General features: G+C 42.2%; 2 protein-coding genes, 1 long non-coding RNA gene and 1 pseudogene across 8 annotated transcripts in view; 2 read left to right on the forward strand and 2 right to left on the reverse strand.

The window, feature by feature from the left end:
- Positions 1-25,970: 25,970 nt before the first annotated feature.
- LOC117073562 (septin-14-like) lies at positions 25,971-62,000 on the reverse strand. Of its 6 annotated transcripts, none has more exons than XR_004433274.1 (5): positions 61,579-62,000; positions 60,372-60,487; positions 37,899-37,987; positions 36,316-36,368; positions 25,971-26,833 (listed from the first exon to the last, which is right to left on the reverse strand). XR_004433274.1 is itself a non-coding variant. In XM_033194609.1 (4 exons), the coding sequence occupies exons 2-4, from the start codon at positions 37,924-37,926 to the stop codon at positions 26,672-26,674; spliced, it is 243 nt and encodes an 80-aa protein (XP_033050500.1). In that variant the 5' UTR covers positions 37,927-37,987; positions 61,669-61,995; the 3' UTR covers positions 25,971-26,671. The 6 variants fall into 6 exon arrangements, 4 of the variants coding, with proteins under 4 accessions (XP_033050500.1, XP_033050497.1, XP_033050499.1 ...); XR_004433275.1 differs by having other exon boundaries at positions 60,372-60,492; XM_033194609.1 differs by lacking the exon at positions 60,372-60,487 and having other exon boundaries at positions 61,669-61,995.
- An 82-nt stretch (positions 62,001-62,082) lies between these two features.
- On the forward strand, positions 62,083-67,773 carry LOC117073565. Its single transcript, XR_004433278.1, has 3 exons — positions 62,083-62,421; positions 66,368-66,478; positions 67,478-67,773. It is a non-coding gene; the product is annotated as an uncharacterized LOC117073565 (long non-coding RNA).
- Positions 67,774-77,695: 9,922 nt separating this feature from the next.
- LOC117072259 lies at positions 77,696-78,428 on the reverse strand (annotated as a pseudogene).
- A 51,930-nt stretch (positions 78,429-130,358) lies between these two features.
- Positions 130,359-144,179, forward strand: part of LOC117073560 (putative zinc finger protein 735) — a 21,915-nt gene continuing 8,094 nt past the window's right edge. Inside the window, exons 1-3 of the mRNA XM_033194603.1 lie at positions 130,359-130,397; positions 135,020-135,146; positions 135,695-135,790. Coding sequence (XP_033050494.1) covers positions 130,359-130,397; positions 135,020-135,146; positions 135,695-135,790 — 262 coding nt within the window. The remainder of the gene's footprint in view (positions 130,398-135,019; positions 135,147-135,694; positions 135,791-144,179) is intronic.

A 144,179-nucleotide genomic window follows, 5' to 3' on the forward strand; every position in this document is an offset into this window, starting at 1 on the left:
CACTGCAAACTCCGCCTCCCGGGTTCACGCCATTCTCCTGCCTCAGCCTCCTGAGTAGCTGGGACTACAGGCGCCCGCCACCTCCTCCGACTAGTTTTTTGTATTTTTTAGTAGAGACGGGGTTTCACTGTGTTAGCCAGGATGGTTTCAATCTCCTGACCTCGTGATCCGCCCGTCTCGGCCTCCCAAAGTGCTGGGATTACAGGCTTCAGCCACCGCGCCCGGCCGTTTTTTCTTGTCTGTTGTACTTTTGGCACCTAGCAAACTGTCTGGCACTTTCTAGAAACCAAGTAAAATACTTGGTGAGTGACTGATTAATCCTCTAAACAGCCTTCTGACAAACATACTGTTTTACAGATCAGGCAACAGGCTCGGCCAGGTCAGGTCACTTACACAAGACCCCCAGCTACTGCCACGGGTGACCTGGCATCCAGCTGGGCCCAGGCACAAGCCTGACTCTAATGTTCTCTCCACTCCACTCCCCTAGCCCTGTCCCATTCCATTTAAATGAATATGTCCAGCCTGGGCAACATAGAGAGACCTTGTCTCTACAATAAAATTTTTTTAATTAGCCAGGCATGGTGGTGTGCACCTGTAATCCTAGTTACTTGGGAGGGTGAGGCAAGACAACTGCTTGAACTTAGGTAGTGGAGGTTGCAGTGAGCCAAGATTGCGGCACTATATTCCAGCTTGGAGGACAGAGGGAGACTCAAAAAAATTTAAAATTAAAAGAATGCTGCTGTCAGACCAATCTTGTGTTTAACAGTTGTTGTAAGTTACTCATTCACTCCAAAACCTTTAATTTCCAAAACACCTCTTTTTCAAAGAGTGGATTTTATTTTCAAACCTGGGAAAAGAGGTGTTCAAGGTGGGAAGGAGATGGAAGCAGGAGGATGGCTTTAGATCAGGAGTTCAAGACGAGCCTGGTCAATATAGCAAGATCTTGTCTCTAGAAAATTTTTTTTTTTTACAAGGATGAGTTTGCGTCCTTTGTAGGGACATGGATGCAGCTGGAAACCATCATTCTTAGCAAACTATCACAAGAAGAGAAAACCAAACACCGCATGTTCTCACTCATAGGTGGGAACTGAACAATGAGATCACTTGGACTCGGGAAGGGGAACATCACACACTGGGGCCTATCATGGGGAGGGGGGAGGAGGGAGGGATTGCATTGGGGAGTTATACATGATATAAACGTCATGCACATGTACCCTAGAACTTAAAGTATAATAAAAAAAAAAAAAAAAAAAAAAAATTTTTTTTTTACTTAGCTGGAAGTGGTGGTGCATGCCTGTGGTCCCAGATTCTCTCACATTAATCAATTTACTGTGAAATTTATCATGTGACCTCTATTTTCAGTGGGTTCTTATTTAAAATAAAATATTTTATATCTTTAATTCTTTATGCACAAAATGATAGAAAAGAAAATGGAAACTGAATTTCTAGGTTTCTGGTGCTATTGACACAATACTATACTCGGTATCTAAGGAGCATAGTTTTTAAAAAATTGGAAAGAAAAAATTGATGTGAATATAATTAGTTTTCAAAGAAATTTCACTTCCACTGTGACTCTCATCTAGAGCTGTAATAACTGAATTGAAATACAAAGATAGAAAAACTGCTGAAAGATCAAGAGCTTATATATAGAATTTTAAATTTATTTATAATCAACTTTAGATGTTTAAGTAATCATTGAGCACATACTATTATAACACCAGTATGTTAAGACGTAATCTGAAGATTTAACAAAGGAAAACAGAATTTTTTATATTTTTAAATAACAATGACTTTCTCTAGTGATATCTGGGAAGCTCGAATACTAATTCCATTTTCCCTAAGTACACGGGAATTATGATGTTTCTATTATTAGCAGCAGCCTTCCTAAACTCTTAAACTTCATTACTATTATAGATCAGGGTATCCTTCTTTTATTTGGCTTATGGCCTATTCATTCTTTCCATTTAACCTAATGAATCAGAAAACAGTTTTCAGTAGAGTATTTAGGGAAGAGCTGGCAGGTACCAAAACCGCTTTGAGTATGAAAAACAGGCACCGTCTTATCTCCTGGTGGGAGTAGAAAGGTGTGTGACTTTTCTGGAAAGTCACTGAGGATTGATAACATCATCCATTTTGTTTGACCCAGGAATGTCAACACCGTACTGGAAATTCATGCTTACTAAATGTGTCAGTGTTCATTTCAGATATTTTTGTGACCTGAGAAAAATGGAAACAAGCTAAATGCCCATCAAGAGTACAAAGAAAGTGATGGCTTAGCTTTATTATTATGCAACTATTTAGGCTATAGCCAATATAAGTATTTAACAGCATAAATAGGTGTTCAAGTGATAAATAATGATACTTGGTATATAGATTATGATAACTTTTTTCTAGTTTGTAGCTTTTTTCTAGGTAGTAAAGAAAAATACAACAAGATTTAAATGGTAAATGTCTTCAGGTTGGGATTATATTCTTTTATCATTATATGTATACATTATCCTTTATATTTACATGTTTCCTGAATCTTTACTTTTAAAAATCAATATGTTGATTTATTTCAGAAAGCCGTTTGAGGCTTAAGAATGGAATCTTCAACATAATTGTGATATTTAACTTCATAAATGACATAGACATCACTAAACATACTATGATGATTTCTTCATGGTTAAAGGAAAATCAGAAAATTTTCCACAAAATTGTTTTGTAAATAATATTTTAGCTTTTACAAAATGTTATTTTAAAGATCTATTGATTAATTGTCACTGCTTTGGTGGATATAAGTTACATCTTTCTAAATTGTGGATGGTTTTTGAAGAATGAATTCAGAATTTTCTTGGTATTCTTTATTTTGTCCAGGAAGATATGCTTAAATTTGTTAGTTTATTTCAGTTCAGTTTTTCCCTTTTACTAATTCTGAATATGAACAATTTTATACTAACCTGTTTAATGAAAAAAGTTCAGGGGATGAGTTTAAAATATTTGAAAACAACTGTCCTTTTGTGCATGCTGAGAAATTTACTGTATGCCTGTTGAATTTTTATAATATTGTTTAATTCAAATATCACCTCCTTTAAGAGGTTTTCTCTGATATTTTCAACTGGGCATGATCACTTTCTCTCTTTTTCAAAAATGACAACTTTAATTTGTATTTATTGCAGCATTTTCCATGGTTTATCTTATAGTACTTACTTGAGGAATAGCTCTAGACTTCAGCAGATGATAACTTTTAGTGTATGATCCATTCTTTCTTAGTAATTTTTGCCTCTTTCATCCTTTCCTGGGTTTTTGAATATTGTATATATTAATATTGTCTGTCTGTTGGCAGACTCTCGTGAATTAGTATTAGTCCATTTTCATGCTGCTAATAAAGATACACCTGATACTGGGTAATTTATAAAAGAAAGAAGTTAATGGATGCACAGTTCCACATGAACAGGGAGGCCTCACCATCATGACGGAAGGCTAATGAGAAGCAAAGGCACATCTTACATGGCAGCAGGCAAGATGCCCAAGTTAATTCCACATTTTTGGGTGTCTTTATAGCAGCGTCCCACTCCCAGTACCAATTTACTGTATTAGTCCATTCTCTAATGAAGACACATCTGACACTGGAATTGATAAAGGAAAGAGGTTTAATGGATTCGCAGTTCCACATGGCTGGGAAGGCCTCACAATCATGGCAGAAGGCAAAGAAAGAGCAAAGGCACGTCTTATATGGCAGCAGGCAAGAGGGCATGTGCAGAGGAACTTCCCTTTAGAAAACCATCAGATCTCATGAGACTTATTCACTCTCATAAGAACAGCATGTGATTAAAAAAACCCACTCCCATGATTCAATCACCTCCCACTGGGTCCCTCCCACAATACATAAGGATTATTATAAATCAAGGTGAGATTTGGGTGGGGACACAGGGACAAGCTGTATCACCTGGGTGTTTTTTGTTATTTCTGTTGTTTTTCATTTTTCATTCAATATAAGTGTCTTAGTGACTTTTAGATGGAAATTCAAGACCACTAAACCTGCAGAATGGCAAAGTTTACTGGCTGGTGATTTTGTCCGCTCCAAAAAATATTTTATCTAAAGCACATTTTGAGTTGCCTTTAATTTGTAACAAATGTATCATATATGGATCCAAAGGTAAAAATCTCTCTCAAATACAAATTAAAAGGCTTTATTTATTCTGATCACATTCTTTGTAATTTTACAGAGTATTTATCACCTCAGTCTGATATTTCCAGGATGAAAACCCTTAATCTTTTAAATTAGTTATCATATGACAGATACTTGAGCTTTTTATTCTTCTGAAATACAGCTACACTATCATATCTTTCCTAAGTTTTCAGGACCAAAAACATACCCGTTCTCTAGGTTTGAATGAAACATAAATAACTAGATTTATTTCTGATTTACTTTTATCCTATATGTTTAGAAGCCAAGAGAACTGTTAGCCTTTTGAGGTAGAGCAATTCATTAAAATGTGGCCTTAATTTTACCTAAGTAAAATTAAAAATACAGTTTCTTAATCATACTAGCCAGATTTCAAGGGTTCAAAAGTCACATGTGGTCATTGACTAACTTTTTGGATAGTGTAGATATGGAATGTTTCCACCTTCACAGAAAATTCTTTGGAACAACAGCAACAGTAGTTTACAGTTTATCTTTTATTTTACAGCAGCTTTCATAGACACTTTAGATGAGCTCCATCCAGACTTCTAAATTAAAAACAAAGAGACACTTTGCACTGAAAAATTCATTTTCCCTTGTCATTTGTTTTATAGTTGTAACATTTTTTTGACTGTTATAAACCATTTTTTGTGTAAAAATGTAGGTATTTTTTCCAATGCCTGACAGCTCTCTAATTTTTCTTTTTATCACTGGTTTTCAGTAATTTTATTATGATGTGTCTGGTGTGGTTTTATACATATTTATTCTGCTTGAGGTTCATTGACATTCTTGGATCTGTGGGATTATCATTTTTATCAAATTTGGAATATTTTGGCCATTAATTTTCTTGAATATTTTTCTACTAGCCCCTCTGGGACTCCAGATTTATGTGTTTAACAGCTTGACAGAGTTAAATATTAACTCACTGAGGCTCTGTATATTTTCTCGATGTTATCTCTATACTACATTTTACATATTCTCTATTTCTGCAACTTCAAATTCACAAATTTGTTATTCTGCAGTTTCATCACCATTCAGTGAGTTTTTAAAAAGTTTTAATATATTATAGTTTTTATCTTTAAAAGTTCCATTTTTTAATATCTTTAATGTCTCTTCTGGTCATAGGTTATATTTTTATTCTTAAGATCTGTAGGAGTTTTTGATTGGATGGTGAAAATAGAGTATTTTATGTGATTGAATGTCTTGAGTTCTACTTTTTCTTTTTTTGAGATGGAGCCTCACTTTGTCACTAGAGGGCAGTGAGGTGCCTTCTGCTCACTGCAACCTCTGATTCCCAACTTCAAGTGATTCTCCTGTCTCAGCCTTCCAAGTAGCTGGGATTACAGGTGTGTGCCACCACGCCTGGCTAATTTTTTTGTATTTCTAGTAGAGACAGGGTTCATCATGTTGGCCAGGCTGGTCTCAAACTCCTGACCTCAAGCCATCTACCCACTTCAGCCTCCCAAAGTGCAGGGATTACGGGCATGAACTACCACACCTGGCCCAATTATTGTTTTTAAAGAAGTGTTATACTTTTCTTTGATAGATATTTGGGTTGTTTCTGCTTTAGTTTGATCATCTTAAGCCTTGTTTTCAGCTTTTGCTAGGGTGGTCACAGAATACCTTTACCTGTTGGAATCTTTAATCCCCATTACTAAGGCCCACCCTTCTGATGCCTAAATTTAATTCTCCAGGTAGTCAATTTGGCCTCTCCACTGCTGCTGGTAGGAACGTGAATGATTCTTGGCCTTTTGCGGTTCTTGGAATCATTCAGTTCACAAGTTTGCAATTAACTTCTTGCCCAGCCTCATGAAACTGTACCCTTTGCATACATGACTTAGAAATCAGCATAGGTTCAAAGGACTTTAAAGCAGATTTCTAGAGTTCTTTTTCTGCATAGCTCTTTTGTCTCAAGAAACCTGTCACACAAATTCCAACTGCCGCAGATGCTCTGAACTGTGATCTGTATCTCCTCAACTCAGTAGGGTAACTTTCTCAGTTTGTGATATCCTCCCTACCCCACGGACACTGCTCTAGACCTGAAATATGTTTTCCAGGCAGAAAGCTTGGCTCTCCTATGTTTTACTTGTTTGTCTCTTCTTTCTCAGATGTAATGGCTCTGTACTGCCTGTATTTAATGTCTGAAAAACAGTTGCTTCATCTATGTTTCCCTGGTTTTCTATTTCTTTGAACCAGGTGGGTTAATTTAGTCACTGTTACTCCATCATGGCTGAAAGTGGAAATCTTTCTTCAACTGATTTAAAAGTTTCTGTAATAGAAAAGATATTAAACTATGAATTGAGGCCTAACTTTTAGAGAATGTTGAAATGCCAGAATGCAATACTATAACAAAACTTATAAACCTGGATAGACTCATTTAAAATGATAAACACTTATATACTCTTATAAACACTGATAGAAACTAGCAAGTCAGTGGTTGTGAAAAAAATTAGATATATAGATATGTATAGATTTTAAGATAGGTAAGAGTTATTAATTAGAATTACACAGTTGTAAGTTTGGAGGTACAGGTATGAGTGTCATCCACACAGAATAAAAGAACAGAGCAGAGTCCAAGATAGCATGTTCACATTCACAGTGAGCATTCAGAGTACAGCTGTACCTTCAAATTAAATTTGACCAAGGGTTACTATCAATGGCAGACGACCAGGCTCTGTAAACCACAGGTCTGATCTAATCTAGAAATTCTTGTGTTTGCATTTTAACCAATGTATATCTGTCCAGGAAATAAAACGTCAACCATAAGAATTGTTTACTCTTGAAAATAACTCTATGGTGTTTCTAAAAGTATGTGTCACATGAGAGCACAAACAAAATACTATGCTTTCTATGGATTGTATTACTGATGTTGACCTGGAATGGTAAGAAAGGAAACTGACTATAGATTACCTACCTTGATTTTTCTTGTTTCAATTAATTCTCAGATCATTTGTCTTGAGATATGCAATAGCTCAAATGGCAAGATTAAAAAATATATATATCAACTTTTCTTTCTTCAATCCTACTTTGAATAATTCATAAAGGAACCACTTAAATTTAGCTAATCTGAATCAATACAAGGCAGTATTATGATCTTTCTTTCTAATGATATTTTACTCTTAATTTTTATGTAAATAACTGAATGTTTTGTTTGTGAAACTGATCTTTATTATAAGGAGATATGTATAATGTTGGCTGTCTAATATGAAGTAAAGCTTTAAAAATCCCAGATGTAACATTGAACAACTTAATTTGAAACACTGAATGTTACTTGATTACTCTTGATTTCAGGAGTACTTGGTTAAATGCATAGTAAGTACATTTCAAGCATATCCAATTACATGCCTTAAAGACTTCCACCACCTTAATGCTTAATGCTTAATCTAGAAATGTCACTTTAAATGATTCTTAAAAATCAGATGCACTTATTTTTATAGCTGTAATATTTCAAGAGAGCCTTCATATAAAAATATAGTTGTCACTGACTAACTATTAGCTAATGTTCAACAATGATCATCAATGTCAGAGACTGTAACCTTGTTGAAATTGCAGTTTAGCCATAATGGTGTCGATAAATTAATAGGTACTATAGATGATGCTTGACCAAAAATAGGTTGTTATTAATGTTGTGGAAGGAAGGAAGGAGTTTTCAAGGCCTTAAAAATAAATCTGTACGTGCTAGAATATTAGAAATAAAAGTTTTGTTGAGTTTAATTAAACACAAGTATTCTACCAAGCTCACAAAATGATTTTGAAAAATGCAATCGTCAGGCAACATAGCAGCCTTTAGCTAAGTGAATTAGAAAGTGAGGTTAAGAATAACATTTCAACAGTTACCTAATCTCCTAATTTGCTGATCATTGATAAACACTGGCTCATATGTTTTGTTTTGTTTTGTGTTTTTATGAAACTGACATGTGCTATTGGTTCAAATAAATAGCATATATACTATTCTGGCTAAGTCACTTATTTTTAAAATTGTGGTTTTCTTATGTTAAATTTTCAAATTGAATTTCTAATACCATTTTTTCTCTTCCACAGCCTTTAATGGAACAAATTGTTAGTTTCTGACAGAAGGGTTCTGATATTGAAATAGACAATGTGTCTACCTATTATAAAAATATAGAAATAAAAATGCATGTACTTAAACAGGAAATGGAGGTTACATTTCTATATTCCATCTATTATCAGACCTTAGCCATGTTGGATTTTTGGTTGCTATTGATAGAATAAGTCAGATTTTCCTCAAACTTTCTTTTGCAAAATAGATAGACTTTAATATAAAAACAACTACAAAATGTTCAGTCATTATTCAGAGCTGAATATTGAATAAACAAATCAAGAAGTTACAAAGAAGCTTTGTAACTGTATGTTAAATGATTGTAAGTTTTTTCTATTGCATTTAGCAATGCAATGCTTACCTTTTATATTACTAAATATATTCATTTTCTTCTCAAGAAAATCATTAATACTTAGGGATTAGAGGTTTCCTGAGTGTGATATTGAAAAACTGTTAAAAAGCCAGTGATACCCATTCAATCTAATTATTTACCTTTTGATTATTTGTTTTGTTTGTTTGTTTGTTTAAGGATTAAAGCACGGAGAGCCAAACATGACTGACAAAACACAGACCGGCAATGTCACCATTAAGAATGACCCCAAGTCCATCAATTCCTGTGTTTTCACTGGCAATCTAAATATGGCAATTGTCAAGAAAATTGATGAAGCCATTTTTCCAAAGTATGGAAAAATAGTTGGATGCTCTGTTCACAAAGGTTATGCATTTGTATAGTACATGAGTGAGCAACATGCAAGCGCTGCAGTGGCTGGAGAAAATGCCAGAGTCATTGCCGACCAACCACTTGGTAAGTCATGCTCAGACATGGATCTCGTGTTATTGTTCATATATCGGAAATTGTTTTATTTCTCAAAACCCAACACCACTGTTGTTTCTACCTCTTCTTTAACCAATTAGAGTGATTGTATATTTATAATTTATATTTTTTTCATCCTCATATTGTTTTATATATAGGTATCTTATTTTCTCTACAAATTTATAAATTTGAGATCAAGGCTACTTTGCAATACTTATTACCTCCACCAATCCTAACACAGCCAGGCAAATAATAAATATTCATCAGATTTGTCTTTATTTGACTGAGATAGCATATATCTTCCAGGAAACACTATCCTATGCAAAAAACAACTTCGCTTGTTATAGCACTTGATCTGAGAGCCTAATGCATTTTCCTCATTTCCTGTGGAGGAAAAGGGGTAGAAAATAGCAAAAGAAAGTAAATTTTTAGAACTGGGAAAGGAATATAATTCACATTTTAAAAAAACTAGTTAAGGATTTTGTATATTATGCCTATATAATCATGCATAATAATCAGATTACTGTCTAATGTTCAAGAAATAATATAGAATTTTTTCAAAGAAAGGAAAACAATGCAGTCTGAAATAAAATTCAAAGACTTGGAAAAATATTTTATAATTAATGTGTAGATAATAATAAAAATTAGATAATTATTTAGATGTTTTTCTACCTTAGGAAAAAAATACAATCAATATATTAATGATTCCTCAATTTGTGTTTCTTGTTCTGTCTAGATTCATATATCAAACTCATTGTACAGCATCTTCTCCTGGATACTCAAAAGGCATTTCAGCCTCATATGCCCAGAACAATACCCATGATTTTCCACACCCTCAACCTTCTCCACTCCCAAGGTTCCTCATCACAATAAAGGGAACCTCCATTTTATCCAGTTTTTCAAAACAAAAAACAAAAAACAAAAAAACAACAACTTTGATTCTTAACTTCCTCAATCATCAAGTTCACATGTCAGTATATCTCAAATATATTCCAAACCCAATCTCCTTTTAAATGTGTGCTGAAGGCCATCTCATACAGCCCATGACTGTATTGCAGGGACACTGAAATAACTCTGTAGTTAGTCTACTTCTTTTTACTCTTGCCAGAGTGTTTTTTAAAAACATAGATCAGATTACATTCTTAACCTGCTTTTAAACCTCTAATGCCTTTCTCATACAGAATAAGATTCACATTCTATACCACACCTACAATGTCCTACACTTTCACATCTTCAATTCTGTCTCCTTATTCTGTCTCCCTTCTTGAATCACTCTAGTAATGCTGGCTGCCTTGCTAATGCCTCAAACATTCCAAGATTGTTCCTACTTCAGAGGCTTTGTATTTGCTATTCCCTCTGCTCAGATGACAGATCTTTGCTAATTATTTGCTCCCTGCTTTATTGAGTGTGCTGTGCTCAAAATTTACCTCTAATGAGAGGCTTTTACTGACCAGCCTATCTAAAATAGAATAATCATCTTCCTCCATCTTTCACTATCTATTCCATTACTCTGTGATAATTTTTTTTCATAGCACCTATCAGCATCTGGATTACATACTTTAATTTATAATCTTACCTGTTTCATGACCACAAAGATAAAGCTGAAGAAGCACACAAAATAAGCAAGTTAAAAGTATAGAGAAATCAAGCTAGAAGAGTGTTAAGCATATTGTGAATATTATCAAGTGATACAACACATTAAAACTATTTGGGAAGGTATGGAATTCATTAAAATGTAGAAGTCAGAGGTAATAGTCTTGAGGGAAAAAAGCAAAAGATGTTTTGCGTAAGTGCCTGCTATTTAACTACAAAAAATAACTATCAGATAGGAATATAATTTTTATTTACATTGGTCCCATCCAACTTTCTATATTTTAAAGAAAAGAAGTGCTTTCCAACAGACATTAGTATATTTTCCACTTGTCTTTTTGTTTTCCTTAATGCCTCCATTCTGCTTGCCGACTTTGATATGGGAATTTTCTGACATTTTTGTTTTCCTTTTTAAGTTGAAAATCTTAATTCAGGGCCATATCCCAGCACATTTCAGGGGAAGCTCTGTTTACTGTCTGTATCCTGATTGTTAGGAAACTAACAAATACTTGAGGAAATGCATTTAATTATTTTTGTTGTTTGAAAAGATTAATTATCAGTTTAAGATCAATTAAAAGCCTGATTCACTTTTTAATGAGCTGTTTGAAAAGATTAATTATCAGTTTAAGATCAATTAAAAGCCTGATTCACTTTTTAATGAGCTACAGCTAATTTTCTGGAGTTCTGTTTCCAATCACTACTCAATTGATGGCTGTCTTTTTGAGAAGAATGCAATGAACAAAGATAAATATCCACACTAATAATGTAGTGCCTTACCTGCACAAACCCAAGGAAGAAAATGACACCAAATTGCTTTGCTTTGAGAGGCACAACATTAAATTGTGCCTCTTCTAAGATACCATTTCTCATTCTCAGTCATTCCTCTTAGATCCTCTCTTAGTTTTGTCCTCAGGTAAATCTTTAGAGCATATGTCCTAATCATCTATAATCACACTTTGTGACCGAAACCAAGTCTTAGACTTTACCTCTTTAGTTCAAATCTTGTCTTTCACTACTTCTGTCCAAGCTGAATGACTTCATACAAAGCAAGTACGTTACAATTTATCTAACAACTTTGCTTTTTAGGTCAAGGGCTTGAATAGATCCACCTTTTTTTTTTAACCTATGTTGCTAGAAACTCAGGCAAAGGCATGTCTTCCAATTGTTCCCCAAAGAAGTTAGTTCCTCCATCATGTCCTGAAGAAGACCCTTAGTTTCTAGGATGTATACACATTTCTATATTCTAATTGGGCTTGCTTTAAATTTATAAATAAACATGGAGGACTGACAACTTTGTGATATTGGAACTCTGTAACTAAGTACATAATATGTATTTCTGTTTGTCCAGATCTACTTTTGTGTCTTTTGGAAGTATTTTATGGTTTACTTCATGTATGACCCTCATGTATATTTATTATGTTTCTGTTTTAATACATTCTTTTAAATTTGTTAGTGTAAATGGAGTCTTTTCTCACATTATATAATTTTTCTTTATATAACTGATTTTTTCATATATGAATGCTACTGAGCTTTTGAGGAGTAATGTTATAATGATGTACTTTACGTATTATCTCTTTATTAAGTGGTCCTGTTGACATTTTCTGCTTGTCAAACTGTATAGTCATATCTGCAAATAAAGATATCTTACATTTTATTATCAAGTTATTACATTTTTCCTTCTCCAACTGTATTAACTCACAGCTCCAAAGGAACTTTGGTATTAGTAACAATGGCAAACATTCTTGTGTTGCTCCTGATTTTGCAGTAAATTTTCTAACATTTCCACATTAAGATTCTGACTTGGGAACTGAGTTTATGTGTGTGTGCTGTGTGTGAGAAGGAGGAAGTGGCAGGGTGGGATGAGACAGTGGAGACAGAGAGAAAGAGAGAAGAAAAAAAGAATTTTTTTTTTTTTAACAAGGTCTCACTCTGTTGCCCATGCTGGAGTGCAGTGACACAATCTCCACTCACTGCAGCCTCAACCTCCCAGGCTCAAGTGATCCTCCTACCTCAACCTCTGGAGTAGCTGTGACTACAGGCACATGCCACCACGCCCAGCTAATTTTGTACTTTTAATAGAGATAGGGTTTTGCTATGTTGTCCATGCTGGTCTCAAACTCCTGGGCTCAACTGATCTGCCTAACTTCAGCCTCCCAAGATGTTGGGATTACAGACGTGAGCAACCACGCTCAGCCAAGAAAGAAGTCTTAATGTAAATATGTACTTAGGTACTGAATTTTGTCAAACATCTTTTTAGCATCATGGAGATGACCACCTGACTTTTCTCCACAACTCTACCAATTTGATAGATAACTGTGAATTAATTAATTATTATTATTATTTTTTGAGACGGAGTCTCGCTCTGTCGCCCGGGCTGGAGTGCAGTGGCCAGATCTCAGCTCACTGCAAGCTCTGCCTCCCGGGTTTACGCCATTCTCCTGCCTCAGCCTCCCAAGTAGCTGGGACTACAGGTGCCCGCCACCTCACCCGGCTAGTTTTTTTTGTATTTTTTAGTAGAGACAGGGTTTCACCATGTTAGCCAGGATGGTCTCGATCTCCTGACCTCGTGATCCGCCCGTCTCGGCCTCCCAAAGTGCTGGGATTACAGGCTTCAGCCACCGCGCCCGGCCCAAATTAATGAATTTCTTAATAATAAATGCCACTTAGCTGTGATGTATTTGTTATCATGTCGCTGATTCTGTCAGATAAATTTTAGAATTTAGAATTTGTGTTTATAAGTGAGTTGATTAGTTGTTTACTTTTTTGGAGAAATCTTATACTCTGGCACACTATGAATTCTGAACATTTCTTCTTTTACTGTGTTTGGGTTATCTGATCTTTAAAGATTTGATAGGATTCCCCTGGATAACCAAGTGTATCTAGGCATTTTAGCGGTGGGTAGGGCTCTTGAATAACTTTATTTCTTCAATAATAATTGTGCTTTCTTACTCTCCTCTCCCCCTTATTATTTTGGTTAGGATAGACAGTGCTTTGTCTATTTTGTTGGAGTTTTCAAATAATAAGCTATTAGATTTATTTCCTAGTTCTAGTTTTATTTTAAATATATTTTTTTATTTTGCTTTAACTTCTGGGATACATGTGCAGAATGCATAGGTTTGTTCCAAAGGTATACCTGTGCCATGGTGGTTGCTGCACCCATTAACCTGTCATCTAGGTTTTAAGCCCTATATGCATTACGTATTTGTTCTAATGCTCTCCCTCCTTTTGCCCCCGCAACAAGCCCCAACGTGTGATATTCCCCCCACCCCGTATTCTCATTGTTCAACTCCCACTTATCCCACTTATTTTTAATCACTTTTTCCATCTTTTAAAGTGGGTGTTACTTTCTATTCTTAATTTGTATTTTCAAATTAACATAGGCATTTAGCATTATTTCTGGCATTTGATATATTATGCTATATTTTTTCTAAAATTCTGTAGTTTTATTTTTAGTTATTCTTTGAACCAAGAACTGTTTGTTTTTTCTTTTTCTTTTTTTTTTTTTTGAGACAGTCTCGCTCTGTTGCCAGGCTGGAGTACAGTGACATGATCTTGGCTCACTGCAACCTCCACCTCCTGGGTTCAAGTGATTCTCCTGCCTCAGCCTCCCAAGTAGCTGGGACTACAGGCACATGCCACCACTCCCAGCTAATTTTTTATATTTTTAGTAGAGACGGGGCTTCATCATGTTGGTCAGGATGGTCTTGATCTCCTGACCTCATGATCCGCCCACCTTGGCCTCCCAAAGTGCTGGGATTACAGGTGTGAGCCACCGTGCCCGGCCAAGTTTTTTCTTTTCATCTCTAGGAATATCTTTTTATTGTCATTAATTTATTGTATTATTGAAGTTTTCTTTGTGGGATAATATGCTACAATTTGATGAATACTCATGTGAATGATATGGTACGTATCTAAAAGTTGGTATCATTTTTGAGAGTTGAGTTCTCTAGTAAATGTTTATCATGGTTCCTTACCCAGGTTTCCAGTGGTTTTCATTGTCTGAAGCTTGGCTTTTAGTATATTCCCCAGAAAGGTTAATGGGAATAATATTCCCTGAGTTACTGCTTTTATCCTCAAAGCTGTAGTCTTTATCCTTGAAGGTCACTTTCACTTGTTAGCTGTTCGGGGTCAATTTACTCAGGTTAAAAATGTGTTCCTCCAAGTTGGAAAACACTCTTCAGGATATCATCCAGGAGAACTTCCCCAACCTAGTAGGGGAGGCCAACATTCAAATTCAGGAAATACAGAGAACGCCACAAAGATACTCCTCCAGAAGAGCAACTCCAAGACACATAATTGCCAGATTCACCAAAGTTGAAATGAAGGAAAAAATCTTAAGGGCAGCCAGAGAGAAAGGTCGGGTTACCCACAAAGGGAAGCCCATCAGACTAACAGCAGATATCTCGCCAGAAACTCTACAAGCCAGAAGAGAGTGGGGGCCAATATTCAACATTCTTAAAGAAAAGAATTTTAAACCCAGAATTTCATATCCAGCCAAACTAAGTTTCATAAGTGAAGGAGAAATAAAATCCTTTACAGATAAGCAAATGCTTAGAGATTTTGTCACCACCAGGCCTGCCTTACAAGAGACCCTGAAGGAAGCACTAAACATGGAAAGGAACAACCGGTACCAGCCATTGCAAAAACATGCCAAAATGTAAAGACCATCGAGGCTAGGAAGAAACTGCATCAACTAAAAAGCAAAATAACCAGTTAATATCATAATGGCAAGATCAAGTTCACACATAACAATATGAACCTTAAATGTAAATGGACTAAATGCTCCAATTAAAAGACACAGACTGGCAAACTGGATAAAGAGTCAAGACCCATCAGTCTGCTGTATTCAGGAGACCCATCTCACATGCAGAGACATACATAGGCTCAAAATAAAGGGATGGAGGAAGATCTACCAAGCAAATGGAGAATAAAAAAAAGCAGGGGTTGCAATCCTAGTCTCTGATAAAACAAACTTTAAACCATCAAAGATCAAAAGAGACAAAGAAGGCCATTACATAATGGTAAAGGGATCAATTCAACAGGAAGAGCTAACTATCCTAAATATATATGCACCCAATACAGGAGCACCCAGATTCATAAAGCAAGTCCTTAAAGACTTACAAAGAGACTTAGACTCCCATACAATAATCATGGGAGACTTCAACACTCCACTGTCAACATTAGACAGATCAACGAGACAGAAAGTTAACAAGGATATCCAGGAATTGAACTCATCTCTGCACCAAGCGGACCTAATAGACATCTATAGAACTCTCCACCCCAATCAACAGAATATACATTCTTCTCAGCACCACATCGCACTTATTCCAAAATTGACCACATAATTGGAAGTAAAGCACTCCTCAGCAAATGTCAAAGAACAGAAATTATAACAAACTGTCTCTCAGACCACAGTGCAATCAAACTAGAACTCAGGACTAAGAAACTCAATCCAAACCGCTCAACTACATGGAAACTGAACAACCTGCTCCTGAATGACTACTGGGTACATAACGAAATGAAAGCAGAAATAAAGATGTTCTTTGAAACCAATGAGAACAAAGATACAACATACCAGAATCTCTGGGACACATTTAAAGCAGTGTGTAGAGGGAAATTTATAGCACTAAAGGCCCACAAGAGAAAGCAGGAAAGATCTAAAATTGACACTCTAACATCACAATTAAAAGAACTAGAGAGGCAAGAGCAAACACATTCAAAAGCTAGCAGAAGGCAAGAAATAACTAAGATCAGAGCAGAACTGAAGGAGATAGAGACACAAAAAACCCTCCAAAAAATCAATGAATCCAGGAGTTGGTTTTTTGAAAAGATCAACGAAATTGACAGACCACTAGCAAGACTAATAAAGAAGAAAAGAGAGAGGAATCAAATAGACGCAATAAAAAACGATAAAGGGGATATCACCACCGACCCCACAGAAATACAAACTACCATCAGAGAATACTATAAACACCTCTAAGCAAATAAACTAGAAAATCTAGAAGAAATGGATAATTTCCTGGGCACTTACACTCTCCCAAGACTAAACCAGGAAGAAGTTGAATCCCTGAATAGACCAATAGCAGGCTCTGAAATTGAGGCAATAATTAATAGCCTACCAACCAAAAAAAAGTCCAGGACCAGATGGATTCACAGCTGAATTCTACCAGATGTACAAGGAGGAGCTGGTACCATTCCTTCTGAAACTATTCCAATCAATAGAAAAAGAGGGAATCCTCCCAAACTCATTTTATGAGGCCAACATCATCCTGATACCAAAGCCTGGCAGAGACACAACAAAAAAAGAGAATTTTAGACCAATATCCCTGATGAACATCGATGCAAAAATCCTCATTAAAATACTGGCAAACCGGATTCAGCAGCACATCCAAAAGCTTATCCACCATGATCAAGTGGGCTTCATCCCTGGGATGCAAGGCTGGTTCAACATTCACAAATCAATAAACGTAATCCAGCATATAAACAGAACCAAAGACAAGAACCACATGATTATCTCAATAGATGCAGAAAAGGCTTTTGACAAAATTCAACAGCCCTTCATGCTAAAAACGCTCAATAAATTCAGTATTGATGGAACGTACCTCAAAATAATAAGAGCTATTTATGACAAACCCACAGCTAATATCATACTGAATGGGCAAAAACTGGGAAAAACTCCCTTTGAAAACTGGCACAAGACAGGGATGCCCTCTCTCACCACTCCTATTCAACATAGTGTTGGAAGTTCTGGCTAGGGCAATCAGGCAAGAGAAAGAAATCAAGGGTATCCAGTTAGGAAAAGAAGAAGTCAAATTGTCCCTGTTTGCAGATGACATGGTTGTATATTTAGAAAACCCCGTTGTCTCAGCCCAAAATCTCCTTAAGCTGATAAGCAACTTCAGCAAAGTCTCAGCATACAAAATTAATGTGCAAAAATCACAAGCATTCTTAGACACCAGTAACAGACAAACAGAGAGCCAAATCATGAATGAACTTCCATTCACAACTGCTTCAAAGAGAATAAAATACCTAGGAATCCAACTTACAAGGGATGTCAAGGACCTCTTCAAGGAGAACTACAAACCACTGCTCAGTGAAATAAAAGAGGACACTAACAAATGGAAGAACATACCATGCTCATGGATAGGAAGAATCAATATCGTGAAAACGGCCATACTGCCCAAGGTTATTTATAGATTCAATGCCATCCCCATCAAGCTACCAATGAGTTTCTTCACAGAATTGGAAAAAACGGCTTTAAAGTTCATATGGAACCAAAAAAGAGCCCGCATTGCCAAGACAATCCTAAGTCAAAAGGACAAAGCTGGAGAGGCGTCACGCTACCTGACTTCAAACTATACTACAAGGCTACAGTAACCAAAACAGCATGGTACTGGTACCAAAACAGAGATACAGACCAATGGAACAGAACAGAGTCCTCAGAAATAATACTACACATCTACAGCCATCTGATCTTTGACAAACCTGAGAGAAACAAGAAATGGGGAAAGGATTCCCTATTTAATAAATGGTGCTGGGAAAATTGGCTAGCCATAAGTAGAAAGCTGAAACTGGATCCTTTTCTTACTCCTTATACGAAGATTAATTCAAGGTGGATTAGAGACTTAAATGTTAGACCTAATACCATAAAAACCCTAGAAGAAAACCTAGGTAATACCATTCAGGACATAGGCATGGGCAAGGACTTCATGTCTAAAACACCAAAAGCAACGGCAGCAAAAGCAAAAATTGACAAATGGGATCTAATTAAACTAAAGAGCTTCTGCACAGCAAAAGAAACTACCATCAGAGTGAACAGGCAACCTACAGAATGGGAGAAAATTTTTGCAATCTACTCATCTGACAAAGGGCTAATATCCAGAATCTACAAAGAACTCAAACAAATATACAAGAAAAAACAAACAACCCCATCAACAAGTGGGCAAGGATATGAACAGACATTTCTCAAAAGAAGACATTCATACAGCCAACAGACACATGAAAAAATGCTTATCATCACTGGCCATCAGAGAAATGCAAATCAAAACCACAATGAGATACCATCTCACACCAGTTAGAACGGTAATCATTAAAAAGTCAGGAAACAACAGATGTTGGAGAGGATGTGGAGAAATAGGAACACTTTTACACTGTTGGTGGGATTGTAAACTAGTTCAACCATTATGGAAAACAGTATGGCAATTCCTCAAGGATCTAGAACTAGATGTACCATATGACCCAGCCATCCCACTACTGGGTATATACCCAAAGGATTATAAATATTCTACTACAAAGACACATGCACACGTATGTTTATTGCGGCACTATTCACAATAGCAAAGACTTGGAATCAACCCCAATGTCCATCTGTGACAGACTGGATTAAGAAAATGTGGCACATATGCACCATGGAATACTATGCAGCCATAAAAAAGGATGAGTTTGCATCCTTTGTAGGGACATGGATGCAGCTGGAAACCATCATTCTTAGCAAACTATCACAAGAACAGAAAACCAAACACCGCATGTTCTCACTCATAGGTGGGAACTGAACAATGAGATCACTTGGACTCGGGAAGGGGAACATCACACACTGGGGCATATCATGGGGAGGGGGGAGGGGGGAGGGATTGTATTGGGAGTTATACATGATATAAATGATGAATTGATGGGTGCTGACTAGTTGATGGGTGCAGCACACCAACATGGCACAAGTATACATACGTAACAAACCTGCACGTTATGCACATGTACCCTAGAACTTAAAGTACAATTAAAAAAAAAAAAATGTGTTCCTTTAGTATGTATTTTCAAATTAGATTTTTTTTTTTCAGGAAAGTGTTCTCAACTTATAATTTATAGTAGTTAATTTATATCATTTAACGTTTCTTTGCTAACTTCTATGTTTATCACTTTTTCTCAAATCCTTTTTATCTTTTTTAAAGTTTATTTTTGATCTTTAAAATTTACCTCCTTTCCATCTCATATTTCTCTTAAGCATGATTTTCTGTTTATTTTTTCACATGTCTCTTTAGCATAGGCTTTTCTTTATGAAATTATTTTCTGTCATTTTCAAGTATTTCTTGAGTTCTATCACAAGTTTACAGATACCCTTTTCTCTACTCATGCCATTATAGGGATTTTCTTATTCTAATTGCTATACTTATTTAATAGTTACTACCATTTCCTTAAAAGTTTTAGCACATGTTGAAATTATGTTACAATTTTGTTGTTTTGTGGACATGTATTTCCAGTGTTCTTTTGTCATCTGTATGGATGTATTTCTAGTTCTTATTTACTTTCATTTTCTCTTAAAACCTATAGATCACTTGAATGTGATCTATTCCTGTTGCACATCTTAAAAGGAAATTCACTTTTCAATGTTTTCAGAAGGGATAAAGTAAGGCAGAATAGGTTTTCTAGCTTACATCATTAGAATTCTCACTTTTGTTGTTTTCTAAAGTGATTTTAAAACATGTCCTTTTATAACTTGAGTTCTCTTTATTGCTCTTTCTTCCTCAATTTTATTTGAGCTATTTCTTTTTTTCTTTTTCTTTTTGGACCTAATTTGCTTTCTGTTCAACTTGGAATTTATTCTATGCAGTTTCTTTTCACTGCGATGTTTGGCTTTGCTTGGAAGGAAATTACTGGTTGTTAATTGAGAGTTTAAAAGTGAAAACCTCTCTAGCATGAAGAACCTTCCTCAAAATACAGACTCTTTTTATGTACTCACAAACTGGATCATGAGAGCCCTCTGCTAGTTTTGGATGCTGTTTCTGTATGCATCTACTACATCCAAAGGGAGTAGCTGCTTGAACTGTCCTGTTCTCAGAGAGGCTCAGTTATTTTTATTCCTCTTTCTCCCACACAGATAACAGCTATGCTATGTAGATCTTGCAGAAGGTAATAATTTCTCTCCATGTACTTACTCATCTTTGAGGGTTCATGGCATATTTTTCTCAGGATCTCAGCTAAGCTGGAGAAAGTAGCCAAGTAAAATAAGCCAAAATGAAGATAAGAGTCAACCCTTTAATCACTTACTGTGATAGTGTGAGCTAGAAACGAAATGGAGGAAAACAATGCCACCCTCTTCCAATCCATTTTCCCCATGGATTAGTGTGATGGTTGAGGTTAAGGTGGATCAAAACAGACTTGAGGGTCATCTTACTGCCGACAGAACTCTGAACAAAATGAGTTTGCCGTTTTATGGACCCAGAAGCTGGGAGAAGACAAGGGGCTAGGGCTAGAAGTGGAAAAATGCTGAGTACTGAGTCTGAACGGAGAAAACTGCCTTCAAAATGTCTTGCCTCTCCCCTGATAAGGAGGTCTTTGCAGAAGCTCTGAGGAAGACCTCTGGGAAACAGCTCAAATAAATAAACTACTGAATGGAAATACTTGGTCTAGAAATGCAGATATGCATAAGAGTATGACAGCCCGGGGAGCCTGTCTTTAACACTGCAACTCCCTTCAGAGACTGCAGTGCCCTGGCTGTGTATCCAGTCTAGGGTAGGGAGGGCAGCTTTCCCCCATGAGGCCTGTCTGTAAAGCCTTTGTAATTGCCCATGTTTGAGCCTAAAAAATTCACACATAGATTTTTTTTCATCAGGAGTTAAACTCCTCAATCTTGTCACCAATATTTGTTGTATATATTGGGTTTGGATTTTTTTGATTTCACCATTGTAAGTGTGGTATCTGTTTTTATGGGGAACATGTGTGGAGTACTGCCACCACAACCTATCCAGAACACTCTCTACATACACTTTAGCAACATGAGACCATATTGTCATTGTTTGGTGGGGCCAATACTCATGAACATTTCTCCAGATAGCTACCCTTTCTGCTACTCATTGTTCTTTCCTTCAGTTCCATGTTTCTTCCCAAAGAACTTTTTAGTATTTCTTTAATATTAATTGAGAGCAAACATTTCTCTCAATTTTGTGTTAATCTGGGTCTCTCTCTCTTTCTCCTTCTGTCTCCCCTGCTTTCTCCTTTTCCTTTAGCTTCACTTTCAACATTATCTTCACAAGTTATAAAAACTAGATTGGCAGTTATTTTCTTTCAGAATTTTAAAGATATCAAATAAGTTGCTACAATTAATAATAAAGATATTTTCTAAGCATTGAACAGCCTTGCTAACATAGTAGTTGAAATTTAATCAACACATGTGAGCAAACGTATTTTATGTCCCTCTCATATTGAAAATATTTGTAAGTTCTAGACTTCAAATAGTACATTTTTTTAACTACTACTAATTAAAAGTGAAGCTGAAAAATTACCCACAGACTTAGCTAAAATGTTTAATAAAATATTATATATTTGATTTATTATACACCTTTTAATCTTATTTTATAAAAGCAAAAGTAGGCTTATAACAGAAATATGTTTGTCCTTCACAAACTTATGACAGTCTCTTTATTTCAGAAATTATGAACATGGTTTCTATAAATACTATTATTCTGACAGTTTTCTCCAATGTTGAAAGTAAATTAAGGCTCATTATAAAAAATAAAGGTTTTCCAAGTTTCTTTGTGAATTTTTACTTTTGATCACTATCTATAAAATAATCATAAAATCACCATGGAAACAGAAACTGTTGTTTCAATATTAAGAAAACAACTATTTCATTGCAACAAAATTCAGGTCTATGTCCATTACCCAAGGCATAAATATAAACTTATATTAAATAGAGAAATGAAGAACATGAAGCACAAAAAAGATTTATTTATTTATTTAGAGACAGAGTCTTCCTCTGTTGCCCAGGCTGGAGTATGGTGGCGCAATCTTGGATCACTGCAAGCTTCGCCTCCCGGGTTCAAGCCATTCTCCTGCCTCAGCCTCTTGAGTAGCTGGGACTACAGGCGCCCATCACCATGCCCAGCTAATTTTTTGTATTTTTAGTAGAGACAGGGTTTCACTGTGTTAGCCAGGATGGTCTCGATCTCCTGACCTCGTGATCCACCCGCCTTGGCCTCCCAAAGTGCTAGGATTATAGGCATGAGCCACTGCGACCAGTCACAAACAAGTTTTTTTTTTAAGGGTAATCACATTTACACACAAACTAAGGAGGCACCAGAAAAGAATATTGCAGGTTTTTTTCTATTTTTCCACTAAATAACTCTAGTTTTTAAAAATAGAATTTTTAGTGGTATTACATTTATTACATTGTAATTTTCTGTTTTATGTTGAAATTTAAATTTCTACCAGATAAAGGCTAGAGAAGAATATAAATGGTACCTGAAATCAGTCTTTTAAAGTAATTATAATGATTATGTCAAGTTTTTTTAACAACATAACTTTTCACTGTTTCCATTAACATGCATTTATTTTAAAATGATTTATTGACCAACATAATTGTTTCTGGTTTGAAGATGAGAATTGTATGACATAATTTCTAACTCAGAATCATTTAAATTCAAATCTGGCTACAGTCCTGTAAAGTATACAAATTATTCCATATATATGTGCTAGATGAAGACGGTATAAATAAGAGAGGAAGTTTAAATGGAGTTAATTAGGTCAGGCTTTTCCTCTCTAAAAGATGACTTTTGAGTTGAAATATTAAGTAATTAGAGACTTGATAGAGTTGATAGGTAAGCACATTCTAGTTAAGAAGAATAGCTTGATTTAAAAAAAAACTGAGGAAAGAAAGTCAGAAGTGGATAATAATATAAAGAGGTATTTAATGGCAGTGAGGGATTATATTGGAGAGCAACAAAAGATAATTCTAGAAAGACAGTGGGAGTACATTGGGGGCAGAGAGTCACATATAATTTATTCTTTGCTGTATTTGTATCTCCTAGGCTGGTGCATGGTGCTTAATAAATATTCATTGAAATAAAGCTATGCCGTTTTTACCCTGGTTTGGATGAAGTGAGTAACTGTACAAATGAAAAGGAATCATTTAATCATTCATTTATCCTAGACTGTGCTCTGAATGCCTATTGCAAAGGGAATAAAACATTGCCCCGGTATACAAATCCTTCCATTTTTCCAAAGGCTATAGAATAACATGAAGAAGAAATACACATACATGTGCACATATACACACACACGGCGAGAGAGAGAGAGAGTTCAGCACATTTTGATAAGTTCAAAAGTAGAGTGATGAATAAAGTGGATGGAGTAACTCTGTCAGAAACTTTTAGGAGAGAAAGTTTTATTTTTTTGACTATCAGATTCCGAAAATGAAAAAGGAAACAGTGACAGGAAAGTTTTAAAATCTCCCCAAAGTTGTGCAGAACTGGGAGAAATATGGTTTCAGAAAAGTGTTGAGAAAATACAAATAAGATGATTATATTTCCAACTTTTCCAATTAAATTTAAAGCATTTTCTGTTTTACCTATGTGCAAACTACAGTAGGATTTTTTTTTTTTTTTTTTTTTTTGAGAAAGCAGAGACAGCAAAGGTAGCTAGCTATGTCAAACTGCTGTCATTGTTGGTGATTAACTGGATGACTCTGTCTCCAAGATGAACTCACCTATATACACACTTTTTGCTTACAAGATAAGGCAAGCAAACCTGCCCAATTTTACAGAGGAGGACAGTTTCACTTATAAACTAAAGTTAACTGTCCTTATTCTCTTGGTCTGTGGTGATCCGGTATTTGTCCCACCCTTCATGATTTGACCCCACTTGGTCTTAGACTCTTTGCTATTGATCTAACCTGGTACTCTGATTTTGGCTCTTTGTTTTGACTTAGGTTTTCTAATTAGACCCCCTTTGTTCTTCACATCCCAAAGGTTGATTTCTTGTTGCAACTTCATCTAATGTATGTTTATGTAAATTAAATTCACCAGTCTCATGTTTAAAATATTTCCATCAAATTTTTATAATAAGTAACATTCAAAGTGAGCAAATTATTATATTTAAAGAGTCCTCAACATAAGACAACATGATAAACAAAGAAGCGATTAGTCAATAATATGATTAAAGATCCTGGGGTAGGGGCTGAATGGGTACAAGGAAGGAAAACTTCACTCACATACATACATAAATGAACTAGATGAGGGATAAAAGGAAATCTTATGTAATTATTTGGAAAAATATTTAAATATTGTAAGTATACAAATTTTAAACTACTTTGAATTTACATAAAATAAAAACAATCAAATCTTTATCTTAAACAATTCGCTTAGGAAAGACTCCACTTCTTTTTCTTTTTCTTTCCTTTTTTTTTTTTTAATAGAGACAGCATCTTGCTCTGTTGCCCAGGGGCCGGAGCAAAGTGGCATGATCATAGCTCACTGTAACCTCTAATTCCTAGGCTCAAAAGATCTTCCTGCTCCAACCTCCCAAGTAGCTTGGACTACAGGCACACATTGCCAGGCCCAGCTAATTTTTAAATTCTTGGTAGGGATTGGGGTCTCATGATGTTGCCCAGGCAGGTCTCTTGGCCTTAGGTGATCCTCCCATCTCAGCCTCCCAAAGTGCAGGGATTACAGGTGTGAGCCACTGAGCCTGGCCAAGACGCCTCTTCTTATTGACAAGAGTGGAGGAAAGGTCAATGGCATGTACTGGTGCCGAGGAAATTGTTTCTTGCAGATTCCATCTGCCAGGCTCACAACACCCCTCAAATGAGACATGTGTTGGGGACTGAGATTTGTACCTCAAATTGTTTGTTTCGAGGTAAAAACAGCACAATTAAGAATTGGAAGGCCGGGTGCGGTGGCTCATGCCTGTAATCCCAGCATTTTGGGAGGCCGAGGCGGGCAGATCACAAGGTCAGGAGATCGAGACCATCCTGTCTAACATAGTGAAACCCTGTCTCTACTAAAAACACAAAAAAATTAGCCGGGTGTGGTGGCACACCCCTGTAGTCCCAGCTACTCGGGAGGCTGAGGGAGGAGAATCAGTTGAATCTGGGAGGCAGAGGTTGCAGTGAGCCAAGATTGCACCACTGCACTCCAACCTGGGTGACAGAGGGAGACTTTGTCTCAAAAAAAAAAAAAAATCTCAAACAACCTAACTTTACTGCTCAAAAACAAACAAAAAAAAACCAAAAAAACAAAAATTAGCAGAAGGAAAGAAATAACAAAGATTGGAGCATAAGTAAATGAAATAGAGAATAAAATTTTTTTTAATCAGCTGGGCACAGTGGCTCACACCTGTAATCCCAGCGGTTCTCTTGAGGTCAAGAGTTTGAGACCAGCCTGGCCCACATGGTGAAACACTGTCTCTACTAAAAATACAAAAATTAGCTAGGCATGGTGGCATGCTCCTGTAATCCCAGCTACTCAGGAGGCTGAAGCAGGAGAATCGCTTGAACCTGGGAGATGGAGATTGCAGTAAGCCGAGATCATGCCACTACACTCCAGTCTGGGCAACAGAGTGAGACTCTGTCTCAAAAAAAAAAAAAAAAAAAAAATAATCCATGAAGCTAAGAGTTGATATGGAAAAAAAAAAAATCAAAATCAAAGCCATTACCTAGACTAAGAACAAAAAGAGAATATGTTAATAGAGTAAGAAATTAAAGAGAAGACATTACAACTTATTACAGAAGTTTATTTCTTACAGAAATAAACAGAATTATAAGGAACTATTATGAACAATTATACACTAACCAATTTGACAGCTTAGAAGAAATGGTGAAATTACTAGAAATATGTAACCTACCAACACTGAATGGAGAATAAATAGAGAGCTTAAAGAAACCGATAACAAATAGAGAAACTAAAGCAGCAATTTTTCAGAACTCCAAAATATAGCCTAGGACCAGATTACTTCATGGGTAAATTCTACCAAACTTTAAAAGGAAATTTAATATAAAACATCCTCAAATTCTTTGAAAAAATAGCAAAAGGAGGTAACTCCTTTAGAGTCATTTTATGAGGCAAGCATCCCAATATCAAAGCTAGAAAATATACTTCCGAGAAGAAAATTATAACCCAATATCCTTGAAGAACATGGTGTATGAATTAAATCTAAATAAATCTGTTTACAAAGAATCAATTCTCAGAAGTTTTCAAAATAAACAAAAAAAATTCACACTGGATTCAGATAAAAACTCATTTATAGCCTCTTTGTCAGATATTGTTACTGAAACTTACATTAATTGAGGAGTTTGCATGAGCAGTAGTTTCTTCATCTGTTGGGAACTGATATATCTGGATGCCACTGTTAATTCACACATTTTCTTACTCTTAAACGTCTGTAAATCATTTTTAGAAATTGTGTCTGCTTTGGCAATCAGCAGTATAATGTTCACCTATTAAGAAAAAGACAAAATCTCAGTATCAAGGATTCATTGTTCATCCTATAGTTTTTATAGTAAAGCCTTTGCAATCTCTGACAACAAATTGTGTAACTAGATAATCACTGTCATGCCTTTCTTAAAAATTAATTTCCAAAATTATCAATACTTTTGAAGATTCATCTTTTATCCAAATTCAGGTTTAGAAGTCTCAACCTTGTTTCTCTTTTAAAAATCCCTTACACTTCTACACATATGAAGTCAGTAAAATGTAAATAGTAGGACAATGTAAATTATTTATTTTCAATTTTATTTCATATTAAGCTGAGTGATAAAAGACAAATTGAATGACCTTTCATCAAAATTGTGGAAGAGATTTTGTCTTTCTACTTTTTACATCACTTTTTCCATCAATCAATCTTAATTAATGTCCCATTTTCATACACTCTTGCCCCACCTAGATGTGTTTGCAGATAGACTTGATTTTGTTTTCCGAAGACCACCTAAAAAGAATTTTTTATTTTTTTTGAGACGGTGTCTCACTCTGTCACCCAGGCTGGAGTGTAAAGGCGAAATCTAGCCTCACTGCAACATCCACCTCCCAGGTTCAAGCGAGTCTCTGCCTCAGCCTCCCAAGTAGCTGGGATTACAGGGGCATACCACCACACCCGGTTGATTTTTGTATTTTTGGTAGAGACAGGGTTTCTCCATGTTGGCCAGGCTGGTCTCGAACTCCTGACCTCAGATGATCCGCCCACCTCAGCCTCCCAAAGTGCTGGGATTACGGCGTGAGCCACCGCACCCAGCATTGTTACCATAGTCTAATGGTCGTGTGTGTGTGTAAGAGCACCTTGCAAACAAATATGTTCATTATTCTTTTGTAAAAAGACACTATTTCCACATTGAAAGTTGAACAGTTGCATATTTGAGGTTGAATTTTTACCCACAATGTTTTTTCCGAGTGCTTCAATATGATCACTCCTGTGTTTTACATTTGTACTTAAACTTTTTAGAAAATAACAATATACAAAATTATAAAATGTTTTATTGCTGTTAAAATATCTTATTAAATTATAGCTCCACAAAATCAATATCTGTAATACAGTTGAAATACATAATATAAATTTTAGGCAGACTGCTTTTTAGATTGCTCAAAGCACATTTTTCAAAAATTCCATGGACAGGCCAGGCGCAGTGGCTCACGCCTGTACTCCCAGCACTTTGGCAGCCCAAGGCAGGTGGATCCCCTGAGGTCAGGAGTTTGAGACCAGCTTTGCCAACATGGTGAAGTCCTGTCTCTACTAAAAATGCAAAATTAGCTGGGCATGGTAGTGGGCACCTGTAGTCCCAGCTACTCAGGACATTGAGGCAGGAGAATGCTTAAACACGGGAGGTGGAGGTTGCAGTGAGCCAAGATCATGCCATTGCACTCCAGCCTGGGCAACAAGAGCAAAACTCCATCTATAAAAAAGAAAAAATTAGCCAGGTGTAGTGGCAGCACCTGTAGCCCCAGGTGGCTAAGGTGGGAGGATCACTTGAACCCAGGAAGTCGAGGCTGCAGTGAGCCATGATCTGATAAAAAACAAAAACAAACAAAAACCAAACAACAACAAAAACTCCATAACCTGACCTCCTTGCTATGAATAAAGCTAGACAGGACACCTCTTTTCTCCCACTGTGCATCACCAGGACTGCCACAGCACTCTGTAAGCTCCCTCATAAATGCTTTGGACTGATCACCCTGGCATTTTAGTACTTCATCCTGTGGAATTCAAACCAGCCCCATCTCAGGACCATTTGTGGCACTCCTTTGTGGGAATTCCCCTGCAGCACTTTTGGGGCAGCTTCAGCCAGTCTTGAATTTGACATGACATAACATAGTGATGATAAATCATTAACATAAAGAAATGGAAACTTTCAGCTGGCCGAGGTGGCTCAGGCCTGTAATCCCGACACTTTGGGAGGCTGAGGTGGGCGGATCACCTGAGGTCATGAGTTTGAGACCAGCTTGGCCAACATGGTGAAACCCCATCTCTACTAAAAATTCAAAAATTAGCCAGGCATGGTGGTGGGTGCCTGTAATCCTAGTTACTCGGGAGACTGAGGGAGGAGAATCGCTTGAACCAAGAGGTGGAGGTGGCAGTGAGCCAAGATCGTGCCACTGCTCTCCAGCCTAGGCCACAGAGTAAGACTCCGTCTTGGAAAAAAAAAAAAAAAGAGAGAGAGAGAGAGAGAAAGAAACAGAAACTTTCTATGTAAATAATTCCTCAGGTGTTCAGATTGAAGGGGAAAGACATTCAATGCAAGGAGAACTGACCATCTTGAAAAAGAAGGCAAGCAGGGCATGGTGGCTCACGCCTGTAATCCCAGCACTTTGGGAGGCTGAGACCAGCAGATTGCTTGAGCCCAGGAGTTCCAGACCCATCTGGACAATATGGCAAGACCCCCGTCTCTACAAAAAATTAAAAATTAGCCAGGCATGTGGGCACACACCTGTGGTCCCAGATACTTGAGGCTGAGGTGGGAGAATCCCTTGAGCCTGGAAGCTTGGGGCTGCGGTGAACCTGGTTCATGTCACTGCACTCCTGCCTGAGCAACGGAGTGAGATCTTGTCTCAAAGAAAGAGAAAAGAAAAAGACAGCAGGCAAATACTCTTGCCTATCCCTTTATTTAATGGTTTTGTGAAAATTAGAGATTTTATATTCTGGAAAAATGGCTTGATGATAACAGGTGAACATGAAATTAAAAGTGTGTAGCCAGCTGGGTGTGGTGGCTCACGCCTGTAATCCCAGCACTTTGGGAGGCTGAGGTGGGCAGGTCACCTGAGTTCAGGCGCTTAAGATCAGCATGACCAACATGGAGAAACCCCATCTCTACTAAAAATAAAAAATTAGCCGGGTGTGGTGGTACATGCCTGTGTCCCAGCTTCTTGGGAGGCTGAGGCAGGCCAGGCGTGGTGGCACATACCTGTAATTCCAGCTACTTGGGAGGCTGAGGCAGGAGAATCGCTTGAACCTGTGAGGTGGAGGTTGCAGTGAGCCAAGATTGTGCCATTACCCTCCAGCCTGGGCAACAAGAGCAAAATTCCATCTCAAAAAAAGAAAAAAAAAAAAAGAGTGTGTATTCCTGGCTATTGAATGTATTACTAATTAAAAACTTGAAGTAGCTCTTAATTTAACTAGAAATCTAATTTATTTCAACTACTTAATGACATCTGAGATTAAGTACAAGTCTCTTCTCAGTTTGAACAATACATAGTAAAAGTGGAGACTCCTTGAATAAAGGGAACCCAACTTAGAACTTTTGCTCTCTTCAACTAAATAAAGTTGAAGACTAAAGTTTTCTTCAACTAAGTAAAGTTGAAGACAGCATGTTTTTTAGGGCTGAGTGCAGAAAAGACTCTCATAATATGACAATTTCCCTTATATGTATATTGGCCTTCTGTTTTGGAAAAAGAAGATATACTTTTAACCTTTTTTTTCTTTTATTTGAGAGAGGGTCTTGCTCTGTGGCCCTGTCTGCAGTGTGGTGGCATGATAATGGCTCACTGCAGCCTCAGCCTCCTGGGTTGAAGCGATCCTCCCACCTCAGCCTCCTGAGCAGCTAGAACTACAGGCACATGCTGCCATGCCTGGCTATTTTTTTTTTTTTTTTTTTTTTTAGAGAAAGGGTCTCACTATATTGTTCAAGCTGGTCTCAAACTCCCAGGCTCAGGTTATCCTTCCTCCTCAGCCTCCCAAAGTGCTGGGATGTGAGCCAGTATGTCTGGCCCCTCTAAATTTTTTTATGAAAAATAACTTTAGACTTATGGAAGAGTTGCATGAATATTACAGAGAAAGAAATTGAGGCATCATAATTTTCCCAAAGCTGCACAGCAACAAGTAATAGGGTTAGGTTTGTGAAAGCAGGTAGCTTGAACTCACTGCCCATGCTTTTTTTTTTTTTTTTTGAAATGGAGTTTCACTCTTGTTGCCCAGGCTGGGGTGCAATGGCACGATCTCGACTCACTGCAACCTCTACCTCCCAGGTTCAACCAATTCTTTGCCTCAGCCTCCTGAGTAGCTGGGATTATAGGCATGTGCCACCATGCCCGGCTAATTTTGTATTTTTAAGTAAAGATGGGGTTTCACCCTGATGGCCAGGCTGTTCTCGAACTCCTGACCTCAAGTGATCAACCCACTTCGGCCTTCCTATGTGCTGTGATTTCAGGCGTGAGCCATGGCTCCTGGCCCTTCCCATGCCTTTAATCACAGAAAGCACTAGACATTTTTCCCAAAGTCACAGAGACCTAGCAAGTGATAAAGCAAATATTCAAAAGCTGCTTCCGTTGACAAGTCCTGTGACCTTTATATATTCAAAAATTAAAATTCCTTCTGTATGGATAAAATTCCTTCTGTATGGATATTGCATGTTTGGGGTTTCATAAACATTCAACAGACTGATTTTCTGTACAATAAAACTGAACTACAAAAAACTGCTGAATAATTAGAAAAATTAATCAAATGAACAGAATCTCATATCAATTTTGAGCCATGGGGCTTAAGCAGCCTATTGAAAGGAAGTCCTCATGTGTTCCAGGATTTTGCTGGGAAGAATTATGCTTTTCTTAGCTGTTTCTATATAAAAAGCAGTAGCTGCCTGCAAGCTCTTGTATTCTGAATCCTCTCTGATAGGATCTGTATCCAGGATCACAAAAGCTTTCTGTTTCACACCATCGGTGGTACTAGTCAAACATCAGTGGGATTATTTTATAGTATTATATAGTAAACTTTATTTTAAAAATATGGGCATCCCCCATTATCCAGTTTCTCGTTTTCTTTCCTTCTTTTTTCCTTGCTTCATTCTTTCCTTCCTTCCTCCCTCTCTTTTCCTTTCTTTCTTTTCTTTCTTTCTTTTTTTTTTTTTTTTTGAGATAAAGTTTTGCTCTTGTTGTCCAGGTTGAAGCGCAATGGCATGATCTTGGCTCACGGCAAACTCTGCCTCCCAGATTCAAGCAATTCTCCTGCCTCAGCTTCCAGAGTAGCTAGGATTACAAGCATACACCACCACGTCCGGCTAATTTTGTATTTTATGTAGAGATGTGGTCTTTCTTTTCTTTTGATAGGGACTTGCTCTATTTCCCAGGCTGGAATTGCAGTGACATGATCTTGGCTCACAGCAGCCACGAACTACTGGGCTCCAGCGATTCTCCCATCTCAGCCTTCCAAATAGCTGGGACTACAGGTGCACACCATCATGTCTGGCTAATTTTTGTATTTTTTTTTGTAGACATGGGGTCTCACTATGTTGCCCAGGCTGGTCTTGAACTCCTGAGCTCAAGCGATCCTACTGCCTCAGCCTCCCAAAGTACTGAGATTACAGGCATTAGCCACAGAGCCCAGCCCAGTTTCACTTTCCACAATTTCCCATAATTGACAGCAGTCCAAAAATATTAAATGACAACTTCTAGAAATACAGAATGTACAAGTTTTAAATCGCATGCTATTCTAAATACTGTCATTAAATGTCATGTTGACCCACTCCATCTCACCCTGGAAATGAATTATCTCACTGTTCACCTCATTTTATCTTAACATGTAGGCATTGTATTATCTCACATTATTATACGAAGGGTGAGTACAGTACAATAAAATATTTTGAGGCAGTACTTATGATAAAGTTTTATTGATAAATGAGATGTAGTTCTCTTGTATTATAAGTTACTATTGTTAGTTTCTTAGATACAGACTGAAGCTAACAATAGTAGCTAATAAAATAGAACAATTATAACAACAGACTGTACTAAAAGTTATGTGAATGTTGTCTGTCTCTCAAAATATATATATAGTATATCTATATATGTATATATACATATATATTTTTTGTATATCTATATATGTATATTATATATTTTGTATATATATACATATATAGATATACAAAATATATATATATATCTTTTGAGGGCATGGTGGCTCACACCTGTAATCCCAGTACTTTGGGAGGCCGAGGCAGGTGGATCACCTGAGGTTAGGAGTTTGAGACCAGGCTGGCCAACATTGCGAAACCCCGTCTCTACTAAAAATATAAAAAAGCCAAGCGTGGTAGCGGGTGCCTGTAATCCCAGATACTCGGGAGGCTGAGGCAGGAGAATCGCTTGAACCCGGGAGACAGAGGCTGCAATGAGCCAAGATCGCACCACTGCACTCCATCTCAGAAAAAAAAAAAAAAAAAATATATATATATATATATATAAATTTTTTTTGAGACACAGACAACATTCACATAACTTTTAGTACAGTCTATGGTTATAATTGTTCTATTTTATTATTAGCTACTATTGTTAGCTTCAGTCTGTAAGAAACAATAGTAACTAATAATAAAAGAGAACATCTCATTTATAAATAAAACTTTGTAAGTACGTATGCATAGAAAAAACATAGTATATATAGGGCTCTGTACTATGCATACTTTCAGGCATCCACTGGGGGATCTTGGAACTTACCCCCAAGGGTGCTACTCTGTAGGCAAATGGCCATGATCTGGAAGGTAAATCAAGATTGAAATCTATCAAATGTGAATTGTCTTCCCCAGCAACCAAAAAAATTGTATGTTGAAGCCCTAACCCCCAGTACATCAGAATGTGATTTTAACAGAGATATAGCCTTCAAAGAGGTGATTAAAGAGTGAGACTGGGCCGGGCGCGGTGGCTCAAGCCTGTAATCCCAGCACTTTGGGAGGCCGAGACGGGCGGATCACGAGGTCAGGGGATCGAGACCATCCTGGCTAACATGGTGAAACCCTGTCTCTACTAAAAAAAAATACAAAAAACTAGCCGGGCGACGTGGCAGGTGCCTGTAGTCCCAGCTACTCGGGAGGCTGAGGCAGGAGAATGGCGTAAACCGGGAGGCGGAGCTTACAGTGAGCTGAGACCCGGCCACTGCACTCCAGCCTGGGCGGCAGAGCGAGACTCCGTCTCAAAAAAAAAAAAAAAAAAAAAAGAGTGAGACTGAGCTGGACACAGTGGCTCATGCCTGTAATCCCAACACTTTGGGAGGCCGAGGTCAATGGATCACCTGAGGTTAAGAGTTTGAGACCAGCCTGGCCAACATGGTGGAATCTCGTCTCTACTAAAACTACAAAAATTAGCCAGATGTAGTGGTACATGCCTGTAATCCCAGCTACTCAGGAGGCTGAGGCAGGAAAATCACTTGAACCTGAGAGGCAGAGGTGGCAGTGAGCCAAGATCATGCCACGAACTCCAGCCTCCACATTAAAAAAAAAAAAAAAAAAAAAAATTGAGACAGTTATAGCGGGGCCCAATCCAAACTGACTGGCACCCTTATAAGAAGATAAAGTGTGGGGCTCGGTGCAGTGGCTCATGCCTATAATCCCAGCACTTTGGAAGGCCGAGGCGGGCGGATCACCTGAGGTCAGGAGTTTGAGACCAGCCTGGCCAACATGGTGAAATCCCATCTCTACTAAAACTACAAAAAATTATCCAGGCGTAGTGGCACATGCCTGTAATCCCAGCTATTCAGGAGGCTGAGATAGGAGAACTGCTTGAACCCAGGAGGCAGAGGTTGCAGTGAGCTGAGATTTCAGCACTGCACTCCAGCCTGGGCAAGAAAAGCAAAACTCCTTCTTAAAAAAAAAAAAAAAAAAAAAAGATAAAATGTGGACACCCAGGAGACACCAGGGAAAATACCATGTGAGAAAACAGAGATAAGTTGGTCATTCTCCAGGCAAGGACAGAGACTTCCCAAGAAAGCGCATCTTTCTCAAGAAAGTACAAGTGATACCTTGATCTTGGACTTCTAGCCTCCAAGACTGTAGGAAAATAGATTTTCATTGTTTAAACCACTCAGTCTATGGCATTTTGCTTTCCCAGCCCTAACACGCTAATGCAAACGCCTTAACAATTAACAGAAAAAAAAAATTAGGATATATACATATAATACAAAATAACAGGTACAGTCATGCACTGCATAATGGCATTTCAATAAATGATTGGCCACATATATGACGGTGGTCCCATAATATAATACTGTACCTTTGCTTTTCGTTGTTATCATTTATTTATTTATACATGTATTTATTTATTTAGAGACTGAGTCTTTCTCTGTCACCCAGGCTGGAGTACAGTGGCACGATCTCGGCTCACTGCAACCTCCGCCTCCCAGGTTCAAGCAATTCTCCTGCATCAGCCTCCTGAGTACCTGGGATTACAGGCCCCGCTAATTTTTATATTTTCAGTAGAGACGGAATTTCCTCATGTTGGCCAGGGTGGTCTCAAACTCCTGATCTCAGGTGATCTGCCCGCCTCGGCCTCCCAAAGTGCCGGGATTACAGGTGTGAGCCTCTGCGCCCAGCTATTTATACATCTATCTATGTAATTTCTGGATTCAGGGGATATATGTGCAGGTTTTTTACTTAGATATATTGCATACTAGCGAGGGTTTGGCTTCTAGTGTGCCCATCACTCAAAGAGTAAGAATTGTACCCAATAGGTAATTTTTCAAATCTCAACCTCCTCCCACCCTTCCCTTCAAAGGGCCTAATGTCTATTATTTCTGTCTAATACTGTACCTTTTTTTATGTTTAGATTCACAGATACGGCCAGGCACAGTGGTTCATGTTTTGGGAGGTCGAGGCGGGCAGACCACTTGAGGTCAGGAGTTTGAGACCAGCCAGGCCATGTGGCAAAACTCCATCTCCATTAAACATACAAAAATTAGCTGGGCCTGGTGGCACAGGCCTGTAGTCCCAGCTACTCGGGAGACTGAGGCAGGAGAATCACTTGAACCCGGGAGGCGGAGGTGGCAGTGAGCCGAGATCACGCCACTGCACTCCAGCCTGGGAGATAGTAAGACTCTGTCTCAAAATAAAATAAAATAAAATTAGATACACAGATACTTGCCGTTGTGTTATAATTCTACAGTATTCCATGCTGTCCAGGTTTGTAGCCTAGGAGCAATAAGCCATACCATCAAAGACTATCGTCTAGGTATGTAGTAGGCTAGATCATGTAAGTATGTGTAGGTATACTCTATGATGTTTGCATCATGATGAAATCACCTAAAGATAGGTAACTACACTTGCATGCATGTGCCTTCAAGATGTGTTATTATCTCAAAATTAATATTACATCATGAAAGGTTGGGACCAGGAACAATGGCTCACGCTTATAATCCCAACACTCTGGGAGGGCAAGGTGGGTGGATCACTTGAGCCCAGAAGTTTGAGTTCATCCTTGGCAACATAGTGAAACCCTGTTTCTACAAAAAATACAAAAATTAGCCGAGCTTGGTAGCAAGCTCCTGTAATCCCAGTTACTCAGATGGCTGAGGTGGGAAGATTGCTTGAGCCCAGGAGATTGAGGATGCAGTGAGCTATGATGGTGCCAATGCACTCCAGCCTGGGTGACAGAGCAAGACCCTGTCTCAAATACAAAAAAAAAAAAGAAAGAAAAAGAAAAAGAAAAAGAAAAGAAAGCTTGGTGGATTTACCAAACATACCTTACTGTCAAGGTTCTTCATTGTTAATAGATCAAGAGACTTCAGGGAATGTCCTGTAGGTGAAATGAAGAAAGAACACATGTGGATATGAGAATCATGGTACTCAAACAAGGAACATTTAATCTTCAATTATTCTTGAAGATAGGCCTTAAATTGGGCATCTATGTAGTCAACTATTGGTTGGTAGCTAAAAAAAATTTATACATTTAGCACAGCAGTTTAATAAAATCTAAAGCCTGCCTTTTTTGACCACTTAACAGTTAACATGTATGCTAAGCAGTTTTCTATAGTGATATAGAAAAGGTTCATAACATGTCCATACAAAGATATTAATCCCAAACCAATAATAAGGCTCATGCTTTACTCTATGGTAATGTAAAATGTAAACATAGAGGAAAGCTGGGTGCATCCGACAGAGGACTAGTATCCAGAATATACAAAGAACGCAAGCAACTAAACAGCAGTAACAAGAAGAACAAATAATCCCATTAAAAAAGTGGGAAAAGGACATGAATAGACATTTTTCAGAACACCAAAATACAAAGTAAAACCACAATGAGATATCATCTTACCTCAGTCAGAAAGGCTATTGTTAAAAAGATAAAAAATGGCTGGGCACGGTGGCCCACGCCTATAATCCCAGCACTTTGGGAGGCCAAGGCAGGTGGATCATGAGGTTAGGAGTTCAAGACCATCCTGGCTAACATGGTGAAACCTCGTCTCTGCTAAAAATACAAAAATTATCCAGGCCTGGTGGTGGGCGCCTGTAGTCCCAGGTACTTGGGAAGCTGAGGCAGGAGAATGGTGAGGACCCAGGAGACTGAGCTTGCAGTGAGCTGAGATTGTGTTACTGCACTCTAGCCTGGGCGACAGAGCAAGACTCTGTCTCAAAAAAAAAAAGATAAAAAATAACAGGCCAAGTAGAATGGCTCATGTCTGTAATCCCAGCACTTTGGAAGGCCAAGGTAGGAGGATCACTTGAGGCCAGGAGTTTGACACCAGCCTGGGCAACATAGCAAGACCCCATCTATACAAACAATTTTTGAAATTAACCAGGCATGGTGGCATGTGCCTGTAGTCCCAGTTACTCAAGAGGCTGAGGTGGAAGGACCACTTGAGCCTGGGAGGTCGAAGCTGCAGTGAGCTGAGCTTGTGCCACTGCACTCCAGCCTAGGTGATGGAATGAAAAACTGTCTCAAAAAATAATAATAATAATTAATAAATAATATAATTTGGCAAGGATACAGAGAAATGGGAACCCTTAGACACTGTTGGTGGGAATATAAATTAGTACAACCTCTACGGAAAATTTGTACAAATAAAGTTAAATAAAGAAATAAGGAAATAAGCTAAAACTAATAGAAGCTGTATTTAAAATTTTTTGCTATAACTGGTTAAATAAAAATCTTGTAAGAAAATCAATTACATACAAAAATATTAATCTTGTAAGAAAAGAACAGTACTTAGGAAAACAATAAAATCTGGACGAAAGGGTATTACTTACACAAATTAGTCTATGGCAAAGGAAGGCAAATTCCTTGAAATAAGAAAATCTTTTTTAATTTAAATAAGAAAACACTAACCTGGCTTCTGTGTCTGTTTGATCACCATATCCCACTGTCTCCACAACAGTCAACTTCAACTGAACATTGCTTTCCTGAAGTTCGTATGTCTGTATTTGAAGCCCAACATTTGAGTAAAAATGTGAGGATTTGTCATCTTTCAAGTTAGTATTAAACAATGTGTCAATCAGTGCTGATTTTCCAATTCTAGTTTCCCCGTAATAGGCATAGATTCATTGTCATAGGGGTATAAAGGGGCTGAGAAGAAGCAACACTTTGAATTCCTACAGTGGTTTTTAAAATCTTAGAAAGTTGAACTCATAGAAGTAGACAGTAGAATACTGGCTACCAGAGGCTATGGGAGCAGGGAGAAAGGAAAGGTGGAGTTGTTGGTCAAAGGGTACAAAGTTTCTTTTTTCACTTTTATTTTAGGTTCAGGGGTACACGTGCAGGTTTGTTACATAAACTCAGGTCATGAGGGTTTGTTGTACAGATTATTTCATCACCCAGGTACTAAGCATGGTACCCAATAGTTATTTTATCTGATCCTCTCCCTCCTCCAAACCTCCACCCTCAAGCAGACACCAGAGTCTGTTATTCCCCTTCTTGTGCCCAAGTGTTAGCATCATTTAGCTCCCATTTGTAAGTGAGAACATGGCACATGTTCTCAGCCATAAAAAAGGAAGACATCATGTCCTTCGCAGGAACATGGATGGAGCTGGAGGCCATCATCCTTAGCATACCAACAGAGCTCACTGCAGCACTATTAACAATAACAAAGACATGGAATCAACCTAAATGCTCATCAATGATAGACTGGATAAATAAAATGTGGTATGCTACTACACAACCATGAAAAAGAATGAGATCATGTCCTTTGCGGGAACATGGATGGAGGTAGAGGCCATCATTCTTAGCAAATTAACAGTTTCAAACAGAGAGGAGAAAGAAGTTTTGAGATCTACTGCACAGCAGAGTGACTATAGTCAGTGTATTCTATATTTCAAAATAAATCAAGAGAGTTAATTTCAAATGTCTCATCATAAAAAAAGATTGGCAAGCCAGGTAACAGATATGTTAATTCACTTGATTGAATCATTCCACATTGTAAACATTTATCAAAACCTCACATTGTATCCATACATGTAAATAACTATGATTTTTCAATTAAGAATAATATTAATTTAAAATAAATAATGGGTCTCAAATACTTCAAAGACTGGGATGGCCTTGAAAGTATACATGCTAGCCCTGATTCTCTCAGTCATTAACATAATACAGAAAGAAAGTATACACTAAGCTACATCCGACTTTTAAGAAGACAGGAACATTTCAATTGTTAACAATCATTACAGGTCGAGTGTGGTGTCTCATGCCTGTAATCCCAGCACTTTGGGAAGCTGAGGTGGGTGGATTGCTTGAGCCCAGGCAGCTGAGGCTACAGTGAGACAATCACACCACTGCACTTCAGCCTGGGCAACAGAGTGAGAATCTATCTCAAAAAATAAAAGGATTACATAATATGGCTGAGAATCATTGCAAACATGAAGATATATTTGAATTAATAGCATCAATGTTACACTGCTTAAGTTGAAATGAACACTGGGAAAAATGAAGGAATAATTCAAATGAGGTGTTTGACACTTACCCACACAGAGGATATTAAAAATGAATCCTTGTTGGATAGATCTGTTCACCAACTGATTGGGCAAACATTCAAAACCAAAATGACCAATCATATTTAAACAACAAATATTATTTTCTTTTTGCTTAAATAAAATACAAATTTAGAGTTTTGTGTTAGAATAGAAAATGAAGTTATTTGAAAGGAAAATGATTATAGTACATCAAAGAAATTAGAATTGATTATCATTTGATTATCATACCTCAGATGAGATGCAAATATATTAAGTACATTTGTGAAAATAAAAGTCTATGTTCAAACACATAGATTTGTCTCTTATATTTATAAATAAAGTGAATCTATCTCTCAGCACACTCAAAAAGAGTCTCTGTTGCTAAATTTTAAAAGAAATAGGTGACAAACACAGTGGCTCACACCTGTAATCCCAGCACTTTGGGAGGCTGAAGCAGGCAGATCATGAGGTCAGGAGTTCAAGACCAGCCTGGCCAACATTGTGAAACCCCATCTCCACTAAAAATACAAAATTAGCTGGGTGTGGTGGTGCACACTTGTCATTCCAGCTACTCAGAAGGCTGAGGCAGGAGAATCACTTGAACCTGGGAGGCGGAGGTTGCAGCGAGGCAAGATCGCACCACTGTACTCCAGCCTGGGCGAAAGACCGAAAATCCATCTCAATAAATAAATACATAAATAAAGGAATTAAGGAAATACTATAAGAAATTCTAATGTATTACTGAAACATAACAAATTATTTCTTCCACAAGAAAAAAGAAAAACATTTTAACATCCTTTCATTCTGCTGCAGCGTGTAAATATATTGAGAAAATCCCACACATGTTAATCCAGATGCTTCTCAACTTATGAGGCTATGTCCCAAGAAACCCCAGATGCTTCTCAACTTATGAGGCTATGTCCCAAGAAACCCATCATAAATTGAATATATTGTAAGTCAAAAATTCCTTTAATACACCTAACAAAACTGAACATTATAGCTCAGCCTTGCCTGCCTTAAACATGCTCAGAACACTTACATTAGCCTACATTTAGGCAAAATCAACTAACACAAAGCTCATGTTATAATAAATTATTGAATATCTCATGTAATTTGTTGAATAAAGTGAAAAACGGCACTATCATAGAGTCAACAATTTTAGTTCAATGATTGTTGATCCTCTACATATGTGAGAAACCAAAATCAATTTGAAATTTTAAAAAAATCAAATGATTTTAACTTCAAATTTGTTATATATCCTCTGAGGACTTGTGTTATATCAAAGAAATCTACTACTAATAACACCATTCTAGAAAATTAGAAATCCATCAATATTATTATTATTTTTTTTTTTTTGAGGCGGAGTCTTGCTCTGTCGCCCAGGCTGGAGTGCAGTGGCCGGATCTCAGCTCACTGCAAGCTCTGCCTCCCGGGTTTACGCCATTCTCCTGCCTCAGCCTCCCGAGTAGCTGGGACTACAGGCGCCCGCCACCTCGCCCGGCTAGTTTTTGTATTTTTAGTAGAGACGGGGTTTCACTGTATTAGCCAGGAGGGTCTCGATCTCCTGACCTCATGATCCGCCCGTCTCGGCCTCCCAAAGTGCTGGGATTACAGGCTTGAGCCACCGCGCCCGGCCGAAATCCATCAATATTATACACAAAGTTACCAACTGATCATTTTTAAAAGGTTAAAAGGTAATTCATTGTTTAATTTCTAAGCACTTTTATTTTAAAAATGAGACTTATATAACCCCCTCCACACCTATAAACACATTAAATACCACTTTGCAATGACAGCTCAGCATTGCAAACTGCTTGAGCTGCTTGAGCCCAAAGCTCAGCATACTTGAGCCCAAAAGTTTGAGGCCGCAGTGAGCTATGATCGTGCCAAGGCAGGTGGATTACCTGAGGTCAGGAGTTCGAGACCAGCCTGGCCAACATGGTGAAACCATGTCTCTATCGAAAATACAAAAATTAGCTGGGCATGGTGGCACATGACTGTAATACCAGCTACTTGGGAGGCTGAGGCAGGAGAATCACTTGAACCCAGGATATGGAGGTTGCAGTGAGCTGAGACTGTGTCACTGCATTCCAGCCTGGATGACAGAGCAGGACTCTGTGTCAATAAATAGATAAATAAAATATTTAAATTATGTTCTTAGCTGGGCATGGTGGTGTGCACCTGTGGTTCTGGCTACTTGGGGGCCTGAGGCAGGAGGATGGTTTGAGCCTGGGAGATAGAGGCTGCAGTGAGCTATGATCATACCACTACACTTCTGCCTGGGTGACAGAGCAAGACCTTGTCTCAAAAAAAAATAAAAAATTATTTTCCTTTCAGTCCCAGGTATTCTAACAAGCCTTGATGGCCCCCATTTTGAGATTATAGCCTGTGGCAAGGGCCTGGCAAACAGGTTCTCTGTGCAGAATTGAGGTCGTTGTGGAGTAACATTTTCTTGGGCTGCATCAGCCTGTGGGTGAAAGTAAAGTTGGGTGCGGTGGCTCTCCCCTGGATTCCTTGATGCTTTTAATATCCTGAGTCCTCTACCCCACTCTGCACGAGCCACAGTGACACTCGTGCACCAAGGTACGTGGTGTGGCCCCAGTGCCCACAGGATCGCTTGTGAGAACTGCTCCTTCAGCCCCACCTGTGGCCTCTCCTCCCGGGTGAAGTCTGGTTCCTGATGTTCATGCCACGCTCCTTCTCACCAGGGTGCACAGGCATCACTGCCTCCAAAACACCTGATTGAAACCTGTTCCTGGTGGGGCCACCTCACCTCTCCAGGATGGCTTTCTCTGAAGCCAGTTCTTCCATCACAGTGGAAGTAAAGAAAATTATGAAAACTAGCAGGGAACAGTGGTTCACACCTGCAATCCCAGCACTTTGGGAGGCTGAGGAGGGCAGATCACTCAAGGTCAGGAGTTCGAGACCAGCCTGGCCAACATGGCAAAACCTGATCTCTACTGAAAATACAAAATATTAGCTGGGCATAGTGGTGTGCACCTGTAATCCTAGTTACTCAGGAGGCTGAGGCATAAGAATTGCTTGAACCCAGAGGTGGAGGTTGCAGTGAGCCAAGATCATGTCACTGCACTCCAGCCTGGGCGACAGAGCAAGACTCTTTCTCAAAACGAATAAATAAAATTATGAAAACTCTCTTGAATATATGGGCACCTCCTGAACAGGAGGTGGTTGAGGGGAGGTCCTGGCAGGTGGGACAGGGTATCCTGGCAGGCAGGAACTGGGACTTCAGTGTATTGTGTTTGGACCTCAACGGTGCCCTTTGTCACAAGTATCCATCTGCATCCACTGACTTACATGGGGGAACCTGGGGAAAAACCAATGATATGGTTTGATTGTTTCCCAACCAAATCTCGTCTTGAATTTTAGCTCCCATAATCCCCACATGTTGTGGGAGGGACCCAGTAGGAGGTAACTGAATCGTGGGAGTGGGTTTTTCCACTGCTTTTCTCTTGGTAGTGAATTAGTGAATAAGTGTCATGAGATCTGATGGTTTTATATAAGGGCAGTTCCCCTGCACACGCTTTCTTGCATGCTGCCATGTAGGATGTGCCTTTGGTCTTCTTTTGTCTTCCATCACGATTGTGAAGCCTCCCCAGTCATGCTGAACAGAGTCCATTAAACCTCTTTCCTTTATAAATTACCTAGTCTCAGGGATGTCTTTATTAGCAGCATGAAAATGGATGAATACAACCAACCTCAATAGCTTAAGTGGGTCCAGCCATCACTCCAGAAGATACAGGATCATAAACCACGGCAGCATCCACACAGTGCTAACTCAGCACATGTGCAGAGTATATGAGCTGTAGGGCTATGGTGGCCTCTGCCTAGATTTTTATAGTACAGACAAGATTTCACCACATTGGTCAGGCTGGTCTCAACTTCCGGACCTCATGATCCACCTGCCTCAGCCTCCCAAAGTGCTGGGATTATAGGCGTGAGCCACCGTGCCAGGCCAAAAATGCAGATTTATGAGTGCCTCCCAGTGCTCTGAATCTAAATTTCTGGATGTCTAAATCTCTGTATATCTAACTTTTAACAACTTTGCTCTCTATGTCTAATATCATTTTAACCTGGAAAATATGCACTCAGCAACCCTTCAATCAATATTATTACCTGACTTCTCCTGATCATAAAGGTCACTAGAGGGCTTGATAAAAATACACATTCTTGGGCCGGGTGTAGTGGCTCATGCCTGTAATCCCAGCACTTTGAGAGGCTGAGGCGGGTGGATCATGAGGTCAGGAGATCGAGACCATCCTGGTCAACAAGCTGAAACCCCATCTTTACTAAAAATACAAGAAAGAAGGAAGGAAAGGAAGGAAGGAAAGGAAGGAAGGAAGGAAAGGAAGGAAGGAAAGGAAAGAAAGGAAAGGAAAGGAAGGAAGGAAGGAAGGAAGGAAGGAAGGAAGGAAGGAAGGAAGCAAGCAAGCAAGCAAGCAAGCAAGCAAGCAAGCAAGCAAGCAAGCAAGCGGGGAGAGAAAGAGAGAAAGAAATAAGTTACCTGGGTATGGTGGTACGTGCCTGTAATTCCAGCTACTTGGGAGGCTGAGGCAGGAGAATCGCTTGAACCCAAAAGGCGGAGGTTGCAGTGAGCCAAGATCGTGCCTCTGCATTCCAGCCTGGTGAGAGAGCAAGATCCTGTCTCAAAACAAAACAAAACAAAAATCAAACACATTCTTAGGTTTCTCTGCTGGTGGGGATCATGTATAAAACAAAGCCCAAGAATCTACATTTATTTATTTATTTTTTAAGTTTTTTGCTTTTTTTGAGATGGAGTCTCACTCTGTCGCCCTGGCTGGAGTGCAGAGGCATGATCTCAGCTCACTGCAACCTCTACCACCTGGGTTCAAGCGATTCTCTAGCCTCAGCCTCCTGAGTAGGTGGGATTACAGGTGCCCGAAAATATGCCTGGTTAATTTTTGTATTTTTAGTAGAGACAGGGTTTTACCATGTTGGCCAGGTTGGTCTCGAACTCCTGACCTCAGGAGATGCACTCACCTTGGCTTCCCAAAGTTCTGGTATTAGAGGTGTGAGTCACCATGCCCAGCCAAGAATCTACATCTAAATGCAGTTGTTAAATGTTCTTATAAGTAACTACACACATTTATCTATTTTGTGGAATTACTGGAATATAGATCAGTTAAATTTTGGATAGCCTTAACCCAATATGATAATTTTAGTTTTTGAATAGCAGTTTATTTTAAGCCATTGCTTCTGGAAGAATTTAATCTGATCCAGTGTTGCATTTTTCCTCCCACCCATGGATACAAGAATGAAGATAATAGCTATAGCATTTAATGAGCATTAACTATGTGCCCGCCACCATGTAACTGAACCTCCTCAAACCCTCTGAGGCATGGACCACTGTACTACTGCCATCACCATTTTATGGAGAAGATACTGAGGTAAAGCAGGGTTACGTATCTTGCTAGGCCAGGCAGTTATTAACATGGTAGAGTTGGGATTCCAAACTATTCTTGTAACCAACATAACACTGCGTCTCTGCACTTAATCCAGACCAATTTCTCTGATGCTCAAAATTTGCCTGCTTTTTTTTTTTTTTTTTTTTTTTTGAGATAGAGTTTCACTCTTGTAGCCCAAGCTGGAGTGCAATGGTGTGATCTTGGCTCACTGCAACCTCCACCTCCTGGGTTCAAGAAATTCTCCTGCTTCACCCTTCCCGAGTAGCTGGGATTACAGGCATGTGCCACCATACTCGGCTAATTTTGTATTTTTAGTAGAGACAGGATTTCTCCTTGTTGGTCAGGCTGGTCTCAAACTCCCAACCTCAGGTGATCCATCTGCCTCGGTCTCCCAAAGTGCTAGGATCACAGGTGTGAGCCACCGCGCCTGGCCAATTTGCCTGCATTAAATGTGCTTTTGTGAAATATAGATAGATAGATAGATAGATAGATAGATAGATAGATAGATAGATATAGATATAAATATATAGATATTTGAGACGGAGTATCTCTCTGTCACCCAGGCTGGAGTGCAATGGTGCAATCTTGGCACACTACAACCTCTGCCTTCCAGGTTCAAGCAATTCTCCTGCCTCAGCCTCCTGAGTAGCTCCAATTACAGGCACCCACCACCATGCTAATTTTTGTATTTTTAGTAGAGATGGGTTTTCACCATGTTGGCCAAGCTGGTCTCGAAACCCTGACCTCAGGTGATCTGCCTGCCTCAGCCTCCCATATTGCTGGGATTACAGGCAGGAGCCATTGTACCCAGTCAAAATATATTTCTAATATAAAAGGTTCCAGCGATTCTCCTCCCTCAGCCTTCCGGGTATCTCAGATTACAGGTGCCCAACACCATGCCTGGCTACTTTTTTAGTATTTTTAAGTACTAAAAACAACATAGTTTCACCGTGTTGGTCAAACTCCTGACCTCAAGTGATCCACCCGCCTCAGCCTCCCACAGTGCTGGGATTACAGGCATGAACCACCGTGCCTGGCCTAATTTTTATATTTTGAATAGAGACGGTGTTTCACCACGTTGGTCAGGCTGGTCTCGAACTCCTGACCTCGTGATCCACCCACCTTGGCCTCCCAGAGTGCTAGGATTACAGGTGTTAGCCACCACGCCCGGCCCTATATGTGTTTTCCTAAATGCACTTAGAAATCAATGGGTAGGGCTTTGTGCCTTTAGGAAACCATTATAGAACTCTACTCTTCCATGGACCCAGAAAACCACAAGACGAGGACAAACAAGGAAAGTTTAGGTTTTCCTTGGAGAAAGAGGAAAGGCGGAAACAGGCAGGACCAGACAACTGGCCAGACAAGACCATGTGTAAGTGCAAAAGAACCACACAAGCTATGCCTTTAATTCCAGCACTTTGGGAGGCCAAGGTAGAAAATAAGTTGAGGCCAGGAGCTTGAGAACAGCCTGGGCAACATAGCAAGACCCCATCTCTACAAATTTTTTTTTTTTTTTTTTTTGAGACAGAGTCTCGCTGTCTCCCAGGCTGAAGTGCAGTGGCTGAATTTTGGCTCACGGCAAGCTCCGCCTCCCGGGTTCACACCATTCTCCTGCCTCAGCCTCCCGAGTAGCTGGGACTACAGGCACCCGCCACCATGCCAGGCTAATTTTTTGTATTTTTAGTAGAGACGGGGTTTCACCGTGTTAGCCAGGATGGTCTCAATCTCCTGACCTCGTGATCCGCCCACCTTTGCCTCCCAAAGTGCTGGGATTACAGGCTTGAGCCACCACACCCGGCCTACAAATTTTTTTTTAAAGGCTGGGTATAGTGGCTCAAACCTATAATTCCAGCACCTTGGTGGGCAGAGGGGGGAAAATTGATCACTTGAGCCCACAAGTTCAAGACCAGCCTGGTCAACATAGTGAGACCCTGTGTCTATACAAAATTATTTTTAAAAAATTAGGCATGGGCATCTACATCTGTAGTCCCAGCTACTTAAGAAGCTGAGACAGCAGGATCCCTTGAGTTCAGAAGGTTGATACTGCAGTAAGCTGTGTTCATGCCACTGCACTCCAGCCTGGGTGACAAAGCGAGACCCTGTCTCTCAAAAAAATTTTTTTTATTAGCTGGGCATGGTGGCATGCACCTGTAGTCTCCACTACTAAGGAGGCTAAGGTGGGAGGGCCACTTGACCCCAGGAGTTTGAGGCTACAGTGAGCCATGATTATACCACTGTACTCCAACTTGAGCAACAGAATGAGACTCTGATGCTAAAAGAAATAATAAGCCAGGTGCAGTGGCTCACATCTGTAATCCCAGCATTTTGGGAGGCCAAGGCAGGTGGATCACTTAAGGTGAATAATTTGAGACCAGCCTGGCCAACATGGCGAAACTCGTCTCTGCTAAAAATACAAAAATTAGCTGGAGGTGGTGGTGGGCGCCTGTAATCCCACCTACTCTGGAGGTTGAGGCAGGAGAATTGCATGAACCTGGGAGGCAGAAGTTGCAGTGAGCTGAGATCGCACCACCACACTCCAGCCTGGGTGACAGAGTGAGATTTCGTCTCAAATAATAAATAAATAAAAATTTGCCAGGCACAGTGGCTCACGCCTGTGATCCCAGCACTTTGGGAGGCCGAGGCAGGCAGATCACCTGAGGTCACGAGTTCAAGACCCGCCTGATGAACATGGCAAAACCACGTCTCTACTAAAAATAGAAAAACTAGCCTGGCATGGTGGTGGGCGCCTGAAATCCCAACTACTCGGGAGGCTGAGGCAGGAGAATTGCTTGAACCCCAGAGGTGGAAGTTGCAGTGAGCCAAGACCACACCATTGCACTCCAGCCTGGGTGACAGAGTGAGACTCTGCCTCAAAAAATCGGTAAATAGATAAATAAATAAATATTTTTAAAATAATAATAAAATTAAAAAATAAAAATGAAAATAAACCACCCAGAGGGTGCTCTAAAGGAATAGTTAGATGCTCTCAAGAGAATGTGCCCCCCAACACTGGTGCTGAAATACACCTGGAGCAGGGGCTCCTCTTACCTTATGCCGGGGGTCAGGTGTGGGGGATACTCTGCTATGAGTCTCTGCACCAGCTCCCAGGAGGGCTGGATGAGGGCTAAGCACTCCGTGAGAGCAGATTTGAAAGGCACTGCCCCGCCCATGGCTCGCCGTGTCCTGGGAGGGAGACCCAACAGTCAGGCCAGCCAGATTCGATGTCCTCGAGGTTAACATGCCTTACTGCCCCAGGTCTGCACAACATCCACCAACAGGAAGATGCTACCAAGAGCCCCACCGTGCAACAGACAGGCTTTGCTGCTATGAGAGAAAGGCCTTGGAATAAACTTTTGAAGGTTTGTTTGAAAATAACATTGATAGGTCAGGTGCAGTGACTCATGCCTATAATTCTAAAACTTTGGGAAGCTGAGGTGGGCAGATCACCTGAAGACAGGAGTTTGAGACCAGCCTGGTAAACATGGTGAAACCCCATCTCTACTAAAAAAATGCAAAAATTAGCCAAGCATGGTGGTGCACGCCTATAATCCCAGCTGCTTGGGAGGCTGAGGCAGGAGAATTGCTGGAACCTAGGAAGCAGAGGTAGCAGTGAGCCGAGATCACGCCACTGCACCCCAGCCTGGAAAACAGAGTAAGAATCCATTTCAAAAAACAAAACAAAACAAAACAAAGTCACACAGCCTATCCATAGGGAGTTTTCTTGAAAGCCATGAACTGCCCTAAATCAAGAAAGAGACCAAAGGCTAAATGTTCTTCCACGAAAGGCAGCTGAAAATGAAATGTTGGTCGGGCGTGATGGCTTATGCCTGTAATCCCAGCACTTTGGGAGGCTGAGATGGGTGGATCACCTGAGGTCAGGAGTTCAAGACCAGCCCGGCCAACATGGTAAAACCCTATCTCTACTAAAAATTAAAAAAAAAAAAAAAAAAAGTAGCCAGGCATGGTGGCGTGTGTCTGTAATCCTAGTTACCCAGAAGGCTGAGGCAGGAGAATCGCTGGAACACAGGAGGCAGAGGCTACAGTGAGCTGAGATCGTGCCACTTCACTCCAGCCTGGGCGACAGAGCAAGACTCTGTCTCAAATATATATATATATTTGATGTTGAACCAGTATTCAATTATTTTTTACCTAATTGTAGCAAGAAAGCAAGCAATAAAGTGGAGAAGTGCATAAGGCTCTATGGGCACACAGGAAAATGTTTAGCTTTATCTATGAAACAGGGCTTCAGCCTGGGCATGGTGGCTCATACCTGTAATCCTAGCACTTTGGGAGGCTAAAGCAGGAGAATTGCTTGAGGCCAGGAGTTCGAGACCAGCCTGGGCAACATAGACATACTGAGTCTCTACTAAAAATAATAATACAAAAAATTAGCTGGACATGGTGATGCACGCCTGTAATCCCAGCTACTCAGAAGGCTGAGGCAGGAGAATCACTTGAACCCGGGAGGTGGAGGCTGCAGTGAGCCAAGATTTCGCCCTTGTACTCTAGCCTGGATGACAGAGCCAGACCCTGATTCTAACGAAAAGAAAAGAAAAAAGAAAAGGAGGGAAAGGTATTTGAGCTGAATCTGACAGGTAAGTGGCCCTCTGAGTGGGTTGTCAAAGGGCAGGGCATCGATTTGGCACGTGCTGGGAGGAGAGGAAGGGAGGTAGAGACAAGGAGAGAGGCCTGTGATGGCAGAGGGAGGAGCATAAGCAAAGACAAGGAGGAGGAAGCAGATGACCTGCTGGAAGCTATCCCGTGGCTTGGCCCAGGGGCCTGGCAGTGCATCAGGAGTTCAGACTAAGCGGGTCCTAGGGCCAGGCTAAGGAGTTTAGACTTTAACTTCCAGATACTGGGAAAGGCTTTAAGCCTCAGAAGAAAGGTCAGAGCTAAATATAACGGCTTAACATACACAACATTGCCAATGTAGAGGTGCTAGTTGAAGACGTGGTCTGATTAAAGTCCAGGGAGAGGCTGGGTGCAGGTTCATACCTGTAATCCTAGCACTCTGGGAGGCTGAGGCAGGAGGATCAATTGAGGCCAGGAGTTGAAGACCAGCCTGGCCAACATGGCAAAACCCCAACTCTACTAAAAATACAAACATTAGCCAGGCAGGGTGGCATGCACCTGCAGTCCCAGCTACTTGGGAGTCTGAGGCAGAAGAGTTGCTTGAACCTGGGAGGCAGAGACTGCAGTGAGCCGAGATCATGCCACTGCACTCCAGTATGGGTGACAGAGCGAGACCCTGTCTCAAGAAAATAAAAAGTAATAAAAATAAAGTCCATGGAGAATAGAGAGAGGGAGAAAAGAAGAGTGCTAAGGACAGAGCCTGCAGGAGCACCATCTTTACGTCTTGACTTGAGCCTGGGAAGGAGAAGAAAAATGGTGAAGTTACAGGAAGAAACTCTGCGAGGCATACTGCTGCACAAGCTGTAGAGGACAGGGATTGACAATGAATTTATTTATTTATTTTTTTGGTGACAAATTCCACTCTGTCACCCAGGCTGGAGTGCAGTGGTGCCATCATAGCTCACTGCAGCCTCAAACTCCTAGGCTCAAGTGATCCTTCCATCTTGGCCTCTAGAGTAGCTGGGACTACAGGTGTGAGCCACCATGCCTGGCTGACTTTTACATTTTAAACAGTTGAAAAAAAAATCAATAGAAGAATTGTATTTTTTGACATGTAAAAATTAATGAAATTCAAATTTCAGGCTGGCTGCAGTGGCTCACGCCCGTAATCCTAGCACTTTGGGAGGCTGACGTTGGAGGTTTACTTGAAGCCAGCAGTTCAACACCAATCTGGGCAACATAGCAAGATCCCATCTCTACAAAAGTATTTTTAAAATTAGCAAGGTGTGGTGACATGCACCTATAGACCTAGCTACTCAGGAGGGTGAGGTAGAAGGATTGCTTGAGCACACGAGTTTGAGGCAGCAATGAGCTACAACCATGACACTGCACTGCAGCCTGGGTGACAGAGTGAGACCCTGTCTCAAAAGTAATACTAATAATAAATAAAAATGAAATGCAAATTTCAGTGTCTAGTAATACTTTTTGCGTTTTTTTTTTTTGTTTTGTTTTTTTTGAGAAGTAGTCTTGTTCTGTTACCCAGGCTGGAGTGCAGTGGGGTAATATTGACTCACTGCAACCTCTGCCTCCAGTTTAAGCAATTCTCCTGCCTCAGCCTCCCGAGTAGCTGGGATTACAGGTGCCTGTCACCAAACCCAGCTAATTTTTGTATTTTTAGTAGAGATGGGGTTTCAACAAGTTCACCAGGCTGGTTTCGAACTCCTAAGCTCAGTTGATCCACCCTCCTCGGCCTCTCAAAGTGCTGGGATTACAGGTGTGAGTCACCACATCCCACCACAGCCACCGCACTCAGCCAATTAACACAATGTCTTTATTACACAATTTATGCCCTTCATGATCTGGCTCCTATGCCTATGTATTTTACCAACCCCATTCCCCACAAATACACATATATGCACACACATTTTTACACACACACGCTCACATTTTTTTTTTGAGTCAGGGCCTCACTCTGTCATCAAGGCTGGAGTGCAGTGGTACAATCTCAGCTCACTGCAACCTCTGCCTCCTTGGCTCAAGCGATCCTCCCACTTCAGCCTCCTGAGCAGCTGGGACTACAGGCATGCATCGCGATGCCCAACTTATTTTTGTATTTTTAGTAGAGACGGTGTTTTGCCATACTGTCCAGGGTGGTCTTGAACTTTTGGGCTAAAATGGTCCATGCTCCTCGGCCTCCCAAAGTGCTGGGACTACAGGCGTGAGCAACTGTGTCTGGCCACATGCACAATTTATGGCTCAAGGAATACTAAGAACTTGTTTCTTTTTTTCTTTTCTGAGATGGAGTCTTGCTGCTGTCACCTAGGCTGGAGTATAGAGCAGCGGCGCCATCTTGGCTCACTGCAACCTCCCCTTCCTGGGTTTAAGCAATTCTCCTCCCTCAGTGTCCTCAGTAGCTGGGACTATAAGTGTGTGCCGTCACGTCCTGCTAATTTTTGTATTTTTAGTAGAGATGGGGTTTTACTGTGTTAGCCAGGCTGGTCTGCAACTCCTGACCTCAGGTGATCCATCCGCCTCGGCCTCCCAAAGTGCTGGGATTACCAGAGTGAGCCACCACGCCCGGTCGGACTTGATTCTTAGGCATGTCATATGTGGGCTTTTTTTTTTTTTTTTTTTTGACACAGAGTCTTCCTCTGTCGCCCAGGCTGGAGTGCAGTGGTGTGATCTCGGCTCACTGCAACCTCCACCTCTTGGGTTCAAACGATTCTCTTGCCTCAGCCTCCTGAGTACCTGAGCCACCATGCCAAGCTAATTTTTGTATTTTTAGTAGAGATGGGGTTTCACCATGTTGGTCAGGCTGGTCTCGAACTCCTGACCTCAGGTGATCTGCCCACCTCAGCCTCCCAAAGTGCTGGCATTACACACATAAGGCACCACACCTGGCCTATGTCAGGTTTTTATTCGTCTACATTCTTTCAAATGCTGTTCCTCTGCCTGGAATCACCATATACCCCATGTCATGAGGAAAGGCCTATTTCTTCATGGTGCAGATCAAGTGACCTCCCCTATACCACATTATTTCCACCCCATCAACCCAGATAATCCATAAATCACTCTGGTTTTGCGAGAATGTAACCTCTTCCAGGGCAGACCCCTTGACTAAAAGAATTATCTTCTATCTCTGCACCTAGCATCCAGTGGGTGTTAGTTAAATGTTTCATGAGCTAAATATTTTATGAATTAAATAGAGTTGAACCTAAGTAGTTATTTTTTTTTTTTTTTTTTTTGAGACGGAGTCTTGCTCTTTCGCCCGGGCTGGAGTGCAGTGGCCGGATCTCAGCTCACTGCAAGCTCCGCCTCCCGGGTTTTACGCCATTCTCCTGCCTCAGCCTCCGGAGTAGCTGGGACTACAGGCGCCCGCCACCTCGCCCGGCTAGTTTTTTGTATTTTTAGTAGAGACGGGGTTTCACCCTGTTAGCCAGGATGGTCTCGATCTCCTGACCTCGTGATCCGCCCGTCTCGGCCTCCCAAAGTGCTGGGATTACAGGCTTGAGCCACCGCGCCCGGCCAAACCTAAGTAGTTATTAAGAGCTCAACAAGGGGCTGGGTGCAGTGGCTCAAGCTCGTAATCCCAGCAGTTTGGGAGGCCGAGGCAGGAGGATCACTTGAGGTCTGGAGTTCAAGACCAGCCTGGCCAACATGGTGAAACCCCACCTCTACTAAAAATATAAAAATTAGCCAGGCATGGTGGCAGGCACCCGTAATTCCAGCTACTTGGGAGGCTGAGGCAGGAGAATCGCTTGAATCCAGGAGAAGGAGGTTGCAGTGAGCCGAGACAACGCCACTGCACCGCAATCCAGCCTGGGTGAAAGAGCAAGACTGTGTCTCATAAAAAAAAAAAAAGAAAGAACTCAACAGGGCCGGCGTGGTGGCTCATGCCTCTAATCCCAGCTCTTTGGGAGGCTAAGACAGGTGGATTGCTTAAGGCTAGGAATTCAAGACCAGCCTGGCCAACGTGGTGAAACCCTATCTCTTTAAAAAATAGATAAAACATAAGAAAAACTAAAAAGAAACCACTCATTTGGCTTTGGTCCAGCAGGAATCAAACTAATAAGGTCTTGAAGTCAGCATGTCTATTAGCAGAGAAGCAGCGCTTACCGTAGTGTAATTCCACTAAGTATGGAGAATGAACCATAGGTGAGTGAAGAGGAAGCCAGAAACCAGACAAATGGTGTAAGAGTAGCTAAAATGAGGTAAGTGGGACAAGATAAAACACTTTTTAAGAAGGTGCATGAGAAGGCCCGGCGTGGTGGCTCACGCCTGTAATCCCAGTACTTTTGGAGGTCAAGGTGGGCGGATCACCTGAGGTCGGGAGATCGAGACTAGCCTGACCAACATACAGAAACCCCATCTCTACTAAAAATACAAAATTAGCTGGGCGTGGTAGTGCATGCCTGTAATCCCAGATACTCAGGAGGCTGAAGCAGGATAATCGCTTGAACCCAGGAATTGGAGTTTGTGGTGAGCCGAGATCATGCCATTGCACTCCAGCCTGGGCAACAAGAGGGAAACTCCATCTCAAAAAAAAAAAAAAAAAAAAAAAAAAAGGGTGCATGAGGCAACACAACATAACTAAGAATGGACAATGCTCCTGAAAACGACTGACAGGCACCAGAACCTCAAAGCCAGTCCCCAGGGACCCTGGCACAAGATCCGAGAGAGGAATGCATGGGCGCCATCTTCAGAGGCTTCCAATGTTGTTGAGATGATCAGACAAATAATTACTAGCCATGTTTGAAAAACCAGGTACTTGGGCGGGGCGTGGTGGCTCACACCTGTAATCCTAGCACTCTGGGAGGTCAAGGCGGGTGGATCAACTGAGGTGAGGAGTTTCAGACCAGCATGGCCAACATGACAAAACCGGGCTCTATTAAACATACAAAAATTAGCTGGGGGCCTGCAATCCCAGCTACTCAGGAGCCTGAGGCAGGAAAATCACTTGAATCCGGGAGGCGGTGGTTGCAGTGAGCCGAGATCGCGCCAGTGCATTCCAGCCTAGGCGACAAGAGCAAGGCTCCGTCTCAAAAAAAAAAAACAAAAAAAAAAGACAAACTAGGCACTTGAACCTCTTTCCAACTGCTGACACTAGCATTAGCTTCCATGAGATTGGCCAGGTGCAGTGGCTCACACTTGTAGTAATTCCAGCACGTTGGGAGGCTGAGACAGCAGGATCGCTGGAGCCCAGGAGTTTGAGACCAGCCTGAGGAACATAGCGAGATTCCTTCTCTAAAAGAAAAAAAAAAAAAAAAAAAATTGGTGGGGCATGGTGGTGCATGCCTTTGGTCACAGATGCTCAAGAGCCTGAGGTAGTAGGATGGCTTGAGCCCAGGAGTTCAAGGGTGCAGTGAGCCAAGATCAGGCCACAGCACTCCAGCCTGGGTGACAGAGTGAGACCCTGTCTCAAAAAAAAGCAAGACCATCAGCCTTGAGTTTGAAAGGAAATGTACATTTCCTCCACTAAAAGTTAGAACTGATTTACACATCCCCAGCTGACCACTAGGCCTGATTTACAGCTCAGAATTGTTGACACCCACTTCCTGAAAGAAACAAGTGTTTTTGGCTTTCTTTTTTTTTAAGAGAAAAGGTGTCATTCTGTCGTCCACACTGGTGTGCCAATGGTGCAATCATAGCTCCCTATAGCCTCAACCTCCTGGGCTGAAGGGATCCTCCCGCCTCAGCCTCCTGAGTAGCTGAGACTATAGGCATGCACCACCGCGCCCAGCCACGTTATTATTATTTTTGTAGAGATGAGATCTCACTATGTTACCCAGGCTCGTCTTGAATTCCTGGCCTCAAATGATCCTCCCACCTCAGTCTCCCCAAGTGCTGGGATTATAAACGTGAGCTACCATGCTGGCCAAAATAGAGTATTAGAGACACACTTTACATTGAATTTACTTGGAAAGCTGATTCTTTTTTCACCCCCTCGCTAGGAGAGCAAGCTGGATTTTAGGACTTTAACGCTGAGCATGAAATGGTCAGGCCAGGGGAGATGGCCTTCACCCGTTGGGTTACAAGAGTATCAACTCCCTCCCTGCTTGATTGAGCAGCTGAGCAAACTTGACCACAGCTGCTTTTAGCTCTTCCCATCCTGCTCTGCAAAATGCTGTACCTCCCTGTACACTTCTGATTTCCTCCTTTTTATTTTTTATTTGTTTTGAGTCAGGGTCCCCCTGTGTCGCCCAGGCTGGAGTGTAGTGATGTGATCTTGGCTCACTGCAACCTCCGCCTCCTAAGTGCAAGCAGTTCTCCTACCTCCCGAGTACCTGGGATTGCAGGCGCTTTCCAGTGTGCCTGGCTCATTCTTTTGTATTTTTAGTAGAGATGGGATTTCACCATGTTGGCAAGGCTGGTCTCAGACTCCTGACCTCAAGTGATCCACCTGCCAAAGTGCAGGAATGACAGGTGTGAGCCACCATGCCTGGCCAATTTCCTCCTCTTTTCATTGTCTCCACCAGGAGTGACTCACAATACATGCGTATTTAAAATTCTCGTGGCTATAGGGGAGAAAATCTGCTAAGTTCAGTTGCTTCAAAGTAAATTGTGTATATCAGAATTCCACACACAGAAAAATCATTGCCGGAGAATGGACTCTGGATTCTTCATATTTGGCTCTAACAGGGAGGGAGAGGGCAGGGCCAGGGGTAGAAGACATGCCGGTGGGAAGGTCTATTCTCAGATTCTCAGACACAGCAGCTCCCAGGCCCCATCCAGACCACTGCCTTCTGCAGCTCAGAACAGAACTTCTGCCTGGATGGCCCCAGTTACTTCATCTGGGGCAAGCAAAGGACCAACTGATTTAAAAAAAAAAAAAAAGCCACCGCTAACAAGGCCTTCTTGCCCCTACTTCCAAAGCACAAAAGCAAGTTTTCCTGCAGGGCCAGCCTTCGAAGGCCTGATTTTAGATAAGAGGAAAAAAGTTCCTTGCTCAAACAAATGCTTTCCCAACTTCTCAATCTCTGTATCTTTCAAGAGGCTTCTAAGATCACCTTGCTTCCTTCACCTTTTCTTAGCACTGACCTCTTACGTGTAAGAAAAAAATAAAAGCTGGTACAGAGGTTGTGAAGGTCACGCATAGTTGTGAGAACCAAGTTTACTTGCTTTGGTAGTAGGGATAAATTTGTTCAGGCCCCCAGGCATTGAAAGAGTACACAGTAGATTCTGAAAAGGTTCTGAATCAGAGAAGAGTCAAAGAGGCTCCATAACAAGGGCTGGGGTCCCCAGCCCATGTAATTATAGTATATTTTATTTTATCTTTTATTTTGAGATGGAGTCTTGCTCTGTCACCCAGGCTGGAGTGCAGTGGTACGATCTCAGCTCACTGCAATCTCTGCCTTCCAGATTCAAGCAATTCTCATGCCTCAGCCTCCGGAATAGCTGGGATCAGAAGCGTGAGCCACCACACCTGGATAACTTTTGTACTTTTAGTAGAGATAGGGTTTCGCCATGTTGGCTGGGCTGGTCTCAAACTCCTGACCTCAGGTGATTTGCCCACCTCGGCTTCCCAAAATGCTGGGATAACAGGTGCGAGCCACCACACTAGGCCCGCAGTTTCTTGTAAAGTTAAACATATACTTACCATAATACCCAGCAAGGCTGGGCGCGGTGGCTCATGCCTGTAATCCAGTTCTTTGGGAGGCTGAGGCAGGCAGATCACCTGAGTTCAGGAGTTAGAAACCAGCCTGACCAACATGGTGAAACCCCGTCTCTACTAAAAATACAAAATGAGCCGGGCTTGGTGGCGCATGCCTGTAATCCCAGCTACTAGAGAGACTGAGGCAGGAGAATTGCTTGAATCCGGAAGGCGGAGGTTGCAGCGGGCCGAGATTGAGCCATTGCACTCCAGCCTAGGCAACAAGAGTGAAACTCCATCTCAAAAAAAAAAAAAAAAAAAAAACCCAGCAATGCCAATCTTGGAGTTTTATCCAAGAGAAATGAAAACATATTCATAGCAGCTTTATTTGTGACTACCCAACACTAGAAAAAAAACAAATGTTCATCAACAAATAGCTAAACAAATTGTGGTATATCCCTACAATGGAACACTACTCAGTAAAATGAATTACTGACACATGCTACAACATGGATAAGTATTTTCAAAATTATACTGATGGGTGTGGTGGCTCACACCTGTAATCCCAGCACTTTGGGAGGCCTAAGTGGGCAGATCATGAGGTCAGCAGTTGAAGAGCAGTGTGGCCAACATGGCAAAACCCTGTCTCTACTAAAAATACAAAAATTAGCCGGGCGTGGTGGCACATGCCTGTAATCCTAGCTACTTGGGAGGCTGAGGCAGGAGAATCACTTGAACCCTGGAGACGGAGGTTGCAGTGAGGCAAGATTACACCACTGCACTCTAGCCTGGGAGAACTTGTCGCAGTCACCTTGGAAAACAGAATCTGCCACAAAGGGCAAGTAAAAAGAACGTCAGAGTTTAAGGTTTCAGAAATCTAGCCCTCCAAAAGGATCACCAGAGCCGTACCTGTGGTGGCTTAAGGGAAGTGGAAGCAAAGGTCATCAGAGCTGAGGAAGACGTGGGATGGTGAGTCAGGCGAATTGCATGCTCATCCATGTGGATGCTGACATCCTCAGGAAAGCAGAAGGATTTCAGAGAACAGAGGGCAAAGCACAATTTCATTCATGATTTTTTCAGACAGGGTCTTTCTTTGTCTCCCAGGCTGGAGTGCAGTGGCATCATCATAGCTCACTGTAGACTTGAATTCCTGGGCTAAAGCAATCCTTCTGTCTTGGCCTTCTGAATAGCTAAGGCTACACTGTGTGCCACCACGCCTGGCTAATTTTGTATTTTTATTTTGTGTAGAGAAGGGGTCTTGCTATGTTGCCCAGGCTGGTTTGTAACTCCTAACCTCAATTTATCCTCCCACATTGGCCTTCCAAAACATTGGGATTACAGGCATGGGCCACCGTGCTCCACCACAAAACACTTTTTTTTTTTTTTTTTTTTGAGACGGAGTTTCACTCTTGTTGCCCAGGCTGAAGTGCAATGGCGCGATCTTGGCTCACCACAAACTCCACCTACTGGGTTCAAGCGATTCTCCTGCCTCAGCCTTCCGAGTAGCTGGGATTACAGGCATGCACCACCATGCCTGGCTAATTTTGTATTTTTAGTAGAGATGGGGGTTTCTTCATGTTGCTCAGGCTTCCTGACCTCAGGTGATCCACCCGCCTTGGCCTCCCAAAGTGCTGGGATTACAGGCGTGAGCCACCGTGCTTGGTCCACAAAACACTCTTTTAAGTTTTTGTCTTTTTTTTCTGGAGTGGTGAAATAATCTCTGTGGTGATGACTTCCTTTTTATTTGAGAAAAGATATTTGCTGTAGGCCTATTGTTTGTACAAAGATGCTAATAGCTAACTTTGAGTGTCCATTCGTTCACTCATTCAAAATATATATACTGGGGCCAGGCGTGATGGCTCATGCCTGTAATCCCAGCACTTTGGGAGGCAGAGGCAGGTGGATCACTTGAGGTCAGGAGTTCGAGACCAGCCTGGCCAACATGGTAAAACACCGTCTCTACTAAAAATACAAAAATTAGCCGGGTGTGGTGGCGTGCACCTGTAGTCCCAGCTACTCGGGAGGCTGAGGCAGGAGAATCACTGGAACCCAGGAAGTGGAGGTTGCAGTAAGCCGAGATTGCGCCATTGCACCCCAGCCTGGGCAACAAGAGTGAAACTCTGTCTCAAAAAAAATTAAAAGCCACACAGAGGGGTGGAGAGGGAATACTCGCATCAGATGCACCTGGGTGATAATTGAAGCTCTACCTTTTACAGTAATTGGGCAAATTACTCAACCCTCTGAGATTTACTTTTCTATGTGAAGTAGCTGTTCCTGCGGATGGCTTAAGGGGAGGGAAAGTAAAGGTCAGCAGAGTTGATGGATGACTCAACTCAGAGTTGAGGATGAAAAGTGGGGATTCGGAGCTTGCAGTGAGCTGAGATCCGGCCACTGCACTCCAGCTCGGGCGACAGAGCAAGACTCCGTCTCAAAAAAAAAAAAAAAAAAAAAAAAATCAGCACTTTGGGAGGCCGAGACGGGCGGATCACGAGGTCAGGAGATCAAGACCATCCTGGCTAACACAGTGAAACCCCATCTCTACTAAAAATACAAAAAACAAGCCGGGTGAGGTGGCGGGCGCCTGTAGTCCCAGCTACTCCGGAGGCTGAGGCTGGAGAATGGCATAAATCTGGGAGGCAGAGCTTGCAGTGAGCTGAGATCCGGCCACTGCACTCCAGCTCGGGCAACAGAGCAAGACTCCGTCTCAAAAAAAAAAAAAAAAAGAAAAAGAAAAGTGGGGATAATAGCACGTGCCTGTATCCTGGTACAGATCATATGATGCTGATTTATTTATTTGTGGAGTCAAGGTCTCGTTCTGTTGCCCAGGCTGGAGTGCAGTGGCATTAGCATGGCTCACTGTAGCCTTGAACTCCTGGATGTAATTGTGCACACCTGTAGTCCTAGCTACTCGGGAGGCTGAGGCAGGAGAATCGCTTGAACCCAGGAGGCAGAGGTTGCAGTGTCCCGAGATCACACCACTGCACTCCAGCCTGGCGACAAAGCAAGACTCCATCTCAGGGGAAGAAAAAACTTAAAAAGTTATAGTAACCAAAATGAGCAAAATCGCTGGGCACGGTGATCACAGTTGTAATCCCAGCACTTTGGGATGCCCAGGCGGGTGGACCATCTGAAGTCAGGGCTTTGAGACATGCCTGCAGTGAGCCGAGATTGCACCACTGCACTCCAGCCTGGGAGACACAGTGACACTCCATTTCAAAAGAAAAAATTAGCCAAGCATGGTAGCACGCACCTGTAGTCCTAGCCATGGGGGAGGCTGACGGGGAGGGATTCCTTGAGCCCGGAGGTCAACTCTGCAGTGAGCCATGATTTCACCACCTCACTCCAGCCCCGGCAACAGAGCAAGACCTTGTCTCAAAAAAGAAAACACACACATACACACACACAAACAGAAAACAAAACAGAATAGCATCATTTCCTTATCATTAGCTTGAAAGAAGTGAATTGCCTGTAAAAGTTTCCATTTTCAAAAAAAGCATTAAAATACAGTGTAATCCCAGCACTTTGGGAGGCTGAAAAGGATTGCCTGAGCCCAGGAGGTGCAGCCTCGACCTCCTGGGCTCAAGCGATCCTCCCACCTCAGCCCCGCAGGCAGCGGGGACTACAAGTGCGTGCCATCATGCCCAGCTAATTTTTCGTATTTTTGTAGAGACAGGGTTTCACCATGTTGCCCAAGCTAGTCTGGAACCCCTGAGCTCAAGCGATCCACCGCCTCGGCCCCCCAAAGTATGGTATTACGGGCGTGAGCCACTGGGCCTGGCCCAGTTACTTTCTTCAGTCTGAGCATGAGCACTGGAAGAAAAGCTCTCACTTGTATGTAAGTTTTTAGAGACAGAGTATCCCTCTGTCACACAGGCTGGAGTGCAATGGCGCAATCTCGTCTGACTGTAACCTCAACCTCCCGTGCTTGATCGTTTATATAATCTCGGCTCACTGTAATCTCAACCTCCCATGCATATACACACATACACATACATATATATACACACACACAAACACTTGTTTAGACAAAGTCTCGGTCTGTCGCCCAGGACGGAGTGTAGTGGTGTGATCTCGGCACACTTCAACCTCCGCCTCCCGGGTTCAAACAATTCTCTGCCTCAGCCCCCCGAGTAACTGCGATTACAGGCGCCCGCCATCACGCCCGGCTAATTTTTGTATTTTTAGTAGAGACGGGGTTTCACCACGCTGGCCAGGCTGGTCTTGAACTCCTGACCTCGTGATCCACCCGCCTCGACCTCCCGAAGTGCTGGGATTACAGGCGTGGGCCACCGCGCCCGACGGATCGCTTATATTTTTAAAAAGATGTTTTCTTCGTTTTCTAGCCCCTTTTACACCGCTACAAAGTTTCAAAGGCTTAATGCGATTACAACGGCCCCTGAGAGGTCGAGCTCGGCGGCGCAGCTCCCTAATGCGGGGCAACCTCAGAGGGGGCCTACCTTGCCCAGGATGAGCCGCGCCAGGTGGCGGGGGACGCTCCCGGGGGTCCTCGGGCCCTGGCTGGGGGAGGTGTTGTGGGACGCACGTACCCAGGATCAGGTGAGGCGCGTGCAGGGCCGGGACTGCAGCTGCCGCTGGCCATTGAGGAGCTTCTCCGCAATGGGCCCGCCAGGAGCCGGCCGGTTGGGGCGCAGCGCCTGCTCGTGACGCGTCTGGCCCTTGCTACACCCGGCCCTGCAGGCGGGGAAGTCGTAAAGCTCCTCCCGGTAGCTTATGGGCGGCGACAGCCGGGCCGAAGCTTGCGGACACAAAAAGGCCAGCTCAGCTGCCGGTTACATCCCCTCGGCGGCCTGTGGCCAGCCGTCCGCGCATGAACGCTCTTGGAAGACGTGCAGCCCCGCCACGAGTTCCGATTGGCTCCGCGTGGAGGAGCGGGCCTCCGCGACGTCACAAGCGCACGCCTTCGGTGACGTCACAAGGGTGGGCCTTGGGGCGACGTCACGGGCGTTCGGCTGCGTCACGGTGGTGGTAGTGTCGGGAGCTGAGCAGTTTTCTGAGAGTGGAGCCTGGTAACCGCGACCTCCCCTCCAGTTCCTGTGTGTTGCTGGAGAAGGGTAGTTGACAAACTCAGACCCAGCGCAGTGTTTATGTCGGTCAAAAATACAAAAATATGGCCAGGCGCGACCAAGGCGGGAGGATCCCTTTAGGCAAAGAGCAGTCTAGCAACATGGCGGGACCCTGTCTCAGTAGTCCTACCTCAGCCCATCAGCTACTTGAACCCCAAGGTTCAAGGCTCCAATGAGCTATGGTCCCACCACAGCATTCCAGCCTGCGAGACTGAGGTAAACCCTGTCTAGAAAAGTAAATAAAACCTAAGTGTGCAACAGGGAGGGACTGCTAAATAAAACTGCAATCCCAGTACTTTGGGAGGCCGAGGCGGGAGGATGGATGGCTTGGGCTCAGGAGTTCTAGACCAGCCTGGGCAACATGACGAGATCCCGTATCTACAAAAGATACAAAAATGGGCCGGGCGCGGTGCTCACCTGGCCTAGTTTTTGTAATTTTTGTAGAGATGGGGGTCTCGCTATGTTGCCCAGGCCAGTTTCGAGCTCCTGGGTTCAAGCGGTCTTCTCACCTTGGCCATCAGAGTCGTCAGGATTACAGGCGTGAGAGACTGTGCCCCGCCTGGGTTAGGCTGTTTAATAACAAGAAAGTACTCGGCCAGGTGCGGTGGCTCAAGCCTGTAATCCCAGCACTTTGGGAGGCCGAGGTGGGTGGATCACCTGAGGTCAAGAGTTCGAGACCAGCCTGGCCATGGTGAAACTAAGTCTCTACAAAAATTAGCCTGATATGGTGGCGCGTTCCTGTAGTCCCTGCCACTCCTTGAACCCGGAAGGCGGAGGTTACAGTGAGCCGAAATTGCACCACTGCACCCCAGCCTAGGCAACACAGCGAGACTCCAAAGTATGACACCAGCCTGGGCAATGTAATGAAACCCTGTCTCTGCAAAACAAAAAACCCAGGTGTAACTGTGTCCACCTGTGGCCCAGGCTACTTAGGAGGCTGAGGCAGGAGGACCACTTGAGGCCAGGAGCTCTGATCATCCCACTGCTCTGCATCCTGAGCAACAGAATGAAAGCATGTCTCTAGATAACTAGCTAGCTAGATACGTAGTTTTCGATCTTTTTCCCTAGATTTAAACGTGTTTTTCTAAAGTAGCATTCAACACATCAGCATTTTACAGTGTTATTAGTTGTTAATATGATTCTGTTTTTCTGAAATACAGTATCCTTTACAAAAGCAGTTTTGTCTTTCAAAGCACATACATAGGTCCTCAAGTGAATTTCTCTGATGTTGGCGACCTTAGTACCATTTTGTCCACTTGATTGGAAAAGTCAGTCAATAATTTCAGGTCACTGTTGGCCTTAGAAGAAGAGCCCAAAGGCAACAAGCAAATGTGCTGGTGTCCAATCGCCTTCTAGAAACATTTTCACTTTCCCATAAGCTTTCCCTTGATGAACATAGAAGTAGTGTATGTAGAACTGACCCAGTGCTGCCGTGGCAACTTTGTATATTAGGCCAAATTTACATTTCTTATCTTTATGAGAGGCACCCTGGTAGGCTAGAGGAGTTACACACGAAGTCTGATCTCAGCTGCACTGTCCAGAGATGCAACACGGTCCAATCCAATAACGTTCTCTGAGCCTGTTTCTTAAGCTGTAAAATAAGAATAACAATTATACTCATCTGAAAAGACAGCTTATTGTATTTGAGTGGTCTTTTATTTTCTACGAAGCTGTGTTTAACACAGTAATTATTTTTATTTCCATACCACATTTGTGTTTTGTTTTGGTTTTTGTTTTGAAATGGAGTCTGTTTTTGTTTTTGTTTTTTTTGAGATGGAGTTTTGCTGTTTTCTCCCAGGCTGGAGTGCAGTGGCAAGATCTCTGCTCACTGCAACCTCCGCCTCCCAGGGTCAAGCGATTCTCCTGCCTCAGCCTCCTGAGAAGCTGGGATTACAGGTGCCCACCACCACACCCTGCTAATTTTTTTTTTTAATATATATATTCTTAGTAGAGATGGGGTTACATCATGTTGCCCAGGCTTGTCTCAAACTACTGATGTCAAGTGATCCACCTGCCTCTGCTTCCCAAAGTGGTGGGATTATAGGCGTGAGCCACCGCACCTGGCCTGTTTTTAAATAAGGGTTTCTTGGCCAGGTGCGGTGGCTCACGCTTGTAATTCCAGCACTTTGGGAGGCCACGGTGGGTGGATCACCTGAGGTCGGGAGTTCAAGACCAGCCTGACCAACATGGAGAAACCCTGTCTCTACTAAAACTACAAAATTAGCCGGACATGGTGGTTCATGCCTGCTATCCCAGCTACTCGGGAAGCTGAGACAGGAGAATTGCTTGAATCTAGGAAGTGGAGGTTGCTGTGAGCCGAGATCACATCGTTGCACTCCAGCCTGGGCAACAAGCGCAAAAGTCCCGTCTCAAAAAAAAAAGATTTTTAAAAATGATATTTTCAGTATTTTATAGATATGTGAGCAGCGATCCTAATAGGACATTACCTGACACTTTGCAGGACAAGACGATGACAGTGTCGGCTGATTTGATCCAGATGTCTAATTTATTTTTTCTTTTCTTTCTTTTTTTTTTTTTTTTGGAGACAGTCTTGCTCTGTCACCGAGGCTGGAGTGCAGTGGCACGATGTTGGCTCACTGCTACTTCCACCTCCCAGGTTCAAGCGATTTTTATCCCTCAGGATCCCGAGTAGCTGGGATTACAGGCACGTGCCACCAGGCCAGGCTAATTTTTGTATTTTTGATAGAGACAGCATTTCACCATGTTGGCCAGGCTGGTCTCAAACTCCTGACCTCAGGTGATCTACCTGCCTCAGCCTCCCAAAGTGTTGGGGTTATAGGCATGAGCCACTGTGCCTGGCCCAGATGTCTCTAATTGTAACAAGAGATGTATTGCAGGATCATAGCAGATTGAGTTGCCTGTGTATCCAGAAGAAAGTAAGCATGGAACTCTCAGGACAGCTGTCCTGAGTAGTGTGTGTGTGTTGTGCTTGAATATCTCACTGCTCATTTATACACAGGCTTTCTTGTGACCGAGTCAACAGTATCTGTTTCATAAATAATGTAGCTTGCTTGCTTTCTTGCTTTCTTTCTCTCTTTCTCTCTCTCTCTCTTTTTTTTTTTAGACAGGGTTTTGCTCTGTTACCCAGGCTGAAGTGCAGTGGTGCGATCGCAGCTCACCGCAACTTCAGCCTCCCAGGTTCAAGCAATTCTCCTGCCTCAGCCTCCCAAGTAGCTGGGATTACATGTGCCACCACTCTTGGCTACTTTTTGTTTTCTTTTTTTTTTTTTTGAGACGGAGTTTCACTCTTGTTGCCCAGGCTGGAGTGCAATGGTGCGATCTTGGCTCACCGCAACCTTTGCCTTTCAGGTTCAAGCGATTCTCCTGCCTTAGCCTCCCAAGTAGCTGGGTTTACAAGCATGCGTCACCATGCCCAGGTAATGTTGTATTTTTAGTAGAGACAAGGTTTCTCTGTGTTGGTCAGGCTGGTCTCAAGCTCCCGACCTCAGGTGATGTACCCGCCTTGGCCTCTCAAAGTGCTAGGATCACAGGTGTGAGCCACCGCTCCTGGCCTAATTTTTGTATTTTTGGTAGAGATGGGGTTTCACCATGTTGGCAAGGCTGGTCTCGAATTCCTGACCTCAAGTAATCGGCCTGCCTCGGCCTCCCAAAGTGTTGGAGTTATAGGTGTGAACTACCATGCCTGGCCAGTCCTATTTCTTTAAGCCTCCACATTTTGCACTTGTTAAAAGTATTTGAACATACAATTACCCAGCTTTCCTTGTTTATGTGTGCTTGAATTTTGTACAATCTTAAATATTTTTTTCCAATCTAAGCTTTATTTGATCCCATTTCTTCTATATTTGTATAACTTTAGGTGGCTATCTTCATTGAAAGTTTTTTCTCAAATTTGAAAGCTATTTGAGGAGAAGGGGAGACTTATGATGATTCAAATGAAGCAAACTAAAAAGTAATGAAGCAAGACAGAGGAAAAAGCAGTATTCACTTGCGCACATCCCAAAAGAATAACATTTCAAATATAACTAGAAAAAAGTATGCTGCAGTTCATAATACAGAAATAATTATTAATACTCAAAATAGCTTTAAAGCCCTGCTCAGATTTTGAATGTTGGGAATTGACCCAGAGGTGGCTGTAACCTAAGATGGTTCCTTCAGTAATGAGCATATGTTCTTTTTCAAGATGATGATGATTCTCCACCTTCTAAGAGACCAAAGACCATTGAGACACCACAGCCACCAGTCCCGTAACCTGCCAATGCTGGGCAACAGAAAGTGAGGGAGTTCAACTCTGGTAAGTTCTCAGCTAAATCCACTACCTTTTCCTTCATCATCTGGACTCTCACTGTGACTGATGAAAGTTACAACATTCTCTACAGGGGAAAATGTTTTAGCATGTATTACTACATTTTAATCACAGCTTTGTAAAGCCAGGAGCATTTTGAAAGTCACATTACAGACATTGTTTAAATATAGTTTGTATTTACCAAAACATAGGACACTGTGTCATCTCATATTAATACTAATTAACTATATTTATTATAGTCATCTCATATTAATACTAATTAACTAACTATAGTTGGCTCAAAATTAGTGCTAATGACTTAATAATTCAATGATTTCTCTTAGCTTTAAAACCTTTTTTATTTCAGAACTGTTTCACCTCTTGGTTTTCATTTTTGCTATGTGTCACTGCCTGCCAGCTGCTAATTTATTAACTCCCAGTGGATCATGTGTCCTCTGAAGGGACTGAATGAGATGTTAGTGGCAAATTATGTTGATGATTTGTATTTTGAATAGTTTGAATAAATAGAACATTAAGCTTGTATAGATTTTGAAAATAGTATTTTAATATTCTACTGTCATCATAGTCACAACGATTGGATATATATTGAATTTATATGTACTTTAGGATGTCTTTTGAATTTGTATGTATATCTGTTAAGTTTTTTTTTTTCTCCACGAAAATTAGACTCTGATTTATTGAGGCATCTGTTTGATGCCACGTTAGGTGGCCCAGGCTCTGTGTAGGGGGTGAGGTTAAAGCAAGAAGAAGGGTGGTGAGAGGCAGGGGTGCCAGGATTAGGTTGGAATACGTGGGGGTACTCTGAGGCTCCCCAAGTTTCCTTGGTCCTGGCTGGCTATGCTGCTGGCCTGAGCATCTGATTAGCCTACAAGGGTAACTCCCAAGAGGTGAGTGGTCCAGGTAGGGCAGGGACTTTCGAGTCATGCTGTTTGTTGGCTTTGAATCCAGACTCCTACACTTGGTAGCTGTGAACTCTCCATGCCTCAGGGACCTGCAGAACTGAGCTGTGTCTGAGCCAGGTTCCATCCAGGCACTGCAGATCCATCCAGAGGGAAACCGCCCCAAGTTGCTCGCTATCCACTGCCTTCTCAAGCAGACCCTTGTCTCACAACCCAGTGGAGGAGACGAAACTCATCTGCCTCTGTCGCTCTGGACGCACCTCATGCCAGGTGCATCTGTGGACATGGGCCATGCTCCTGGGCTTCCAAAGTTGGAGAAAGCTGCCAGGCTCAGGTGGGTACATCAGAGCAGCTGCTGCCCTCTGGACACAGTGACAAAAGAACACTGTGGGTCTGGAGCCCTGGTCTGGGGCATTGGGCAAGGCTCTTGCACTTCTCTGAGCCCATTTCTCCATCTGGATAGTGTGCTGATTCTATCTCCCTGTGGGCACTGAGGGCTCAGTGTTAGAGAGTCAGCATCTGGGGTTTGGGCTGTAATTCCCCTTCAGCCCCATAGCTGGGGGGAGCCAGGGACTTTGTCGGGATTAACCTAGGTGTCATTTTAGCTTCCTGTCCCTGGCTTGGGCTCAGCATCTGAAGTAGTCTAGGCGGTAGGTGGTCCTGGTGAGGGTTGGGGCTTTTCCCCACTCTGAGGTCACACCCAGAACCAGAAATGTTGGTGCCTGCTCTGGGCAAAGGTGCCAGCATGTGCGAGAAGAGCGAAACTCCGTCTCAGAAAAAAAACAAAAAATACTTCCACCATTTCAAGGGGCTCACATCTCCCTAAGGGCCCTGTAATTGGCCTGATCTGGCCTGCACTTGGCCCCCAGGGTGCAGGTAACACCCCACCTTACCTGGCTTCTTTCTGCCAGGGCCAATCTTCAGACCTCGGGACTTTCCAGCCTATCCTACCTCCCTCTCTGGCCAGCCTTGAGCCCTTATGGGTCCAGCACATTTTCCAGGCTGTCTCCTGGTTGTCCTTCTGCCTCAAGGCCTGGTTCATGCTGCTCCCCCTCCCACTCACCAAGACCCACAAGGACCACTCCACACCCAGCTCAGCCCCATCCCCTCGGATAGTCCTTTCTCTTTCCTCAGGTGGCCAGGTGCATATCTTGGTGTCAGGATCTTCACTGCACCTGGGAATGCCTACTGGTCACCTCGGTGACAGAGACCAAGGCATTTACTTGATATGACTGCCCTGGTTCACTGTCTACATGGCCAGGGAAGAAGTCAGTAATAGGCTTTTGACTTGCTGCAAGGAACAGTTCTCCTGGCCCCATGGTCTAGGGATGGAGGATGCTGCAGGAGATGCACCCCACTTCCCAGTTGAGGACTGTGGGTCATCTCAGGGCAATTTCACAGTCCCCACGTGCCCGACCCCCTCAGCTCTGCAAATACCAAGCAGCACAGCCTGCCTAGGGGACAGTGGGCTCAGGGGTGCCCAGGTAGTCCCCAGAATGGCCTTGGCAGGCCCCTCACCTAGGTGCTCCCACAGCTCTGTAGCAAGAGTTCTAACCTTTTTTGACTGTGGAGCCTGCTGAGAATAAGCTGTGGACTGTTTTCCAGAAAGGCACGTACATGCTCTGCATGCAGAACCTTCCATTGTGGCCAAGCGCAGTGGCTCACGCCTGTAATCCCAGAACTTTGGGAGGCTGAGCCGGTCGGATCACCTGATGTCGGGAGTTCGAGACCAGCATGCCCAACATGGCGAAACCCCATTTCTACTAAAAATGCAAAAAATTAGTCAGGCGTCTTGGGGCCCGTGCCGGGGGTAGTGGAGAATGAACAGACACAGACACAAAAGACAAAGACAAACAGAGAACATGGCGGCCGCGCCTAAAGCCTCCGCCTCACTTTATTTATACCCCATAAATCCCACGTCAGCAAAAATGACATAATACAAAACAAACTTTCTGCACCCAGATATAACCTACTGCTTAGTTCTTTGTTTCTAAGTTCTTTCTTATTTTGTCTGCCTTCTTGGCGCCTACTAGAGTTCATTAAAAGTTCAACTAGAGATAGTATCCTTGACTACTGGAGTTCATTGAAAGTGCAACTAGCTAGAGATACTGTCCTTGAGCCCTATCTATTCTCAGCATATTATTTTCAACGGCCCCTGCAAAAGAGAGTATTTAAAAGTGGATAAAGATTTTCCAGGGAACCCTATTCAGGGCAGAAACACAGACACTGTCCAAACCTCACCACACCAACTTCCCTCATGTGTTGGAAGGGACCAAGGCGCTCTCTGGTCCTGCACCTGCGTTAATTACGGCAGGGAGGTCCACACGAGGACCCCAAGGCCTGGGAACCAGCCTGGGTAGGGGGCAGAGAAGTGGTGGATGTGGCTCCCAAAGTAGTTTAGGGGGGTCCCTTCCCCATGGCTGTTTTCTGACTGAATGCAGCAAGGTCAGGCCTTTCCCCTGGGACATTTTCTCCTCTTCATCACAGTGGCAGGAGCGTCTGTGTGCGAGGCCTGACCCAGACGCGGGCCATACAGCCAGCCCGGGGTCCAGTAGGTGCATCTGGGGAGCAAAGGGGTGCAGGAAAAAAGGTGGTTTTCAAAAGTGAAGTGCCAGGTTACCAGAGACTGGGTACCTTCACATGAGGCAGCAAACTAACGGTTTCGGACACTCAAAAGGGAGCTTCCGTCGCGGGACCAAGTGGCAGCACTGCGCCTGTGGCGAGGGGAGGGACAATAGACGGCGGGGCTAAAAGGAGAGGCCCCTCAGAGGGATGGGGTGGGTGGGGTCGAGCCGGCTAGTGGCAGGTGTGGGGTGGAGGGAGGAAACGAGCGTTACCATGGCAACCCTGCTGCGGAGGCTGCGAGAAGCTCTTGGCCTCTACCTGTTCTGCGGGAAATTAAACTTTGGGCACAACAAGTCATGAAGTCGGCACTTTGGGGAGACACCGTGTCACAATGACAAGGTGAGATCAGCCGCTCCTGCCAAGCTGTCTCCTCGAGGGCAGGAGAGGTTTGTGAACAGCCATGCCTCCCTCAGCACGGCGGAACTGCACTGGAATCCTGGAGGAGCTCGGTGGCGGCTGGACCTTTGCTGGGAATGAGGGGAACTGTAGTCCCTTATCCGCACCCAGCTGTTAGTTGTAGGCTTGCAGGACTACAATCCCAGCGTGAAACGGGATTGTAGGTGGTGCAGATCCCTGGAGGGAGACATAGCGCGGTGCTCTACTGCAGAACATGCTGGCAAGAGTAGTGTCTTAGCCGCTCTCAGCCTTTGGCCGCAGGGCTGCGGGACTATAATCCCAGCATGCAACGGGAGTGGGGTTGGTAAGGACACCTGGAGGGAGGGGCAGCGCGAGGCGCGCCTCGCAAGGCATGCTGGGAGAAATAGTTTCTTAATTGCTTCCGGCCTTTCTTCGCAGGGCTGCGGGACTACAATCCCAGCATGCAACGGGAGTAGGGTTGGTGATGATACTTGGCGGGAGGGAGAGGGCGGTGCGCGCCTCGTCAGGCACGCTGGGAGGAGTAGTTTTTGGTCGCAGGGCCACTGACCCACAGTCCCAGCAATCGCTGGGCTAGCGGTTGGTGTGCAGCCTCAGAGGGAGGAGCAGGGCTGTGTGAATCTGTCTGCTTACAAATCTGTGCTGGCCACTGATTCTGTGCCACCCTAGCTAAGGGAAGTGAGTCCGAAGAGGGACTTGAGGGGCAGGTCTGAGCTGAGTAGTGAGGTGGGTGTGACGCTGCGAAGTGCACCTCGCCTTTGCCCAAATCGGGCGGGTCTCAGCCTCACTCCACCTCCCGCTTCTCAGCTCGGTTTCCCTCCAAAGCGCCGCGCCTCCTTCAGCTCAGGGAGCCGCCTGCTTTCCTAAACTGCTGTGGAACTGGCCTGAGGTCCCAGACGCTGTCCATTGTGCTGCTGCCCTCCACGTCCTCCAGCCAGAGCGCCAGTTCACCCGCTTTTGGGAGAACTCTGCCGTTTTGCAGGGGGGTGACATGGGCTGTGGCTTCCTGGAAATGTCACCCCCACCAGCGCCTTTTACATGAATGTGAATTTTGAGACATGAGGGAGGGTAATTATTGGTTTACTCAGGAGATGAACAGAGGAGAAAATCCTAATTTCCAGGCATGTGTCCTGAGCCAGGGACATGCTGGCCAGACCCTGCGCCCCCAGCGCCGCGAGAGAGCAGCCTACTGCCCTGGTTTCTATGGAAGTCCCTTCATGCTGCTGGGCCTTAGCCTCAGGGACAGCCCAGTCAGGTGACGGTGGGGGTGACCCATGGGTTTCTGGAGCTGGGCCAGTGGTCCTGGAAGGGCTGGCCCATCCCCCTTGGAGAGGGTCTTTGTGCCGAGGGATGCCCACAGAGGCCTGGGTACCAGGAACACAGCTCAGGCAAGGGGCCTTTCTTCCAGATTTGGCTGGAAGGAAGGAAGACTTGGTCAGCTTTTCCACCCAGCCCATCTGGCCCTTGCAGGGCTGCACCGCATGGACCTGGGTTCCTGGGGTCCTCGAGGACTTTGTGTGGCCCGCTTGTTCTGATACTGAGGACATCTCTGCAGGCTGTTAATTTCAGAGCAAGGAGTTTGTGCAGACTGGGGCATGGGTGCTGTCAGGGCACCCCAGGCTGCTCTGGGGACAGCACCCCAGTGTTCATCTTGGCTCAGGGCTTCCTGCCTCATGCCCTTTCCCCAGGGATATTTGGCCTGGGCTCAAGCCCTGCTCCAGAACTCAGTTGGGAAAGGCTGTAAATCTCACCTCGGCCTCTCTCCACCTAATATAAGAGCCTGACTCCACAATGGGTGAGACGCCCCCACACACTGGTCTCTTCAGCTGTGCAGGGCCATCCACTCCATGCCGTGAGTTCCCACACTGAACTGAACTGTGTTCTGGCTCTAAGCTGGGGCCTCTCCTGTGCCCTTTCCCTGAATCCTCTCTGGGTCTGAGAGACTGATTCTCTCTACACCCTGGCTTAAGTCTTGACATCCTTGGAGGGATTCTCAGAAGTGAGGGGCCCCTGCTGCTCTCTGGGGCTGTTGGTACTCGCAGGTGTGGATGTTGGCTTGCACTGATAACTGAACCCCTCCAGTGCCCTTCAGGGGTCCTTCCAGAGCAGGAGTGGTAGGGTGTGGGGGAGTGCCTTAGAAGGTCTTGCCCTCATCCTCTGCCCTGTCTCTGAGATGTGTCCAGTAAACCCAAGGTCAGTACGTCAGGAATGAAATAATGTCTTTTGCAGCAACCTCAGTGAAGCTGGAGGCCATTATTCTAAGTGAAATAACTCAGGAATGGAAAATCAAATACTATTATTTCTCACTTACAAGTGGGAGGTAAGCTATGTGTATGCAAAGGCATAGAGAGTGATATAATGGACTTTGGAGACTCAGAACAGAGGGTGGGAGGTGCACTCACCCAGGTTTTTACGTGCACCCTGAAAACCATGAAAACTGATACAATTAAGCCAGAAATTTTGAACTAGTTCATGGTGGCTGTGTGTGGGTGGGTGAGGAGAATGTAAAACTTTGGAGTCTACAGACATAGGGTTTACACCATTGTGTATAATTTTTCTAGGAAACCTACAAGGCCTGTCAGGGAAGCAGGATAGAATCCTGAGAATGCTTCCCCCACAGTGCTGATAGGGAGGGACCACTATCCCATCCACTGCTACAACTCTGGAGACACGCTCCTCCCACCTCCCCTATATGACACAAGGCCTAATCTGCAGAGAAAGAGCATCCAAACCTGAGCCACAAGGCACTGGGGAAAAACTCCGAAACTGAGGGTGGAGAAACAAGGCCAACACCCGCATTTCTGCACAGATGCATCTCCCATAAAGAAAATAAATTATTAATTGGCAGAGCACTGTTGCAGGCCAACTTCAACTGGGAGTTAAGAACATGGAGAAGGAGCATCTCTCCCCTACCATGGACAAGGAGGGACAGGAATGTGCTCTTGTCCTGGCATTGCATCTACAGGAGGGGCAGGAAACTCTTCAAATGTCAGTAACCCCACACACTAAGGCACAGTGTGTGTGTCACACTAAGTGACAGTGCTAAGTCTGAGGCTTCCTCAGAACATTAGAGATCTCCTCACTCCCTCACCACTGCCACCAGGCTAAGAAGCATGGAGTCAAAAGAACAGTGGAATATAGCTGGGCCAAGTGCAAGAAACCATGTGTGGGAAGAGGCACAAAGGGAAGGCACAGCAAACCCAGGAGATATTAGCAAACTACCATGAGAGGGGTTTGAATTTCCTGGTTTTGAGAAGGTTATTACTGCCATAACGACTTTTAATCCCTGCCTACCCTCTCAGCTACATGACCACAAACCCCTACACTAATCTGAGGGAAAATTGCTCATAGATAACCTAAAAACTGTTTATCCCCTTTCAATGTCAGTGGGCTGATGAAAAAAATAAAAATAATAACCCATTTACCCCAATGCACTATCTTATACAACACATGCTATTGCTTTTAACAAAAATTAGAAGCCAACACATCCCTTTTTATCTTTAGAGAGATCTTTATTTGTGTTAAAACCAAATTAAGGAATTCAGGAGGCTGAATCAGTGCGGAATTCAGGAGGCTGGGACCTCAGACCACGCTGGGCGCCCGCCTCCCGCCCGCCTTGGCCCAGCCGCGTCCAGGAAGGCCCGGCGGAAGCTACGGGTAAGGCGACCTTGGGCAGGCGGCCAGGCCCGCGACATCGAAATCGGCGTCCCTTCTCCATGGAGCGAGGGAGGATGTAGCTGCAGCCGGACGAGCGCTGGCAGCCATCGGGCACCGCGCATGGATCCCGCGTGCACACTGTCGCGGCCACGGCGTCCCGGGCAGGCACCGCGGCCTCGGCCCTCTGCTCTGCTGCTCCATCCCCAAGGCGGCTTTGGGTTCCGAATGTCCCAGTTCCTCAGCAGCCAGAGGCGGGAAGCCCAGGGACGGCTTTCCAGCAGCGCAGGCTGCGGTGCAGCTGGGGCGCCGGCGTGGCGGAGGCCGTGGTGGTCGTATGTCCCATGGACACCATCAAGGTGAAGATCATCCATGGCCAGACCCCCCCAGACCTCCAGTGCAGAGGAGTGTCCCACCGGGTTAGGGAGATTGTGCGGAAACAAGGGGAACTCACCGGGGCCTCATAGCCCCCAAGCTGAAGCAGGGCTGAAACCAGGCTGTGCGCCTCTTCTCCTGACCCCCCTGCACAGCTGGTACCGAAGGGACAACCCCAGCAAGCCCATGAACTGGCTGGTCGCTGGGGCCTTCCGAGCCACTGTGGGCGCAGCCAGTGTCTTGGGAAACGCTCCCATGCACAGGATCAAGACCCGGATGCGGGGCCTGGAGAAGCACAAATGCTGAACACACCGGACTGCCGCTCCAGATCCTGAGGAAGAAGGGGCTCAAGGCCTTCTACAACGGCACTGTCCCCCGCCTGGGCCGGATCTGCCTGGATGTGACCACAGTGTTTATCCTCTGCCATGAGGTGGGAAAGCTGCTTAACAGTGTGGAAGACGGACTAAGCCCAGAGGGGCCGTGAGGGACCGCCCCAGGGACCTCCAGAGAGGCCACCACCCTTGTCTCACAGGATTCCAGTTCAGAAATACCAAGCGGCCGCTGCCCAGGTCCCTCAAGCTCTGTGCCCTGTCCACATTGTGGCATCAAGTCTGTGTGTCCCCTAGTGCCATGTCTCCACATACATGTGGTCTGTATGTGACACTGGCCCTGTGTCCACACGTCTGGCCCGGCCGTGGCTGGTTGTCCGTCTGGCCTGTGAGTGTGTGCCCACTTGTCCCTATGCTTACTGTGAGCCCTGGGCCTGTGATTCATGTTCCGAGTCATGTGACGCTGCGCCCGCCCCACACACACAACCCCCCCCCCCCCCCCCCCGCCCCGCCCCGGGTGCCCGTGTGGCCTGGGTCCTTGGCCTTGTTGCCCTGGCCCAGTCCCAGTCCACTGCCTTCCACCCTGCCCTGGCCTACCACAGTTGCCTCTGGGCCTCGGCCTGGTTTCACCGCATTCTTGGGGTTACTCCCCTGACCCCCAAATCCTGCCCCCCACCAGGGCTTCTCCCACCATTGGCTTAACTGACCCGCTGGCCCTCCCTACGCCCAGGAGAAGGTGACACCCACCACTCTCAGGATCACCCTGCCAAGGCAGAATAAACCGGATCCTGTTGCAAAAAATAAAAAACAAATAAAAAGAATGAAGCACAGAAGAAAATAAGGCATGAAGAAAAAGGGTTAGAAGATTTTTTTTTTTTTTTTGAGACAGTCTTGCTCTGTTGTCCAGGCTGGAGTGCAGTGGCCCGATCTTGGCTCACTGGAACCTCCGCCTCCCCGGTTCAAATGATTCTCTTTCCCCAGCCTCCCGAGTAGCTGTGATTACAGGCACCTCCTACCATGCCCGGCTAATTTTTGTATTTTTAGTAGAGACAGTGTTTCACCATGTTGGCCAGGCTGGTCTGCAACTCCTGGCCTCAAGTGATCCGCCTGCCTCTGCCTCCCAAAGTACTGGGAATACAGGCCTGAGTCAGTGTGCCTGGCTGGGTTGGAAGAAATTTGATATCACATAAACTTTGCATACTGGAAATATATTTATAATATTTTAAATGTAAAAAGTATTATAAATATATTTACATTTATAAATATAATATAAAATATTAAATTTAAATATTTTAAATGTTTAAGTAAAAACAAATGGGGAAAGGTATCAAAATAATTTTTGAAAGAGCAGGAAACTGTAAACTGAGCAAGCAAATTTGGAAAAGAGTCAAATAGAAATTGAATAATTTAAACATGAAGAAATTTAACATACAATACAATAACATACAATATGTGAGTTAATTGTAAAATTAGACTAAGTTGATGATGAGAGAGTTAGTAAACTGGATTAATGAACTGGAATTTTGAGCAGAATGAATATAACCAAATAAAGAGGAACAAAATAATAGCAATATGAATATAATTATACACATGCGAAGAATAGAATGACAAAGAATAAAGCACAATTATTTCACTTGAATCCATACAAATAATAAATCATACTAATAAATAATTATTCACAAATTTCTAAAATTAAAAACCAGACAAGTGCCTACAAGAGACACTGTGCCTAAAAGAGAGCAATGAAGAGGCCATGTGCAGTGGCTCACGACTGTAATCTCAGCACTTTGGGAGGCCAAGGTGGGTGGATCATTTGAGGTTAGGAGTTCGAGACCAGCCTGGCAACATGGTGAAACCTCATCTCTACTAAAAATACGGAAAAATTAGCTGGGCATGGTGGTGGGCGCCTGTGATCCCAGCTACTCCGGAGGCGGAGGCATGAGAATCGCTTGAACCCAGGAGGTGTAGGTTGCAGTGAGCCAAGATTGCACCATTACACTCCAGCCTGGGTAACAGAGTGAGACTCCATCTCCAAGAAAAAAAAAAATGAGAGAGCAATAAAAAAAGATATCCAACATGATAAGTCAAACTGCATAACACCAAAGAGAATGAAGAAAATTTAAAACCATGAGAGAGAGAATCTACACAAGTGAGAGTAAAATCTCCACAGCCCATGCAGAGCCAGAAAACTGAGAAGGAAATATTAAGAGTGCTGAAAAATTGTTGTTCAACCTATAATTGAATACATAGCTAGCATATTTTTAATAAATAAGGAAGGGTAAACTAAATAACCTTCAAAAATAAAACACACACATACACAAAGAGAAATTTTATCTACCAACAGGAGCATCTTAAGTGTACACTTCAAGAAGATAAAAAGTTGTCTTACATAAAATTTAGGGAATCAAAATTAAATATAAGAAACTTGTGGACACAGGGAACTATTATGGTGGACTTTGAACTAAAGAAACCACCAAGTACGGCTGGGCGCGGTGGCTCAAGCCTGTAATCCCAGCACTTTGGGAGGCCGAGACGGGCGGATCACAAGGTCAGGAGATCGAGACCATCCTGGCTAACACGGTGAAACCCCGTCTCTACTAAAAATACAAAAAACTAGCCGGGCGAGGTGGCGGCGCCTGTAGTCCCAGCTACTTGGGAGGCTGAGGCAGGAGAATGGCGTGAACCCGGGAGGCGGAGCTTGCAGTGAGCTGAGATCTGGCCACTGCACTCCAGCCTGGGCGACAGAGCGAGACTCCGTCTCAAAAAAAAAAAAAAAAAAAAAAGAAACCACCAAGTTCTTGGCAGCATAGGTTTCAAAAATATTTAGATGAAATAAAAGTATAATAAGATAATATATTTTAAATTTAAAAAGTTTAAAAATTGCCTGCTTCTTGAAAAATTTGATGTCAAAATCTGTTTTTCAGATAATCATTTTCATTATTTATTAATCATCTATGATATTTATATCACACATTATGCAAGATTTCAATTATTCTTTTATCAGAACTAATTAGCACAAAAGGGCTAACAGAAATTGCCCACAAGCATCAGGATACCCACGATGGCTGAGTCATAAGCCCATAATAGGGTTGAAGGTGATGAGATTATGAGGCCCATCCAGTACATGACCACAAAGCAGCTCACCAGCATCAGAATGGTTTGTGTGGTCCTTTTCTCTGGGGAGGCTTTTGCAGAGAGGTTGGTGCTGGGAAGGTACTGGGGTTGTCTCTGATGCCTGGACAAAAGAATTTCCATGTATGCACTTGAGAGAAACATGATTGCTACAAAGAAGACATCTGTAAGTAGTGGCAGCATGAAAAACAGACTCCTGATGATGTAGCTTATGTAAAAAAGTGAAGAGTATTTACTGATACTCAGCACATTGCTATTGGTCACATTAGAAGAGGCCACAGTGGAGGAGGGCAGGTTACTACTGAGAAACAAACTGAGAACCCAAAGAAGTGAAAGATGCAACGTGTGAATTTCTGTTTAATTCTTGCCGACCAGGAGGTGCTGGGGCTAATGGTGACAGCCTGGAGCACACTCTGGAGGCAGGTGGTGCAGATGGAGAGCCCTCGTCCCTCTATGCATGTAGAAGAATACCTTATACTTGAAGTCATTCTGAGAATACAGTGACACATACAGGTCTGGAGATGCCAAGAAGCTCACAGTGAGGAGCATCACTAAGTGGACAAGGGCCAGGTGACAGGTGATGAGGTCAGTGGGGTTAGGCCTGCAGTCCAGAGGGAGTGTGAAGATACAGAAGAAAAGGAGGAAGGTGTTGGCTGTGAGTCTAATACCAACTTGGAAAATAAGGGCAATTTTTAATAGTATCATACATGGAACATGGTCATCTTAATGGTGAAGAGAAATCATATTTTACATATCTGAAAAAAGCAATAGATAGCCTATCATCGGTATTATTTATTACATGGTCAAAATTATTACCAACATTATCATTTTAATTTTACCCGTTTATCTTGATTAACCCCAACTATCTCATATAAATTATTTAAAATGTACCTGAGCATTTTATTTTACAACAAATAAATTGTACATATCTCAAACATCCACACATCCACAATCACACCTGTGTAGGGTGCACATTATCTATACTCATATAGTACCTGTGGTTCACTCCTCAGAAAGCATTTCCTTCCTTTCTGAATTTCTCAAATCGCTGAACATTCTCAGGTCTTGAATTTTGTTTCTTCTTAAAAGCTTTTCAACTTCTAAGAATATATGTATTTCAATGCTCAAAGACAAAAAACTGTCCACTAAAAATTTTATCCTCAGGAAAACTATCAATTAAAAATAAATAAAAATAAAGGCTTTCAGGTAAATAAAAACTGAGGCAATTTCTTGATGCAGACAGATCATTTGAGAAAGAATAAAAATAAGTTTTCAGGCTGAATACAAGTAATCCCAGATAATTTTTAATTTTTTTTTGAGGTGGATGTATTTTTTTTTGCCCAGGATGGAGTGTAATGGTACGATCTCGGCTCACTGCAAACTCCGCCTCCTGGATTCAAGCGATTCTCCTGCCTCAGCCTTCCGAGTAGCTGGGATTATAGGCATGCGCTACTATGCCCAGCTAATTTTGTATTTTTAGGAGAGGTGAGGTTTCACCATGTTGGTCAGGCTGGTCTCGAACTCCTGACCTCAGGTGATCCACCTACCTCAGCCTCTCAAAGTGCTGGGATTATAGGCATGAGCTACCATGCCCGGCCTAATCCCAGAAAATTTCAATGCCCAAAAAAAACAAAGAGGACTAGTAAATGTAACAAATATTTAAGGCCATATAAGAAACATTTTTTCTCATATTATCTGATTGTCAAAAGCAACTTTGTAATATTGTTTGTAATTGAATCTTCAGTGCTATAATATAAAGAAATGTAATTTATTTGCCAATAACAGCACAGAGAAGGTGGGTTCAAGAAAATATATATTGGGCTAAGAAAATTTTTCCACGTAATAACTTGTATCCACAAAGATTTTTTTAAAAAATTAGTAAAACTGAAAGATTAAAATAATACAATGAATAATAAGTTTAACAAAACAAACCTGTAAATATACAAGTGCTCTTTTTTCTTATTTCAACTTATTTAAAACAAATACAATTATATAAGCAGATAACTATAAAAACATATTGTTGTATTTGTAACATATTTAGAGTTAAACATTAGTACCCAAACTAGGAGGTAAAGAGAGAATAAAGTTGTACAGGAGTAACATTTTCATAAAAAGAACATAGGATTAAAATGTGATGCTCCAATTAATATGTACATACATATATATAGTGTAATTATCAAATTAATGTAATTAGCAGGTACTATTATGTGTACCTGCTGGTGCCCTGGTCTTGGACTTCTCAGCCTCCATAACTGTGAGAACTAAGTTTAGACTCTGTATGAATTACCTATTCTAAAATATTTTGTTACAGAAATAGGAATAGCCTAAGACAGCATTCATGGACATCTATGCTGTACATTAAATCACCAGAACTTGTTTATTTTATATCTAAAAGTTTGTACTTTTGATCAATATGTCTTCATTTCTTCCATCCACCACCCTCTAGGAACCACTGTGTACTCTCTGTTTCTATGACTTTGACATTTTTGGCTTCATATATGCGTGAAATCAAACAGTATTTGTCATTCTGTGTCTAGCTTATTTCACTTAAGCTAATGTCCTCTAGGTTCATTCATATTCTTGCAAATGGCAGAATTCTCTTTTTTATGGCTGAATAATATTCCTTTATATAAATGTTCCATAATTTCTTTATCCATTCATCTATCAATGGATACATAGATTATTTGCATGTCTCAGTCATTGTAAATAATTCTGCAATGAATATAGAAATGCTGATGTCTCTTCTAGAGACTAATTTTATTTTCTTTGGTTATATATCTGGAAGTGAAATTGGTGGATAAGATGGCAACTCTATTTTAATTATTTGAAAAAGCTTCACAGTGTTTTTTATAATGGTTGTACTAATATTTCTGTATTTTTAAGGGCACGTTATATTGTGTTGGGAGACAATTTTTATAGACCTGTTGGTTAATTTGTTTTATGTCTTATATAAGCTTCTGTTGGGACAATCTTTTCAAGGATGTTTTTAAATAACTGACAGCCTTGTGTGAAGTGAGTAGTGTCTCTTTTTAGAGCAGAGGTCAAATACATACATAAATGATTTAATAAAAAGTATGTTTTCCCCAGAGGCAAAGGTTGGGAAGGTTTTATTTGAAACACTTTATTGTTTTTTCAGCAAAATTCTCTGTATTTTGGTGAAGTAAGAGAGTAGTCCTTGAATGGAGGAGAGGACAAAAAGGAAACTCCCAAAATACATGATGTGCCGAGAGCCCCAAAGTCCAGTGGAAGTCACATCAGACATAAATTCCAGAGAGATTCTGAGTGAAATCTCTGCTAGAAAATTTAGCCATATGAGATGAAGGAGTTCCCCAAATTTAGAGGTATCTCCTAAGCCAAGAAACAAAATGATGGAGGGGGGCAGGAGCTCAATCCTTAAGGGTTTTTCAGTTTCAGAAGAACTGGGAAAGCACATAGGGACCCCCTCATCTAACAGGTGGGGAATATGAGATCCTGCTGCAACTTCAGGACAGAGATAAAACAGTGATAGTTGGTGGGCAAGGCTCCTTGGCATGGCGGGCTAGGATTGGCTCCCTAGTGGCTGGGAGTGAGGCCTAAGGCTCAAGACAGCCTGTGCTGAGTAGGCAGGAAGGAAGGTAAGGTTTGGAGGTATTTCCCTCAATCTTGGGGAGTGACCCTCGCAGTAGAAAAATTGTGGCCAGAGTCTGGAGCCACTCCTTTTACTGGAACTTGAGGCAGTCAGACAGCAGGTCCCGCATGGCTTGGAGCAGTTGCTGGAGATTTTTCTGAGGTCCAGGGACAAAGAGTCACAGCCCGCCATAAAGATAACCTGGTCATAGCTGCCAATGTGGCTAGAAGGCAGTGAGCCAGTCATGAGCTTTTAGAGCACAACCGCACTGGCATAGACGTCTGACTGGAAGCTGAAGGGGTTCAGGTTCTGCATAAAAATCACCTCAGCTGCGATCCATCAAACAGAACCTGAAGGCTGCTCCAAGGGCTGGGCCCTGCTTCACTGAGTCTTCACTGTGGTCAGACAGGAGCCACTCATCTTTACTGGGAACACTTTGTGTCAAAAAATGTTATTAGACTTGAGATCTCCTTGAATAATATTCCTGTCATGGAAGTAGTTCATGGCCTGGGCAGTCTGCTGGGCCATGTCAGTTAGCTAGACTATGTAATGTAATATAATATAATATAATATAATATATAATGTAACAATGTAATATAATATGTTGTAATATATGTCAGACATAATTTATATAATGATGTCATAATCATAAGTAACACATTGTGATATCATAATATATTATACCATTATATATGGTATAATACATTGTGATATCATAATATAACATTTTTATATTTTTTATATATTTTATGAAATAACGTACGTTATAATATGACATCATATTGGACAAAATTTTATTATATTACTTTATATTACATATCATATTGTGATATTATAACAAAATTTTGTCAGATAATCTTATAGGAAAATTGATTTAAATTTGTAACAACATCGTCATATAAACTTTAAAGAACCTAAAAAAAATTATCTGCTCTTGTGTAAATGACTGCTTTTTTGATAACTGTGTGAAGGCCAGCTATGGGTGTGAAAAGGGGTCTGCTACTTTATGAGACATTGACTTCCAAATCATCACTGTTATTAACCAGTGCCCTTGCAAGATAAGAGAATATTTTACTCTAAGAAAGCATTTCCATAGATACCATAATAGGAATTCTGCTCACTTTAGTTAATAAGTTACTATAACTTTTTTGGTTATTAATAGTTTATGTCATTATTAAAAAATAAACTACAGATAACACATTGTACAGGTGTTTTGATTTGTCCTCTAACCTCAGGTCAAATTTAAAAATTTTTATTCACAAAATTTTATTTATTTTAGATAAAAGAGACCTTGTATCTCCCATGTGCTGTGATATCTGTACTTTGTTAGAAAGACAAATTCTCAGACAAAACTCATACCTATTTTGAAATTCTCAGACCAAATTCAAGCCTATTTTTATCAAAATCTAGATTTTAGGTAACGTTTCTAGGTGTTTCCTTTCAATAAAAATCCAAACCAAAACAAATTAAAAATGTGTAGGTAATTCCCTTGCATATCAATAATTTTTAAGTGGGGTACTTTTATTTTTAAGAGAGAGATTGTTTATATGGATGTATTGATGTGTCAGTCCAGTACAGTTAAGATTTACCTTTTTTTTTTTTTTGACAGCATCTCAATCTGTGAGTCAAGGTGGAGTGTAGTGGTGCAATCACAGATCACCACAGCCTTGGCCTCCCGGACTTGAGCAATCCTCCCAAGTCAGCATCCCAAATAGCTGGGACTACAAGTGTGCACCATCATGCCCAACTAATTTTTTAAAAATTTTTGTAGAGATGAGGTCTCACTATGTTGCCCTAGTGAGGTCTTGTTATGTTGCCCAGGCTAGTCTCAAACTCCTGAGCTCTGGTTTCCCAAAGCGGTGGAATTACAAATACAAGCCACTATGCCCAGCCAAGATTGGACCTTTCAATGAGCTCACATCTTATTTTTTAAAAAACCTAATTAAAAGGTAAAGTCTGAGTAACAAATGAGTTTACAGTAATGATTATTAACTCGGATACTTCTATTCTTAAAAGAAAAAATGTTTATATGTGCATATTGATGTTTTAAAAAGTACAGTTAAGATTGAATCTTTCTCTTTTGCTTTTGAGACAGAGCCTTACTCTGTCACCCAGGCTTGTGTGTAGCTGCCCGATCACATCTCACTGAAGCCTCAACCTCCCAGACTCAAGGGATCCTGCTATGTCAGCATCCCAAGTAGCTGGGAGTACAGGCATGCACCATCATGCCTCATTTTTTAAAAATATATTTTTAGTAAAGATGTGGTCTCACTATGTTGCCCAGGTTACTCTCAAACTCCTAAGCTCAAGTGAGCCTCCTGTCTTGTCATTCCAAAATGATGGAATTACACAGGCTTAAGGCATTGTGCTCAACCAAGATTTTACCTTCATTTAGCACACATGTTACCTTAGAAAAAAATAATAATAAAGAATAAAGTCTGGGTAGAAAATGGATTGGAGTATACATAAAATAAATTTGGTACATTATTAGTGGTTTTTGAGCCTGGGAAACAGGCGTATTATACTGTTTTCTTTATTTTGTATATGTTTTAAATTTTCTGTAATGAAACATGTATACAAATACAAAGTTGATCTACAATGTTAGCTCTTAAGACCTCAGTGACTTTGGGGAGCAAAAAGAGAGAAAGTGGGATTGTTTGGGGCAAGATGGTTGAATAGGAACAGCTCTTGTCCGCAGCTCCCAGCGAGACCAACGCAGAAGGCAGTGATTTCTCTATTTCCAACTGAGGTGCCCAGTTCATCTCATTGGGACTGGTTAGGCAGTGGGTGCAGTCCATGGAGGGCAAGCAGAAGCAGAGTGGGGCATCACCTGACCCAGGAAGTGCAAGGAGCCAGGGAACTCCCTCCCCCAGCCAAGGGAAGCTGTGAGGGACTGTGCTATCTAGCCCAGATACTCTGGTTTTCCCATGGTTTTTGCAATCCACAGACCAGGAGATTCCCAAGTATACCTATACCACCAGGGCTCTAGGTTTCAAGCACAAAACTGGGTAGCTGTTTGGGCACACACCAAGCTAGCCACAGGAATATTTTTTCATACCCCAGTGGCACCTGGAACTCCACCAAGACAGAACAGTTTACTCCCCTGGAAAGGGGGCTGAAGCCAGGGAGCCAAGTGGTCTGATCAGCGGGTCTCACTCCCGTGGAGCCCAGCAAACTAAGAACCACTGGTTTGAAATTCTCACTGCCAGCACAGCAGTCTGAAGTCAACCTGGGATGATCGATCTTGGTGAGGGAAGAGGTGTCTGTTATTACCGAGGTTTGAGTAGTCAGTTTTCCTCTGATAGTGCTAAAGAGGCCAGGAAGTTTGGACTGGGAGGAACTCAACACAGCCAGCAAAGTGGCTGTGGCCAGACTGCCATTCTAGATTCCTCTTCACTGGCCAGGCATCTCTGAAAGAAAGGCAACAGCCCCAGTCAGGGGCTTATAAATAAAACTCCCATCTCCCTGGGACAGAGAACCTGGGGGAAGGGGTGGCTGTGGGCACAACCTCAGTGGAATTCAACATTTCTGCCTGCTGGCTCTGAAGAGAGCAGCAGATCCTGACAAGGAGGATTCTCCCAGCACAGAGTCCAAGCTCTGCTAAAGAACAGACTGCCTCCCCAAGTTGGTCCCTGATCCCCATGCCTCCTGACTGGGAGAGACCTCTCAGGAAGGGTCAACAGACATGTCACATATGAGAGTTCCAGCTGGCATCAGGCTGGTGCCTCTCTGGGATGAAGCTTCCAGAGGAAGGAGCAGGCAGCAATCTTTGCTGTTCTGCAGCCTCTGCTGGTGATACCCAGACAAACAGGGTCTGGAGTGGACCTCCAGCAAACTCCAACTGACCTGCAGAAGAGGGGCCTGTTAGAGGAAAAACTAACAAACAGAAAGCAACAACATCAAAATCAACCAAAAGGACCCCCACCCAAAAACTCCATCCAAAGATCATCAGCCTCAAAGATCAAAGGTAGCTAAATCCACAAAATGAGGAAAAAATAGTGCAAAAATACTGTGAATTCCTAAAACCAGGATGCCTCTTCTCCTCCAAATGATAGCACCTCCTCTCCAGCAAGGGCACAAAACTGAACGGAGAATAAGTTTGACAAATTAACAGAAGTAGGCTTCAGAAGGTGGATAATAAGAAAACTCTTCTGAGCTGAAGACTGTATTCTAACCCAATGAGAGGAAGCTAAGAACCTTGATAAAAGGTTACAGGAACTGCTAACTAGAATAACCAGTTTAGAGAAGAACATAAATGACCAGATGGAGCTGTAAAACACAGCACGAGAACTTTGTGAAGCATACACAAGTATCAATAGCCAAGCTGATCAAGTGAAAGAAAGGATATCAGAGATTGAAGATTAACTTACTGAAATAAGGCAGGAAGACAAGATTAAAGAAAAAGAATGAAAAGGAATGAACAAAGCCTCCAGGAAATATGGGACTATGTGAAAAGACCAAACCTATGATTGATTGGTGTACCTGAAATTGATAGGGAGAATGGAACCCAGTTGGAAAACACCTTTCAGGATGTTATGCAGGAGAACTTCCCCAACCTAGCAAGACAGGCCAACATTTAAATTCAGGAAATATAGAGAACACCACTAAGATACTGCTCAAGAAGACCAACCCCAAGACACATAATCATCAGATTCTCTAAGGTTGAAACAAAGGAAAAACAGTTAAGGGCAGCCAGAGAGAAAGGTCAGATTATCTGCAAAGAGAAGCCCATCAGACTAACAGTGGATCTCTCTGCAGAAACCCTACAAGCTAGAAGAGAGTGGGGACCAATACTCAACATTTTTAAAGAAAAGAATTTTCAACCCAGAATTTCATATCCAGCCAAGCTAAGCTTCATTAGTGAAGGAGAAAAAAAATCCTTTGCAGACAAGCAAATGCTGAGGGATTTTGTCACCTCCAGGGCTGCCTTACAAGAGTTCCTGAAGGAAGCACTAAATATGGAAAGGAAAAACTGGTACCAACCGCTGCAAAAACATACCAAAATATAAAGACCAATGACCCTATGAGGAAACTGCATTAACTAATGTGTGAAATAACCAGCTAGCATCATGATGACAGGATCAAATTCACACATAACAATATTCACCTTAAATGTAAATGGACTACATTCCCCCAGTTAAAAGACATGGACTGGCAAATTGGATAGAGTCAAGACCCATCAGTGTGCTGTATTCAGGAGACCCATTTCACATGCAGAGACACACATGGGCTCAAAATAAAGGGATGGAGGAATATTTACCAACCAAATGGAAAGCAAAACAAAACAAAACAAAAAAACAAAACAAAAAAAAAACAGGGGTTGCAATCCTAGTCTTTGATAAAACAGACTTGAAACCAACAATGATCAAAAAAGACAGAGAAGGGCATTACATAATGGTAAAGTGATCAATGCAACAAGAAGAGCTAACTATCCTAAATATATATGCACCCAATACAGAAGCACCCAGATTCATAAAACAAGTTATTGCAGACCTACAAAGAGACCTAGACTCCCACACAATAATAGTAGGAAACTTTGACACCCCACTGTCAATATTGGACAGATCAATGAGACAGAAAATTAACAATGATATTCAGGACTTGATCTCAGCTCTGGACCAAGCAGACCAAATAGACATCTATAGAACTCTCCACCCCAGATCAACAGAATATACATTCTTCACAGCACCACACAGCACTTATTCTAAAATTGATCACATATTTGGAAGTAAAACACTCCTCAGCAAATAAAAAAGAATGGAAATCATAACAGTCTCTCAGACCACAGTGCAATCAAAATTAGAACTCAGCATTAAGAAATTCACTCAAAACTGCACAACTACATGGAAACTGAACAATCTGTGTCTGAATGACTGCTGGGTAAATAACAAAATTAAGGCAGAAATAAAGAAGTTCTTTGAAACCAAAGAGAACAAAGACACAATGTATCAGAATCTCTGGGACACAGCTAAAGCAGTGTTAAGAGGGAAATTTATAGTACTAAATGCTTACATCAGAAAGTGGGAAAGATCTAAAATCGACACCCTAACATCGCAATTAGAAGAACTAGAGAAGCAAGAGCAAACAAATTCAAAAGCTAACAAAAGACAAGAAATAACTAAGATCAGAGCAGCACTGAAGGAGGCAGAGACACAAAAAAGCCTTAAAAATAAAGGAATCCAGGAACTGGTTTTTTGAAAAGATTAACAAAATAGATAGACTACTAGCTAGCTAGACTAATAAAAAGAAAAAGAGAGAAGAATCAAATAGACACAATAAAAAGTGATTAAGGGGATATCACCACTGATCCCAAAGAAATACAAACTACCATCAGAGAATACTATAAATACCTTTATGTAAATAAACTAGAAAATCTAGAAGAAATGCATAAATTCCTGGACACATACACCCTCCTGAGAGTAAACCAGAAAGAAGTTGAAACTCTAAATAGACTAATAACAAGTTCTGAAATTGAGGGAGTAATTAATAGCCTACCAACCAAAAAAAGCCCAGGCAGCACCAGACTGATTCACAGTCGAATTCTACCAGAGGTACAAAGAGGAGCTGGTACCATTCCTTCTGAAGCTGTTGCAAACAACAGAGAAAGAAGGACTCCTCCCTAACTCATTTTATGAGGCCAGCATCATCCTGATTCCAAAATCTGGCAGAGAGACAACAAAAAAAGAAAATTTCAGGCCAATATCCCTGATGAACATTGATGTGAAATCCTCAATAAATTACTGCCAGACTGAATCCTGCAGTACATCAAAATCTTATCCACTACAATCAAGTCGGCTTCATATTTGACATGCAAGGCTGGTTCAACATAGGCAAATCAATAAATGTAATCCATCACATAAACAGAACCAATGACAAAAACCACCTGATTATCTCAATAAATGCAGAAAAGGCCTTCAATAAAATTCAATACCCCTTCATGCAAAAAACTCTCAATAAACCAGGTATTGAGGGAACACACTTCAAAATAATGAGAACTATTTATGACAAACCCATAGCCAATATGGGCAAAAGTTGGAAGCATTCCCTTTAAACCGGCACAAGACAAGGATGCCCTCTCTCACCACTCCTATTCAACATGATATTGGAAGTTCTGGCCGGGGCAATCAGGCAAGAGAAAGAAATGAAGCGTATTCAAATAGGAAGAGAGGAAGTCACATTGTCTGTTTGCAGACGACATGATTGTATATTTAGAAAACCTTATTGTCTCAGCCCAAAAACTCCTTAAGCTGATAACCAACTTCAACAAAGTCTCAGGATACAAAATCAATGTGCAGAAATTACAAGCATTTCTATACACCAATAATAGACAAGCAGAGGGCCAAATAATGAATGAAATCCCATTCACACTTGCTACAAAGAGAATAAAATACCTAGGAATACAACTTACAAGGGACATGAAGAACCTCTTCAAGGAGAACTACAAACCACTGCTCAAGGAAATAAGACAGGATACAAACAAATGGAAAAAATAAATTCCATGCTCATGGATAGGAAGAATCGATATTGTGAAAATGACCATACTTCCTGAAGTAATTTATAGATTCAATGCTATTCCCATCAAGCTACCACTGGCTTTCTTTACAGAATTAGAAAAAACTACTTTAAATTTCATGTGGAACCAATAAAGAGCCCGTATAGCCAAGAAGATCCTAAGCAAAAAGAACAAAGCTGGAGGCATCATGCTACCTGATATCAAACTATACTACAAGGCTACAGTAACCAAAACAGCATGGTATTGGTACCAAAACAGATAGATAGACCAATGGAACAAAACAGAAGCCTCAGAAATACCACACATCTACAACCATCTGATCTTCTACAAGCCTGACAAAAACAAGCAATGGGGAAAGGATTCCCTATTTAATAAATAGTGCTGGGAAAACTGGCTAGCCATATGCAGAAAACAGAAACTGGACCCCTTCCTTACACCTTATATAAAAATTAACTCAAGATGGATTAAAGATTGAAATGTAAAACCTAAAGCCATAAAAACCCTTGAAGAAAACTTAGGCAATACCCTTCAGGACATAGGCATGGACAAAGACTTCATGCCTAAAACACCAAAAGCAATTGCAACAACAGCCAAAATTGACAAGTGAAATCTAATTAAACTAAAAAGCTTCTGCATAGCAAAAGAAACTATCATCAAAGTGAACAGGCAACCTACAGAATGGGAGAAAAATTTTGCAATCTATCCACCTGACAAAGGGCTAATACCGAGAATCTACAAGAAACTTAAACAAATGTGCCAGAAAAAAACTAAACAACCTCATCAAAAAGTGAGTGAAGGATATGAACAAATACTTACCAAAAGAAGACATTTATGTGGCCAACAAACATATGATAAAAAGCTCATTATCACTGGTCATTAGAGAAATGTGCAAACCAACACCACAATGAGCTAACATCTCATGCCAGTTAGAATGGTGATCATTAAAAAGTCTGGAAACAATGGATGCTGCCTAGGATGAGGAGAAATAGGAATGTTTTTAGCTTTTACACTGATGGTGGGAGTGCAAATTAGTTCAACCATTGTGGAAGACAGTCTGGCAATTCCTCAAGGATCTAGAACCATTTGAACCAGCAATTCCATGACTGGGTATATACCCATAGGATTATAAATCATCCTACTATAAAGACACATGTACATGTATGTTTATTGCAGCACTGTTTACAATAGCAATGACTTGGAGCCAACCCAAACGCCCATCAATGATAGATTGGATATAGAAAATGTTGCATATATATACCATGGAATACTATGCAGCCATAAGAAGGAATGAGTTCCTGTCCTTTTCAGGGACATAGACGAAGCTGGGAACCATCATTCTCAGCAAACTAACACAGGAACAGAAAACCAAACACCACATGTTCTCACTCATAAGTGAGAGTTGAACAATGGAAACATATGGACACAGAGTGGGGAACATCACACACCAGGGCCTGTTGGGGAGTAGGGGAAGAGGGGAGAGAAAGCATTAGGACAAATACCTAATGCATGTGGGGCTTAAAAACCTAGATGATGGGTAGATAGGTGCAACAAACCACCATGGCACATGTATACCTGTGTAACTAACCTGCATGTTCTGCACATGTATACCAGAACTCAAAGTAAAATAAAATAAAATAAAAAAGTTGTAAAATGATGCCTACAACAGATACAGAATTATAAAATTTTTCAAAAATTACCTTCAAATCACAAAAGGATTTTGCTCACACAAAGATAATATAGATTTCTCAAGAAATACATTATAAAATTAAGTGTATTTTTATGACTTATCACCTGAACAGGACAAAACAACCTTTGACACTAGCAAAGAAACAAGAAAAAAATTAAACAAATTTAAAAGCATGTCATTCTCATGGATGGGAATAATCAAGATCATTAAAATGGCCATACTGCCCAAAGTAACTTATAGATTCAATGCTATTCCCATTAAAACACCATTAACATTCTTCACAGAACTAGACAAAAACTATTTTAAATGGGGAAGCAACGCTAAGCAAAAAGAACAAAGCTGGAGCCATCATTATTGGGGAAACCAGCTCCCAATATTTCAACGTAAGTTATTTTCTATTTTCCCTAATTGTCGACCAGTCTGAGAAATAAAGAGAAAGAGTTCAAAAGAAAGAAATTTTACAGCTGGGCCTCTGGGGGTGACATCACAGGTTGGCAGTTTCTGTGATGCCCCCGAGCCGCAAAACCAGCAAGTTTTTATTAGGGATTTCAAAAGGGGAGGGGTGTACAAATAGGGAGTGGGTCACAGAGATCATATGCTTCAAATGGCAATAAAAGATCACAAGGGCAGAAGGGCAGAGCAAGGTCACAAGGCAAGGGCAAAATTAGAATTACTAATGAGGTTCCATGTCCTGCTGTGCATGTATTGTCATTGATAAACATCTTAACAGGAAACAGGGTTCAAGAGCAGAGAACTGGTCTGACTAGAATTCACCAGACTGGAATTTCCTAATCCTAGCAAGCCTGAGGGCACTGAAGGAGACCAGGGCATATTCCATCCCTTATCTTCAACCCCATAAGGCAGACACCCCCAGAGTGGCCATCCCTAGGCCTCCCCTGGGAATGCATTCCCTTCCCAGGGTTGTTCCTTATTGGGAAAAGAATTCAGTGATATTTCTCCTACTCATTTTCTGCAATAAGAAAAATATGACTCTGTTCTGCCTGGCCCCACAGGCAGGCAGACCTTATAGTTATCTCCCTTGTTCCCTGAATGTCGCTGTTATCCTGTTCTTTTTCAGGGTGCCCAGATTGCATATTGTTCAAACACACATGTTTTACAAACAATTTGTGGAGTTAACGCAATCATCACAGGGTCCTGAGGCAACATACATCCTCAGCTTACAAAGATGACAGGATTAAGAGATTAAAGTAAAGACAGTCATAGGAAATTATAAGAGTACTGATTGGGGAAGTAATAAATGTCCATGAAATCTTCACAATTTATGTTCAGAGATTGCAGTAAAGGCAGGTTTGAGAAATTATTGAAGTATTAATTTGGGGAACTAATAAATGTCCATGAAATCTTCACAATTTATGTTCTTCTGCCATGGCTTCAGCCGGTCCCTCCATCTGGGGTCCCTGACTTCCCACAACACATCATGGTACCCAACTTCAAAGTGTAATACAGAGCTACAATAACCAAAAGGGCAAGTTACTAGTACAAGAACACATAGACCAAGGGAATAGAATAGAAAATACAGAAATAAGACTGTACACCTACAACTATATGATCTTCAGCAAACTGGATTAAAACATGCAATAAGGAAAAGATTACCTATTCAATAAATGGTGCTGGGATAACTGGCTAGCCATATGCAGAAGATTGAAACTGGAAACCTTGCTTACATGAGATACAAAAATTAACTCAAGATGAATTGAAGACTTAAATATAAAACCCCCAAACTATAAAAACCCTGGAAGACAACCTAGGCAATATAATTCAGGAGCTAGCCACAGGCAAAAGAATTATGACAAAGATGCCAAAAGCAATTGTAACAAAAGCAAAAAATAACAAATGGTATCAAATTAAATTAAAATGCTTCTGCACAGCAAAATAAACTATCAACAGAGTAAACAGACAATTTACAGAATGAGAGAAAATTTTTGCAAACAATGCATCTGACAAAGTTCTAATATCCAACAGTTATAAGTGGCTTAAACAAGTTTATAAGAAAAAGAAACCCTATTAAAAAGTGGGCAGGCTGGGCGCAGTGGCTCAAGCCTGTAATCCCAGCGCTTTGGGAGGCCGAGACGGGCGGATCACGAGGTCAGAAGATCGAGACCATCCTGGCTAACACGGTGAAACCCCATCTCTACTAAAAAATACAAAAAAAATCTAGCCGGGCGAGGTGGCGGGCGCCTGTAGTCCCAACTACTCGGGAGGCTGAGGCAGGAGAATGCCGTGAACCTGGGAGGTGGAGCTTACAGTGAGCTGAGATCCGGCCACTGCACTCCAGCCTGGGCGACAGAGCAAGACTCCGTCTCAAAAAAAAAAAAAAGTGGGCAAAGGAGGTGAACAGACACTTCTGAAAAGAAGACATACATATGGCCAATAATCATGTGAAAAAAGCTCAACATCACTGATTATTAGAGAAATGCAAATCAAAACCACAATGAGATACCATCTCACACCAGTCAGAATGGCTGCTGTTAGAAAGTTAAAAAATAATAGATGCTGGTGAGATTGTAGACAAAAAGAAATGCTTATACTCTGTTGGTGGGAGTAAAAATTAGTTCAACCAGGTGGAAGAGAGTGTGGTGATTCCTCAAAGACCTAAAAACAAAACTACCATTTAACTCAGCAATCTCATTACTGAGTATATACCCAAAGGAATATAAACATTGCATTGTAAAGACACATGCAAACACATGTTACTGCAGCACTATTCAGCAAAGACGTGGAATCAACCTAAATGACCATAAATGATGGACTGGATAAAGAAAATCTGGTAGATATACACCACAGAATACTATGCAGCCATAAAAAAGAATGAGATCATGTCCTTTGTAGGGACATGAATGGAGTTGGAGGCCATTATCCTTAATAAACTAATGCAGGAACAGAAAACCAAATACAGCATGTTCTCACGTATAAGTGGGAGCTACATTATGAGAACACATAGACACACAGAGGAGAGCAACACACACTGGTGCCTATCAGAGGGTGGCAGTTGGAAGGAGGAAGAGGATCAGGAGAAATAATGAATGGGTACTAGGCTTAATACTTGGGTGATGAAATAATCAGCACAACAAATCCCCATGACACATTTACCTATGTAACATACCTGCACATATACCTCTGAACTTAAAAGTTAACAATATATATATATATACACACACACACACACATACACATACACACATACATACAAGACAAGACATGAACAAAATTGGGGCCTGTAGTCCCCAACTGGACACCTAACTTTTTTCTGGTGTGTGAAAGTTGTATTAGTCCTTGAGGCACAGATGACTTTTCTCCTGGCCTCCTTGCTTGCTTGCCCCATATGTTCAGGAACTAAGATCTGGGCTGGTCCTGTGTCTCTAAGAAGCCAGGCACCTCACTATGAGAATGAGGAGGAGTGGGGTTTGAGGAATGTCAGAGGAGAAGGTGAACTATGGAGAAAAAAACAGGACAACCAGGCACCTGCGGCCACTGGTGGCAGTGTGGGCAGGAATGGCTGTTGCCTGGGCAAGGTGATCCAGGGTGCCAGGAGTCATTCATTGCTATTCCCAACTGCCATCTAAGAGCACCAAGTCATTCCTAAACTGGGTGCTCATGAAACTGAAGAAGAAGCAGCTTCAGCTTGGAGTGGCATGAGGGTAAGTACATTGCCTGGCACCTGGTGCCCACAGGTTTGTCTGCAGCCTGGGCCAAGGTGCCCACAAAAACACGTTGGTGCAGCTACCCTTGTACTTCTCTTGCCGTCTTCTGTTGTGCAAAATGTTCAGGTGGCTGCATCTCAGGCAGAGAGGTCAGAGATGTCTATAAGAAGCCCTGCTTGTGTTGCTGGCATGGAGGAGAGAGAAAAGTGGCCAGCTGGTTTGGGTTTTAGAGGGTAAAAACCCATAAGACCCTGTCTCTTCAGGGGACTTTCATTGAAGTCTTACCTGGTCTCCACTCACCTGAGCCTCTGAAAACAGAAGAAATTGGCTCTTTTAGATTTTCCAGCCATAGTGGTCAGGACCCTTGTGTGTGTGGCTCTCTAGTAGCCAGTCTACTTCAGGAGTATCCAGTCCAGGTGTAGTCAGGGCCTCCCAGCAGAGTTGCTGAGATGTCTGGGCAGATCTTTTTACTGCAACTGGCCTATCTGACCTTCAGTGTTGCAGGCCATGTCTGTTGCTTTTAGAAGCCCCCTGCAAGCCTCAGTGTTGCTGGGCCCAGGCCCTTCTCTCTTTATTTGTGTTTCATCTTACCCCTCAACACATGATCCAGAGCACTGACTCTGCCCTTCCTTCCCTTTCCCAGGACAGGCCCCACGCCCACTCCACTCTATCAGGGCATGTCTGGATCGTATGTCTGTCTCTTTGTTGTTAAAAAAGGGAAAATGATTTCATTGGCTTTTTCTTTTAACTTCATAGAACTGATTTATTATTCAAATGTTCATTTTATGGGTAGGTATACATGGAAATTTGTACAAAAATGTTAATGATGTGAGATTAACATTCTGACACTTTGTTTGATGATTATGGAGTTGCTATTTCACCTTTCCCTATTTTTATGTTTATGTGTTCAATGGAAAAATCTTTCAGTGAAGACTCCTCAGTATGATACACAAAATGTTGTGCAATCAATCATTGATAGATGCACAGTGAAGCGACTTCCAGTTCCCATTTGGAGCTAGAATTAAAAACTCCTGCCGGGCGCGGTGGGTCAAGCCTGTAATCCCAGCACTTTGGGAGGCCGAGACGGGCGGATCACGAGGTCAGGAGATCGAGACCATCCTGGCTAACACGGTGAAACCCCGTCTCTACTAAAAATACAAAAACTAGCTGGGCGAGGTGGCGGGCACCTGTAATCCCAGCTACTCAGGAGGCTAAGGCAGGAGAATGGCGTAAACCCGGGAGGCGGAGCTTGCAGTGAGCTGAGATCTGGCCACTGCACTCCAGTCCGGGCGACAGAGCGAGACTCTGCCTCAAAAAAAAAAAAAAAAAAAACTCCTGATGGTAAACTCACATGATGAGGAGTTGTAGGATGCCATCATTTTCTACACATCTATCTGCCTTCACAGTTGTTGTTTGACCTTGCCAAGGGAAAAAGTCGGAATATGTTTTCCTAAGACCTACTCTTCTCCATTTTATAGGTTTCTAGTTTGTGCTTTGTTCAGATTGCCCAGAAGCTGATGGTCGCAGAGAAGAGGTCATATTGTCATGAGAAAACTTTCCTGCAGATTCAGTAAAGGTGTTTACCACCAGGACCCATGGTGCCTCCAGACGCAGGATGGGTCTCAAAACCCATTGCTGAGGCCAGGAAGTAAGGACAAAAGTTGAGGGCTGCCCCCAGGAAAGAGAAAAATGCTCCCTTTGGGTTTCCAAGTAGTTAACTGCTTATTCTTGCATCAGTCTTGCTCCTGACCACGATGTATTCCTTGTTCATTCTCCTCGGTATACCACTGATTGTGCATCTAGGAAAAAGAGGACTGGATGTGGGATGGTGCAAAGAACAACTGCATCCTTCCAGAGCTGATGCCCTGATGAGCTCTGAAGCACACAGCAGAGCCTGAAATCTCTGGGCTTCTCTACATGCATCTGGAAAACATTTAAATTAACTTATTAAATTTTTCTCTACAAAAACTCTGGGTCAATTCAAACCCCAACGTATCAGTACAGCTGGCCTTCCTTCCTAAATCAGCCAAGGCATGGACTGACTAGCTTCACTATTTATCTCCCTTTGACTACAGGCTGCATGTTCTATCTCATTTTTCTTAGAGTTGCAGAACTTGGAGGTTTTTGGCTATAGTTGGGCTGGTCAGGTTCATCTCCCTTACTTTGATTCTAGTGTGGCACCACATCTACCCCTGAGAGCTGTAAAAACCTAAGAAATGATGCTCCTATTATTACCAACCTATTGTAGGAAGCCTCACCCTGCCAGATGTGCTGTCTCATCCTTCCTTCTTTCTGCTTCCTGTACTTCTTCATTTATTTTATTTTATGTTTCTGAGGTGGAGTCTCACTCTGTCACCCAGGCTGGAGTGCATTGGTGCTATCTTGGCTCACTGCAACCTCTGCCTCCCGGGTTTAAGTGATTCTCCTGCCTCAGCCTCCCAAGCTGCTGGGACTATAGGCACAAGGTTATCAATTTTGCTTTGTGATTAGCCATTGGCTTTGTTATGCCCAGACCGTTTGTTCCCCGAAAAAGACCACCAGAGTCCAGAGTCAAAGCCAAGCGGCAAGGATCTTTAATGCAAGTTCGAACTTGGTCCCTCCGTTCCACAACATACAGGAGGGCCCTGAACAATGCGTGCGCTTGCCTTTTATAGCCTAATGTAAACAGGACTTGTAAAGTTGCAGAGGAACGAGGGAATTCTCTAGGTTACAGCATTACAATTGGTTAACATTTTAAGTTTATACATTTAGCAGTTTTTTTATTGGTTCCCACGCTCTCACAAATGGCTGTGTTCTTATCGGGGATTTTCCAGGTGGTGTCCTTCTAAAGTTGAGATATATGGTAGTCTTTGAATTGAAAGATATATGGTAGGGAGACATATGGTGGGATGAGCCCAGGAAGTTGAGGGATATATGGAGGGGAGACATATGGTGGGATGTGTTTATACTGGGCTCAGGAAGTTGAGAGATATATGGCAAGCACTAGTAATTAGAACAGAAAAAGAACAAGACAGGGACTTTCACATTGCTTGTCTATACAACATCTGAAATCTATAGATAACATTAACTAGGCTCAAGGCGCCGCCCGGGCTGTCTGCCTGTAGGGTCAACTTCTAACTAGGCTCAAGGCGCCGCCCGGGCTGCCTGCCTGTAGATTTCATTTGGTCTCTTTCATTCCTCCCTTTCTCAAGTACCTCTAGAGCCAATCTTGGGTCTTATAAGTCTGATTCTGTTTCAGCGTCTACAGGTTGGTATTGGGCTCTGAGGACCATGAGCTGTATGGTGTCAAACCTCTCTCTGACAAACCGCAAAATTCTGTTAACAACACAAGGTCCTACGGTAAACAGAAATAGTAGACTTAGTAGAGGTCCAATGAAGGGGGCCAACAGAGAAAACATATAAGAATTCCACCATTGATTTGCAGCTGAGGCAAACTGCTGTTTTCTCATTTCTGTGCTTAACTTGCGTAGCTGTTGGACCCTGTTCTCTACAAGCCCTGATTCATTTACGTAGAAGCAACAGTCCTCTTTCAGGAACATACATGTACCACCTTTTTCAGCAGTGAGTAGGTCTAGGGCCCTCCGTTCTGTAAGGTCACCTGAGCTAGGGATGTGAGCTGTCGTTGAAGGGAGGCAAGGGACTCAGCTGATTCCTCCATAGCCACGGCAAATTGTTGGTACAATTTGTTGCTTTCTATGAGGGTGTGACCTAGGGCTCCCCCTGCCAGTCCGGCCGCAATGAGGGATGATGTGAGGGAGATTCCTACAATGAGGGGGAGAAATATTGCTCGTGTAGGTCTCAGTTTAGGGATTGGGTGAATGGCAGTACTAGTCCAGTTACCGGTGTACCCCAGGAACTCGCCGGCAGTTAGTAGAGTTAATCGGGGAACTAGTGTGACAGGAAGACACAGTAGGTTGGCAACAGAGGGACTAGGTAGATTCTTAGATAATGTTCCATTGCACCAAAAGAATATGCCCGGCGGGACTCTTAGGGAGGCACTAGGGGGCATCACAGTGATGCTACAGAGGCTGGAGTTAGTGCCTGAAAAACAGTAGGGAAACTTTTCCTGACTAGGGTTTTGGTACAGTGGCACATTAAGAATGGGGGTGTCCGTGAGATTCTGAAAGTCCCTAGTTTGGGTGGAGGATTCCCAGGGCAGAGGGACAGCGGTTAGTGGTGGATGCCCTAGGGTGGCACACAGAAAGCAGCCAGACAAGCTGTGAAGTCCCGTAAGGTTGGCAAGCTCTAATCCTTCTTGTAATACTTCCAGCCAGGAGAAAGGGCATAATTCTTGTGTTAGTCTGTCTTCCTGTCGCTGGATATCCCCATGGACTAGGGGCAGTACTTGAACTAGGCCACGCCACAGATAGAGGTGACTACTAGGCCATGTGGAGGAAGAGGAATAGTATACAGCCCCATGTTGAGGCATGGTCCAGCGGGGGTCCCAAGGGTCCTTAACTATCCAAGTATAGATACCGCCTCTACCCTGTTGGTAAAAATTCCACCCGGATTGCTTGTTCCACCCTCTGACTGAGTGTATTTTACAGTAATTGTAGGGGCAGCCTGCGTTTTGGTGCTACCAATAGTGTTTACAATTGTGTTTAGTCTGATCAAACTCAAAGCATATCATTGGTGCCACTGGTCTGGCTATCTGAGAACCAGTAAAATTTAGCAAAATTGGGGCACTGCACCCTGAGGAGGGACAATCAGCACTGGCCAATAATTTCCCGGGCTTATGAGGTTGCCCTGGGTGGGTTTGGTTTTCATAAAGCCAGAATCTCCAAACAAAGGGATTAGAAACTGGTTTTGTGTTAGCCCCCACGGCCACTAGGGCGACTAACATTAGGGTTAGACTACCTAGCTGCATGTTTGTAGTGAGCTATGCTGCCGGCGCAGGGTGAGTTTTAAGGGGTTGTTCTTAGCTTTGTCCACAGTCCATGTGGTCGGTGCTTCAGTCGCTATCGTGACGGGTCCGAGAAGGTCGGAGGCTGGGTCCACCGGCTTGACGTGGGTGTAGTGGATCCACGACGCGATGCCTTCTACCTTTAGGGCAGTGGGTGTGGTTAGGAGTACTTGAAGCGGTCCCTTCCACTGGGGTTCTAAGGTTTCTTGCCGGTGTCGCTTGACTAGGACCCAGTCTCCGGGCTGGTACGGGTGGGGTGTCGGTGGGGGTCCGGTTTCATATAATTCCTACAGCTTAGGCCAGATTTCCTGATGAATTTTCTGCAAGGCTTGTAGGGAAAACAAGAGTTCAGATACATTTTCAGTTTCAGATTTGAGCAGATCATCTTTTAGGCTGGGAACTAGGGGTGGGGGTCTGCCATACATGATTTCATAAGGGGTAAGGCCCAGTCTGTAGGGGGTATTACAGGCCTGGAACAGAGCGTAGGGGAGAAGGACCACCCAATTAGCGCCAGTCTCCATAGTTAATTTAGTTAAGGTCTCCTTTAAGGTCCGATTCATCCTTTCTACCTGTCCTGAACTCTGGGGCCTGTAAGCGCAATGTAATTTCCAATTAGCCCCAAGAATGGAAGCCAAATCCTGACTCACCTTAGCAACGAAGGCCGGTCCATTATCTGACCCTATCTGGATGGAAAGCCATACCTGGGGAGGATATCTTCCAGAATTTTTTCGCTACAACCTGAGCGGTTTCTCTTTTGGTTGGAAATGCTTCAGTCCACCCTGAAAAGGTATCTACAAAGACAAGTAAGTACCGATATCCGTATTTTCCTGGCTTTACCTCAGTGAAATCTACTTCCCAGTAGATACCGGGCCTGGTTCCCCTGAGCCTTGTTCCCGCAGCAGCCTGGGATTGGGGATAGGCGTTGCTAAGCTGGCAGACTTTGCAACTCATCACGATGCTGCTGGCCATTTCCGCTATGCGTCTGATCTTGAGCTTGGAGCGTCTAATCAGGTCCATCATCCACCGGGCACCCAGATGGGTGGATCGGTGGATGTGTTCTAACACTTGCTGTCCTAATTTTTCTGGTAGGATAATATGGTCTTTAGTATCAGTCCACCACCCATTCTGGATCTGTTTCAGGGGAGTTTGTCGATCCACTGGAGATCTTGTTCTGAATAATCAGGGTAATACGGCAGGTCTCGGGGGCCCGGATCAGGGAGCTGGAGTGCAAGGAGTTGACTGAGAGCCTTTGCCACACTCCTTGCAGTTTGATCTGCCAGAAAGTTGCCTTGAGCAGTTGGAGTGGTTGGTTTCTGGTGCCCTGGGCAATGTACAATAGCCAATTTTTCTGGTTTCCATAGGGCTGTTAGCAGGGCTAGGATCTCTTGCTTATTTTTTATTTCTTTTCCCTCAGCCGTTAGCAACCCTCGCTCCCTGTAAATGGCCCCATGTATGTGTGCCGTAGCGAAAGCGTACCGGCTATCTGTGTATACTGTCAGTTTTCTCCCTGCCCCTAAGGTAAGAGCTTGGGTGAGCGCTATCAGTTCGTCCCTCTGGGCCGATGTCCCCGGAGGCAGGGGTTCCGCCCAGATTACCTCAGTCTCTGAAGTCACCGCTGCTCCAGCATACCTCTGGCCTTGGTGTATGAAGCTACTCCCATCGGTGAACCAAACGAGGTCGGCGTCAGGAAGTGGGCGGTCCTGCAGGTCCTCTCGAACTCCGTGCACCTGGGCTAATATCTCGGTGCAATTATGGAGCGGCGCGTCCAGGTCCGGGTTGGGCAGCAGCGAGGCAGGGTTTAAGGTCGTTGGGGGCAGGAAAATTATTCTGAGGGGATTTAATAGTAGTCCCTGGTAGTGGGTGAGCCGGCGTTGCTTATCCATCGGTTAGGCGGCTGTTTGAGTACACCTTCGATGGCATGTGGGGTAACGACCCATAATTCTTGTCCCAAGACAAGTTTATCAGCATCTTGTACCATCAGGGCCGTGGCTGTGATCACTCAGAGGCAAGGGGGCCACCCGGCAGCCACTGGGTCTAACTTCTTTGACAGGTAAGCAACTGGCCTCCGCCAGGGGCCTAAGTTCTGAGTTAACACCGCCTTGGCGACGCCCTTACTCTCGTCCACGTATAAGTGGAAGGGCTTAGTGACGTCAGGCAGTCCCAGTGCAGGCGCAGAGAGTAGGGCGGTTTTAATCTGTTGGAAAGCCGACTCGGCTTCTTCTGTCCAATTAAATGGCTGCTGTCCCCGCGTTGCCTGATATAAGGGCTTAGGCAGCTCTGCAAACCCAGGTATCCATAGTCTACAAAATCCTGCCAACCCCAGGAATTCCCTTACTTGTCGGGTGGATTGTGGCCTGGGGATCTGCAGAACAGTTTGTTTCCGGGCATCTGTTAACCAGCGCTGCCCTCCTTTTAGCAGGTACCCCAGATATGTTACTTCTGGTTTACAGATTTGAGCCTTCTTTGCCGAGGCCCGATAGCCTAGACTCCCTAGAGCTTGTAAGAGACTTTTGGTCCCTTGGAGGCAAGCTTCTCGGGTCTCGGCAGCAATCAGGAGGTCATTAACATACTGTAATAAGGTTATTTCAGGGTGTTTGCGTCGGTACTCACCCAGGTCTTCATGGAGAGCCTCATCGAACAGGGTAGGAGAGTTTTTGAATCCCTGCGGCAGTCTGGTCCATGTCAGTTGGCCACTTACGCCCCTTTCAGGGTCAGTCCACTCGAAGGCGAAAAGCTTTTGGCTCTGAGGGGCTAAAGGCAAACTGAAGAAGGCATCCTTCAAATCTAAAACAGTGTACCATTGGTGTTGGGGTTTAGAGTACTCAGGAGGGTATATGGGTTGGGCACAGTTGGATGTATGTCCATAACTCTCTTATTGACTTCTCTTAAGTCCTGTACAGGTCTATACTCCCGCTATTAGGTTTCCGTACCGGCAACAAGGGAGTGTTCCAGGGTGAGTGACAGGGCCGAAGGACCCCTTGGTCGAGGAGCCGACGGATGTGGGCCGTGATTCCTTCTTTGGCCTCTAAGGGCATTTGGTATTGACGCACCCGAACGGGGTCTGCCCCAGGCTTGAGTTCCACAAACAAGGCAGGACAGTGCTTTGCTAGCCCTATACCTCCCGTTTCTGCCCAGGCTCCTGGAAATTGTTGAAGCCAGGTTGCTATGTCCTGGTCAGGGGCCGCCTGCTCCTGGTGGAGTCAGTATTCATCTTCTAAGGTTATGGTCAGGACGGGCACGGGCTGATTTTGGGAATCGGTCATGATGGGCCCCTCAGGGAGGAAATGGATCTGTGCTCCCATTTTAGTTAGCAGGTCTCTCCCTAGTAGAGGACAGGGGCTCTCAGGGATAACCAGGAAGGAGTGGGTTACATTCTTGGCTCCGAGATTTACTGTTCTTTGTGTCGTCCAGGGGTACTTTTTAATTCCTGTGGCCCCTTGTACCCACGAGGACTTGGAGGATAATTTTCCCTCAGTTTTAACTAGGACTGAGTGCTGTGCTCCCGTATCGACCAAGAACTGAATTGGGGACCCCTCCACTTGCAAGGTTACCCTGGGTTCAGGGAGGGGGACCGAACCCCGTCTTCCCTAGTACTCATTTTGAGTGACTAGTACGGGTGTAGACCTAGGGGGTCCCCGTCCTTGCTGTTTCTTTTTGGGACAGTCTCTTGCCCAGTGGCCAGCTTGTTTACAGTAGGCACATTGGTCTTTGCTCAGGTTGTTATATCTGGGGGACCGCTTAGGTTGGGTGTTCTCTGGCTGTAGATGCTCTTTTTGTACAACCGCTGCCAGGACCTTGGTCAATTTTTCCTCTGGAGTATCTCTATTATTGTAAACCCGCTGGGCTATCTGAAGGAGGTCCTGAAGCTGTTTTCCCTCTAAGTCCTCTAATTTCTGGAGTTTCTTTCTAATATCTGGGGTTGCCTGATTTACAAAAGACATTAGGACAGCTGCTTGGCTTCTGGGAGCCTCTGGGTCCATAGGAGTGTATTGCCTAAAGGCCTCCATTAATCTTTCTAGGTAGCTAGCCGGGCTTTCTGTCTTTCCCTGCAGAACGGAGTATACTTTAGCCAAATTAGTGGGCTTGCGAGCAGCCGCCCGGAGACCTGCCATTAGAGTCTGGCGATAAAGGTGTAGCCGTCCCCTACCTTCTGCCGTGTTGTAGTCCCACGCCGGTCTGGACAAAGGAAAAGTCGCATTTATAAGGTCGGGGTTGGCAGTCGGTTGACCGTCGTCCCCCGGGACCAGCTTTCTAGCTTCTACCTGTATTCTCTCTCGCTCCTCCGTCGTGAACAAGATTCGGAGGAGCTGCTGACAATCATTCCAAGTGGGCTGGTGGGTAAACATAATACTATCCAGTAAAGCCATTAAATCTTTGGGGTTGTCTGAAAACCAAGCACTCTGGGTCTTCCAATTATATAGATCACTGGTGGAGAATGGCCAGTACTGGAGCCTAGGACTTCCCGTGTCGTCTGGGGGCCCTATTTCCCAAAGGGGTAACGCCACTGTGGAGTCAGGCGGCTGGGGAGGGGGAACCCGCAAAGTACGCCCTCGCGTTCGCCCCGCCGGCCCTTCGGAGTTGCTTTCACTTTCAGCGGGTACAGGCACGCCGACCGCTTCCCGTTCACCTGCTCCCTCCTGCGGTTCCTCCCGGGGGGCTGGGACCGGGGACCGGAGGGGTATGGAGGGGGTTCTGTGGACAGAAGGTCCTCGCTATCTGGTAGAACAGGATGGGGGGGGGCAGTCGGTTGCTTGGATTTTAGCGGTCGAGCAACCAGTGCCTTACAGGGTTCAGAGGCTAATTGGAAAGGGGACAGCCAAGGGGGCGGGTTCCCAGCTATATCCTGCCATATGAGGATATATGGATATGATCCGGGTGATTAGCACGCCCAGGCTGGAAAACCTTGGACTTTACCCTAGTGATGACAGGGAGACAGAACGTCCCTTCGGGTGGCCACCCTACGTTAAGGGCGGGCCACTCGGAGCGGCACAGAGTAATTAGCTTTCCCTTCCTGATGTCCATACCAAGATCATGGCCCCTTGCCCTAACATCCTTGAAATTACTTGTAAGGAGAGATAGGGGAGTGCTCTGGGTATTACCCATCTTGAACAATAGTGCCCGGAGTGGCGTCTGCCACAGGTCCTGCAAGGGAAAAGTGAGTTGCTGGAATATCAACAACAAGTTTACGTCAGTCCCCGGCGCGCGCCAGAAATCTGGGTCAGAACAAGTTCAGGCAAGAATACGTCAGTCGCAAGTGCGCACCAGAAATCTGGGTCAAAATAAGTGCAAACAAGAACCAGATGAGAGCCGGGGGACGTCTCCCACCGGTCTCCGCTGGCTGTCCTATAGCGCGTCCGCCAGGACGTATGCCAGCTTCAGACCTCACGAGTCACAGATTCAGGCGGACTTAGAGAGCCGCGAATTCAGACAGGCTAACAGCCTCAGGCGGACTTAAAGAGCCGCGAATTCAGACAGGCTAACAGCCTCAGGCGGACTTAGAGAGCCGCAGGTTCGGAACGGACACAGACAGACAAAGACGAAGACGGGCAAACACAGACGAGCCGGCTCACCTATTAGCAGATCGATCCTAGTAGATCCGTTGACCAGGGGTCTGGTGGGCTTGGGGAATCCCAGACGAGCCCCCAGATGTTATGCCCAGACCGTTTGTTCCCCGAAAAAGACCACCAGAGTCCAGAGTCAAAGCCAAGCAGCAAGGATCTTTAATGCAAGTTCGAACTTGGTCCCTCCGTTCCACAACATACAGGAGGGCCCTGAACAATGCGTGCACTTGCCTTTTATAGCCTAATGTAAACAGGACTTGTAAAGTTGCAGAGGAACGAGGGAATTCTCTAGGTTACAGCATTACAATTGGTTAACATTTTAAGTTTATACATTTAGCAGTTTTTTTATTGGTTCCCGCGCTCTCACAAACGGCTGTGTTCTTATCGGGGATTTTCCAGGTGGTGTCCTTCTAAAGTTGAGATATATGGTAGTCTTTGAATTGAAAGATATATGGTAGGGAGACATATGGTGGGATGAGCCCAGGAAGTTGAGGGATATATGGAGGGGAGACATATGGTGGGATGTGTTTATACTGGGCTCAGGAAGTTGAGAGATATATGGCAAGCACTAGTAATTAGAACAGAAAAAGAACAAGACAGGGACTTTCACATTGCTTGTCTATACAACATCTGAAATCTATAGATAACATTAACTAGGCTCAAGGCGCCGCCCGGGCTGTCTGCCTGTAGGGTCAACTTCTAACTAGGCTCAAGGCGCCGCCCGGGCTGCCTGCCTGTAGGGTCAACTTCTAACTAGGCTCAAGGCGCCGCCCGGGCTGCCTGCCTGCCTGTAGATTTCATTTGGTCTCTTTCAGCTTCTCATGTTGATAACTCCTTTGAATCTTTTCTTGACTTACTTGTGTTCCTGCAAAGTCGTGATTTTTTTAGCTCTCTTTGGCATTGCAGGGATGCACAAGCATTCACATTGCACACATAACAATGTGATTACTTTACTTTATTAATATGTGAAAATATTAGTAGCTGCACATGGCTAAAATGAATGTTTCTGTCTTTAACAGTAAGTTAGTGCTGGTAGAATTTGTTATGCAGTATTTGGTGATTTGGTTCCAGTCTCAATGCTTCCTTCTTGGCATGTCATTGAATATCTAAATCAACCTCAGTACGGATTTCCTTTGAAATTCAGTAATTATTCAACTTTATCTTACACTTGTCTGTGGCTAGATATTGTTTATGGGTTACACTCCCAAACAGGAGATCTAAATGATAAATTATGGCATATACAAGCAAAGAAGTTCTCAGAATTTATTATTATTTTTTATTATACTTTAAGTTCTAGAGTACATGTGCACAACATGCAGGCTTGATACATAGGTATATATGTGCTGTGTTGGTTTCCTGCACCCATCAACTCATCATTTAGGTATTTCTCCTAATGCTATCCCTCCCCCAGCCCCCTCCCTGTGACAGGCCCTGGTGTGTGATGTTCCCCACCCCGTGTCCAAGTGATCTTATTGTTCAATTCCCACCTATGAGTGAGAACATGCGGTGTTTGGTTTTCTGTCCTTGCGATAGTTTGCTGAGCATGATGGTTTCTAGCTTCATCCACGTCCCTGCAAAAGACATGAACACATTCTTTTTAATGGATGCATTTCAATGGTGCATGTGTGCCACATTTTCTTAATCCAGACTATCGAGTTCTCAGAATTTAGAGTAAGTGTGGGGAAAAGAAAGAGAGATCAGCCTGTTACTGTGTCTATATAGAAGGAAGTAGACATAAGAGACTCCATTTTGTTCTGTATTTGAGATGCTGTTAATCTGTGACTCTACCCCCAACCTTGTCCTTGCAAGAGACATGTGCTGTGGTGACTCAAGGCTTAATGATTTTGGGCTGTGCAGGATGTGTCTTTGTTAAACAAGTACCTGAAGGCAGCTTGCTGGTTAAAAATCCTGCCTGTCCCTGGGCAATAGAACATCTCGGTGTAAAACCCAATTGTATGCTTTGTTTACTGAGCAAGGAGAAAACCACCTTTAGGAATAAGGTGGGACTTGCTGGAGCAATGCTGCTAAAAGGTTTATGGAGATGTTTGCATATGCATCTCAAGGCACAGCATTTTCCTTTAAACTTATTCATGTCATAGGGATTTTTGTTCATATGTCTTACTGCTGATTTCCTCCCTACAATGATCCTATTGTCCAGCCACTCCCTTATCTTTTTGATGGTAAAGATAATTATCAATAAATACTAAGGGAACTCAGATTCTGGGGCCAGCGTGGGTCTTCTGTAAGCTGAGCACCGGTCCCCTGGGCCCAGTTTTCCTTTCGCGCCGGTCCCCTGGGCCCACTTTTTCTTTCTCTATACTTTGTCTCTGTGTCTCATTTCTTTTCTCAAGTCTCTCGTTCCACCTAACGAGAAATGCCCAGAGGTGTGGAGGGGCAGGCCACCCCTTCAGTAGAAGAAATTGAATGTTACATACATTTATAATATTAAAATTGTATTTAAAATGTTTAAATCAATTAAATGGTAAAATAAGAAACCAAAATAATATTGAAAGAGGAAAAGACTTTATTTATTTGTTTGTTTATTTATTTATTTATTTATTTATTTATTTTTGAGATAGTGTCTCCCTCTGTCATCAAGGCTGGAGTGCAGTGTCTGCAAACTCAGCTCACTACAACCTCTGCATTCTGGGTTCAAGCAATTCTCCTGCCTCAGCCTCCTGAGTAGCTGGGACTACAGGCATGTGCCACCATGCCTGACTAATTATTGTATTTTTAGTAGAGATGGGATTTCACCATGTTGGCCAGGCTGGTCTCAAACTCCTGACCTCAGGTTATTTGCCCACCTCAGTCTCCCAAAGTGCTGGGATTACAGGCGTGAATCATAGCACCTGGCTGAAGAAGAAACTTTAAAGTTGAAGAGTATACGTGGAAAGAGCCAAATGTAAATTGAATAAAAGAAAAATAAAATCTTTAAATTGAATATACATTATAGGAGTTAACTATTAACTTATAATAAGCCAATGAGGCCGGGTGCGGTGGCTCAAGCCTGTAATCCCAGCACTTTGGGAGGCCGAGACGGGTGGATCACGAGGTCAAGAGATTGAGACCATCCTGGCGAACACGGTGAAACCCCGTCTCTACTAAAAAAATACAAAAAACTAGCCGGGCAAGGTGGTGGGCGCCTGTAGTCCCAGCTACTCAGGAGGCTGAGGCGGGAGAATGGCGTAAACCCGGGAGGCGGAGCTTGCAGTGAGCTGAGATCCGGCCACTGCACTCCAGCCTGGGCGACAGAGCGAGACTCCGTCTCAAAAAAAAAAAAAAAAAAAAAAAAGCCAATGAGAGAAATAGTTAACTAGGAGATTAAGCAGAGCAAACCTATGGTAACAAAGACAAACTGATATAAAATGCAAATATATTTACAGATCTATAAAGACTAAAATGAGAAGGAATAAAATATACTTAATTGCTTTACTAAAATATATTTAAAAAATATATATAGCTTTAGTAAAATAAAATTTATTTTTGGAAAACTAAAAGCCAGAAACAAATTCTTGAATGCAGAAATACATAGTTTTCAACAAAAAAGCAAATAAAGGTAATAATTCCTGCAGAAATAATAGTCAAACTGTGTAATATTAAAGGGACAGGGTGTCACCATGTTGGTCAGGCTGGTCTCGAACTCCTGACCTTGTGATTCACCTGCCTTGGCCTCCCAAAGTGCTGGGATTATAGGCATAAGCCACCACACCCAGCCAGGATCACTAATATTTTAAGCAAAGTCAAAAAGATTACTACAGTCTTACATTAGTTCACTCCATGCAGTTATGTCCTGTTCTGCTTGATATTCATGAACATTTCAGCTCTCCATGAGAGTCCTGAAAGTTTTTTCTTTATTCTAATACCAAGATTTCCAAAGTTATCAGAAACCTGCATTTAAGATCACCTGTCAATGTCCTATAGCTGATTATAAATTACCTTTCAAAGAGGATTAAAACAAGACAACAATTGTCTGTGGATGACAGAGAAGTCTTAGAACAGCCACTATTAAAGCCACAATTGACAGGGAGATTTTCGTTACTTCTGTTGCATACAAGAATTATACATAACAATTATTACTATTAACAACATACACTAAGTCATATCAGAATTACAGGATTTTCCATTATTTTGAAACACATACAAAATAAAATATTTCTACAAGTACAGCCCAAGGAAAACAAAACACCATTTCATATTTGACAATGCTTTCTTTTTTGTTTTTGAGATAGTTTCGCTCTTGTTGCCCAGACTGGAGTACAATGCTGCAATCTCGGCTTGCTCACTGCAACCTCTGCCTCCTGGGTTCAAGTGATCCTCCTGCCTCAGCCTCCTGAGTAGCTGGGATTACAGGTGCCTGCCACCACACCTGGCTATTTTTGTGTGTGTGTGTTTTTAGTAGAGACAGGGTTTCACCATGTTGGCCAGGCTGGTCTCTTACTCCTGACCTCAGGTGATCCACCCTCCTCAGACTCCCATAGTGCTGGGATTTCTGGTGTGAGCCACTGTGCCCAGCCTGACAATGCTTTCCGACAATTCTTCCTGTATGATTTTTATGCCAAATAAGCCAAATGTCATTTTTGTCCTTTAAGAGATCTACTGTCTAAAAGATATTTAAGAAAAATACATAATTTATAATCTGATTTTTAAAAGTTTGTCAAATATCAAATCCTAGGTTATCATAAGCCACTCATTAACCAAAATGATAACTCAAAATTTTAAGGCCGGGCATAGTGGCTCACACCTGTAGTCCCAGCACTTTGGGAGGCCGAGGTGTGTTGATCACAAGGTCAGGAGTTCAAGACCACCCTGGCCAAGATGGTGAAACTCTGTCTCTACTAAAAATACAAAATTAGCTGGATATGGTGGCACGTGCCTATAATCCCAGCTACTCAGGAGGTTGAGGCAGAAAATTGCTTAAACCCAGGATGTGGAGGTTGCAGTGAGCCAAGATCACACCACTGCACTCCAGCCTTGGTGACAGAGTAGGACTGCATCTTTAAACAGGCAAAAACCTTTACTCATTAATAGAGGGAAGACTTCACTTCCCAAATAATCTTTTTTTCCCTTTCCCTTTGCTCCAGTTTATTCAAAAAAGTAGATAAAAATCTTTCATTTTTAAAATGTTACATGAAAATCTTGTTCACAGTTTGCTAAATCTCACCCTTGTGTTAATGCACTATTGATGTCAAACCTAATTCTTAATAAAATCTTATAGGCAAATCTATCTAGTCTTAATCACTTTGATCATAAGGTAAGATTCCTGTAATCCTTTGATAACACTTTATAATTTTTGTGAAAAAGCAGATTAGTGCTCTAAGGAAAACCAGCTGTTCTTTTATTCCAGTGTTCAATTTATAAAAAAACTGAATACCCCTTTAACTTTAGCCAATTTGTTAACACGTAGAATTTCTTTTACAAGATTTAATTTTTGACAAACCTTTCACAACTTGGTTAAACCTTCAGCTCTATAATTTAGGCCAAAAGTAATCCACATTCCCGTGACTTCTTGTAATCTTTTACCAAAAACACATTTTTTTTTTTTTTTACATACCTAGCATGTAAAACTGTTTTTATTTCCCAAAGATTACTAAAGTCATGTGAACTGAAACATGACTTTTGTAAAACACACCACGGTTTCTATTTTTCTGATAATTATTTGATTTAAGCTCATTATTTTTAAACCAATTATTCAAAGCTCTTTCTTATTGCACGCACAACACTTATAAATACACAGAAGGAAGAAGAAGATCAAGTAGCTTTAAGATTTTTCCTTTGTCAGTTTTTTAATTGGATTACCACCCTGGCTTCAGGTTGGATGCCTCAGAGAAATAGGACCAGGAAAACAAAAACCAAGCAGTTTCTACAGACTAGTAAGTAAGCACAGCTGGAAGGCAAAACAGATCCCTCCAAATTAAGACTACTATTTTTATACTAGAACCTGAATCCAAAAAGAGAAAATTAGCCCATCTCCCATTGACATCTTATCTCTCAGTAGGGGGAGGGGACATTTTCATACCTTCTAGGTGGCCAAGAGCACACGTCTCTGATTCAAATTCGCAAAAAAAGCCAAGTATCCCCCCATAGCTGCCATTAGCCATCACTCAATATACATTTCCTACTTAGTTATTACACATCTAAGTTCTCCCATAATGTGAAGTAATTTCTGATATTCCAGAAAGTAAAAACCATCAGACAATGCAATGCAAAATGGAACAGAGCCTTAGACTTTGAGAGGGATCTATCCACTTCCAGTTCCTGGGGTTTCGTTAGGAAAACAGACATTTTTCACAAAATGCCTATTGTGGCACCTCCTCTGTTTTTTCCAAGGAGTTCCAATTGTTAGAGCTTGAATATCTGCATTTAATTAAGCCAACTTTTGGGCCAGGCATGGTGGTTCACACTTGTAATTCCAGCACTTTGGGAGGCTGAGGCAGGCAGATCATTTGAGGTCAGGAGTTCAAGATCAGCCTGGCCAACATGGTGAAACCCCATCTCTACTAAAAATACAAAAATTAGCAGAGTGTGGTCACGGGCGCCTGTAATCCCAGCTACTCCGGAGGCTGAGGCAGGATCATTGCTTGATCCCAGGAGGCGGAGGTTGCAGTGAGCCAAGATTGCTCCACTGTACTCCAGCCTGAATGACAGAGCAAGACTCTATCTCAGAAAAATAAATAAATAAATAAATAAATAAACAAACATAAGCTGAATTTTAACCACGATGTACTTTTTTAAAAAAATTGTTTATTTATTTATTTATCTTGAGATGGAGTTTTGCTCTTATTGTCCAGGCTGGAGTGCAATGGCATGATCTTGGCTCACTGCAACCTCCACCTCTTGGGTTCAAGCAATTCTCCTGCCTCAGCCAACAGTAGCTAGGATTAAAGGTATGTGCCACCATGCCTGGCTAATTTTGTATTTTGAGTAGAGACAAGATTTTTCCATATTGGTCAGGCTGGTCTCAAACTTTCAACCTCAAGTGATCTGCCCAGTTTGGACTCCCAAAGGGCTGGCATTACAGGTGTGAGCCACCATGCTTGGCAAAAAATTTATTTCATTCTCTTATTACTTGACTTAAGCCATGCCAAAGTGTCAATATTTCTGACTTTTGAAGTTTACTAACAGAACCTCCCAGGTGAAACCAATAAGCTTCTTTTTTTTTTTTTTTTTTTTGAGACAGAGTCTTCCTCTGCCACCCAGGCTGGAGTGCAGTGGCCAAACTCGGCTCACTGCAACTTCTGCCTCCTGAAACCAATAAGCTTTAACTAAGGTTATGGACCTAACCATAAGTATACAATGTATTTTCAAAAAGGTGGCAAGCAGTTTTTACAAAATCTAGAATCTTCAAAAGTAGCTCTGAGAAAGGAAAATCCAAGATGATTCACAGAGGGGAAGAGAATCAACAAATGTTCACACAGATATCAAATCACAAAGGACTCGTTTCCTAAGCCAGAAATTGAACCCTGAACTCAGGCTGCCACTGTGAGACAGCAAAGCCCAGCTACTGAGCTACAGCACTGAGCAGGCTCCATTGGAGTCTCCCAGAAGAAGCCTCCAGCAACCGATTTTGAGCTTGCAAAGGTTTTTAACTGCTCAAGATCATTTTTAGGGTTAACTATAACATAAATTTTAAATTTTCTGTATGCTGAATGGTAGAAACCAAGAGAACATATTGCCACATGGCCATAAGTTCAAGCTCCCAAGAACATAAAACAAGAGGGAAACTTCATCCATTTTGTTGTTGTTTGTTTCAAGGACTTGTTTTTTGTTTCTTTGTATCTTTGAGAGGGAGTCTTGCTCTTGCTCTCAGGCTGGAGTGCAGTGGTGGGATCTTGGCTCACTGCAACCTCTGCCTCCCAGGTTCAAGCAGTTCTCCCTGCCTCAGCCCCCTGAGTAGCTGGGACTACAGGTGCCTACCACCACCCTGGCTAATTTTTGAGTTTTTAGTAGAAATGAGGTTTCACTATGTTGGTCAGGCTGGTCTTGAACTCCTGACCTCAGGTGATCTGCATGCCTCGGCCTCCCAAAGTGCTGGGATTACAGGCGTGAGCCACCGCGCCTAGCAAGGAATTACAATTTGAGATGAGATTTGGGTGGTGGCACAGAACCAAACCATATCACTGCAAAGGATCCACAGTAAGGAAGGTCATAAAATCCAAAATTTTAAAATAATTGTCTTTATATTTTTTCAATTTCTGAATAACTATATTATATATCATTTATAAATGCATATGATGTTATACACAAGGTTAAAAGTAAATATCCTCTGTAGTTGGCCTGTCTCAGATCAGGGAAGAAGTCTTGGCTGTAAAGGCTGTAGCCTAGCCCGTTATTTTTGCTTTATTCAGCCCAGTGTTTGATCAAACTTTCTGTTACTCAGGGCCTGAAGGGTGGGGCCTCAAACCTTATCCAGTCAGAGGCCGTGGACTAGAAACTGTCCAATCAGGCATGCAGCTGGAGAGAACAGGACGCTTCCATAATTTTGTGGGTCCTTTCTGTATCTCTGTGCCCAGAGCTCCAGTCCAGTGCAGTGGCGTGATCTCACTTCATTACAACCTCGGCCTCCCTGGTTTAAGTGATTCTCCTGCCTCAGCCTCCCAAGTAGCTGAGATTACAGGCCTGTACCAGCACAGCTGGCAAAGTTTTGTATTTTTAGTAGAGACAGGGGTTTCACGATGTTGGCCAGGCTGGTCTTGAATTCTTGACCTCAGGTGATCTGGCCGCCTTGGCCTCCCAAAGGATTACAGGCATGAGCCGCTGTGCCCGGCCTCAGCTGTGTCTTAAGCAGGGTCTTAAGTCAACCATGCTTTTCTCACAGACTAACTCTGACTTGCAGTAAAGTATTAAATTTTCAATTTTTCTGACATTCCCAAATGCCAACTTTTTTTCTAACTCACATTATTATTTATTTGTCCTTTCTTGTCTATTTCAGACACAGTACTTAAAATAATTATTTTTTAAAAAAGCATTGGATGACATTTTAAAAGTGTCATTCAATGTCAAATGGGAAAAAATGTTTCCCGTTTGTAAATATTTAACATAAGAAGAAAGCAGAGGCTGGGCGCGGTGGCTCATGCCTGTAATCCTAGCACTTTGTGAGACCCAGGCGAGCAGATCACTTGAGGTCAGGAGTTGGAAATCAACTTGGGCAACATGATGAAACCCCATCTCTACTAAAAATACAAAAAATATTAAGCGGGCGTGGTGGTGGGTGCCTGTAATCCCAACTACTCAAGAGGCTGAGACAGGAGAATCGCTTGCACCCAGTAGAGGGAGGTTGCAGTGAGCCGAGATCGTGCCACTGCACTCCAACCTGGACAATAGAGTGAGACTCTATTTCAGAAAGAAAAAAAAGAAAGAAAGCAGAGATTAAGCCTCTGACACTGTATTGTAAAAAATCTCTGTGCCTCTTTTTTTGTCTTTTCCATGCACAGACATCTTATCATAATGTCTGGGTTGAGTTATTTGGGGGGAAACCTTACAAGGTAATGTTTCTTCAGCCACACTTTAGGTTTTTCCTGGCCCTGGGTCTTAGTACTGCTTGGGGATAAACCAAGATACCCACTGTGGCCATGTCTGCTGGAGTGTCTAGTGAATATCATCTCCTGAGTTATTTTCTTTTTGAGAATAACACACGGTATAAAGTGTAGCCTTTCAAGAGAGCAAATGGATGCCCTGGGGCTGTGAGCAATCTCCTAGTATACTTTTCCTGTAAAAAGCTAATCCCTTGCGACATTAGGATTGTCTTTACCCAAGTCAGCTTCCATTTCATGGAGACACATTGCTGGTCAGCCAATCAGATGCTGGTATTGAGGGAAAAACCCAGAAGTAATTTCTGCTCTCTGGATTCTGTCAGATTTGTGAAGGCAAAAAAAAAAAAAAAAAAGCTATCCCTAAAGACTGTAGCAGGACGAGCCTCAGACAAAACTCCTCAGACACCGGATTAAAGAAGGAAGAGGTTTTTTATTCACCCAGGAGCGTCCACAGACTCGCGTCTTAAGAGCCGAGCTCCCGGAGAGAAATACTTGGCCTTTTTAAAGGCTTACAACTTTAAGGGGTCCATGTGAAAGGGTCGTGATAAATCGAGCAAGCGTGGGAAACGTGACTGGGGGCTACATGCATCAGCTAACAGAACAGAAAGTTTTACAATGCTTTTTTCATACAGTGTCTGGAATTTACAGATAATAAGTAGTTTAGGTGATGTTATTATTATTACTTTGTTTAACTCCTAGGGCTGGGTGGTGGTGCCAAGGTTGTCTGGCTATTTATCTTACTTTTGTTTCTTTCTCTCTTTCCTCCTGTCTTGTGAACTAGGCAAGGTGGGGGAAGGAGGGCAGCAGGAGTGGTAGTGGTCTCCTTCCTTATCCCTCCCTTTGAGAATTTTATAGCGTCCTGTAAAAGCGTCCCCACCTTGCCTAGTTCACAAGAAGACAAGAAAAACTGATCCCAATAAGATGGTGCAAGAATCTCAAAGTAATTGCACCTGGGGAACTCATTAAGGCACAGTGCTGCGTCTCCTGGAATGGTTGTCATTGAATATTTCAGTGAGCAGGATGCGCGTGGGAGACTCTTAAGTGATTGGATGGCTTGACTTGACACATGAGTCAGACATGTCTGTGTTCCAATCAGCACTGCCACTCTCTGGGTGTGTCACCTTGAAAAGATATTTTCACTTCTTTCGACTTGTTAGTTAACTGTAAATTGTATTTTATTAGTAGAGCTCAATATGTAAGAAAATATTTACAAAGGGCATAAAAGAGATGAGTTTCAGAAAAAAAATGTAGTCATCTATTTGTTAAAAATTCTCATTTGCCCTTTTCTTTTTCAGAGTGAGTGTAGAAATTTTCTCAGGTGTATTATTTTTTGGCTGCGTGATTTCACACGGTATTCTAAGCTTAGCTTTGGGAATATTACCAAGGGAAATAATATGAAAAATGTCTCTTCCATTATGGCTGTAGGAAATGAATACATTTGCACAAGAAAATGTGGTAGATAACTGGGGAATTACACAGATTCGTCAAAGCATCAGTCTCTCTTTTTGCAAAATTAATATGTGACAGTAAATACCTCTGTTCTACATCCTGTTATTTTTATTTTTGAGACCAAGTCTCTGTCGCCCAGGCTGGAGTACAGTGGCACAATCTCTGCTCAATGCAACCTCCTACTCCTGGGTTCAAGCGATTCTCCTGACTCAGCCTCCTGGGTAGCTGGGATTACAGATACCCACCACCATGCCCGGCTAATTTTTATATTTTTAGTAGAGATGGGGTTTTTGCCATGCTGGCCAGGCTGGTCTCAAACTCCTGACCTCAGGTTGTCCGCCCACCTGTGCCTCTCAAATTGTTGGGATTATAGGCATGAGCCACCCTCCTGGTCCTGTTATCTTGATTTCTGAATTTTATGCTAAACCTTATGAGATGGGACTGGGCACCTTCTAGAAGTTTGTTCATATTACTAATTGTTTACTGAATATTCTGTTATGGAAATAAGTTAGTGATATGTGTATTGTCTGAAAGAGATAGATACTTTTGCTTTTCTCATTGAGCTATAAAATGTAAGCACCTTAAAATTTTTTTCCGTTCCATAAGCACTGCGTTTCAGTAATTTTTCTGGATTTATGTTCCACTTAGTTTCTAAAACTAAGTGAACATCTCTGACTTGGAAATTAAAGCCTGAGCCCTGTGACTCCAAGCTAAGAGCAATGTGGAGCCTGCAAAAGGAGGTTATTGAAGATCTAGTCAGTTCTTTCTAGGGAGTCTCTCCTGCAGATGTCCCAACCTGCTCATCCCAGCCATGGAAGAAGCCTTTTTACTGAGATAAGCAACAGAGCCCAGAAAAGCTGGGGACCCACAGGCAGATGCAGTTAGAATTAGAATGGATGGTAATTGGGAGGATCTTACTGAAATTAAAGGTGTTGCTGTTTTGGGGGCAGTTTCTAGACTTTGTAAAATAAAACAAGTTCAGATTTAGGTAAGAAGTTCTGAATCCCAACAACAGAAAAAAGTGCCAAGTATAAGATTTTTAAGGATATCAGCATATAGGCAGACAAGGACTTTCTTTCATAGAGAATAGCAAACAAGTTTAGAAAGAAGATGGAGTAAGAATGGTATGATAGAAGGGGACAAAATTAGATACTAGATCAGAGAATGTTTTACCCTGAAGAAGCATGTTCTTAAGGATAGACAGAAAATGGGGTTGTATGTTGGCTCAGACAGGGTACTCAAAGGTCAAGAGCCCTGAGAGAAGAGAAAAATTTAAGCAAATTTGATTAAAAAATATTTTGACCATTGAAGAAAAGTATTTAGCTGATTCTTTTATAAGAGAGAGGTGAAAATTTACAGAGTCTGTATCTGGCTATGTGATAAGTAAGAAAATACAAAACCATCTAAGTCATAATAGGAAAAAATATTTCTCTTAAGCTGTTGGTGAAGACCACAAAGGATGGAGAAATTAATTAATTAATTTAGAGACAGGCTCGCTCTGTCATCCTGGCTGGAGTGCAGTGGCATGATCTCGGCTCACTGCAACCTCCACCTCCCGGATTCAAGCAATTCTCCTGCCTCAGCCTCCCAAATAGCTGGGATTACAGGTGCCCACCACTGCGCCTGGCTTATTTTTTGTTGTTTTAGTAGAGACGGGATTTCACCATTTTGGCCAGGTTGGTCTCAAACTCCTGACTTCAGGTGATCCACCTGCCTCAGCCTCTCAGACTGCTGGGATTACAGACATGAACCATCGCACCTGGCTGGATAATTTTATTAATCACAGCTATTTACCAGGACTATCTATATGCTCCATCTTTCCCAAACTTTTTTTATACATCTTTTCTTTTCCATTTCACTGTTTCTTGGTTGCATGTTTTATAGTAAACTGGTTAACATAAGTACAGGATTTTGCAGAATTCTGTATCTCTATCAAATTATTGAACTTGAGGGAGATTATGGGAGTCCCCAATTTACAGACAGTAGCTGAGAAGCATAGATGGGTCCCTGGGATTTGTGACAGGCGTGTGCAGTGAGGGCGATATGGTGACACTGAGCTCTGAATTATGGTCCGTGCCGACTCTGGGTGGTATCAGGATGGAAATGTTAGACAACAAGTTGATGTTAAAAAATTACTTGGTGCCAGCCTGGCCGACATGGTGAAAAGCTGTCTCTACTAAAAATACAAAAATTAGCTGAGCGTGGTGACAGGTGCCTGTAATCCCAGCTACTTGGGAGACTGAGGCAGGAGAATCACTTGAACCTGAGAAGTGCAGGTTGCAGTGAGCTGAGATGGTGCCACTGCACCCCAGCCTGGGCGACAGAGTGAGAGACTCCATTACAAAAGAAAAAAAAATTGCTTAGTGTTTAGCAAACTCCACAGATTTGGTGTCAGAAAAGAGATATTACAGAGGCCTGACCTGTAGGGGGACTCTGGGCGTCTGGTAAGGGGAGGCTCTGTTCTCCTGCACACAGGCTGTCACACTGCACATTGTCTTGTGACTCTAGATCTCCTCTCAGGGTGAAAGGGGACTAAAAGGAATTGTGATAACAGACCTCCTTTTTTCAGAGCTGCCACCACGTGATTCTCACCCATTCACAGACAGACCCACTAGACATTGATGCGTCCACACCCCTCCCAGGACGAGGCCTCACCCTCAAGCATTCCACCACAGCGCTTTTGCTCTTAGTGCTTCTTGTCAAAATCCCACCAAAGTGCCTACAAGTTTCCTGGCATATCCCCAACCCCAGACACTGAATCTGCAGTAGCACCTGTTTCCTCTACTAATGTAGGGGTCCATACCACTTGATCATGGTCTAATCTGCCTGCATGGACACAGGACTAAATCAGAGTATAGCTCCACATGGAGCACTGTCTGTAGCACAAACCAGTCCTACCTTGCACTCTTTCCCACCCATGAATTTTTTTTTTTTTTGAGACGGAGTCTTGCTCTGTCACCCAGGCTGGAGTGCAGTGGTGTGATCTTGGCTCACTGCAACCTCCGTCTCCTGGGTTCAAGCAATTCTCCTGCCTCAGCCTCTTGAGTAGCTGGGATTACAGGTGCGTGCCACCATGACCAGCTAATTTTTGTATTTTTAGTACAGACAGGGTTTCACAATGTTGGCCAGGCTGGTCTTGAACTCCTGGCCTCAGATGATCTGCCCGCCTCGACTTCCCAAAGTGCTGGGATTACAGGCGTGAGCCACCGTGCCCAGCCAAACTTTTTTTCTTTTACCTTTTATTTTAGGTTCAGGAGTACGTGTGCAAGTTTGTTATATAGGTAAAATCATATCATGAAGTTTTTGTGTACAGATTATTTTATCACTCAGGTAGTAAGCATAGTACCCAACAGGTTTGTTTTCTGTTTTTCTTCATCCTCTGACCCTCCACCCTGAACTAGGCCTCAGTGTCTGTTTTTCTCTTATCTGTGTCCATGTGTTCTCATTATTTTGCTCCCACTTGTAAGTGACAACATACAGTATTTGATTTTCTGTTCCTGCACTAGTTTTCTAAAAATAAGTCTTCAGTTCCGTCTATGTTGCTGCAAAGGACATGATGCTGTTCTTTCTTATAACTGCATCGTATTTCATGGTGTATACATACCACATTTTCTTTATCCAGTCTACTATTGAAGACATACAGGTTTATTTCTGGTTTTTGCTATTGTAAATAGTGCTGTAATAAAAACGTGTGCATGTGTCTTCGTGGTAGAATAACTTACATTCATTGGGTATATTCCCAGTTGTGGGGTTGCTGAGTCAAATGGTAATTCTATTTTCAGGTTTTTGAAAAATTACCAAACTGTTTTTCTCAATGTTTAAACAAATTTATATGCTCACCAGCAGCGTATAAGCATTCCCGTTCTTCACAACCTCACAAGCATCTGGTTTCTGACTGTGTTTATTTGAATTATTTCTTTTTACTTCATTAGTATTGTGTTTTATCTTTTACCAGAATCAACTTCTAGTTTCGTTGAACTTCTTTTTATTTATTTATTTATTATTATTTTTTGACATGGAGTTTCACTTTTTTCACCCAGACTGGAGTGCAGTGGCACGATCTCGGCTCATTGCAACCTTCACCTTCCAGATTCAAGCGATTCTTTTGCCTCAGCCTCCCGAGTAGCTGGAATTACAGGAGCCCACCACCAGACCCGGCTAATTTTTGTAGTTTTAGTAGAGGTGAGGTTTCACCATGTTGGCCAGGCTGGCCTGGAACTCCTGACCTTGTGATCCACCCGCCTCAGCCTCCCAAAGTGCTGGGATTACAGGTGTGAGCCACCGTGCCCGGCCCGTTGAACTTTTTATAGTGATTTATAAATACATTTAACTATTTATAAATAGTGATTTATAAATACTTATTTAACTATTTATAAATAGTGATTTATGTTTCAACCTTCTTCATTTCAGCTCTGATTTTGGTAATTTCTTGTCTTTTGTGAGCTTCGAAGTTGGTTTGCTCTTACTTTTGGAATTCTTTTAATTGTAACATTAGATTTTTAAATTAAGATCTTTCTAACTTTTTGATGTAGATGTTTAGTGTTATATATTTTGTTCTGACGGAGTCTCGCTCTGTCGCCCAGGCTGGAGTGCAGTGGCCGGATTTCAGCTCACTGCAAGCTCCGCCTCCCGGGTTTACGCCATTCTCCTGCCTCAGCCTCCAGAGTAGCTGGGACTACAGGCGCCCGCCACTTCGCCCTGCTAGTTTTTTGTATTTTTTAGTAGAGATGGGGTTTCACTGTGTTAGCCAGGATGGTCTGGATCTCCTGACCTCGTGATCCGCCCGTCTCGGCCTCCCAAAGTGCTGGGATTACAGGCTTGAGCTACCGCGCCCGGCCCTATATTTTGTTCTTAACACTGCCTAAGTTGTGACCCAGAGATTCTGGTATGTTGTTATTCAGGTCTAATTAGTTTCAAAATTTTTTTTATTTCTGGCTTAATTTGATTATTTACAAAATAGACATTTGGAAGCTGATTATTCAATTTTTATGTAATTGTATCATTTCATATTTTTTGGATTATTATTCTATACATTTTCTTTTTTAAATTAATGATAGAGAAACATAAGAAGAAATGAAAATGCTGTGCTCTTAATCTAAATGCTAAAAATTATTCAACACTTAGTACCAACTCCCAGGATGCTATGAAAATTAAATCACGAAATGTGTTATTCCCAGCACAGCATTCTTTGACATGCTCTAGAGCACATAGTACCTGCTTAATAAAAAATTTTTAGTACATGTGTACAGGTTTCCCAAGTGCAGATTTACTCTGACATTGCTGCCTTCTGTTGTCTCTGTAAACTTAAAAAAGTTAACAAAAAACATAATATTTCAGGATGGTGGTTGGTTGTCTTTATTTGTATCACAAGTATGTGTATTGTGACAAATGTGGTGGGTGTAAGGGACTCTTTGCTGTGCCTGCTTTCTCTTGCTAATGCTGATAATATGTCTGGGAGAGCACAATCAGCGTTTACAGGGGACTTGTTGAAAAAGCTCATTTCTGGACCCTTTTGGATCCTGCAGAATCACTTTGCATAAAGCAGGGCCGAGATTATCAAGTAACTTATAAACTTGAGGGGTTCAAGATACATTCAGGAGAGTTTAGTTCAACCTTCACATCTAAGGAAGGCTGCACTGCCTGCCCTATTTCAGTTTGGTAGAAAGAGGTCAGTGCGGTTCATGCTCCCATTACTGTGAAGAAGATTGCTGGTGTCTGATACGGGAGGGCAGGGAAAAAGAAACTTATATTTTAATAGTTATGGAGAAGCTCATTGTTCTCCCATTACTCTTAAATCTTTTCAGTTATAAACAACAAAAATGGGTGAATGTTTTCAGCAAGTCTCCGTCTTTCTGCCCCTGGGTGTGTGTGGTGGTAGCAGGTGAACAGATTGTGCTTTAAAGGCATAATCTCAAGATGCAGGTTTGATACGTCCAGGGCATCTTATCTGAAAATACATTTCAGAGAAAGAGGAGGAAGAGAAAAAAAATCACTTTTCATCAGGTGAGCATGTCTCAGATCAAGAGCAGTGTTGGGGCTGGGCATGGTCTCTCACACCTGTAATCCCAGCACTTTGGGAGGCTGAGGCAGACAGATAACGAGGTCAGGAGTTAGAGACCAGTCTGACTAACATGGTGAAATCCTGTCTCTACTAAAAATACAAAAATTAGCCAGGTGTGGTGGCGTGCACCTGTAATCCCAGCTACTCAGGAGGCTGAGGCAGGAGAATCACTTGAACCCGGGAGGTGGAGGTTACAGCAAGCAAAGATAGAACCACTACACTCCAGCCTGGGTGACAGAGCCAGACTCTGTCTAAAAAAAAAAAAGAAAGAAAAGAAAAGAAAAATAGAGCAATGTCTACTCTGCCTTTTGGAATGCCATGTGTTTGGAACATGCAAATTTTTACTTCTCTACTTGTGCTGTTTATCCCCAATGAGTTTGTTTCAATTATTGTTTGTTATTTTTATGATAGTCAAAGGGTTCTGAACAAAATAATTTTTTTCTGTGTACCACAACCTTCTATACATTCTCTTAATCTTGGGTTCTTGTATGCCATGCAGAATTCTCACCACAAATTTATGACCTGTAATATTTAAAATGTTCCCATTGTAGCTGTTGAACGTGAGAAGGTGTGGATACTCAAGATTTCTATTGGGGAAACACAGTTATCTTTGGTATTAGTGAAAAGTGAAACATGTCCTGTTGGGGTTTCATCTAAGGATTTCGAGAATGCTCATTTAAACAGGATGGCATTTATTACCCAGGAAGTCCTGAAAAAATCATTAGAAGATACTTGCTTTCCAGGGTGCTAAAGGAAGACTACTTAAAATTACTATTAAAAATTACAGCACAGGGAAGTTGTCTGCACCTTCAACTTTGCATAAAACTAATGTTTCTTTATAACTAAATTTAAGCCAGGTGCGGTGTCTCATGCCTGTAATCCTAGCACTTTGGGAGGCCGAGGCAGGCCGATCACATGAGGTCTGGAGTTTGAGACTAGCCTGGCCAACATGAAGAAACTCTGTCTCTACTAAAAAAAAGTACAAAAACTAGCCAGGCGTGGTGGCACATACCTGTAATCCCAGCTACTCAGGAGGCTGAGGCAGGAGAATTACTTGAAGACAGGAGGTGGAGGTTGCAGTGAGCCAAGATCACACCACTGCACTCCAGCCTGAGCAACAGAGTGAGACTCAGTCTCAAAAAAAATTATATAGATAGATAGATAATTAAATTTAGATTACAATTTACTTTTCTGAGAGGAGAGATGTTGTGTCCTGTGTGGACCAGCAGATAATAAAAATGTGTCCCAGTACAGTTGATAACAGTTTTACTCACTTGGTTCAAGATGTCTCTGACATTTTTTTCCACTATAGAGTTAATTTTTATTCTCTTAATTATTAAGTACACATAGGAGATTTACAAGCTGAAGTGCATAAACCATCTCATTTAATATATTTGTCTTTTAAAAATGAAGGCTCTTATCTTTATTTACAGATGAGAGAAACTGGGAAAAACTCAGACTCTGCCACTTACTGGATGTTTGACAATATATGCTTCCTAGGCTAGAAACATTGGTGAGCTTGCTAAAAACTCAGAAATTCAGACTTTATCCAAAATCTCCCGAAACAAAATCTGCACAAGATCTTTAGTTTATTGCACATATTAAGATTTGAGAGGAACCTTCCAACTCATCATGACTGTTATATCTGAGAAATACACACAACTTATTCTGTATGATGTAAATATAGTGCTCAAAAACAGATATGTTCTGCTGGGTGAGGTGGCTCATGCCTGCAATCCCAGCACTTTGGGAGGCTGAGGCAGGTGGATTTCCTGACGTTAGGAGTTCAAGACCTGCCTGGCCAACATGGAGAAACCCTGTCTCTACTAAAAATGCAAAAATCAGCCAGGCATGGTGGCTATGCCTGTAGTCCCAGCTACTTGGGAGGCTGAGGTGGGAGAATCGATTGAGCCTGGGAGGTGGAGGTTGCACTGAGCCAAGATCACACCACTGTACTCCTGGGCAAGAGAGCGAGTCTCCGTCTAAAAAAAAAAAAAAAAAAAGAAGAAAGAAAGAAAAGAAAAGACAAAAATAGACATGTCCATGTTGATGCTCTTAATTTTATAATTTATCATCCAAAAAGGTATCATATCCACAGTACTGTTGTGGATGTTATGCTATCCTCTTTTCTCAGAGTTAGAGAATACTTCAGTATTAAAAATTATCTTATTGAATAATTTTAGTCACTCTTATAAGTGAGAATCACTTCTCTTCACTCTGTTTTTTAACTTGAGTAAAATAAAAATCTCTGCCTGTGACCACATTGTGTTTGTGTGTTCATTAGTGTTTTTCATGTGTGTGTGTGTGTGTGTGTGTGTCTGTGTGTTTTCTAGGACTGCTGACATTCAGAGATGTAGCCATAGAATGCTTTCTGGCAGAGTGGCAATGCCTGGATCATGCTCAGCAGAATTTATAGAGATGTGATGTCAGAGAACTACAGAAACCTGGTCTCCCTGGGTGAGAATAACTTCAATACACAATTTCTAATATACCCTGAAAATGTCCTTTCTCTCTTTTCTAAGATGTTTTTTGGTAATTTCTGCTGTGCATGAATGAATTTTAGCTCTCCAATTTTAAGAAAATCTTGGGATTCATTGGTGTAGAACAAATTCTTTAAGATGTTTTATCTTGACCTGAACTTTTTCCTTTCCTGAGCTTATGTATCTTTTGCTCTAGGTTACTGGCAATTCCACAAATGTCATGGCATAAAATACTGTTGCCCACACCTTAGAATTCAGTTTCCACCACCAATGTTTGATTCAGTAGTACTGAGTAATGAAATTAAGGACCCACAAATTTAAAATATTTTCTAAATATGTAGAAAGTTCTGTTATGAATCAACATTAATTTTTTAGAATTTTCTATTATATCCTCTTTACTAAGCATAATACTAGGTTGGTAATTAAAGAATTCAGTAAATTTATTTATTTATTTATTTATTTTTTATTGAGACGGAGTCTCACTCTGTCGCCCAGGTTGGAGTGCGGTGGCCGGATCTCAGCTCACTGCAAGCTCCGCCTCCCGGGTTTACGCCATTCTCCTGCCTCAGCCTCCCGAGTAGCTGGGACTACAGGCGCCTGCCACCTCGCCCGGCTATTTTTTTGTATTTTTAGTAGAGACAGGGTTTCACCATATTAGCCAGGATGGTCTCGATCTCCTGACCTCGTGATCCGCCCGTCTCGGCCTCCCAAAGTGCTGGGATTACAGGCTTGAGCCACCGCGCCCGGCCTCAGTAAATTTATGTTACTTTTTTTTCCTTAATGAAACAGGTATGGCTATCTCTAAGCCAGACTTGATCATCTGCCTGGAGCCCTGTAAGAGCCCTGTAATATAAAGAGAAATGAGATGGTAGCCAAACAACCAGCTAGATGAGAGTGAATGAAGCAGATGACACAGATGAAAGGTACACAAATCAGGGAGGCAGCCAGTCTTTAAAATGTGGTCTAGGGAGCTGTGCTTCTATAGAAAGTTTCTGGGAAGCCCGAGTCATTTTTTTCTTTTGCTCTCACATAGGGACACCTTCTGCCCTATGCTTTTAAATTCTCTAAGGATTCTATTTTCTCTTCAGTAATCTTCCTTCAAGTTCAGTGTGAGCCAAAGTTTTCTTTATGGCTTACCAAGGACTGCACAAACTGACTGCTTTGCCATTGCTTTTGGGGACATACAAATATCTGCATATTTTTTAGAAACTCTATGTTAAACTATTTTTAAAATTCTTTTTTTGCATCAGATCTAAAATATGTGAGAATAGTAGTTTCTGTTTCATTGGTGGTTGTCCACTTTTCTGCACTTGCCATTCTGTTTTTATTACTATAGCTTTGAAATATAGTTTAAAGATTTTTTACCAAATTTTTTTATTTTTTAATTTTTATCCACGTATTTATTTAGAGGCTGGGTTATGAGACTTGCTGTGGGGGGATATGCAAGCAGGGTACCGCTTATGTCTTCATTTTACTGTGTTGCATACTTTATATATAGATTCATAGATGGAATTGCTATATCACATGATAATTTCATTTTTAATTATTTGACAAACAATCATGATGTTTTTTATGATGGCTGCACCTTTTTTCTCATCAACAACTTACATAGGTTTCTATTTCTTTACATCATCAACATAGTTGGTGTTTTTGAAAAATTCATAGTGGCCATTCTAATTGATATAAGGGAATTTTGTTTTGTATTGTGATTTTGTTTTTCATTTTTCTATAAGTTATTAATCATGTGCAACCTTTCAAATGTTTCTTCCAATTTATATATCTTTTTAAATTAAAATTTAGTTTAATCATTTGTCCATTTTTTCTTTTTAAGACGAAGTTTCACTCTTGTTGCCCAGGCTGGAATGCAATTGATCTCAGCTCACTGCAACCTCTGCCTTCTGGGTTCAAGTGATTTTTCTACCTCAGCCTCCCAAGTAACTGAGATTACCGGCATGCACCACCATGCCCAGCTAATTTTTTATTTTTAGTAAAGATGGGGTTTTACCATGTTGGTCAGGCTGGTCTCAAACTCCTGACCTCAGGTAATCCATTCACCTCAGCCTCCCAAAATGCTGGGACTACAGGCGTGAGCCACTGCACCCAGCTACATCAACTTTTTAAATTACAATTTAATAAAAGTAGAAAATAATAGCCAAAGAAACATTTAAAAACTCACCAATATGTGAACAGTAAACACGTTCCCGGACAACGAATAGGTCAAAGAGAAAAAGCAAAGGGAAATCAGAAAGAATAATGAGAAAAAAGAAAATAGAAACATAACATACAATAATCTCTGGGATACAAAAAAAAAAAACCCACAAAACAGTTCTAAATCAGAAGTTTATAGCGATATATTTCTATATTAAGAAAAAAGGAAAAGATGTCAAAAAACATAACTTTAATCCGCAGCAATACTTGAAAAGAGCAACTAAATAATCCCAATGTAGGCACAATAAAGAAAATAATCTTTATTATGATTATTTTATAAATAATCATAAAAATTATGATTTTTTTATGATCGGGTGATCGGGTGCGGTGGCTCACACGTGTAATCCCAGCACTTTGGGAGGCAGAGAGGGGTGAATCACCCGAGGTCAGGAGTTCAAGACCAGCCTGGCCAACATGGTGAAACCCCATCTCTACTAAAAATACAAAAATTAGCTGGGTGTGCTGGTGTGCTCCTGTAATCCCAGCTACTTGGGAGGCTGAGGCAGGAAAGTCGCTTGAACCTGCGAGGCGGAGGTTGCAGTGAGCCGAGATGTTGAATTGCACTCCAGCCTGGGCGACAAGAGTGAGATTCCATCTCAAAACAAACAAACAAACAAAAACAATAGTGGTTAACATTCCATAATGCCAAATCTTAGCTCAGAGGGATTTTACTGAGAGGGGCCTCTAACCCCCAAAATTTTAGGAAAGACTCTAACCTTTTGAAGTTGCACCTCAACCACAAGTTTTGTCAAGTGTTCTTGCCTTTTATTAAAGGGGACCTAATTGTCTTAGGAGACACTCTAACTACCCTAAATTGGGCTACTAACCCAATCCCATTCCATACCCGGGTACACCACCACTTAAAAAACGTTAGTCAATTGGTGATTCAATCTATTTCCTGTGGGTTGGTGGTTTCCTTAGTATCATCCCTTTGTGATTCACTGAAAAGAAGCTTCCAGAAATTGTCCCAATTCAGAACCGAAGAGTGGGTTCTTGGATCTCATACAAGAAATAATTCAGAGCCGTGGGTGGTGGCTCACACCTGTAACCGAGGCAATTTGGGAGGCAGAGGCAGGAGATCACTTGAGGTCAGGAGTTTGAGACCAGCCTGACCAACATGGTGAAACCCCCATTTCTACTAAAAATACAAAAATTAGCCGGGCATAGTGGTGTGTGCCTGTAATCCCAGCTAATCCAGAGGCTGAGACAGGAGAATCTCTTGAACCCAGAAGGCAGAAGTTGCAATGAGCTGAGATGGTGCCACTGCACTCCACCCTGGACAACAGAGCAGGACTCTGTCTCAAAGAAAAAAAAAAAAAAGAAAGAAAGAATTTTGGGCGAGTCTGCAGTGCAAAATAAAAGTAAATTTATTAGGAAAGTAAAGGAATAAAAGAATAGCTACTCTATAGGCAGAGCAGCAGTGTGGGCTGCTCAACTAAAAATACTTACAGTTATTTCTTGATTATATGCTAACCAAGGAGTGGATTATTCATGAGTTTTACAAGAAAGGGGTGGGCGATTCCCAGAACTGAGTGTTTCTCTTCTTTTTAGACCATGTAAGGTAACTTTCTGATGTTGCCATGGCATTCGTTAACTGTCATGGTAAACATGACAATAACATAACATAACTGGTTGAAATGTCTTTCACATGCTAATGCATTATAATTAGCATGTAACGATCTGTGAGGACAATCAAAGGTCCCTTTTGTTCACATCTGGTTTTGGTGGATTTTTGTGGCTTCTTTACTGCAAACTGTTTTATCGGCAAAGTCTTTGTGAACTGGATCTTGCGCCAATCTCCTATTTATCCTGTGACTTAGAATGCCTGACCTCATGGAAATGCAGTCCTGTAGGTCTCAGCCCCACTTTACCCAGCACCTATTCCAGATGCAGTTGCTCTGGTTCAAATGCCTCTGACATGGCCACAGAGTGCTGGAATGTGGCTGGTCTGAACTGCAATGTGCTAGAAAGGTAAAATACACGGTTACATTAAAAGATTTAGCTTCAAAAGCGTATATGCTTTATTAACCATTACACACTAATCACAAATTATAATAACAATATTTTGGATCTATTGGACTGATTAAATTGTTACAATCAATTCCACCTGTTATTCCACCTGTTTCTTTTTTTTTATTATTTTGAGACAGAGTCACTCTGTTGCCAGACTGTAGTGCTGTGGTGGGATCTTGGCTCCCTGCAACCTCTGCCTCCGGTGTTCAAGTGATTCTCCTGTATCAGCCTCTAGAGTAGCTGGGATTGCAAGTGCCTGTCACCACACCCAGTTAATTTTTCTATTATTGGTAGAGCCGGGGTTTTGCCATGTCAGCTAGGCTGGTCTTGAACTCCTGACCTCAGGTGGTTCGCCATCTTGGCCTCTCAAAGTGCTGGGACTACAGGTGTGAGTCACTGGGCCGGCCCCACCTTTTTCTTTTTACTTTTTAACATTTGGCCACTAGCACATTCAACAGTTACAAATGATTCATATTTTACAGCAGAGGATTGCCTCTTTTTTGAAATCTCAGGCTGTCTGCATGTATTAGTCCATTTTCACACTGCTATAAACAAATATCTCAGATTGCGTATTTTTTTTTAAAGTGGTTTAGTTGAATCATAATTCTACATGCCTGAAGAATCCTCAGGAAACTTAAAATCATGACCATGACAGAAGGTGAAGGGAAAGCAAGGCACATCTTACATGATGGAAAAAGGGAGAGAACCTGGAGGAGGGACGTGCCACATTTTTAAACCATCAGGTATGTTGAGAGCTCCCTTACTATCACAAGAACAGCATGAGGATAATCCCCCCCAGTGATCCAAGCACCTCCTACCCGGTCCCTGCCCTGAGAGGTGGAAATTGCAACTTTTTATTTTTTCTTTGAGAGGGAATCTCACTCTGTCGCCCAGGCTGGAGTACAATGGTGCCATCTCGGCTCACTGCAACCTCTGCCTCCTGGGTTGAAGCAATTCTCCTGCCTCAGCCTCCCAAGTGGCTGGCACCATAGGCACACGCCACTACGCCTGGCTAATTTTTGTATTTTTAGCAGAGGAGGGGTTTCACCATATTGTCAGGCTGCTCTCGAACTCCTGACCTCGTGATGGAGCCACAGAGTCAAACCATATCACTGCAAAGGATCCACAGTAAGGAAAGTCAGAACATCCAAATTTTTCTTTCTTTCTTTTTTTTGAGACAGAGTCTCACACTGTCGCCCAGGCTGGAGTGCAGTGGAGCGATCTCGGCTCACTGTAAGCTCCCCATCCCGGGTTCACGCCATTCTCCTGCCTCAGCCTCCGGAGGAGCTGGGACTACAGGCGCCGGCCACCACACCCCGCTAATTTTTTTTTTGTATTTTTAGTAGAGGCGGGGTTTCACCGCATAACATCCAAATTTTAAAAATAATTGTCATTATATTCTTTCAATTTATGAATAACTATATTATATATCATTTATAAATGCATATGACGTTATACACAAGGTTAAATGCAAGTATCCTTCTGGTGTTGATCTGGCTGAGATCAGGGAAGAAGACTTGCCTGTAAAGGCCGCAGCCTAGGCTGTTATTTTTGCTTCATTCAGCCCAGTGATCAAATATTCCGTCATTCAGGCACGAAGCCTGAAACCTCATCCAATCAGGGGCCGTGGACTAGAAACTGTCCAATCAGGCATGCAGCTGGAGAGACCAGGACGCTTCCGTAGTTTTCCGGATCCTTTGTGTTTCTCTGCGTCTAGAGCTCCAGTTCTTCTCTTCACGGCTCTGCGTCCTCTGCTCCTAGAGGCCAAGACTGTGGCTTTGTGTCCTGCAGGTATTCGCAGATTCATGGCTAAAAGACCGGAATCCCCTGGAAGCCGAGAAATGGTGAGTGCTGGGTCTGTCATCTGAGAGAGGGGCGGAAGCTGGTTGGAACCACCTGAAAGTGGCTGTAGCAGGATCCAGACTTCCTCACAGTTCGCTCTGAAGTCTGAGGACCTATATCCTCCTTGGCCCAGCTCGGCTCTTAGTCCCCTCGAACCGTAAGATGCTGGGCAGCTCTGCACTCCCAGCGCCTCATCTCACCCATTTTTGTTGTTTATAACTGAAAAGATTTAAGAGCAATGGGAGAACAATGAGCTCCTCCATAACTATTAAAATATAAGTTTCTTTTTCCCTGCCCTCCCGTATCAGACACCAGCAATCTTCTTTACAGTAATGGGAGCATGAACTGCACTGACCTTTTCCTACCTAACGGAAACAGGGCAAGCAGTGCAGCCTTCCTTAGATGCGAAGGTTGAACTAAACTCTCCTGAATGTATCTTGAATCCCTCAAGTGTATAAGTTACTTGGTAATCTCGGCCCTGCTTTATGCAAAGCAACTTCTGGTTTCATTGAACTTTTTTTTTTTTTTTTTTTTTTAAGACAGAGTCTCACTCTATTGTCCAGGCTAGAGTACAGTGGTGCAATCTTGGCTCACTGCAACCTCCGCCTTCCAGTTTCAAGCAATTCTCCTGCATCATCATCTCGAGTAGCTGGGATTACAGGCATGTGCCACACGCCGAGCTAATTTTTGTATTTTTAGTAGACACAGGGATTCACCATGTTGGCCAGGCTGGTCTCGAACTCCTGACCTCGTGATCTGCCCACCTTGGCCTCCCAAAGTGCTGGAATTACAGAAGTGAGCCACAGCGCCCAACCCCTTGTACTATTTATGTCTCAGCTCTGATTTTGGTTATTTCTTGTTTTCGCGAGCGTTGAAGTTGGTTTGATCTTACTTTTGAAATTCTTTTAACATTAGATTTTTAAATTGAGATCTTTCTAACTTTTTGATGTGGGTGTTTCGTGATACATATTTTGTTCTTAACACTGCCTTAGCTGTAACAGAGATTCTAGTATGTTGTATTTTGGCTGTAACTAGTTTCAAAAAATTTTTTTATGTCTGCCTTGATTTCATTATTTACAAAGTAGCCATTTGGAAGATGATTACTCAATTTTTATGTAATTGTATAATTTCATATGTTTTTTGTGCTATTGTATTGAATTACTATTCTATACATTTTCTTTTTAAAAGTAATGATAGAGAAACATAAGAAGAAAAAAATGCTGTGCTCTTAATCTAAATGCTAAAAATTATTCAATACTTAGTACCAACTCCCAGGGTGCTATGAAAATTAAATCACAAAATGTGTCATTCCCAACACAGTGTTCTCTGATATGCTCCTGAGCACATAGTACCTGCTTAATAAACATTTTATTAGTACATGTGTACATGTTTCCCAGGTGCAGACTTACTCAGACATTGCTGCCTTCTGTTGTCCCTGTAAACTTTTTTTTTTTTTTTTTTTTTTTTTTTTTTTTTTTTTTTTTTTTTTTTTTTTTTTTTTGAGGTGGAGTCTCGCTTTGTCGCCCGGACTGGAGTGCAGTGGCCGGATCTCAGCTCACTGCAAGCTCCGCCTCCCGGGTTTACGCCATTCTCCTGCCTCAGCCTCCCAAGTAGCTGGGACTACAGGCGCCCGCCACCTCGCCCGGCTAGTTTTTTTGTATTTTTAGTAGAGACGGGGTTTCACCGTGTTAGCCAGGATGGTCTCGATCTCCTGACCTCGTGATCCGCCCGTCTCGGCCTCCCAAAGTGCTGGGATTACAGGCTTGAGCCACCGCGCCCGGCCTGTCCCTGTAAACTTAAAAAAGCCAACAAAAAATGTAATATTTCAGCATGGTGGTTGGTTGTCTTTATTTGTATCACAAGTATGTGTATTGTGACGGATGTGGCGGGTGTAAAGGACTCTTTGCTGTGCCTGCTTTTCTCGCTAATGCTAATAATGTGTCTGGGAAAGCACAATCAGCATTTACAGGGGACTTGTTGAAAAAGCCCATTCCTGGACCCTTTTGGATCCTGAAGAATCACTTTGCATAAAGCAGGGCCGAGATTACCAAGTAACTTATACACTTGAGGGATTCAAGATACATTCAGGAGAGTTTAGTTCAACCTTCGCATCTAAGGAAGGCTGCACTGCCTGCCCTGTTTCCGTTTGGTAGGAAAAGGTCAGTGCAGTTCATGCTCCCATTACTGTAAAGAAGATTGCTGGTGTCTGATACGGGAGGGCAGGGAAAAAGAAACTTATATTTTAATAGTTATGGAGGAGCTCATTGTTCTCCCATTGCTCTTAAATCTTTTCAGTTATAAGCAACAAAAATTGGTGAATGTTTTCTTCAAGTCTCGGTCTTTCTGCCCGTGGGTGTGTGTAGTGGTAGCAGGTGAATAGATTGTGCTTTAAAGGCATACTCTCAAGATGCGGGTTTAATATGTCCAGAGCATCTTGTCTGAAAATACATTTCAGAGAAAGAGGAGGAAAAGAAAAAAATCACTTTTTCTCAGGCAAGCATGTCTCAGATTAAGCGTGGTGTCCATTCTGCCTTTGGCAATGCCATCTGTTCGGAACTTGCAAATGTTTACTTCTCTACTTGTACTGTTGATCCCTAATGAGTTTGTTTCAACTGTATTTTTGTCATTTTTATGATAGGCAAGGGGTTCTGAAAAAAAATACTTTCTCTATATGCCATAACGTTCTATACATTTTCTTCATCTTGGATTCTTGTATGCCATGTAGAATTCTTACTACAAATTTATGGCTTGCAATATTTAAAATGTTCCCATTGTAGCTGTTGAACGTGAGAAGGTGTAAATACTCAATATTTCTACTGGGGAAACACAGTAGTCTTTGGATATTAATGAAAAGTGAAACATGTCCTGTTGGGGTTTCATCTGTGTGCTCTATTATTTCCAGGCAGAACAGGATTTAGAATATGCTCATTTAAACAGAATGGCATTTATTACCCAGAAAGTTCTGAAAAAACTATTAGGAGATACTTGCTCTCCAGGGTGCTAAAGAAAGACTACTTAAAATTACTGTTAAAAATTACAGCACAGGGAAGTTATCTGCATCTTTGACTTTGCATAAAACTGATGTTTCTTTATAATTAAATTTAGGCTGAGCATGGTGTCTCAGGCTTGTAATCCCAGCACTTTGGGAGGCCGAGGCAGGCGGATCACATGAGGTCAGGAGTTCGAGGCTAGACTGGCCAACATGGTGAAACCTCATCTCTACAGAAAAAACAAACAAACAAAAATTAGCCAGGTGTGTTTCACACATCTGTAATCTCAGCTACTTGGGAGGCTGAGGCAGGAAAATTGCTTGAACTCAGGAGGTAGAGGTTGCAGTGAGATGAGATTGCAGATTGCACCTCTGCACTCCAGGCTGGGTGACAGAGCGAGACTCCATCTCTAAAAAAAAAAAAAAAAAAGTATATGTACATACATATAATTAAATTTGGATTACAATTTACTTTTCTGAAAGGCGAGAAATACCACAGCAGTGATGTTGTGGCCTGTGTCCATCAGTACATAATACAAATGTGTCCTAATAAAGTTAATAACAATGTTATTCACTTGGTTCAAGATCTCAATGACATTTTTTCCACTATTAATTATTATTCTCTTAATTATTAAGTTCACTTAGGAGATTTTCTAGCTGAAGTGCATAAACCATCACATTTAATCTGGAAGTTGTCCTTTCTTTTTCGATGACTTTTGCATATATTTGTCTTTTAAAAATGAAGGCTCTTATCTTTATTTACAGATGAGAGAAACTGGGAAAAACTCAGACTCTGCCACTTACTGGATGTTTGACAAAATACTCTTAGTAGGCTAGAAACATTGGTGAGCTTGCTAAAAATTCAGAAATTCAGACTTTATCCCAAATCTCCTGAAACAAAACCTGCACAAGATCTTTAGTTTATTGCACATATTAAGACTTGAGAGGTACCTTCCAACGCATCATGACTGTTCTATCTGAGAAATACACACCACTTATTCTGTATGATGTAAATATAGCACTCAAAAATAGATATGTCCAGCAGGTGAGGTGGCTCATGCCTGCCATCCCAGCACTTTGGGAGGCCAAGGTGGGTGGATCACCTGAGGTCAGGAGTTCAAGACCTGCCTGGCCAGCATGGAGAAACCCCATCTCTAGTAAAATTACAAAAATTAGCCAGGCATGGTGGCTTATGCCTGTAGTCTCAGCTACTTGGGAGGCTGAGACAGGAGAATTGATTGAACCCAGAAGGTGGAGGTTGCACTGAGCCAAGATCATGCCAGTGCACTCCAGCCTGGGCAACAGAGTGTGACTTGGTCTCAAAAAAAAGAAGAAAAGAAAAATATAAAAAAAAGACATGTCTATGTTGATGCCCTTAATTTTATAATTTATCATCCAGAAAAGTATCAAATCTACAGTTGTATTGTGGGTCTTATGCTATTCTCTTTTCTCAGAGTTAGAGAATACTTCAGTGTTAAAAATTATCTTGTTAAATAATTTTAGTCACTCTTATAAGTGAAAACCACTTCTTTTTACTCTCTTAAGTCAAATACAAATCTCTGCCTACAGACACATGGTAACTGTTTGTGTGCTCATGAGTGGTTTCTTTTGTTTTGTTTTGTTTTGTTTTTTCAGGGACTGTTGACATTCAGAGACATAGCTATAGAATTCTCTCTGGTGGAATGGCAATGCCTGGATCATGCTCAGCAGAATTTATATAGAGATGTGATGTTAGACAACTACAGAAACCTGGTCTTCCTGGGTGAGGAAAATTTCAATACACAATTCCTAATATATTGCCTTTCTCTCTTTTCTAAGATAATTTTGGTAATTTCTGCTTTGCATGAATATATTTTAGCTCTCCAATTTTAAGAAAATCTTGGGGATTCATTGGTGTAGAACAAATTCTTCACAATGTTTTATCTTGACCTGAACTTTTCCCTTTCCTGAGCTTATGTATCTTTTGCTCTAGGTTAGTGGCAATTCCAAAAATGTCATGGCGTAAAATAGCGTTTCCCATGCCTTAGAATTCAGTTGCCACCACCAATGTTTAATTCAGTAATACTGAGTAGTGAAATTAAGGACCCACAATTTTAAAGTATTTTCTAAATCTGTAGAAAGTTCTGTTATGACCCTAGAACTTAAAGTATGATAAAAAAAAATAAATAAAAAAAAAAAAGAAAGTTCTGTTATGAATCAATATTAATTTTCTAGAATTTTCTATTATATCCTCTTTACTAAGCATAATACTAGGTTGGTAGTTAAAGAATTCAGCAAGATTTATGTTACTTTTTTTTCTTAATAAAACAGGTATTGCTGACTCTAAGCCAGACTTGATCACCTGTCTGGAGCAAAATAAAGAGTCTTGGAATATAAAGAGAAATGAGATGGTAGCCAAACAGCCAGGTAGGTGAAAGTGAATGAAGCGGATGACACAGATGAGAGGTACACAAATCAAGGAGAGAGCCAGCCCTTAAAATGTGGTCTGGGGAACTGTGCTTTGATGGAAAGAGTTTCTGAGAAGCTCAAGTCACTTTTTTCTTTTGCTCTCACATAGGGACACCTTCTGCCCCATGCTGTCAAATTCTCCATGGATTCTGCTTTCTCTTCAATAATCTTTTTTCAAGTTCACAGTGTGAGCCAAAGTTTTCTCTGTGGCTTATCAGGGACTGAAAAAAACTGACTGCTTTGCCATTGCTTTTGGGGACACACTAATATCTGTGTATTTTTGAGAAACTCTTATGTTTAAACAGTTAAAAAAATTTTTTTTTGCATCATGTCTAAAATGTGTGAGAATAGTGATTTCTGTTTCATTGATGGTTGTCCACTTTTCTACACAGACCATTCTGTTTTTTATTACTATAGCCGTGAAATATAGTTTAAAGTTTTTTACAATTTTTTTTTCATTTTTTAATTGTTATATATGTATTTATTTATTTATTTAGAGGCTGGGTTGTAATACTTGCTGTGGGGAGATATGCAAGCAGGGTATTTCTTATGTCTTCATTTTGTTTTTGTTTTGTTTTTGTTTTTGTTTTTTTGAGACAGAGTCTTGCTCTGTCACCCAGGCTGGAGTGCAGTGGCTGGATCTCAGCTCACTACAAGCTCTGCCTCCCGGGTTTACGCCATTCTGCTGTCTCAGCCTCCTGAGTAGCTGGGACTACAGGTGCCCGCCACCTCGCCCGGCTAGTTTTTTGCATTTTTTAGTAGAGACGGAGTTTCACCTTGTTAGCCAGGATGGTCTGGATCTCCTGACCTCGTGATCCGCCCGTCTCGGCCTCCCAAAGTGCTGGGATTACAGGCTTGAGCCACCACATCCGGCCTGCTTATGTCTTCATTTTACTGTGTTGTATGTTTTAGATATAGATTCATAAATGGTATTGCTGTATTATATGATAATTTCATTTTTAATTATTTGAAGAACATTTATGATATTTTTATGATGGCTGCATCTCTTTTCTCATCAACAGCTTACATAGGTTTCAATTTCTTTATATTATCAACATAGTTGGTGTTTTAAAAAAATTTATAGTGGCCATTGTAATTGATGTAAGGTAATTTTGTTTTGTATTGTGACTTTGTTTTGCATTTTTCTATAAATTACTAATTCTGTGCAACCTTTCAAGTGCTTCTTCCCATTTGTGTGTGTGTGTGTGTGTGTGTATATATCCTTTAAGTTCTAGGGTACCTGTGCACAATGTGCAGGTTTGTTACATATGTATACATGTGCCATGTTGATTTGCTGCACCCATTAACTTGTCATTTACATTAGGTATTTCTCCTAATGTTATCCCTCCCCCATTTCCCCACCCCACGACAGGCCCCGGTGTGTGATGTTCCCTGCCCTGTGTCCAAGTGTTCTCACTGTTCAGTTACCACCTGTGAATGAGAACATGGGGTGTTTGGTTTTCTGGCGTTGTGATAGTTTGCTCAGAATGATGGTTTCCAGCTTCATCTGTGTCCGTACAAAGTACATGAACTTATCCATTTTTATGGCTGCATAGTATTCCATGGCATATATGTGCCACATTTTCTTAATCCAGTCTATCCTTTATGGACATGTGGGTTGGTTCCAAGTCTTCACTATTGTGAATAGTGTTGCAATAAACATACGTGTGCATGTGTCTTTATAGTAGCATGATTTATAATCCTTTGGGTATATACCCAGTAATGGGATGGCTGGGTCAAATGGTATTTCTAGTTCTAGATCCTTGAGGAGTTGCCACACTGTCTTTCACAATGGTTGAACTAGTTTACAGTCCCACCAACAGTGTAAGAGTGTTCCTATTTCTCCACATCCTCTCCAGCACTTGTTTCCTGACGTTTTAATGATTGCCATTCTAACTGGTGTGAGATGGTATCTCATTGTGGTTTTGATTTGCATTTCTTTAATGACCAGTGATGATGAGCATTTTTTCATGTGTCTGTTGGCTGCATAAATAAATGCCTTCTTTTGAGAAGTGTCCATTCATATCCTTTGGCTAATTTTTGATGGGGTTAATTTTTTTCTTGCAAGTTTGTTTAAGTTCTTTGTAGATTCTGGATATTAGCCCTTTGTCAGATGGGTAGATTGCAAAAATTTTCTCCCATTCTACAGGTTGCCTGTTCACCCTGATGGTAGTTTCCTTTGCTGTGCAGAAGCTCTTTAGTTTGATTAGATCCCATTTGTCCATTTTGGCTTTTGTTGCTATTGCTTTTGGTGTTTTAGTCATGAAGTCCTTGCCCATGCCTATGTCCTGTATGGTATTGCCTAGGTTTTCTTCTAGGGTTTTTATGGTTTTAGATCTAACATTTAAGTCTTTAATCCATCTTGAATGAATGTTTGTATCAGGTGTAAGGAAGGGATCCAGTTTCAGTTTTCTACACATGGCTAGCCAGTTTTCCCAGCACCATTTATTAAATAGGGAATCCTTTCCCCATTTGTTTCTGTCAGATTTGTCAAAGATCAGATGGTTGTAGATGTGTGGTGTTATTTTTGAGGGCTCTGTTCTGTTCCATTGGTCTATATCTCTGTTTTGGTATCAGTACCATGCTGTTTTGGTTACTGTAGCCTTGTGGTATAGTATAGTATAGTATAGTATAGTATAGTATAGTATAGTATAGTATAGGGTAGTGTAGTATAGGTAGCGTGATGCCACCAGCTTTGCTCTTTTTGCTTAGGATTGTCTTGGCAATGCAGGCTCTTTTTTGGTTCCATATGAACTTTAGTTTTTTCCAATTCTGTGAAGAAAGTCATGGTAGCTTGATAGAAGTGGCATTGAATCTATAAATTACCTTGGGCAGTGCAGTAAGGCCATTTTCACAGTATTGATTCTTCCTATCCATGAGCATGGAATATTCTTCCATTTGTTTGTGTCCTCTTTGATTTCGTTTAGCAGTGGTTTGCACTTCTCCTTAAAGAGGTACTTCACGTCCCTTGTAAGTTTGATTCCTAGGTATTTTATTGTTTGTAGCAGTTGTGAATGGGAGTTCACTCATGATTTGGCTCTCTGTTTGTCTGTTATTGGTGTATAGGAATGCTTGTGATTTTTGCACATTGATTTTTGTATCCTGAGACTTTGCTGAAGTTGCTTATCAGCCTAAGGAGATTTGGGGCTGAGACAATGGGGTTTTCTGAATATACAATCATGTCATCTGCAAACAGGAACTATTTGACTTCCTCTTTTCCTAATTGAATACCCTTTATTTATTTTTCTTGCCTGATCGCCCTGGCCAGAACTTCCAACACTATGTTGAATAGAAGTGGTGAGAGGGTATCCCTGTCTTGTGCCAGTTTTCAAAGGGAATGCTTCCAGTTTTTGCCCATCCAGTATGATATTGGCTGTGGGTTTGTCATAAATAGCTCTTATTATTTTGAGATATATTCCATTAATACCTAGTTTATTGAGAGTTTTTAGCATGAAGCGCTGTTGAATTTTGTCAAGCCTTTTCTGCATCTATTGAGATAATGACGTGGTTTTGTCTTTGGTTCTGTTTATGTGATGCATTAAATTTCTTGATTTGTGTATGTTGAACCAGCCTTGCATCCCAGGGATGAAGCCCACTTGATCATGGTGAATAAGCTTTTTGATGTGCTGCTGGATTCGGTTTGCCAGTATTTTATTGAGGATTTTGGATCGATGTTCATCAGGGATATTGGTCTAAAATTCTCTTTTTTGTTGTATCTCTGCCAGGCTTTGGTATCAGGATGATGTTGGCTTCACAAAATGAGTTAGGGAGGATTCCCTCTCTTTCTATTGATTGGAATAGTTTCAGAAGGAATGGTACCAGCTCCTCTTTATACCTCTGGTAGAATTCGGCTGTGAAGCAGTCTGGTCCTGGACTTTTATTGGTTGGTAGGCTTTTAATTATTGTGTCAATTTCAGAGTCTGTTATTGGTCTATTCAGGGATTCAACTTCTTACTGGTTTAGTCTTGGGAGGGTGTATGTGTCCAGGAATTTATCCATTTCTTCTATATTTTCTAGTTTATTTGCGTAGAGGTATTTGTAGTATTCTCTGATGGTAGTTTGTATTTCTGTGGGATCAGTGGTGATACCCCCTTATCATTTTTTATTCTGTCTATTTGATTCTTCTCTCTTTTCTTCTTTATTAGTCTTTCTAGTGGTCTATCAATTTTGGTGATCTTTTCAAAAAACCAGCTTCTGGATTCATTGATTTTTTTGAACCCTTTTTTTGTATCTCTATCTCCTTCAGTTCTGCTTTGATCTTAGCTATTTCTTGCCTTCTGCTAGCTTTTAAATTTGTCTTCTCTTGCTTCTGTAGTTCTTTTCATTGTGATGTTAGGGTATCGATTTTAGATCTTTCCTGCTTTCTCTTGTGGGCATTTAGTGCTACAAATTTCCCTCTACACACTGCTTTAAATGTGTCCCAGAGATTCTGGTACATTGTGTCTTTGTTCTCATTGGTTTCAAACAACATATTTATTTCTGCCTTCATTTCATTATGTACCCAGTAGTCATTCAGGAGCAGGTTGTTCAGTTTCTATGTACTTGTGCGGTTTTGAGTGAGTTTCTTAATCCTGAGTTCTAATTTGATTGCACTGTGGTCTGAGAGACAGTTTGTTGTGATTTCTGTTCTTTTACATTTGCTGAGGAGTGCTTTACTTCCAACTATGTGGTCAATTTTGGAATAAGTGTGATGTGATGCTAAGAAGAATGTCTATTCTATTGATTTGACTTGGAGAGTTCTGTAGATGTCTATTAGGTCTGCTTGGTGTAGAGCTGAGTTCAAGTCCTGGATATCCTTGTTAACCTTCTGTCTCGTTGATCTGTCTAATGTTGACAGTGGGGTGTTAAAGTCTCCCAATATTATTGTGTGGGAGTCTAAGTCTCGTTGTAGGTCTCTATGGACTTGCTTTATGAATCTGGGTGCTCCTGTTTTGGGTGCATATATATTTAGGATAGTTAGCTCTTCTTATTGCATTGATCCCTTTACCATTATGTAATGGCCTTCTTTGTCTCTTTTGATCTTTGTTGGTTTAAAGTCTGTTTTATCAGAGACTAGGATTGCAACCCCTGCTTTTTTTTGCTTTGCATTTGCTTGGTAGATCTTCCTCCATCCCTTTATTTTGAGCCTATGTGTGTCTCTGCATGTGAAATGGGTCTCCTGAATACAGCACACTGATGGGTCTTGACTCTTTATCCAATTTGCCAGTCTGTGTCTTTTAATTGGGGCATTTAGCTAATTTACATTTAAGGTTAATATTGTAAGGTGTGATTTTGATCCTGTCATTATGATGTTAGCGGGTTATTTTGCCCGTTAGTTGATGCAGTTTCTTCCTAGCATCAATGATCTTTACAATTTGACATGTTTTTGCAGTGGCTGATACCAGTTGTTCCTTTGCATGTTTAGTGCTTCCTTCAGGAGCTCTTGTAAGGCAGGCCTGGTGGTGACAAAATCTCTCAGCATTCGCTTGTCTGTAAAGGATTTTATTTCTCCTTCATTTATGAAGCTTAGTTTGGCTGGATATGAGATTCTGGGTTGAAAATTCTTTTCTTTTTTTTTTTTTTTTTTTTGAGGCGGAGTCTCGCTCTGTCGCCCAGACTGGAGTGCAGTGGCCGGATCTCAGCTCACTGCAAGCTCCGCCTCCCGGGTTTACGCCATTCTCCTGCCTCAGCCTCCCGAGTAGCTGGGACTACAGGCGCCCGCCACCTCGCCCGGCTAGTTTCTGTATTTTTAGTAGAGACGGGGTTTCACCGTGTTAGCCAGGATGGTCTCGATCTCCTGACCTCGTGATCCGCCCGTCTCGGCCTCCCAAAGTGCTGGGATTACAGGCTTGAGCCACCGCGCCCGGCCGAAAATTCTTTTCTTTAAGAATGTTGACTATTGGCCTGCACTCTCTCCTGGCTTGTCGAGTTTCTGCTGAGAGATCTGCTGTTAGTCTGATGGGCTTCCCTTTGTGGGTAACCCGGCCTTTCTCTCTGGCTGCCCTTAACATTTTTTCCTTCATTTCAACCTTGGTGAGTCTGACAATTATGTGTCTTGGGGTTGCTCTTCTTGAGGAGTATCTTTGTGGCATTCTCTGTATTTCCTGAATTTGAATGTTGGCCTGCCTTGCTAGGTTGGGGAAGTTCTCCTGAATAATATCCTGAAGAGTGTTTTCCAGTTTGGTTCCATTCTCCCCATCACTTTCAGGTATACCAATCAAACGTAGATTTGGTCTTTTCACATAGTCCCATATTTCCTGGAGGCTTTGTTCGTTTCTTTTTACTCTTTTTTTTGTCTGAATTTTTCTTCTCACTTCATTTCGTTTCATTAATTTGATCTTCAATCACTGATACCCTTTCTTTCACTTGATCAAATCAGCTACTGAAGCTTGTGCATGTGTCACGTAGTACTTGTGCCATGGTTTTCAGCTCCATCAGGTCATTTAAGGTCTTTTCTACACTGTTTATTCTAGTTAGCCATTCATCTGATCTTTTTTCAAGGTTTTTAGCTTCCTTGGGATGGGTTCAAACATCCTCCTTTAGCTCAGGGAAGTTTGTTATTATTGATCTTCTGAAGCCCACTTCTGTCAACTCATCAAAGTCATTCTCTGTCCAGCTTTGTTCTGTTGCTGGCAAGGAGCTGTGTTCCTTCAGTGGAGAAGGGGTGCTCTGGTTTTTAGAATTTTCAGCTTTTCTGCTCTGGTTTCTCCCCGTCTTTGTGGTTTTATCTACCTTTGGTCTTTGATGATGGTGACCTACAGATGGGGTTTTGGTGTGGATGTCCTTTTTGTTGATATGGATGCTATTCCTTTCTGTTTGTTAATTTTCCTTCCAACAGTCAAGTCCCTCAGCTGCAGGTCTGTTGGAGTTTTCTGGAGGTCCACTCCAGACTCTGTTTGCCTGGGTATCATCAGTGGAGACTGCAAAACAGCAAATAATGCAGAACAACAAATATTGCTGCCTAATCCTTCCTCTGGAATCTTCATCTCAGAGGAGCACCTGCTGTATTATGTGTCAGTCGGCCCCTACTGGGAGTTGTCTCCCAGTTAGGCTGCACACGGGTCAGGGACCCACTTGAGGAGGCAGTCTGTCCGTTCTCAGAACTCAAACACCGTGCTGGGAGAACCACTGCTCTCTTCGGAGCTGTGAGACAGGGACGTTTAAGTCTGCAGAAGTTTCTGCTGCTTTTTGTTCAGCTATACCCTACCCCCAGAGGTGGAGTCTACAAAGGCAGGCAGGCCTTGTTGAGCTGCAGTGGGCTCTACCCAGTTCAAGCTTCCTGGCCACTTTGTTTACCTACTCAAGCCTTAGCAATGGTGGAAGCCCCTCCCCCAGCCAGGCTGCCACCTCGCAGTTTGATCTTGGACTACTGCCCTAGCAGTGAGCAAAGCTCCATGGGTGTGGGACCTACTGAGCCAGGCACGGGATATAAACTCTTGGTTTGCCATTTGCTAAGACCATTAGAAAAGCCCAGTAAGTGGCAGTGTCCCGACTTTCCTGGTGCAGTCTGTCACGGCTTCCCTTGGCTAGGAAAGAGAATTCCCCCGATGCCTTGCTCTTCCCAGGGGAGGCGATGCCCCACCCTGCTTTGGCTCACCCTCTGTGGGCTGCACCCACTGTCTAACCAGTCCCATTGAGATGAACCAGGCACCTTAGTTGGAAATGCAGAAAGCACCCATCTTCTGCATCAATCACACTGGGAGCTGCAGACTGGAGCTGTTCCTTTTTGGCCATCTTGGAACTGGGTGTATATCTGTTTTATTAAAATTTAGTTTAATCATTTGTCCATTTCTTTTTCTTTTTTTTTTTTTTTTTTTTTTTTATTATACTTTAAGTTCTAGGGTACATGTGCATGACGTTTATATCATGTATAACTCCCCAATGCAATCCCTCCCTCCTCCCCCCTCCCCATGATAGGCCCCAGTGTGTGATGTTCCCCTTCCCGAGTCCAAGTGATCTCATTGTTCAGTTCCCACCTATGAGTGAGAACATGCGGTGTTTGGTTTTCTCTTCTTGTGATAGTTTGCTAAGAATGATGGTTTCCAGCTGCATCCATGTCCCTACAAAGGATGCAAACTCATCCTTTTTTATGGCTGCATAGTATTCCATGGTGTATATGTGCCACATTTTCTTAATCCACTCTGTCACAGATGGACATTTGGGTTGATTCCAAGTCTTTGCTATTGTGAATAGTGCCGCAATAAACATACGTGTGCATGTGTCTTTGTAGTAGAGTAATTTATAATCCTTTGGGTATATACCCAGTAGTGGAATGGCTGGGTCATATGGTACATCTAGTTCTAGATCCTTGAGGAATCGCCATACTGTTTTCCATAATGGTTGAACTAGTTTACAATCCCACCAACAG

The sequence above is a fragment of the Trachypithecus francoisi genome, unplaced genomic scaffold (assembly GCF_009764315.1).
Source record: "Trachypithecus francoisi isolate TF-2019V2 unplaced genomic scaffold, Tfra_2.0 Lachesis_group4, whole genome shotgun sequence".
Classification (NCBI taxonomy): domain Eukaryota; kingdom Metazoa; phylum Chordata; class Mammalia; order Primates; family Cercopithecidae; genus Trachypithecus; species Trachypithecus francoisi.

Coding starts and splice junctions, on each gene's coding strand:
- LOC117073562 (XM_033194609.1), bottom strand. CDS start 37,926: ATGGTGATCAAACAGACACAGAAGCCAG. Junction 36,369..37,898: donor CAAACAGACACAGAAGCCAG/GTTAGTGTTTTC, acceptor TTTCACCTACAG/GACATTCCCTGAAGTCTCTT. Junction 26,834..36,315: donor TGAAGAACCTTGACAGTAAG/GTATGTTTGGTA, acceptor TTTTCTTAATAG/GTGAACATTATACTGCTGAT.